At 52.9% G+C, this 121,896-nt stretch overlaps 5 protein-coding genes and 1 long non-coding RNA gene across 8 annotated transcripts; 5 read left to right on the forward strand and 1 right to left on the reverse strand.

Moving 5' to 3' along the window:
- Positions 1-17,070: 17,070 nt before the first annotated feature.
- On the reverse strand, positions 17,071-27,209 carry LOC125089174 (uncharacterized). Of its 2 annotated transcripts, none has more exons than XR_007123873.1 (3): positions 26,678-27,209; positions 26,252-26,548; positions 17,071-17,799 (listed from the first exon to the last, which is right to left on the reverse strand). It is a non-coding gene; the product is annotated as an uncharacterized LOC125089174 (long non-coding RNA). The 2 variants fall into 2 exon arrangements; XR_007123872.1 differs by having other exon boundaries at positions 17,072-17,799; positions 26,252-26,369.
- Positions 23,842-29,928, forward strand: MYADM (myeloid associated differentiation marker). The gene is made up of 3 exons (XM_047711142.1): positions 23,842-24,055; positions 27,285-27,357; positions 28,782-29,928. The coding sequence occupies exon 3, from the start codon at positions 28,809-28,811 to the stop codon at positions 29,775-29,777; it is 969 nt and encodes a 322-aa protein (XP_047567098.1). The 5' UTR covers positions 23,842-24,055; positions 27,285-27,357; positions 28,782-28,808; the 3' UTR covers positions 29,778-29,928.
- A 3,552-nt stretch (positions 29,929-33,480) lies between these two features.
- PRKCG (protein kinase C gamma) lies at positions 33,481-51,276 on the forward strand. Of its 2 annotated transcripts, XM_047711140.1 has the most exons (19): positions 33,481-34,147; positions 34,242-34,449; positions 35,047-35,078; positions 36,046-36,128; positions 39,438-39,549; positions 39,698-39,829; positions 40,740-40,896; positions 41,594-41,728; positions 42,047-42,134; positions 42,404-42,433; positions 44,067-44,219; positions 44,547-44,735; positions 45,476-45,567; positions 45,651-45,713; positions 45,966-46,104; positions 47,089-47,169; positions 48,492-48,599; positions 49,861-50,001; positions 50,253-51,276. In XM_047711140.1, the coding sequence occupies exons 2-19, from the start codon at positions 34,280-34,282 to the stop codon at positions 50,439-50,441; spliced, it is 2,094 nt and encodes a 697-aa protein (XP_047567096.1). In that variant the 5' UTR covers positions 33,481-34,147; positions 34,242-34,279; the 3' UTR covers positions 50,442-51,276. The 2 variants fall into 2 exon arrangements, with proteins under 2 accessions (XP_047567096.1, XP_047567097.1); XM_047711141.1 differs by having other exon boundaries at positions 33,993-34,449.
- Positions 51,277-52,245: 969 nt separating this feature from the next.
- On the forward strand, positions 52,246-72,184 carry CACNG7 (calcium voltage-gated channel auxiliary subunit gamma 7). Its single transcript, XM_047712488.1, has 6 exons — positions 52,246-53,132; positions 55,697-55,921; positions 56,583-56,669; positions 57,003-57,143; positions 69,771-69,916; positions 70,307-72,184. The coding sequence occupies exons 2-6, from the start codon at positions 55,726-55,728 to the stop codon at positions 70,562-70,564; spliced, it is 828 nt and encodes a 275-aa protein (XP_047568444.1). The 5' UTR covers positions 52,246-53,132; positions 55,697-55,725; the 3' UTR covers positions 70,565-72,184.
- A 10,128-nt stretch (positions 72,185-82,312) lies between these two features.
- On the forward strand, positions 82,313-97,832 carry CACNG8 (calcium voltage-gated channel auxiliary subunit gamma 8). The gene is made up of 5 exons (XM_047712529.1): positions 82,313-82,693; positions 85,382-85,845; positions 93,887-93,970; positions 95,038-95,178; positions 96,803-97,832. Exons 2-5 carry the CDS (start codon positions 85,668-85,670, stop codon positions 97,588-97,590), a joined length of 1,191 nt encoding a protein of 396 aa, XP_047568485.1. The 5' UTR covers positions 82,313-82,693; positions 85,382-85,667; the 3' UTR covers positions 97,591-97,832.
- A 3,658-nt stretch (positions 97,833-101,490) lies between these two features.
- CACNG6 (calcium voltage-gated channel auxiliary subunit gamma 6) lies at positions 101,491-118,068 on the forward strand. Its single transcript, XM_047712209.1, has 6 exons — positions 101,491-101,945; positions 101,980-102,113; positions 104,121-104,516; positions 108,447-108,521; positions 110,514-110,651; positions 117,353-118,068. The coding sequence occupies exons 1-6, from the start codon at positions 101,878-101,880 to the stop codon at positions 117,589-117,591; spliced, it is 1,050 nt and encodes a 349-aa protein (XP_047568165.1). The 5' UTR covers positions 101,491-101,877; the 3' UTR covers positions 117,592-118,068.
- Positions 118,069-121,896: the final 3,828 nt, after the last annotated feature.

Raw genomic sequence — 121,896 nt, forward strand, 5'->3', positions numbered from 1 at the left:
ATTTTATTTATTTATTTGACAGAGAGAGATCACAAGTAGGCAGAGAGGCAGGCAGAAGGAGGCAGGGAGCAGGCTCCTTGCTGAGCAGGGAGCCCGATGCGGGGCTTGATCCCAGGACCCTGAGATCATGACCTGAGCCGAAGGCAGAGGCTTTAACCCACGGAGCCACCCAGGCACCCCACCTGGCTGCAGTCTTCTTGAGAGAATTCAGAACAGGTCTCCCCAAAAAGGTGCCCCTTTGGCATGTGTGTTTTTCTGAGCTGAAGGCAATTGAGACCTTGCAGGCCCAGGAGAAACTTCTGTCCCTCACTTAACTACCTAGAAGACTCTAAACTGGGGGTCTTTTCCAGAATTAGAGCTATTACCAAAGACGGGTTTTATCTGAGGGCCCCATCTGCACGGCAGGGCAGATATCTATTACCACACGTGTGTTCTTCCTGCCTTGCTCCCCTTTGAGGCCCCGGCCCACAGCCCCATCCTCAGCTCCGCGTGGCATGGAGACCTGCCTCAGCCTTCCTCTCTGTTTTGGAACCTCATACGGGCAAAAGTCAATTTGATTTTTCCTGCTAATCTGTCTCATGTCAGTTTAATTCTTTTTTTTTTAGATTTTTATTTATTTATTTGACAGACAGAGATCACAATAAGCAGAGAGGCAGGCAGAGAGAGAGAGGAGGAAGCAGGCTCCCTGCCAAGCAGAGAGCCCGACGCGGGGCTCCATCCCAGGATCCTGGGATCATGACCTGAGCCGAAGGCAGAGGCTTTAACCCACTGAGCCACCCAGGTGCCCCTCATGTCAGTTTAATTCTTAAAGCAGCCTTTGAAGGGTAGAGGAGAGTTTCTCCTCCCCGAACTCTATAGGTGAAGATACTTAAAACTGTCAGCAAGGTCATAGCCAATGGTTAGTTATCACAAGACTTTGTGGAGGGTTTTTTTCCCCTATTTAAAAAAAATTGAAGTATAGTTTTTATTGTGGCTTTTTTTTTTTTTAAGAGGGGGGTGGGAATGGGATTGGGGGAGGGGCAGAGGGGGAAAGAGAGAGAGAGAAAATCTCAAGCAGACTCCCTGCTGAGCCCAGAGCCTACCCTAGACTTGATCTCATGACCCTGAGCTCACGACCTGAGCAGAAATCGAGAGTCAGACGCTCAGCTGACATGCCTCCCAGGTGCCCCTAACAGAAGTATAGTTAGTTACACAATGTCACTGCAGTTTCAAGTGTACAAGCAAGTGATTCCACGAGCATACACAGTACTCTGGGCTCACCCCTAGTGTCACCGCCGCCGTCGGTAATTCTCACAAGCTCGTAGAGCAGGCTCCCTTCCCTTTTATAACCTCCTTCACAGCTTTGGACGGCCAGCCTGTTGCACAACAAACGTTTCAACAAACCACACTATCCATTACTGACAGTCACAGTTTCGAGGTTTCAAGGCGATGAGCCCCAGGACTATTTAAGAAGAAAAAAAAACAACCATGTTATTCAAGCATTGTCTTTATGATGGCGAGTTACAGAATAAATATAATTTGGACTCTCAGTTTTAGACGTTTGGTATGTCAATGTTTGCTCACGTTTTTCTGAGCTATTTACACAAAGGTTAATGACTAACCTAGTTATGAGGCCCCACTTCTGTCAGCCGCTAAAGAGGGTCTGAGGACGCCTGGCTGACTCAGTCAGAGGAGCATGTGACTCTTGATCTCAGGGTCGTGAGTTTGAACGCCCCAATGGGAGTAGAGGTGACATAAAAAAGTAAAATCTTAAAAAAAAAAAAAGAAGAAGAAGAAGAAGGTGGGGCATGCTCCTGGGTGGTTCACTTGGTTAAATGTCTGCCTTCGGCTCTGGTCATGATCCCAGGGTCCTGGGATCGAGTCCTGCACTGGGGCTCCTTGCTCCGTGGAGTGTCTGCTTCTCCTTCTCCCTCTGCTCCTATCCCACCTCCCCACCCCCGCTCGTGGGAGCGCTCGCTCTCTCTCTCTCTCTCTCTCTCTCTCTCTCTCTCTCGGATAAATAAATAAATAAATAAAATCTTAAGAAAAAAAATTTTTATTAAAAAAATTGATGGTTTTTCTCAGTAACTACATGTTGAAACTCAGGGCCTCTGGTTTCCATGATAATTTTGATAAAGGATCGGGCTTATCATCCGTATTTCTTATTTGTATGGATTTAAATAAGCCCAGAGGGGACATCCGGAACCGTGCTTCTGATGGAGTCTGTCCTTGCCTGGCATGTCTGCTGCTCATCAAGCTGGGGTAACCAGAATAGGTAACGTCTATTGAGCACTGACTGTGTTAGGAATCGATCCAAACCCTTTCCACGCATTAAATAATTTAATCTGAGGTATGTGTTAGCACAGAGAGCTGAAGTGATCTGCTAGTCATCTGTTGCTCTGCGAGAAACTTCTCAAAATTGGAAGAGCTGAAAACAATAATGATTTCTTACTTCCCACGGTTGCCGGGGTTGGCTGGGCTCTCAGCTCTGTGGGGTGCTGACTAGAGGGACTCGTGAAGCTTCCTTCAGTTGGGGGCTAAAATCCAAGATGGCGTCCCTCAGATGCCTGGAGCCTTGGTGGGAATGATGGGACCACCGGGGTCTTCCTCCGGGATACTCATCAGTGTCTAGCGTGGGGCTTCTCATCTGCTGGCTGGCTTCCAACCCAAGGATATCAGAAGCCACTAAGTCCCGTACTGCGCAGGCTGAGAAGTCACATGTGCTGTTGGCCCAGGCAAGTCACCCGACCACAGGGAAGGTCAACAAACTCCACCTCTCCATGGGACAAGCAACATGATTCCACAGACTGGGGAGGAATTGTCTGCCACTGTCTTTGTAATAAAGCACGTAACGGGCATTTCATCTCTAAATGGTGGAGAGAGGATTGGAAGCTCATCTGTTTGGACCACGCCCTTGCTCGTAACCCTGATGCTCTTCAGCCTCTCCCTGCACACTTCCAAAGACCTGTGCCAAGGACTGTTCAGAAGCAGACCTACCTCCTCTGAAGTTCCCAGTGAAGTCTTGTAGGTTAACATCAATTTTATGTGTCAGCCTGACTGGACCATGGGGCACCCAGACATTTGGTCAAGCATTATTCCAGGCATGTTCCTGGAGGAGTGTGGTCCTGGAGGAGATTAACCTTGGAATCAGCACTCTGAGTTAAGCAGATGGCCCTCTGTAGTGTGGGTGGGCCTCCTCTAGTCAGTTGAAGACCTGAATAGACCAAAAAGTTCTTTCTGCCTGACTGCCTTTGGGCTGGGAGATTCATTTTTGCTTCCTGCCTTTGGCTCTTTCTGGGTCTCAAGTCTGTCATCCTTCAGATGAGAACTACAGCACTAGCTCTCCTGGGTCTTTAGTTTGCTGGATGAAAATCTTGCAGCCTCCATAATTTTACATAGAAGTTATATACACATAAATATATGCATAATTTAATATATATATAAAAACACAAAAACTGTGCTTTGTCATCTGTCATCCTATCATCCTGTCAGCTGTGACCACTAGGGGAGCAACTCTTCCAGGTGGGGGAGGCCAAACCCCCAAGTGTGTTCATCTGCTTCCCATAACACCGGGGCCCAGATCCCCCGGATGCATTCATCGGCTTCCCAGAATATTCCAAATGAGCCCTGCCTCCTCGTACACTGTGAGTCTGCAGTGCCTCCGTAAAAAGCATTTAATAACTCCAGGAATAGCTCCTTTCTCTTAACCTTCTCACTATGCTCCAGGCATTCTTCCAAATCCTCTGAGAGGCTGAGCTGCTGACTCTGAGTGGGAAGCAGGACCTCAGCCCCGTCTGAGCCCACCTCCCCTGGGGAGCCTTGGAGACTGGAGGGATTGGCAGCTCGTTCCTCAAGAACATGTCTGTCAAGGCCTGGGACTTTGTAATTCCTACACACTCATGTGCTATCTCGTCCCTGTTTCATGGATGCCGGCAGAAGACTTGCACTCCCAAGTCACAAAGGATTTATTCCCAGGGCACAGCAGGCAGGAGGACCCCCCCATGCTTGTGCTGGTTTCCCCCGGGTCCCGCCCAGGCAATGCAGAGGGGCACAGGCGGGCTATGCCCATGCAGTCGTGTCATCGAAGCTGAAGAACGCCAGCTTGGGGGTCTGTCTCTGATAGAGCGCGCCTCTCTCTGCTCTTTGTCCCAGAAGGAGACAGCCCCTCACCCACAAAGGCTGCTTGTGGCAAACTCAGCCCCTGAGAAGTGGCCAGATGGGCAGTGGAGGGCTGTGGATCCTGGCACCGACAGCCTCTCCCAGCAACATGGCCCTATGTACCTGGCGGGATGACTGGGCCACCTGGTCGGGAATGGATGCCACTCAGTCATCAAGACACTGAGTTAGCATTTCCTGGAGCTGGGGGATCCCTTCGATCATCTCACCCACCGGCCCTGGATGGATGTAGCCTTACGGCGTGAATCTATAATCCTAGTCCTCGTCCCCTCTGACAAGACTATCTATCCTCGACTGTGTGTGTGTCTCCCTCCCTGTAGACAGACCCAGACCAGCTCCCTGAGGACCTGTTTTTCAGCTGTAGCTCCCTCAGACTCTGCTCATTCTTAGACCCCACTCCATTCATCTTACTCATTTTATTTTATTTTTTAAAAGATTTTATTTATGTGTTTGAGACAGAGCATGAGCAGGGAGAGGGCAGAGGGAGAGGGAGAAGCCAACTCCCCCGTGAGCAGGGAGCCCGATGCAGGACTTGATCCCAGGACCCTGAGATCATGACCTAAGCCGAAGGCAGATGCCTAACAGACTGAGCCAGCGAGGGACCCCCATTTGACTCATTTCAGAACAAGCAAACACACTCCCACTCCCCAACACACACACACACACACACACACACGCACACACTCTTTAATGTCCTCCTCCCACTCCCAGGAATGCTCGGCTCTAAGACATTCAGGCCCCAAGCAGAGAGGCCTTCTCGGATGGCCTGCCTTGGAGCGCCACCTGGTCACCCCCATCATGTGGACCTCACGGCCTCACCTGCAGGACCTGTAACAGTCACAGGGGTCTCTGTCAATACCGCTGGGTGGGCGTCACCCCAGTCAGCACACTGACCCCGCTGCCCTGCAGCCACCCGGCACCCACACTGGCATCTTTCCCCAGGGCCCCTGCCTGCTCTGGCCTCCTCACTTCCCTTCTCATCTCTACGGCAGCCACCTTGCTGGCTTTTCTCCACCCAGCATGGTGGTTTTAAGCAGAGCAATCAGATTATGTCATTTGCAGTTTTAAAAGACTCGAATTGCTTCCTTTTCCACTTTGAACAAAAGCCAGAGTCTCTATCATGTCCTCAAACACCTTCCACCATCCGGCTCCCGCTCACCTCAGCCGCTTCATTTCCTGCCTCCTGCCGGCCATCTCTGTCCCACACCGCATCAGCCTAGAAGCTCTTTGCCATAGGCGACTGGATCCCTTTGATGCAGGGTCCTGAAGCTGATTCCTCCCGGTGCTTGAAATGTCCAGACTCCCCCTCTTCCACTCCCTACGTGGCTGGCTTCTCCTAATCTCTCCATTCGGGCTCCGAAGTCACCAACTCCAAGTGGCCTCTCCCACCTGGTCGCGATCCTTGGGCATGGTCACACCGCACCTTTCGTGTTTGAAGGGATCTGATCCACATCTCTTCCATCTGTCTTGTCTGCCTCCCCCCAGATCATGTGCCCTGGATGGGCCACGTCTGTCTCATCTATGGCCATCTTCCCCGTCCCATGCAGCCAACCAATTCTTGCTGAAGGAAAGAAGAAAAGAACCTTTGTGGTCTTCATCAATGCATGGGGATAAATGAACTCTCTCATCACAGTTCCTAGAGCAAGATCTCAGCATACAGGAGCACTCTCGGGACCAGATTTGCCCAGTCCACCTACTTGCTTTCCTGAAATGCCCCCACCCCAGACTCATGTCTAAGAATATAGGAGGATATACAGCAGGAGACCTCAGGTGGGGAGAGAGCCCTGGGCCCGCCTGGTCTCTCACTCTCCAAGCCTATGTTTGTCTGGGAAACAAGACGTGGTTCTGGAAACCACCTCAGACCCTTGTGCCAGCCCTGGAACCGATCCCGTTTGCTGGGGTGGTCACAGCCTGGCTCCTAGAACATGGGTCCTAGCACTAAGTATTGGGGCAGAGCCCCAGTCTGGAGATCATGAACCCTTGGGGTCAAATTCTGGCCTTGCTTCCAGCCGTCTGTTTGGGGACTTACCAGCTGCTACTACTTATCACTATTTCTACCTTTGCCACAAGCCAGGTGTCTTCTCCCCAGGGACAAATCCACCACAGTCTCCTTCCAGAAACACTCCTTCTCCAGCACAAGGCTCCCTTTTGGCCAGATCCTATTTTGTGCCTAGCTTTGACTCAGGAATCCTTTTACACGGTAAACTGCAGAACATAAAGTACTTCTGTACGAAGGATGAGATGCAACATCTAAGAACAGAAGATTGCAACAATATCCATGGACCTGGAGGGCATTATGCAAGATGAGGAAGCCAGAGAAAAAGACAAATGCCATGGGATAGCACATGTGGAATCTGAAGAAGCTGACCTCCTAGACCTCAGAGTAGAATGGCAGTTACCAGGGGTGGGGAAAGTGGGGAGATGTTGGTCAAAGGGTACGAACTTGCAACTGGTAGATAAATCAGTCTTAGAGATGTAACCCACAGCATTGTGATTACAGTTCACAATGCTGTATTATAAACTTCAGAGTTGCTAAGAGACTAGATCTTAATTATTCTCACTGTAGCAAAATGGTAAGTGTATGTCATGATGGAGATGTTAGCTAATGCTAAGGTGACAATGTTGCAATGTATAAATGTAACAAGTATGTATAAATGTAACAAAATGTAACAAATGTATAAAAGTAACAAGTCAGGGAACACTGTTGCAATATATAAATGTATCTAATCAGGACACTATTGGTATATATAACTGTATCAAATCAAGGGACACTGTTGCAATATATAAGTGTATCAAATCGGAACACTATTGGGATATATAAATGTATCAAATCAGGGAACACTGTGGCAATATATAAGTGTATCAGAAGTGCCTGGGTGGCTCAGTCGGTTAAGCACTCGACCCTTGATCTCAGTGCAGGTCTTGATCTCCTGAGTTCAAGCTCATATTGAGCTCCACACTGGGAGTCTGCTTAAAAACAAAAACCAAGGGGCACCTGGGTGGCTCAGTGGGTTGGGCCTCTGCCTTCGGCTCCGGGCCATGATCTTAGGATCCTGGGATCAAGTTCCTCTTTGATCCCTCATCGGGGAGCCTGCTTCCCTCTCTCTCTCTGCCTGCCTCTCTGCCTACTTGTGATCTCTCTGTCAAATAAATAAAAAATATTAAAAAAAATTAAAAAACAAAAAAACCAATCAAATCAACTGGTGTACAACTTGAACTTACACAATGTTGGGGCGCCTGGCTGGCTCACATAGTTAAGCACCTGCCTTTGGCTCGGGTCATGGTCTCCATGTCCTGGGATTGAGCCCCATGTCATGCTCCCTGCTCAGTGGGGAGTTTGCTTCTCCCTCTCCCTCTGCCTCTCCCCCTGCATGCTCTCTGTCTTTGTCTCTCTCTCAAATGAATTTTTTAAAAAAGATAAACTTACACAATGTTATATGTCAGTTATATCTCAATAAAAATAAAAATTTTAAGTCCAATAGTCCCCCACCCATCCCCGTTTTCCAGTTTCTCAATCCCTCTGCCCCTTAACCATTTCATTATCTTCTCCAGAAATTCACAACATCTACAAGAATGTATTTCATGGTTAGCAAGTGACAAGATGCCACGATTTGGAGGCACTGTCCTAAATGTTCTCCTTGCTTTGAGCTTCATAATTAATACATAACTGTTAGATGGGAAACACATTTGTGGGTTTAAGAAATGCAAAAATGTACACATCAAAAGGTCTTACCCGTGCTGTCATACCTAATCACTTGCCAGGCATCCTTCCCTTACAGGCCACCATGCTGACGAGTTTCTTATGCAACCCTCCAGTGTTTATGCAAAAGCCAGAAGATAGGAAAATATATTCCCATTTTTAAACCTTTCCTCACACAAATGATGACGTAATCCTGGTCTGTCCTTGCTTATCTTACTAGAAAATAGATTCTGGAGATTTTCCTATGCTCCATCCAGTTAAATAACCGTAGCTCAGCTGAGTAGGATCACCTGTCTGGCTCAGTTAGTAGAACATGTCTCTTGATCTCAGGGTCATGAGTTCAAACCCCATGCTGGATGTAGAGATTGCTTTAAAAAGAATTTCAAAAAATAGAAACAAAAGCTCGACTGAGTAAGTTTATTTTTTTAAAGATTTTATATATTTGTTTGACAGAGAGAGGGAGAGAGCCCGAGCAGGTGGAAACAGCAGAGGGAGAGGAAGAAGCAGGCTCCCCACCGAGCAGGCAGCCCCATGAAGAGCTCTATCCCAGGATCCTGGGGTCAGGGCCCAAGGTGAAGGCAGAAGCTTAACCGGCGGAGTCACCCAGATTCCCCAGAAAAGGATAGGTTTTTAAAGACAGAAAAAAAAGTAAATTATTAGCAAAGAATGCATTGCATTAGGCAATGCATTTGCCTGAGGGCATTCCCCTGAGGGAAACCGAGGAGCCTTCCCAACCACACTGGTGCCTACCAGAGGATTCCAAGTTGACTGATTAGAAGTCACTTTCTTTTTTCTTGTTTTTTTTTTTAAAGATTTTATTTATTTGACAGAGTGAGAGATCACAAGTAGAGAGGCAGGCAGAGAGAGAGGGAACAGGCTCCCTGCTGAGCAAAGAGCCCGATGCGGGACTTGATCCCAGGACCCTGGGATCATGACCTGAGCCGAAGGCAGAGGCTTAACCCACTGAGCCACCCAGGCACCCCAGAAGTCACTTTCTAAATTACATCTAGGTTAGGTGTTAAGTCTTGGTTTGCTGATGTGGGGTTTTAATACAAGTGACTCCATCTGGGGCCTGCAGTCCCCATTTTAATACCCTCACACCTTTGCGAATTATTAAATTCTCCTCGAGTTACCCATTAGAGTTTTGTGGTTCCCTACTCCAAAGGTGCCCAGTACGCCGACATGTCTGAAAAGCCCTGGAGTGTGGAAGGGCATTATGGGGATGTGGGATATGGATACTTTGGGGGCCAGACCCTTATCAAAGGTAGTTTTTTTTTTTAATTTTATTTTTTTTAAGATTTTATTTATTTATTTGACAGACAGAGAGATCACAAGTAGGCAGAGAGGCAGGTGGGGGTGTAGGGGAAGCAGGCTCCCCACTGAGCAGAGAGCCCGACGTGGGGCTCAATCCCAGGACCCTGGGATCATGACCTGAGCAGAAGGCAGACGCTTAACCCACTGAGCCACCCAGGTGCCCTCAAAGGCAGTTTAAAAAATATATATTTATTTGAGAGACAGAGAGAGAGATCATGAGCAGGGAGAGGGGCAGAGGGCGGAGCAGTCTCCCCGCTGAGCTGGGAGCCCCAAGCAGCACTCGATCCCAGGACTCTGAGATCATGACCTGAGCTGAAGGCAGACACTTATGTGACTGAGCCCCCAGGTGCCCCTCAAAGGTAGCTTTTGATGAGCGGATGCCTTAGTCCACTCAGGCCCTATAACAAAATACCCGCGGACCGGATGGCTTATGGGTTATGAACAGCCTAAATTTACTTGTCACACTTTTGGAGGCCAGAAGCCAGATCAAAGTGTGGGCTGATTCTGCCTCGGCAAGGGCTCGCGTCCTGGCTCCGAGAGGGCTGTCTGTCTCTTCCCTGTGTCCCTGCATGGAGGAAGGGGCAAGGAGGGATCCCTGGGGTCTCCTTTTTAAAACTGTTCTTTAAAAATTTTATTTATTTATTTGACGGAGAAAGATCACAAGGAGGCAGAGAGGCAGGCAGAGGAGGGGGGGAAGCAGGCTCCCTGCTGAGCAGAGAGGTTGATGCGGGGCTCGATCCTAGGACCCTGAGATCATGACCTGAGATAAAATCAGAGGCTTAACCCACTGAGCCACCCAGGCACCCCTGGGGTCTCTTTTATAAGGGCATCAATCCCATTCACCAGGGTTCTACCCTCATGATCCAAACCTCCCCAAATCATCCTACTGGGGGTTTCATTATTGGGCGGGGAAGCACAGACATTCAATCTATAGCAAGAAAAGTCCTGTTTTAGGTAACTCTGTTTCTGTTTCTACACAATGATCTGTGTCCTGTTAAGAAATCTCTGTCAAGGGGTGCCTGAGTGGCTCAGTGGGTTAGGCCTCTGCCTTCCGCTCAGGTCATGATCCCAGGGTCCTGGGATCGAGCCCCGCATCGGGCTCTCTGCTCAGCAGGGAGCCTTCTTCCCCTCCTCTCTCTTTCTGCCTGCTTCTCTGCCTACTTGTGATCTCTGTCAAATAAATAAATAAAAGCTTAAAAAAAAAAGAAATCTCTGTCAATCCCAATATTCCAAAGATGCTTTCCAATGCCTTAATCTTTTTTTAAAGTTCATTCATTCATTCATTCATTTATGTAATCTCCATGCCCAGCGAGGGCCTCGAACTCACAACCCTGAGATCAAGAGTCACGTGCTCCTCTGACTGAGCCAGCCAGGTGCCCCCTTGAATACTTATTGTTTTATATTTCACAGTTAGCTCAAAGTCATCTGGAAATGTATTTGCAGGTGTGGTAGGAGTGGGAGGTTGTTTGGGGTAAATTCTCTACCCTTCCGAGGGTTTTCTGGATGGCCTAAGAATTAAACTGACACGGGACAGATGCACAGGGGAAAACCAAATTTAATTCTGCACATGCAGGATCTCCACATACACGAGAGGTTCCAAGACAGAGAGGAAGGCTGAGGCAGGTCTCCGTGCCATGTGGAGCTGAGGATGGGGCTGGGGGCCGGGGCCTCAGAGGGGAGCAGGGCACTAAGAACACAGGTGTGGTAATAAATGTCTGCCCTGCCGTGCAGATGGGGCCCTCAGATAAAACCCGTCTTCGGTAATAGCTCTAATTCTGGAAAAGACCCCCAGTTTAGAGTCTTCTAATTCTGGAAAAGACTCCCATTTTAGATTTAAGTGAAGGGCAAAAGTTTCTCTGGGGCCTACAGGGTCTCGATCGCCTTTAGCCCCAAACAGTCCACGTGGCAAAGTGGGACTTTTTGGGGAGACCTGGTCTGAACCTGTTCAGAGCCATTAGCTCAGCAAGAGTCAAACAACAACAAGAATATCCAAACCCCCAAATATTAAAGGAATATTTAGAGGAATTAAAATTAGAGGAATATTAAATATGGTTGGGTCAGGAGGACTTTTGAAAAATGATTTTCCCATTTTTTTTTTTTCTAAAAAAGGAAAACCAACGTGCCATCTGTCTGGCTTATTTTGTGTGTGCGCAAGTATACACAGGGATAGGTAGGGGGGAGGGGTTGTATCATGCAATGAGGCAAAAACAAGATGACTTCCTCTGAGAGGGGAGCCTTAGTGTTGTGGAGGGACACAAGGAGAGGTCACTGAAGAGGGCTCAGAATGTAGTTGCTCCCTCTTGTTCCTACGAGAACCCAGAGCATCTGTGGTGGAGGGTAGAAAGCAGAATCCTCTCTCAAGGGTACTCCTATCTGAACACATCAGATGTCCTATGAAAGTAAACAGGTCTGCTTTAGAATATAAATGGTCAGGACTTCCTGGGCTCCTCAGGGGGGGCAATATAATCCATGAACACATAATCCTTCTGGGCAATATGTTTCTGGAGGGGCTCCTTTCTCCACTGCAATGCGAGGTGTATTTGTTCCTGAGTCAAGTGAGTTTCTTTTCTTCTCTTTTCTTTTTTTTTTTTTAAGATTTTATTTATTCATTTGTCAGAGAAAGAGCACGAGCAGAGGGAGCAGCGGAGGGAGAGGGAGAAGCAGGCTCCCCGCTGAACAGGGAGGCACGATGGGGGACTCGGTACTCGATCCCAGGACCCAGGGATAGTGATCTGAGTTGAAGGTAGACGCTTCACCGCCTGAGCCCCCCAGGCTGCCCAAGTGACTTCCTGGGAGTGTGTGTTTCGTCCCCCTGTGCCTGTCTCGGTGAGAATGCCACCTTAGCGACCCCTCCCACGCCTTCCCACCAGCCCCTCACCGTCCTGCCCTTCCCGCCTCCTCTGGGCGTGTGCTGCGGCTCTGCCTGGCGCCTCCTCCCTCGGACTCCTCGGGAGGCCGCTTCTCCTGGCCCTTGGTGGCTCATGCCACCCCCTTCTCTGACCTCTCTGTCTGGAACAGACCCCGGTGTCCTCCGCATATTTGAGTCTCTTCGCAGACACCACCTCTGTCTTTGTATCTTCGCCGTCTCTCCCTCGACTGTGTGTCCAGAGCCGTGAGGAACCCGTGACTTGTTCCCGTGCCCTGCGCCCCTCAGGGCGGTAACTCCGCTTGGAACTTGGAACGAGCGAGAAGGAAAAGGTGCCTCTTCCACATCCTGAAGCCTGCATTGCATCTTCACAGTCCCCTAGAGGGCGGCCTACCGTGGATGCGTCCCCAGGGCCCGGCCTGCAGGCCTTCTGGAGTTGTTTTTGTGAGTTTTCCCTGAACTGCTCCTTTTCGCTACAGATTTAGAAAGAGAGACCACAAGAGCTGGAAGCCAAGGTTCATTCAGCGCTAGGTGACCCGAGAGGAGTAATTCTTAGGGCCCAAGCTCGGTTCCCCCGAGGGCATGCAGAGGTTAATGGGGCCAGATGGCCATCACGGTGGGGGTGACCCCAGCCCCCCCCCCCCGCCCCCGGGGCCATAGCCTGGCACGCAGAGCCCTGGGGTCCTACAGTAGCTACGGGAGGCATCTCACGCCTGCAGGTCACGGGCACTGGGATAAATCCGCCCTGGCCTCCCAGCGTTCCAACTGTGTGCGTTTGATCCCCACTATTTTAATCGGAGAAAGGGAGCTCAGTAAGGAAAAGGAATCTGTATTCATTTATCATCATAAGGCTCCTTGCCTGGAAGATTAAAAATAGCCCGTTAAAATGCATGCATGCGTACTTACACGTTTTTGACTTGGTAATATATTTACCCCCGCAGAGGATTCAGAAAATACAGAAAAGGGGTGGATACTGAAAAATAAGTCTCTTGCCCATGCCCGCGTGCCAGCTGCCCCGTTCTCCTGTCCCTCTGGTCCGACCGGATTTCTGTTGTATCTTTCCAGAACTTTCCACGGGTGTATTATAGATGATATTGGAATGTGTTAGGTATCCTACTGTATGTAATTAGAGTCTACTGCTGTGGAGCCATCCTTCAAAGCATTTCACACGCGTTGAGTCGTGTAATCTACGCTTAGATATAATAGGAAATAATAGGGTAATAGGTTTAAAATTTAAAATGTATCCATAGACACGGAGAAGTTTCATTTCCACCCCCGTGCCCCCATCTGACTTTCTGCCTGCCCTTGCAGACCCTTGTGTCTCCTCACAGTGTTTAAACAAACACCAGCAAATAGGGGTGCCTGGGTGGGGCCATGGGTGAAGCGTCTGCCTTGGGCTCAGGTCTGATCCTGGGGTCCTCAGACTGAGCCCGGCATGTCAGGCTCCCTGTTCAGCGGGGAGTCTGCCTCTCACTCTCCCTCTGCAGCAACCCCTGCTTGTGCTCTCTCTCTGTCAAATACATAAAATCTTAAGGAAAAAAAAAAAAAAAACAGCAAATAGACCTATTCTAATTTTAAGTATTCCCACACAAAAGGTTAAATCCTCTTATACCATTCTGCGTCTTGCCTTCTTCATTAAGTCCATACCCTGGAAAATTTTCCATTTAGGTAAACAGAGCTCTTCTGATTCCTTTTTTTTTTTTTTTCTTTTAAAGATATGCACAGGGCTGCATTATCAGGAGGCATCCGCGTTTGCCTGTCCGTTCCTCTCTAGCTGGGGACTTGATCTGTTTCCCATCTGATAGGAACATTTAGCAGGGGAGTTTTACAAATCGACTAGATTTCCTTCCTCACCTCCTCCCCACACACAAATGCCACCTACGTCTTCAAAACAGAGGACTCCAGTCTGTTTTACTTAAGGAGGATGAAAGTCACCATCTGTTAATTCAATCTGCGTTGTGGAGGAAAAGGAAAATCGTCTCATGGGCATGACATCTCCTTTCAGATCCCACGGAGGGTAGTTCCTGAGGGTCTCCTCCAGGGTAGCACTGGCATCCAGAGCTCCTCCCCGCTGAGGTCCTGCTTTGCAAATGCCATCTTTCTGGGTCTAAGAAGCAGGGGAGGCATTTAAGGGAAGGACCCTGAGTAAATCACATGCTGCATGGGAAGGCTAGACAATCAAGCTTGGGAATTTGGCGGGAAGCCAAAAACAGACCAGCAGAGTGTCCCTAAAGTCATGCGAAACCGCAGCCAGCCCGGAAGCTGCCCCGGGGCCACCACTGTCTCCACTGGACACTGCCTCCTCCCCATTCTTGACCAATGGACGAAGCCTTCCCACTTCCCCCTGCACTCTGAATTTCCCCACGTCCTAGCCTCTTTCCCGCCTAATCAGAGTCCCAGCAGGAAGCATTTCATGACCCCTACCTACCTCCCAGGGATAGGAGGAAGGCAGGTCTGGTCCCCTAGGCTTCCTAAAAAATCAGACACCAGCCCCCACCATAGTACCCAAGGTGGGGAACTACATCCAAAATAGGGTTGGGGCCTAGATACTGGGAAGTCCCCAAAATATCTGGTGTCGTCTATAGCGTTTATAGGGGCCATAGACTCAGGCCTTGATACCAGGGACCAGGAAAACCCCTTCACGGCACAGCAGCCTTGGAGGGCCACAGATGTCTAAGAGCTCTGGCAACTGCAACTTCCTACTTATTCGGTGTCTGGGTGTTTTTGTTTTGTTTTGTTTTGTTTTAAGCACTAATAGATATTCAGTTTTGCCAGATACTCTCTGCATAGATGGCATCATCATATGATTTTCTTCCTACCTGCTCTGCGAGCGTGAAACCTCTCATGAACGGTCTCTGAACTTGAGCCATTTCTACATTTAGCCGTTATCTACTGTATTTCGAGAGTAAACTCCACTTGGACACAATATATTATTTTTTAAAATGCTGCTGGAATCCGTTTGCTGGTTTAGGTTGGCATACTCCGAAAAAAAATGGAGAGTTCCACTCTGAGCACAAAGCAGTGACGTTTTAAGGATGAGCTTCCCAATCCGAGAGCCTTACTGAGTGTCTTGACTGGTGGCCCGTGGAGCTATAGAACTGGATTTAACATTTTATTGATGTTTAATTTAAGCTCAAGGCTGATACTTGATTCGGTTAGATAACTCGGAAGTATGTTTGGGCAACTTGGGCATAGGGATTTACTTTTTCAGCTGTTTTATGAATTCTACCTACAGAGGAAGCATTTCCCTTAAAAATTTTAGCATCCGGTTTGAGATGTGTTCTAAATGCAAAACAGTGGGGCGCCTGGGTGGCTCAGTCGGTTAAGGGTCTGCCTTCTGCTCAGCCATGATCCCAGGGTCCTCGGATCCGGCTCCCTGCTCAGGGGGAATTTGCTTCTCCTTCTCCCTTTGCTCCTCCCCCCACTGCTTGTACTCTCTCTCTCAAATAAATAAGTAATTTTTTTTAAAGAAATGCAAAATAGCCCTTGAAATTTTGAAGGGAGTACAGGCCAGCATCTTTATCATGGCAAATAACTAGGTCTTATTGAGAAATATATATATATTTTTTATGATTTTATTTGACAGAGAGACGTTGAGAGAGGGAATCCAACCAGGGGGAGTGGGAGAGGGAGAAACAGACTCCCCGCTGAGCAAGGAGTCCAATGCAGGCTCGACCCCAGGTCCCTGAGATCATGACCTGAGCCAAAGGCAGACATTTAACTGAGCCATCCAGGTGCCCCCTTAGGTTCTTTGAAATTGCTAGAACAGCTCACAGAACTGAGGGGAACACTTAGGTTCAAAGGATATGATAAAGGATATTTACCAGTAGCTAGATGGAAGACACGCATAGGGCCAGGTGTGGGGAAAGGGCCTAGGGCTTCTGTGCCACTCTCTGGACCACCACCCTCCCAGGACGCCCCTAGCTCACCAACCCGGGAGCTCTCTCTGAAGCCAACCAGCCCTCTAGGGGCTCCTGCAGGCTTCATTACATCGACTTGATTGACTGACTCATTGGCCACTGGCTGGTTCCACCTGCAGCCTCCCCTCTCCCCTGAGGTCCGGGGGAGGGAGAGTTCCAGCCCTCCCATCCCACGGTTGGTCCTCCGGGCCACCAGCGCCCGCCCTTGGGTGGCATCCCAAAATCACCTCCTTAATTTAACAAAAGATGCATTTATCATCCTTATCACGGGAAATCCCAAGGGTTTCAGGAGCTGGGATCCGGAAACTGGATGATGGGAGAAATATGTATTCGGTCATCAGAGGGACTAAATATAGATTTCTTACAAATCACTGCAATACTCAAACATTCCTTTTTAAAAAAGGGTGGGGAAAGAGGTTCAGAGAGCTTCCTTTTTTCCATTTTCTTCTGTTCTATTCTGAATGCTGCAGTCTGTTCCATTGTCCTCTTCATCTCGCTTTGTACCGAAACCACACTCACTCAAGCATGTGGTTTCATAAGCAAGTCTTTTTTTTTTTTTTCAAGTTTATTCAAGTAATTTCTACCCCCAACGTGGGGCTCAAACTCATGACCCTGAGATCGAGAGTCGCACACTCTTCCGGCTGAGCCAGCCAGGAGCCTCTGCATTCTTCTGGTCACGCAACCTTCACCACTCCACATTTCCAGAACTTTCTAACATCCCAAACTGAAACTCTGTATCCCTTACACGCGAACTCCCACTCCTCCCTGCCTCTAGCCCCTGGCTGGTAACTATGACTCCACTTTCTGTATCCGTACATTTGACTACTGGAGGGGACTCATACAGGTGGAATCCCTCCGTATTTGTCCTTTTGTGATCTGTGTTGTAGCAGATGTCTAAATTTCTTTCCTTTGAAACACTGAGTTTGGGGGCACTTGGGTGGCTCCGTCCGTGAAGCGCCCGACTCTTGGGTTCAGCTCAGGTCACGATCTCAGGGTCCTGGGATGGAGCCCTGAGTCCGGCAGCATGCTGGGTGTGGAGTCTGTTTAGGATTCCCTCTCTGCTCTCCCTCTGCCCTTCTCCACTCTCTCGCTGTTAAAACAACAACCATAAAAAACAAACAAAACAAAGTTCTTGAGTTCTGGAGAAATTTATTATCCAGCAATGTGTGACTAGTACCGAGATGTAGAGAAATTGATGAATCCGAGAGGGAATATGGGAAGCAAACAAGGCAGGACTTGGTGTCCTGGATGTGGGAGCTGAGATAATCACTGATGCCCTCGAATTCTGGCTTCTGCTCGCTGGCGGTGTGTGCTGCCCTGGGAACCACGAGGTTTGAAGGAAAGGTCATCTGTGCGCTGTAGATGTTTTGAGTTTGGACTTTGGTGTCATCCAAACGGAGGCACAGTGAGCACTCTGATACATACATTTGGAGCGCGGAGGAAAGATCTGGGTTGTGGTCTAATCCTATGAGTTGCGGTCTATTCCTATCCAGTGGTTTCCCCCAATTTCCTTCCTTGCAATGAAGGTTTATCTAGACATGTATCTCCCCAAATGAAGACTAGATCCCGCAAGTCTCCGTTAGAGCTCTGCATGGTCATGCAGCGAAGTTCTGGACATTGGCATGTGTGCAATTTCATGATTACTCCCTCGAAAAGAAGGAAGCATGCCAACCTCTCCCCTTCCCCTCTTCCTGCTGGGGGCAATGCCAACACAGTGGTATGATTGGGTCACATGCTGCATCCCAGACAGAAGCCCTTGTTGAAGAGGACAGAGCAACGAGGGAGACGGTTCCTTGAGACGGTGGAGGTATCATGTCAACCCCGGATTGCTAACTCTTGGACTGCTAGAAGAGAGAGAAAGTACATCATTACCTTGCCTGGGTCTGCACTGTCTCGTATGGCAGCCGTTGGCCACATGGGGCTATTGAACCCTGGAAACGTGGCTAGCATCATATGCCAAAATTTTAGATGGACTAGATTGTATAAAATATGTTCTTAAAATTAACGCTTTCCTTCTATTTCATTTTAATGTGGTTACCAGAAAATTTAAAATTGCACACACAGCTCCCATTATTGTTGTTATTGGTCAGCCCCTGTGTGAGCCTTTGCCTTCTGCCTTTGCTGAACTAGAGTCTTCAGCCGTGCATGGCTTGTGTACCCACTGGTGCCACCCAAAGTCTGGTGTGTACAGGATCCCCTAGCAAGAGTGGGTCATGAGAAGAGTGGGGGCTCGGGGAGAGTCTTGAGGGACTCAAAGCAGCATGAGCTTGCAAAGAAGCCAGAGAAGGAGCCCAAAGAAGCAAAAGGAAAACCAGGAGAATGATGTGCTACGAGATCCCTGAGAACAGTTTCAGGTTGGAAGGAAATACCAGAAGCTTCAGTTCCCTGAGAGATCAGAAAGTTAAAAACTGGAAAAAAAAAATTGTTCAGAGTGATGGGAAACCGTATTAGTTCGCTGAGGGGGGTGCATAAGAAAGTACCGTGGACAGCGTGATACAGAGATTTACAGAATTTATAGAAGTAAGCAGAAATTTACTTTCTCACAGTTCTGCAAGTTAGAAACCCCAGATTGTCTGGGTTGGTTATTTCCAGAGGTTCCTCTCCTTGGATTGTAGACCACCATCTTTTGCCTGTGTCTTCACGCGGTCACAGCGTGGCTTTACCTAAAGCCACTGAACTATACACTTAAAGATAGTTTAAAAGGTAAACCTTAGGCACGCCTGGGTGGCTTAGTCATTAAGCGTCTGCCTTCGGCTTAGGTCATGATCCCAGAGTCCTGGGATCGAGCCCCACATTGGGCTCCCTGCTCTGCAGCGGGGAGCCTGCTTCTCCCTCTCCCAATCCCCCTGCTTGTGATCCCTCTCACTGTTTCTCTCTCCGTCAAATAATAAATAAAAATCTTTAAATAAATAAATAAATAAATGGTAAACGTTATGCTACATGCACTTTTACCACAATTAAAAAGAGCTATCATTTCTTGAAAAGTCAGTGAAAGATTCTTTGAGTGGGAGATACTGACTATCCAAAAAGAGGCAGAATAGCGACAGCAACAGCAAGGATATGAGAAGGATGTACTTAAAAATCACAAAGCTAGGAAGGACTGGGATGGAAATAGAGTCAGCTCTGTGGTTTTAGGAGTCTGAGGGATTCCCAGCCGATGGCTTCTAACATCTCTCAAATAAAGGAGGCAGGTCATAGGCTGAGAATGGTGGTGTGGGAAGGGCTGGAGGCAGAAAGTGTGTCGGAGATTAAAGAGGATAAAAATAGTGCACTTGTCACCATGGAAATGAGAACGAGTTGACTGGGTGACAGCAGTGGGACTGAGGGCCATGTTGAGAGCTCATGGAGTTCAGCCATCACTTACTCACAGTGGAACCGTTCTGCCCTGTAAGGTGACCTTCTTCAGTGACGCTCAGTTGCCTAGGGACAAACTTGGAGAAACAAAACTCCTGGTGGATGGGCTATTTCTTCCCCAAGACTGGGGCCTTACAAAGGTAGAAGGGAAGGGCCGCTTAGGTGGCTCAGTCAGTTAAGTGTCCAACTCTTGGTTTTAGCTCAGGTCATGATCTCAGGGTGGTGAGATCGAGCCCCACATGGGGCTCTGAACTCAGTGGGGAGTCTGCTCGAGATTCTCTCCCTCTCCCTCTACCCCTCCCCACCCTCTAAAATCAATCAATCAATCAATCAATCTTCACAAATAAAACGAAGCAAAGACAGAAGGGCAAAGGAGTGTTAGATGCCTAACGTGGCAAAAGTATTATTGAAATGATGGGCCCTGGAATCATATCCAGAGGAAAGAGAGGGTTGACAAGATGCGGGTTCCTATCAAGCTAAGAAAAGATCATGGTGGGCGCCGCTGAGAAAGCAAGGTGGAAGGAGAAGTGGTTGAGGTCCAAGGGGTGTGCAAAACTGAGCAAATGGAGTGGGAGCACCATCAACACCCTCCCATCACGGGGCAAACAGAAACACGATGATATTTTTACAGCTCATTGAGGTAAACAGATAAGCCTGCCACAGACAGAGGCACGCAGGCATTCTGAAGGCTGAGGAAATCAATGTCCCCCAGCCCACCTGTGACCTGCTCTTGGCACATCAGTCAGGAAGCTCTTTAGAGAATGTCAGGAAACCATGTGGAAAAGGAGGGCAAGTGACCAGGAGGTGACAAAAAGGTGGTATGTCCAGAGAACACGCTAGGGGGTATTTCTTTCTGTCTTTTAAGATTTTATTTATTTTACTTATTGGGAGAGAGAGAGAGAGAGCACCAGCAGTGGGGTGGGCAGGAGGAAGGGCAGAGGGAGAGGGAGAAGCAGTCCCCGGCTGAGCAGGGAGCTCCATGTGGGGCTCTATCCTGGGATCCCAAGATCATGACCGGAGCCAAAGGCAGACGCTTAACCAACTGAGCCACCCAGGTGCCCCAGGGGTGTGTTTATTTCATTGAAGGCAAAAGAAGAACACTTAAAGTTGTTGCTTTGGGGTGCCTGACTGCCTCAGTGGTAGAATATGTGACTCTCAATCTCAAAGTTAGGAGTTCAAGCCCCATGTTGGGTGTAGGGGAAAAAAAGGAGGAGGAGGGAAAGAAGAAGAGGATGAAGGAGAAGAAGAAGGAGGAGGAGGAGAAGGAGGAGGAGGAGGAGAAGTTGTTGAAGTTGTTGTTGAAGTTGCTTTGATAGGGGAATTTGATTTGCTGATTGTGGAACACTTCTAGAGGACTTAAAGCAAGGGTTTCTGACAACTTGAGGAGGGAGGTGCTGGAGCGGGGTGGTGGTGACTGAGAGAGCCACTGTCTAAGAGTTTCCCTCCTAGATGGTGCCCAAGTCATGGGTTTCCATCATCTCAAGAAACCCAACCTCCCTGGGGAAAACTGAGATCTGGACACACAGGACCCTAGTTCTTCCCCACTTCCATGACGTTCACTACTGGAAATACAGGACACCGGCAGGGTAACCCCAACCACAACGACTATTCCAGGTGTGAGCTCCCTGCTGGATGAAATCAACCCAGCCCTTGGCATCCAGAATGGCAAATCCATTCCTCTCTCTCACAGTAGACAGAGGAACTTGAAGTGGTTTGCTTTCACTAGGGATGGTGTAGGTTTAGACCCAGAGATACATCTACATCCAAATTTCTGGAACCTATAAATGGTGTCTTACTTGTGAAAAGGGTCTTTGCTGATGTGATGAACTTAGGGATCTTGCAGAGAAAAAAAGGGAAAGGAAAGAAAACCCAGTGGTAAAAGTCCTAATATCCTAAAAACGGAGGTGGGGGTGGGGGGATATTTGAGACAGACTGAAGAGAAGAAAAGCCTCCAGAGTGAGGCCCTGTTGATAATTCGATTTCAGACTTCTGGCCTCCAGGACCACAAGAGAGTGAGTTTCTGCCTCCTGAGTCACCAGGATTATGGTGAGTGTTCCTGTAGCCCCAGAAAACTGCCACAAGTCACACCTTCCCCGGGGGTCACACTAATTCTCTGACTATTCTTTGAGATAATGGAACCGCATATATGACACAATTCTGATAAGACCTGTAGAGCAGGAAGGAGCAGACAGGTACACTGCATGTCTCTCTTAACACACACATGCCAGAGCATGGGAGATAAACACCCTGAAAATCGGGGAGCCTGTCGCCTCAAGGAGGTTCCTGAGAATCAGGCTGTCTGAGGACAGTGGGAACATCCCATTCACTACTAACAAATGAGATAAAATCTCCACAGGAGGAGGCATTCCTTAGGCTGCTTTGTGCTCACACAGGAGGCACTTGTATTTGTTGACAATGACTGCTGAGTTTCAGATTGGACCTGGAGTATGTAGGGAAAGATCCGTGTGATATTGATACAACAGGGCTCCCTAAGAGCCTTGTAAATCCTGAGTGGTGGGGGGGAGAGGAGACTCCTCTGTGCAATATAAGCCCCTTTCAACATACCTGAGTTTATGCTCATGAGATGAGTCTAGGTGAGCCCTTAGGCGGCTCAGGATGGGGCTGACTGCCTGAGAAACCAAGCCTGTGATTGGAAGGTTGGAATTTTCAGCCCCACCCCACGAACTTGATTGGAACTTGATTGTGCAAAGCCAATGATTTAATCAACCATCCCATGTAACAGAACTTCCATAAAATTCCTAAACAGCAGGGCTCAGAGACCTTCCAGGTTGGTAAAGGCATCAGGGAGCTGGGAGGTGGTATGTCTATATGGAGGCTCAGCATCTCTCCCCATACGTTGCCCTACAAGTCTCTTTGGCTGTTCTCTCGAGTTGTATCCTTTGTAATAAGTCAGTAATACTAAGTAAAGTGCTTTCTTTCCTTTTTTTTTTTAAGATTTTATTTATTTATTTGACAGAGAGAGATCACAAGTAGATGGAGAGGCAGGCAGAGAGAGAGAGAGGGAAGCAGGATCTCTGCTGAGCAGAGAACCCGATGTGGGACTCGATCCCAGGACCCTGAGATCATGACCTGAGCCGAAGGCAGCGGCTTAACCCACTGAGCCACCCAGGCGCCCTTTCCTTTTTTTTTTTTAAAGATTTATTTATTTATTTGACAGATACAGATCACGAGTAGGCAGAGAGGCAGTCAGAGAGAGGAGGAAGCAGGCTCCCTGCTGAGCAGAGAGCCTGATGTGGGGCTCGATCCCAGGACCCCGAGATCACAACCCGAGCTGAAGGCAGAGGCTTTAACCCACTGAGCCACCCAGGCGCCCCTCCTTTTTTTTTTTTTTTAAATATTTTATTTATTTATTTGACAGAAAGAGATCACAAGTAGGCAGAGAGAGAGGGGAAGCAGACTCCTTGCTGAGCAGAGAGCTCTATGCGGGGCTGAATCCAAGGACCCTGGGATCATGACCTGAGCCGAAGGCAGAGGCTTAACCCACTGAGCCACCCAGGTGCCCCTGTAAAGTGCTTTCTTGACCAGTGCTGAGCCCCCTACATGGTAGGTTTCCTAGGGAGACCAGCCAAATACCTGTCACCTGAGAATTATGTTGGGCTCTCTCCATCATGAATTGAGCAATGACTTTTTCCTCCCTGGAATAATTAAATCTGGGTTGTTACTTGCTTTCTTGGCCTTACTCACTCCTGCCAACAGCAGCATCTGTGCGCCCACTGAACGGCCCTATTCACTGTCACGTTGACCCACACATTACTGCTTCTGATCAAGGAACCCCATTTATTAGGAAGTCAGTGGGCAGCCCATGTACCCCATCACCCCAAAGTGAGCTTCACAAAACAGAGGTACAGCCCATTTGGGAAAGCATCACAGTGCCAGATGGGAGACAACGTCCTTGGTGTGTGTGTGGGGGGGGGGAGGGCTACAGGATGGACAAACACTCGGAACCAGGGGCACATGCATGGTGCCAAATTATACCATCCAGGAGCCCTAAGGTATCACTTCTCAAGATCACACCCGGTGACTCATTCTTTCAATGTTTGTTTCCTCTTCCTGCCACCCTGAACTCTGCTGTTTTGGGGTTTTCGTGCCTAAAGGAAAACACTTCCCCCAGAGAGCACAACATAGTAAAATTGTGGGACTGGAGGCCGCCCCTGGACTATTTGTGGTATCTGAGGAGTACGGCTATGGGGTCAGGCAAAGAGGGTGACTGACTGGGGCAGGAAGGAGGGAGAGACGCCTCTGCACCGGGGGCCAGGGAGGTGTGTGAGTGGAACCTGGAGGTGTGTGAGTGGCAGCTCGCACCGGGTCCTGACCCCTCAGGCAGGGCCGGATGCCTGGGGCACGGAGACCCCTTCCCCTATGCAGGACACAGAATGACAAGGAGGGTCTGTGCCTATCCCCTTTGTGGGGGCACAGACGTGGGCAGGCAAGCTCCTCATCCCCCGCCATACCGCCGCGCTCACCGCTTCCTGGCGCCCCCGCGCCCCTCCCACCTCCGCAGGGCGCGCAGTCTGCCAGACAGGCTCCCGGACCCCGTCCGACCACCCCACCCCGCCGCGACTTGCGCGGCTGCCTCGCTAGCTTAGCTGCCCTTCTGGAAGGCACCCAGCGGCAGCAGCGCCCCGTTAGCTCGGCGTGGTGGAGCCGCCGCCGCCGCAGCCGCCACCAGGCCCCGCCCAGAGGCAGCCGCGAGCGAGGCCGCGCCAGGGACGACTGCAGAGCGCGGTGAGTGAGCAGGGACAGCGGGGAGGGACCCAGGCGTCCCGGTCCCCGCCCCTACCCCGGGCAGGCATCCCGACCTTCAGCTTCAGCTTGCTTCCCCCCGTTCCGTCACTCCGTTTCAAGGCCCCAGAGCCGGCCTAAGAAAGGACCCCACAGCCCCTCCCTGTTCTGGGCCTCTGGCAGTCCGGCGCCTCGGGCCCCTCCCTTTTTGCCGAAACCTGGAATCTGACGCCCCCTGCCCCCCAGCCCGGTCCTCCAGGAGCTCCCGAGCCCCTCCCTCTATCCGGGCGCCAGGAATGCAGGCCAAAAATATCCTTGGGTTCCAGACCTGGGAGGCTCGGCTTGCAACCACGGCGGAGCAGAGGAAGACCCGAGAGTCGGAGCTTCCATTGCTTTTTGCTCCGAGAATCTGGGCCCCCAGCCTAGGCGTCCTTTGGAACCTGGGAGGCCGTGCGTCCCACTCCCACCGCCCTAGATCCAGGCGTTTTGCTATCAGCAGCCTTTCCCCTGCCCCCATCGACTGTGACATCTGGGACCCAGGAGTCCCGCCCACCAATCCCTAACACCGCGAGCCCCAGTATAAATGAGGATTTGGGGACCCAGGAGTCGGGGATCTCAGCCCAGAAGCCCCTCAAACCCTAGGGATCGGCAGCCTCAACAATTTCGCCTTTCAGAGACCCAGGAGACAGAGACCCTATCCCACAGATCCCATTAAACAGAGAGGCCTGGTCTCCCAGCCCGCCGCCACCCAGATGTCCAAGATTCCACCGTCCTGGAAGAGCGGGGCTGGAGCAGACGGATGGGAGGGGGCCGGAAGGGAGAGGGAGAGTGGAGTGAGGTGAGATTGGGGTGGGGACCTGGGCTGGGGGCTCCGTCCTAAACAGACGCTAAACAGGCGGGTTGCCATGGCAACGGCCTTCCCGGGCCGCGCCTGGAGACAGCGCTACGGCCGAGTCGGGGAGGGCAGCCCCCAGGAGCCCCCACACCGCCAGCTGTTGTGTCTTCCTGTTTTGTCACCACGGCAACAGTGACCTCAGCCCTTCACCCCCACCACTGGCTTGGCGGGGGAGTCTCGGTCCATTTAACGCGGGGAGGGGCGTGGTCTTGTATTGGCCCCGCCTCGGGGGGGTGGGGCTGGGATATCCCTCCTGGTTCCGGGAGTCCCTTTCTCAGCCCGAAACCCGCACTCCCGCAGGGTCCCCGGCCCCGCCCCCGGCCCCGCCCCCGCCCCAGCCCGCCAACCCCACCCAGTAAGCAAACCCTTACAGACTGCAGCTGCTGCCGCTGCCTGAGAGGTGAGGCTGCAGGGACCCCCCCGGCGTGGAAGCTGCGGTCAGGATTCCTGGGTGCTCAGGGAGGAAGGGGCTGGGGTCCCGAGTGTCTGAGTCTCTAGGCAGACTGGGGCATGGATCAGGACTCGGGTTCTGGAGACGACAGGGCTTGAGACCTGCACTCATACAGGTCATCCATAGGAAAGAGGAGGGGAACGGGAGGCCCTGACTCCTGCGTCTGAGGAAGGAGCAACTGGGGGCCTGGACTCCAGAATCTGAGGGAGGAGGGGCTGGGGCCCTGATTCCTGGGTGTGAGGGAGGAGGGTCTGGGAGCCTGGACTCCTGGGTCTGAGGGAGGAGGGGCTGGGGCCTAGACTCCCGGGTCTGATGGAGGAGGGACGTGGGTGTCTGGACTCCTGGGTCTGAGAGGGATGGGGACCCCTATGTGCCCTGGCTGAAGGGGGTTGATATCTAGTACAAGGTCTTCAGGAGGGAAGGAGCTTGGAGTTGGAAGTTTGGGTTTGGGAAAGAGAATGGCCTTCCACGCTCCCTACCCCTCCATTCTGGGGACAGAATTCGAACTTTGGGCCCCAAACGCCAAAAAGGGAGGACTGAGAAGCTGGTGTCCTAAGCCAGAGAGAAGCCAAGGCTGAGGCCAGCGTCCTTGGGTTACTGACAGTGGAGCAGGCTAGGGTTTAGGGACGCGATTCTCATTTTGAGCGACGGGGTGTGGTGTTTGGCGTGGAGGTGGCGAGAGGGGATGGGCGTGGCCGGGGGGAGTCCTGAAGCGGCCCAGAGAAGCCGAAGGGGTGTTTCCTCTCTCTCCGGCTGTCTCCGGCCGTGCATTCCTGAGTTCTGACCTCAGGCGGCTGCCGCCGGGCGGAAGGCGACGGACCCCTCCCCTCCGCGCGGTCCCTGCGCTACCCACCTCCTTCCTTGGGGCACTTCTGTGTTGTTGTGGCTCGCGCTCTTCCTCCTTGCCTGCTTGGGACCCGGCAGTACCCGCTTTCTAGAACGCCAGAGTGTAGGCCAGTCCTGACTTCCTCCTAACGGGTTTTCGAAGGGCGTGTCGGGGAGCAGGAGGCGGCCGAGCCCCGGGTAACACCTCCCAGGTGGCCCGGGAGGCCCAGCCCCTACCCATAGACCTGACTTCCGAGGGGTGGTGGGAGGTGTGGCTACCAATCTCTGGCCCGGATTCCGACACCGCAGTTCCGGCTTCGAGGGGCTGGCGGGGCGGGTGCGGGAGGGGGGTCAGCTAGGCAAATCCCAGGGGTCCGGCTTCCCAGCCAGTGGTCTCTCACAGACCCTCTTGGGTCCAGGCTCCCAGCCCCTGCTCTGGGGACCCAGAACTCACATTTTGAAGGACCCAGAAATTCAGGCTTCGGCCCTCACGTCCTAGGTGGACCTTCCTCTCCCAAGATCCACGAGTGGGGCGGGCCCTCCCGAGGCCGGCGTGGGGGCGGAGGTCCCAGCACCGCCCCGCCTCCCTCAGCCCGGGTCCCCGCCACATTCCAGATGGCTGGGCTGACTTGAAGCCCTTATAAGGCCCGGAGACGCTGCGCGGGGCCTGGCCGTCCGCCCCCGCAGCCACCGCCCAGGGCCCTCCCGCCCGTCCGCCCCGCGGCCTTCCTGGGCTGCGGCCGGGTTAAGATCACTCACAACCCCCGCCTGCCCGCGGGCGTGCACTTTCTCCGGTTTCCCTCCATTCCCGCCCCCGCAGTTTGGGGACTGGGGAGGGAGAAGGGGGTGGGGCTCGCTGCGGTCACCTCCGGGACCTCTCCCGGCTCGCGGCCAGATCCCCGCCTTGGCTGGGAGGGCGCCCGGCCTGCGGAGCCTGGCTGCGCGTTCTGGGCGAGCCCCAGCGGCGGGCGGGCGGGTGGCCTGGGTCCCGGCGGGGCGGAGCCAGAGGGAGCTGGGCGCTGACTCTCTCTCTCTCCTCCTCCCTCCTGTGTTCTGACCAGCCTTTTCCAGGTGTCGGACGTAATCCAACTCCAGAGCCGGATCTTTAGCCGGGGTTCTCCGCAGAGACCGCAGGTGAGTGAGCCTGGACTCCGCGTCGGAGGGGAGAGGGGCTGGGGGCCCGGACTCCTGGGTCTGAGAGAGGAGGGAGCTTCCCACCTAGACTCTGTGTCGGAGGGAGGGGCATCTGGGGCCTGGACTCTGAGATTCCGAGAGAAGGACCTTGGAGCTGGGTTTCCATGGAAAGAGACCCAGACACCTGTTTACCTGGGAAAACAGTGTATCCAGGAAATGGGCTCCCAGGTCCTTGGGGCCTCTTGCAGAGACAGCTGGGCAAGCTAGAACCTGTTCTACTGTCCTATAGGCCCTCCCATGCCTGCCCATGGAAGGAGGAAGTTTTATTTCCCTGCAGCTGAGAGAAGCCTTCTGAGCTTTTTAGGGGTGGAGGGTAAGAGGGTAGATGTCAGAGGCCTAAGGGGGGATTTGGACACCCGGTCCCCAACACACTGGGCCCTCTCTCCCTGAGGGTCTCTAGGACAAGGAGATAGAAGTTGTAGGTTCTGGAGAGACAGAAAAAAGCTGATTTTCTAGACTGCAGGTGTCTGGTGAACTCAAGGTCCACGGCCCAGAGTCCTGAGGTCTGAAGCTCTGTAACCAGACGTGAGAGGCCTGGAGATTTCAGTGGAAGGGGCTGCGGCACCAGACAGTAGAGAATCCGGAGTGCTTGAGTTTCTTGGAAGTTAGGGAACTTGGAGATTGGACTCCATGTGGGGGAGGGGCATAGGCAGAAGGAAGCTCAGTGTCCTTGGGGGTAGTACTCCAGCCCGATATCCCAGGTGAGATTGCGACGGAGGTCACAGACCCTTGATCTCTCTGGTAGAGGGTGGACTTGAGAGGGCATGTTCCCGAGAGCTGAGCCCCAGTTCCAGAGACAGGCTGGGAGTTCAGGAGCTCTGATCACATGTGGGTCACTGAGAAGGTTCCCACATGGAGGTTGGACTCTTGGATGTCTGGAGGCTGGAAATGCCTGTTGGGTGAAGGAAGGCAGGTGTGCACAGGAGCAGGTATGCGGAGCCCTGGGTACTCAGAGGGAGGAGGTAGAGCATACAAAGCAGGGCCTCTTGTTCTGATGCATAGTTGGACATGTTTTAGAACAGAGTCCTGAGTGGCTGGGTGGCTGATCCCTGGGGGACTGATGGCAGCTCTGAGTGTCTGGGGGGGGGGTGTTGAAAGATAGATGGTTTTACAATCGTTGGGTTGCAGAGAGAGGAGAGAGGCAGCCTAGACTCCTGGGTTCTGACAGGGGAGGTGGGGAATCCAAGTCCAGAGTGGAGAGGGGTCTGGGACCTGGGTGACCAGCTGATCCCCATAGGCCCGCAACTGTACCACTTTGAAAAGCCTGCACCCTCGGTGCCCCCCAGCTAGCCTCCAGGTTACTTTGTGCCCCTGGGGGGAGGAAAGGCCGAGGGCCTGGATTCCCACATTTGGAACCTTCTTAGGACACTTCCTTTCCCTCCATCCCAGCCATGCCGGTGACCGTGACCCGCACGACCATCACGACCACCACGTCGTTATCCTCAGGCCTGGGCTCCCCAACCATCGTGGGGTCCCCTCGAGCACTGACCCAGCCCCTGGGCCTCCTCCGCCTGCTGCAGCTGCTGTCCACCTGTGTGGCCTTCTCCCTGGTGGCCAGCGTGGGTGCCTGGACAGGGCCCATGGGTAACTGGTCCATGTTCACTTGGTGCTTCTGCTTCTCTGTGACCCTCATCATCCTCATAGTTGAGTTATGTGGGCTCCAGGCCCGGTTCCCCCTGTCCTGGAAAAATTTCCCCATCACCTACGCCTGCTACGCCGCCCTCTTCTGCTTGTCGGCCTCCATCATCTACCCCACCACCTACGTCCAGTTCCTGCCCCACGGCCGCTCCCGGGACCACGCCATCGCTGCCACCACCTTCTCCTGCATTGCCTGCGTGGCTTATGCCACTGAAGTAGCTTGGACCCGGGCCCGCCCCGGGGAGATCACCGGCTACATGGCCACTGTGCCAGGCCTGCTCAAGGTGCTGGAGACCTTTGTGGCCTGCGTCATCTTCGCCTTCATCGGCGGCCCCTCCCTGTACCAGGACAAGCCAGCCCTGGAGTGGTGTGTCGCCGTGTACTCCATCTGCTTCATCCTGGCGGCCGTCGCCATCCTGCTGAACCTGGGCGACTGCACCAACATTCTGCCCATCTCCTTCCCCAGTTTCCTGTCAGGACTGGCGCTGCTTTCCGTCCTTCTGTATGCCACGGCTATCGTGCTCTGGCCGCTCTACCAGTTCAGCGAGAGGCACGGAGGCCACCCCCGCCGCTATTCTGACGTGGGCTGCAGCAACTGGCACACCTACTACGTGTGCAACTGGGACCGCCGACTGGCCGTGGCCATCCTCACGGCCATCAACCTGCTGGCTTACCTGGCCGACCTGGTGTATTCGGCCCGCCTGGTGTTTGTCAGGGTCTGAGGCTCTGACCATGACCGGCGCTCTCAAGTCCCACTTGTCGGCCGAGGTTTCTTTTCCCCAAGTCCTCCTTTCCTCTTCCTGGCTGCCTCTCTCCTGTTGCTCTCGCCTTTCCTTCCTGTTTTGTTGGGTTGCCCACATGCTGTTTTGCTTGTTTGCCTCTTTCTGTTTTCACCTCTTCTTTCGTCCCTGTTCTGTCCCGGCTGCCTCTTTCCCAGTTTCTTTCTTCAAATTTCCTTGGGAGCTCTGAGACGTCTCTCTTCTCTGCCTCCACCCCACTGCCCCCCACTTCCAAAGGTGCTGAGCTCCGTGTCCCACTTCCCTCTCCTGCAGCTGTTCCCCCCCTGGGCCTCCCAAGGGGCCTCATTGCCAAAGCATGCCTACCCGCCCTGGCTGTGCCTTAGTTGGTGTGTACATGTGTGTTTGTGGGGGTGGGGTGGGCAGCTTGAGAATGGGGCTCCCTTTCTCTCAGTGTAGGGGGTGCGTACAGTGCATGTCCCCTTTCATCTCTGGAGGCCAATGATCTCCAGTGGGCATGAGGCTTCAAGCACAGGCCCGGGGTCCATGGGCCTTGCCTGGCCCCCAGCCTCGCCTGAGATTGGCTCCAGAACTTTGGCCAAGCTTACTAACATCCCACTGCCTGGAGGCCATCTTACAGGAAGTAAAGGGTGGAAGCCTCCCACCCAACTGCTCTCTGGGTTATTGAAAAAGTGGTGGCCAGCAAAGAACCATATGGTCTTAAGGACGACTGTCTAAGTGTTAGTGGAGGGGGAGGGCAGGGATATGGCCCTCCCATCTCAGTGTTAAAAACAGCATATACTGCCTTTGCTGGGAGAAGAGGTTGGCCACCTGCCCGCCTTAAAGGCAGGCAGTGTGAACCTGGGTTGGTTGGTTGGTTGGTTTTCCTTTTCTGGTCACAAGGGCAAAACGTCCTGGGTGGCCCTCTTCTAAAAGGGAAGTTTCTTTTCAATGTGTTTTTCTTGGGGGTGGGTGGGTTGGGTAGGTGGGGGTGCCATCGCCATAGAGGAATTGCTTGCTCAAGTGTGGTGCACACACACACACACACACACACACACACACACACGTGTGTTTCTGCATGCTAGTTGCTTCCTGTAGCTGCTTCCTGCTTCTCTGGGACTCACATGCGCAACGTCATATATATAAATGTATAAATATATATTTTTTATTTTTTTTTAATTCCCTGGAGCTTCTGGTTCCCATCAGTCCCTGCCGTCAACTACAGAGGGAAGACTTGTCCATTCCCTCACTCCCACATCCGTGTTTTGTTTTGTTTTTTTTTTACATCAATATAAAGATAAAAGAAAAACTGTGCTTGCTTTATTGCTGGGGAGGACTCCAGGAGAGAGGGCAAGGTCCAGATTCTTGAGTCTGGTGGGAGAGGGGGCCTGGGACCAGGCCAAGACAACTTTGGACTTTGGATCTCCCAAAGCCAGGAGAACTAGTTAGGATTGAAATTGGTCCCTCCTTGGAATCCCATGAGCAACTCCAGAAACAGTGTCCCCATCTGAGTGCAACATTTTTTCCCCCCAAAATCAACTCCTCAGGTTTCGCATCTCAGTAATAGGCTCCCCAGCCTGCAAACCCAGGCTCTGGTTCTTCCCATCCACTCTATCTGTTACTCACCAGACACTGTCTAGCCTTCCTCAACTGTCCCCAATGCCAGCTCCTGACCCAGCTCAGGTATCATTTTGTCCTGAGCTAGTACCCCAGGCTCCCTCCTGCCCACTCTGGCCCAGGGGGATGCTTCTAACCTCTGACACTGCCCTTCCCTGCTCCAATCCTGTATGTGCCTACAGGTGATACCAGAGCTCCTCTGGGACTTGAGGATCTGGCCCTGCCTGCATTCCCACCAGCTCCATCTTACCCTCAGTTCTAAGCTCCCTGACACAACCGATCCACAGAAGACCTCGATAAAGAGCAAACGAATTACTCTTACAATGAGTCTCTGTCCTACAGAAGGCCCTGTTGCCTGAGGAGAGTCACAAATACATAAACATAAATCCGCAAAAATCCCAGGATCAAGCAACCCATCCTCTGCACTTACACCCGCAAGAGCAGTTGGCGAGGGCTACGTCCAGGGAGGTTCCCCGGAGAGAAGGAAGGGCCAACGGGAGCAGGCGCACTCCTTTTCCAGGAGAGGCCTTCTTCTGAGCTCTGCGGCGTCCACCCCGGAATTCTGACCCACACCAAAGCCTGCCTCCAGCAAGGGCGCCTAGCCCCGCCTCCCCACCCCATGCTTGAACCCCTTCTGGAAGGGACCAGAGAGAACAGCTCTAGGACCCGGGGGTGATGTGTTGGTGATGCGGGAAAAGCAGCCAAGCAGGGCAAGGTGGGATCCTTAGGTCCGTTTCCAGGGCCCCCCCACCATATCCCTGCCCTTGGGAAGGCCGGGCACCTGGAGGTGGGTGGCAGGCAACAGCACCCCACTTCCGAAGGGCTTGGAGAAGAGCCTGATTCCCTCACCTCCCCTTCTGCTTGGGGAAACCCGCCCGGGACCTCCAGAATTCCCAGAGAAGGTGCGGCGGGCCGGGTCCCCAGGCGCCTCGGCGACGCCCCCGCCCCCGCTCGCGGGGCTCGCCGGGAGAGGAAGTTCCCGGCCGCGTCGCCACCACAGGTGGTCGGCAGGCTCAGACTCCAAGTCCCAGGATGCACCGCACTCCGCGGCCCGCGGCGGGCCGTGGTCGCCCTTGGCAACAGAGCGGGGCCCGGGCGCTGGGAACCGGTAGCGTGGCGAGTCGGGGGAGGGCCGGGCGGAGAGCGGCAGGGGCGCGGGCGGAGCGACGGAGCCGGCACGGGAGCCCCACTGGGCAGACGTGCGGAGGGCCGGAGTGCACAGGGTTTTCCAGGGTCAGGGAGGCCCGGGGAGGGCCGGGGAGACCCCCAGGCACGGGGAGAGGTTTCTAGCCAGAGAGGGCGAGAGAGGGATCAAGATGGGGGCCGATGAGCTCGGACCTTCGGAGACCCTCGGCGACGGAGGGAGCGGCTGGCAGAGCCAGGGAGTGGGTCAGAGAGAGCGACGAGCACAGGGAGGTTCGCGGACACAGCCGGGGAGAAGGAGGGCGGAGGGGTGGGGGGACACAGAGACTGGCTCTCAGAGAGGAAGACGCAGAGGGAGGGGACACGGAGGCCCACAGTCACAGCCCGGCGGAGAGCGGCCGAGAGAGAGCCCAGAGATAGACAAAGAGAGGCCGAAGAGGGATGTATGAGACCTCCGCCGCCGAGAGGCCGAGGGACACTGATTCCCAGTGAGACAGACGCCACAGAAAGAGCGACGCCAAGACCCCGAGAGGGTCACAGGATGGCCACGGGCATAGATGGAGACACAGAGCAAAACAAAACAGAGAAATAGAGGCAAGGGACAGGGACAGAGACACGGGACAGGGAGCCCGGAACACAGGGACACAGGACAGGGAGCCAGCAACACTGGACAGGGACAGGGACAGAGACACGGCACAGGGAGGCGGGAACACTGGGACAGGGACACAGGACGGGGAGCTAGCAACACTGGGACAGGGACACAGGACAGAGAGCTGGGAACACTGGACAGGGACAGAGACACGGGACAGGGAGGTGGGGACACTGGGACGGGGACACAGGACGGGGAGCTAGCAACACTGGGACAGGGACACAGGACAGAGAGCTGGGAACACTGGACAGGGACAGAGACACGGGACAGGGAGGTGGGGACACTGGGACGGGGACACAGGACCAGGAGCCGGCAACACTGGACAGGGTCAGAGACTGAGAGAGCCAGGGGCAACCCCAGAGGGGACACGGACATAGAAATTTCACCCACGCCCAGAGAGAAATCAAGACTTGAAGAGCAGCAGAGACAGCAGGTCTCCGCGTCCACCACTGGGTCCCCAGCACTGAATACAAAGTTTGTGTAATGAAGCAGAGTGACACCGTCAGAAACCCAGGGATCCCAGTGCAATCTCAGCGGGCTCACGGGACCCACCGAGGTCCCAAGTGGGGAAGGACGCCCGGCCGGGGCGACAGATGGAGGTGGAGGCAGGGCACTGCTCAGAGGATGCCCCCTCCCTCCAGCCAGCCCCCAGAGTGGGTGTGCGCACGTGTGTGTCGGGGGCAGGGCGTTTGTCCCGAGTCTCAGGGAGGGGGGGACGCCTTTAAGCTGAAACCCCGCCCCTCGGTCGTCATGGCAACGCCTCCCCCCAGCAGGGGCTCCCACATTTCAGCAGGTGCCTGAGCCGGAGCTCCCGCCGCCGCCGCCGCCCTTGCCTCCGGCTCCTCGGCGCCCCTGCCCTCGGCTCTCCGCCCTGCCCGCCCGCTCCCCCTGGTGGAGCCGGCGCGCCCCGGGGTGCCGCTCCCTGCCCTGCGCTCCGCGCCTGGAGGTGCCTCGCCCCTCTCCTTTCCTCCTCGCAATCTCCCCGTGGCTCAGTGCTCTCCCGAGTCTCCGGCTCCTCGCCTTTCCACCTGTTTCCCCAGAAAGGCAGGATCCTGGTCCCTGCTACGTTCCTGGGGCCATGGCAGGCCTGGGCCCCGGCGGAGGCGATTCAGAGGGGGGACCCCGGCCCCTGTTTTGCAGAAAGGGGGCTCTGAGGCAGAAGGTGGTCCACGAAGTCAAGAGCCACAAGTTCACCGCCCGCTTCTTCAAGCAGCCAACCTTCTGCAGCCACTGCACCGACTTCATCTGGTGAGGGAAGGGGCTGGGGGCTTGAGGGAAGATGGAAGGAGGGATGGAGACTCATGTCTCCCCAGGCCCCTGAGGGATGGAGAGGGAGAGGGCTGCAGCCCTGGCTTCTGGTCCTAGGGTAGGAAGGGGCTGGGGACTGGACCCCTGAGTCTGAGGGAGGAGGGCCTGGGGGCCTGGACTCCTGGGTCTGAAGGAGGAGGGGGCTGGGGACCTGGACTCCAGGGTCTGAGGGAGGAGGGGATGGGGACCTGGACTCCTGGGTCTGAGGGAGGAGGGGCTGGGGACCTGGACTCCAGGGTCTGGGGGAGGAGGAGGCTGGGGGTCTGGACTCCTGAGTCCGTGGGAGAAGGGGCTGTGCGCCTGGGCTCCTGAGTCTGAGGGAGGAGGGGGCTGGGGGCCTGGACTCCTGGGTCTGAGGGAGGAGGAGGCTGGGGGCCTGGACTCCTGGCACTGAGAGAAGAAAGACTGAATTTCTGGGCTCTAGAACAAGAGGCAGCTGGGGTCCTGCTCGTGGAGGGAGGAAGGCGCAGTAAAGCTGGCAGAGGTGGGAGGCCCCGTACCCTTTTCTGCACTGACCTCAGATCCTTGATCTTGCAGGGGGATTGGAAAACAGGGCCTGCAATGTCAAGGTAAGACCTGGGGACCTGGACTCCTGGGACCCTCAGGAGGGTGGAGGCTGGGGCCCCACAGCCCAGGAGGCTTGACACACGTGTTCTTTGGTCCCCAGAGAGGCGCGGGGGAGCCCGGGGCGGGGGGTGTGGCAGAGACACAGCCTGCTGTGGGGAGGGAGCTCTGATGGTGGGGCCACCGCGGAGGTGGTGCTGGGGGCCCCTCCCTCGGCCGGCTCCAGGTGGGGACAGATATTTGGAGAATCTGTTGCCGTGGCAACAGGGAGATTTGGAAAAGGGGAGCTGAAGGGGGGGGCTGGAGATGCGGAGTCAGAGCCCCCCCCCAAGCTGTTGTCGCCATGACAACACCAACAGTCCTAGGCAGGGGCAGGCCGGGTGGGGTCACCAATGGGCGGGTGGGGGCCGGGCAGGGCTGACAGTTATGCGGGGCGGGAGAGGGGGGCGAGTCCTGAAGCACCAGCTGCTACTGCTGAGAACAGAGTGAGTCAGGGAGGGGGAGGCCTCCCGCGGCCCCCAGACTCACTTCTGCCCAAGTCGCTGCTCTCTCTGTGCAGTCGGAGGACATTGCTGTTTGCTCTCCGCAGCCTGCCTCTTTCCTTGCTTTCTTGCCTCACCTCAGTGGGCTCGTCTGTCCATGGGATCCTGTTTTCTCTCTGTGTCCCTGGGTCTCGGTCTTTCTCCGTCTTTCTCTGTGTCTCCCTCTGGCTGTGTGTAGGCACTGGGGTCTCTCTGCTCTGTGATGCTCTGTGTCTCTGTTTCTGTCTTTGGGTTCAACCCCCGGATTTCTATCTCCTGGTTTCCCTCCCCCACTCCATGTTGGGGCCTCTCCTTTGATTTTCTATTAAACTCTCTTGACTCTGGGGTCCCCCTCTCTGTGGTTTCCCTTCTGTTGGAGTCTCTCTCTTTCTGATTTTCTGTCCATTGGGCTCTCTCTCTCTGTCTCTGTCTCTATGATTCTCACCTTCAGTCTGCAGCTTTGTGGTTCATCGACGATGCCACGAATTTGTGACCTTCGAGTGTCCAGGCGCTGGGAAGGGCCCCCAGACGGATGTGAGTGCCCGGACACCTGATTCTTCCTCCTTGGGCCACGCCCCCACCCTCACCCCCTCGGCGTCCGTCCCAATTTCTCCTGCTATTTTTAAGGCTGGGAGGGGAGGGGGGCTGGAGAGATAGGGGGAGCTAGTCTGGCCCAGATTCCCTGCCCTTGGCCTGGAAAGGGGAAATGAGAGGGGGCTGAGAAAGGCTGGGGACACAGGTGGGGAACAGAGAAGAGGCAGTGGGAAGGGGACTGAAGATGAGCATTGGAGGGGGTGGGCTGTCATCCAGGGGTCAAGAGATTAAAAAAACAGAGAGTGGAGGGACAGAGAGAGAGACGACCATTGATGCAGGCACGGAGGTAAGACAGAGAGAGAATCTCAGAAATGCAGAAAAAGAGATCCCGAGAGAGTGAGACAGAGAAAGAGGAATGGAACAGAGACAGCAACCCAGGAGGGAGGAAACGGGGAGCCACAGGGACTGAGACAGAGACAAGAAACTCAGAAAAGCAGAGCTGCAGACACCCAGAGAGACCCACTAAGGTAGAAGATGGCAGATACCGAGAATGGTTTCTGAGATGCCAAGAGGGAGGCCCAGGGAGACCTGCAGTGCACACACGCACAAAACCCCCAGGAGCACACACAGGTGCACATACAGCTTCCCTTGTGCGTACACACAGATCCACACCACCTCTGTCTCTCTCTCCCTTTGCTTCCCATCCAGGGGCTGTCAGGTGGGCTTCCAAGAACAGCCGACGCTGTGGCCCATTCCCGATCCCTCCTTCGCTTTCTTTCTAGCCTTAGGGCTCTTCTCTCTGAGCCTCCATTTCCCCTCTGTCCAGTATGGCAGCCGCCAGCCACACCCAGCTAGCTGGAGGCGCCCTTGGGAGGGGCTACCAGGACTGAGCAAAGGAAATCTAAATTCCATTTAATTTGAACTGATGGAAATTTAAATAGCCACATGTGGTTAGTGGCTACCGGCTGGGACAGCAAACACCCCCACCTACCCTGGCTTGTTTTGATAGTCCAACAAAGCCCTGAGGCTTGAGGGCCTAGCCCAGGGTTTGACATAGGGTTTGAGCCCGCTTTATGATTAGCAGATGAAGAAAGGGACAGAATGAGAAGCTGAGAGAGAGAGAAAAAGGGACAGAGAGCTCTCCAGAAGTCCATGGGACATTTTGCCAGCTGGTTAGGTGATGAAAGTTGAAGTTTATGTAGAGGATGTGATGGCATAGCACATACATTGAGCACCACTGTCTATTAGCCACCATATGTGTCACTGATTGGCCGCCTCGCCTGCCCGCCTGCACCCCCCGCGCGACTTCTGAATTGTCCAGGGCTCACTGCACGCACTCAGCAGGTGTCTTTCAGGCCATCCAGGAATGAGTCCACACAAAGCAGGAGGTGAGGTGTTGTCCCTGTCCCCATCTGAGCCGAAGCCCTGGGCCTGACTCCCAGTTCCCCCACATAGAGGTTCTCTGACCTTCCAAAAGTTGCTTTACTTCTCTGTACCTCTTGTTCTCGTCTGCACAATGGGGATGACGACCACGCCTACCTTACAGGACGGTTTTGAGGACTAAATGAGTCAAATGCTTGGGATGATAGCTGGGTTCATATGGGTTATTATCCTTGTACAACTGTTGCTGTCACTGATGAAGAAACAGAGGAAGGGGTCTTCCTCTACTTCACTCTTTTATTTTTTTCTTTCTTAATGCTTTGGATCTTGTTGGCCATCACATGGATCAAGGGCTAAAGAAATGGCAAGGGCTTGGCGAGCATGATTTCCATTCGGCCCCTTTCAGGGAGGCCTCGTGGTCCCATTTTACAGGAAGGAAGGCTGAGACTCCTCAAGGGGGCAGTGTCCAGGGGCGGGGCACAGAGCTGGGGACGGGGCAGAGTCCAGTGGGGACGCAGGTCTGTGTACTTAGAGCTGCAGCTCTGTCTCCTTTTTGGTTGTGATTTCTTGAGAATGAGAGCAGCTTACCTCCGTGGAGCGGTGGAGCTTGCGAGTCCGGCGTCCTGCTGGGACCTGACATAGTGGAGCGCTTAGAGCAGCGGGTACCCTCTGAGTTAGGGTCAGCGGAAGATCTTTAGAGGCCCCGTGTTGAAAGATATCATCACACCCTACCCCCCCAAGTGTCACTCAAAATAGGATCCCCGCTAAACTGCAAAAATAAATAAAAGCCCAAGAATATCCTGAATTTTCACCCTAGCTCACGATGCATGCCTAGGAAAAGGCAGATACCAAACTACTGAACACTCAGACATTGCCAGGGGCGGGGAAGGAATGCTTTGTCGGTGCCCTAAATTCATGCTTAATTGGACTCTGGACATTGGGCACTGCTTCAAGATATGGACTCTTGATTTCCACTGGGCAGAAGAGGACCCCGAGGCTCTAAACTGGGCACTATCTTGCCCCAAATCACACAGCTGGTAAATGGCCCAGCTCTTATTTAAACCCAGGGCTCTGTGGACACGGCAATAAAATCATGGATAGTAACCACAGCAGCCCAAACGACAGTACTGAGCACAGTGAGCATGCCAGGCCCTGCTATGCACTTTACACTCAACTTACCTTCCTTCCTTCCTTCCTTCCTTCCTTTCTAAATAATCTCCGCACCCAATATGGGACTTGAACTCACACCCTCAAGACCAAGACTCACATGCTGCCTCGACTGAGCCAGCCTGGCACCCCTACACTCGGTCTTTCGTTAACTGAGAGGTCATATTGTCCATCTCACAAGGGGCTCAGAGAAGGCAGATCAACAGTGGGCAGACCTTGACAGAGGCTGACAGTGAGCCATCTGGAGTTCAACGTGGCCCACACGTCCTTGGAGAGCATGTTTGGGGAGGTGGGCCGAGCGCAGGGACTGTGGAGCGTTAGGAGCCCCACCTCCTTCAGGCTCTGCCCACATGCCACCTTGTCAGTGAAGCCTCTCTTATCGGTCTCTGCAAATTTCAGTCCCCGGCCCTGGCAGTCCCCTTTCCTGCTTCATTTTCCTCCGCAGCACCTGCTACCATCCATCACTGTTTTACTTATTCAGCGTTTATTTTCTGCCCCCCCCCCCCCCGCACTAGAAAGTAAACTCCATGGGGGCGGGAGTTTTTCGTTGTTTGTCCACAGCTGGTCCTGGCACCAAGAACAGTGCCTGGCACACAGCAGGCACTCCATAAATGCAGTAGAGTGAATGAAGACTGGGAGCGCAAGGCAGAGGAGGCAGAGTTCAAAGGGCTTCTCTCCCAGGGTCTAGGGCGCCCCACTTCCCGGCCCCTTCTAGGGTGCCCCCGCTCCTGGTCCCGTCTGATGTCTCCTCTCTGCCTCCAGGACCCCCGAAACAAGCACAAGTTCCGTCTGCACAGCTACAGCAGCCCCACCTTCTGTGACCACTGCGGCTCCCTTCTCTACGGGCTGGTGCACCAGGGCATGAAATGCTCCTGTGAGTCTATGCTTGGGGCTCCTGCCGGAACCTGGCGCTCCGGGGCCCCTTTCAGAGCGCAGTGTCTGGGTTTCTTCGGGTGGGGCTGGAGGATGGAGTCTGGAGTTGGGCGGGGCCGGACGCCCTACCTCCGGTTCTGTCCCCGCAGGCTGCGAGATGAACGTGCACCGGCGCTGTGTGCGCAGCGTGCCCTCTCTGTGCGGGGTGGACCACACGGAGCGCCGTGGGCGGCTGCAGCTAGAGATCCGAGCACCGACGGCAGATGAGATCCACGTCACAGGTGAAGCCCGGCTCCTGGGTCTGGTCCCACCCTTCTGCCCCAGGAGGAAGGGCCCAAGGGGTTCAACTGAGGGCGCCAGCCCAACCCTCCAGGGAGGGCCACGCCCCCTGCGGATCACGCCCACACTCCTGACCCCACCTGCAAAGGCTGAGCACCGCCCCGGCCGCGCCAGTCCCTTCCAAATGTTCCTTGCAAGTTGACTCTTGAAACTTTGAGCCTTTTTGTTTGTTTTAAGATTTTATCTATTAGGGCGCCTGGGTGGCTCAGTCGGTTGGGCGTCTGCCTTCGGCTCCGGTCACGATCTCAGGGTCCTGGGATGGAGACCTACATCCAGCTCTCTGCTCTACGGGGAGTCTGCTTCTCCCTCTCCTTCTCTCTCAAACAAATAAATAAAATATTTTAAAAAATTATTTGAGAGAGAATGAGAAAGAGAGCACACAAGCAGAGAGAAGGACAGACAGAGAGAGAAGCAGACTCCCTGCTAAGCAGGGAGTCTGATGTGGGGGCTCGAACTCCGGGCATGACCTGAAGGCCGATGGCCAACCGACTGAGCCACCCAGGCACCCCCTTTCAGCGTCTCTTAATGGCCACTCTAAATCAAGGTCCTTGAGAGGGAGGGAGGAGAGAGAACCTGATTCGGAGGGAGGTTTGGGGTTACTATTGGTGATATGCCCAGGCCAGGGTCCTCATTCCTGGACCTCAGGGAGGAGGGGGCTCTGAGTCTGAGTTCTGGGTCCCTGGCTGGGGACAGGTCTTTAGGCTGTCTTCTGGATACTGGAGAGGTCAGGCCAAAGACGCCTGGGTCGTGAGAAAGGCAGAGAGCTTGGATTTTTGATGGCCAACTGGGGAGACTTTGGGGCCTCTTCCTGGATCTGTAACCCTGTCTACCCTCCTTCACTTCTCCTCTCAGTTGGTGAGGCCCGTAATCTCATCCCAATGGATCCCAATGGTCTGTCGGATCCCTATGTGAAGCTGAAGCTTATCCCAGACCCTCGGAACTTGACAAAACAGAAGACCCGGACGGTGAAAGCCACACTAAACCCTGTGTGGAACGAGACCTTTGTGTTGTGAGCCTCGGGTGCAGGGGATGCTGTGATGGCTGGTAGAGAAGGATCTGAGGGTCTTGGTGGCCCACAAGACCCCAGAGAGCAGATGGTGGGAGGTGTTAGGATAGAGGGAACCCGAGAAAAGGGCAGAGAAAGGTGGTGGGAGAGGGAATGGAGTGACTGACAGAGAGGGATGGAGTTATAGAAGCCAATAGAGAGAGATCTGTGCATTTAATATCCATCAAAGCCCACAACTTTAGAGTGAGACAGATATGGAGGGTTCCAAAGAAGAGACACAAACCCAGAGAGACACACAGACAGAATGCAGGGGGGTGGGTGTAAGCAGAGGGGTGGTGGGTGGGTGGCAGGAAGAGAAAGAGAAGCCAATTAATAGAAAGACAGAAGGACAGAGACCCAGAGGAAGGAGCGGCCACAGAGACTCAGGAGAGAGATCTGGAAAGAAAGGACAGGACGCAGGGATGGGAAGGAGCCAAGAATGTGGGAGGAAGGGAGAGAGACTGAGCGCTGTCTAGATGTACTCAGGGTCCCGCTATTGGGGAAGACCCCCTTTGGGAGGGTCCAAGATGACAGGACAGTTTAGGGAGCAGAAGTAGACCCTGGCTCACCCCAGAAGGACTTGTGTCCTCCTCCAGGACCAAGGATAGGGAAGCAGGGGAGCGGGGAGCTGGACCCTCACTCCGCCCCACCCTTCCCGCAGCAACCTGAAGCCAGGGGACGTGGAGCGCCGGCTCAGCGTGGAGGTGTGGGACTGGGACCGGACTTCCCGCAACGACTTCATGGGTGCCATGTCCTTCGGGGTCTCGGAGCTGCTCAAGGCCCCGGTGGATGGCTGGTGAGGGCAGGGCAGGGTCGCAGGGGTGCCTCTGTCTGCGTCTAGGTCTGTGTGTGGTCTCTCTCCTCCGGACAGCCGCCTCCTGCCTCCCTGCCCTTCTCTCTCCCTCCTCCCCTGTCCCCATCCCCCCACCCACCCCCCCCAAACCCCGTCTCCCCGCATCCCATCTCTCTCTCCTTAGTTCACTCTTTCTCTCTCCATCTCTGTGTCTTTCTTTCTGTGTCTCTTTTCCCCCTCGGGTGCATCCCCACCAACCCTCAACCCCGCCCCCACCCCCATCCCACCTCCGGCCCGCTCTGGTCTCCGTCTGTGTGTCAGGTACAAGTTACTGAACCAGGAGGAGGGCGAATATTACAATGTGCCGGTGGCTGACGCTGACAACTGCAGCCTCCTCCAGAAGTTTGAGGTACTCGGGCCCCACTTCCCCCAGGGGGAGTCTAGCCCTGCACACACAGTTCAGAGCGGCTGGGTGCCCAGGGGTCCTGGGACTACAATTCCCAGAAGGCCCCGGGGGATCCTTCTCCTGCTTTTCTAGGGGACTCTTGCCCCAGGGTATGATGGGAATTAGAGTTCCTACCCATTCCCATGGCTTGAGGCTTTGGAGTCCCCACCCTCTGTTTTAGGGCAACCTCCTACCTCTCTGGGGCCTCTGACTCTGGCTTTCTTCTCCCCCAGGCCTGTAACTACCCCCTGGAACTCTATGAGGTGAGTAGGGCTCAGGCCTGGAATGGAGACAGTTTCATTCCTGTGGTCTGCTTGTCCCTTCCCACGTCTCCCTCCCCTGGAATCTGGCCGGGCACAGACTTGGCGGCTGGTGTCGTGCTTGCTGAGTTAAACCTAGCACCCCAAAGGGGAACGTGACCCTTAAGCAAGTCCCACAGTGACAGATACTTAAATTCCAGGATGATGTACTGTATCAGAGGTGCCCCAGGCCACAGAGAAGCCTAGAGGAGGCACCAAGCCAGCCTGGGGTATGGGGATGGCCAGGGAGGGACTTCCCTGAGGAAGCTACCCCTGACTGATCCTTGAGTTTTTCTGTTTATCTCTGCGGCCTTCTCTCTTCCATTCATTTTCTCACTCACTCACACCTATTTCCTGAGGTGTCACAGAAGCTAAAACCTGTTCTGGGGGTAGAATCAGTCCATTCGCTGGGGAGCTCCAACTTTAAAGTAGGAGAAAGTTACATAGAGAGACATCCACCAGGAACGAATGGGTTTGGTAATGGAGGTAGTAGCCTCAGGCCCTGGGGAGTACTGGAAGCACAGCCTGGGAGAGCCAGAGACAGCTTCCTAGGGGGGTGGTGAATCCAGTAGGAAATGTAGGATTTTCCAGGCACAGGAGGGGGAGACCAGATTTCCAGGCTGAAGGATGGAAAACCTTCCAGGCAGAGGGAAGAGCAGGCACAAAGGCCCTGTGGTAGGAGCAGGTTGGGAGTATTACAGCAAGGAGGACAACTGGGGCTGAAGGGGGACAGGGTGTGGAAAAGTAGGAAATTAAATCAGAGAGGGAAGGGGTGTGACTTGTCATTCACTGGAAGGATTGTAGCTTTTAAACTGGTTGAGATGGGGTGGGAGGGTGGGAGCATCAAAGGTGGCCAGAGGTGGTTTCCGTCTGAACAGGACAAGGCTCTGTGTGGGGAATAGAAATAGAGGCGGAAGGGGAAGCGGGGAGGAGGCTCTGTGGAGACTAGGGTGGGAAGAGCTGGAAGCAGTGGTGGGAAAGGTGTTCAGACTCTGGGTGTGCTCTCAAGGTTGCACAATAGGAAATGCACGCGCGTCGTGGAAGCCTTTCATCCATTCCGCGCCCTCTGCGCTGGGTGATGCTGAAGACACAAAAAGGAGGCAGACAGTCTCTGGCTTTCATGGATTTTGAATTCTGGCTCTGCTTTTTAATCTGTGTGACATTGGGCAAGTTATTTGATATCTCTGTGCCAGTTTCCTCTTCTCAAAGTGGGGGTGGGGTAGGGGCACCTGGTGGGCTCTGTCCGTAGAGTGTGAGACTCTTGATCTTGAGGTTGTGAGTTGGAGCCCCACGATAGGTTTAGAGAGTACTTAAAAAATAAAAAATAAAATGGGGGGTGCTAACAGCTTATCTAATGGCATATAGTAATCTGTCTAAGTGTTATTTTAATGATCAGCCTTCCAGGCTGTGGAAAATCAGTGCAAGGTCTTATGCCAAGAGGCGGGGGGGGGGGGGGGGGCCGGGGGGGGGGGCAGAGACAACTTTCTTTTTCTGTCTCTCCCCATCCCTTTCATTCCTGGATGCTGTCTCTCTCAGGGGCATCTCCTTTTCCCCATCTGGAGTCTGATTACCTCAGGATCTCTCCCCTTTCTCACAGCGCGTGCGGATGGGTCCCTCTTCCTCTCCCATCCCTTCCCCATCCCCCAGTCCCACCGACTCCAAGCGCTGTTTCTTTGGGACCAGCCCCGGACGTCTCCACATCTCTGACTTCAGCTTCCTCATGGTTCTAGGAAAAGGCAGTTTTGGAAAGGTTGGATTCCTCGGGTTCTGGGGGGAAAGGGGAGGATGTCTGGGGGGACATCAGATTCCTGATCTTTGGGGAGGGACACTAGGCAACTGAGTCGCCAAAGAGGGCTTGATGGGACCTCTGAGTGCCCCTGAGAGGTCGGGCATAAAGACTGGGATGCTATCAGGAGGGAGTGCTCAGCAAAACCAGAGTACCCGGTCCCCTGAGAGAGAGAGAGAGAGGAAGGACCGGGGATTCCCTTTCTCTGTGTCCCTGAAGGGGAGGGGCAGGAATCTGCATCTCTGGGTTCCTTCCCAAGATGGACTGGGCCTTTTGGACCTCTGTCCCTAGGTGATGCTGGCTGAGCGCAGGGGCTCTGATGAGCTCTATGCCATCAAGATCTTGAAGAAAGACGTGATTGTCCAGGACGACGACGTGGACTGCACCCTCGTGGAGAAGCGAGTGCTGGCCCTGGGGGGCCGAGGCCCGGGGGGCCGGCCCCACTTTCTCACCCAGCTGCACTCCACCTTCCAGACCCCGGTAAGAAAGGAGGGGTGCAGAGGCTGGCTCGGGTCAGACTTCCGCTCTGGGATTCTGAGACTACGCGACGCCGAGAACCTTCCGCACGCTGAGTGGGCGTGGCCAGAGGGCTGGGGGTCTGGTGGGCGTGGCCTGCACCCGCGGGTCTCGGGTGGGTGTGGTCTGAGCCGAGGAGTTTGGAGTAGAGGGAGCGCGGAGGAGGATGGCTTCCGAGCGGCTGCCAGCAGTTGGCTCCACGGAACGAGGTCGTCCCGCTCGGATTCTGAGGGAAGGTCTCGTCAGACACGGGGCGCGGCCTCCAGCTCGTGGGGTGGGGCAGGGAGTGAGAACCGCCCGAGTTGGAGAGGGCGTGACTCCTTCAAAAAGCTCTGGAGAGACGTAGCCAGCTTCTTGGATTTCGAGAAACGTTATCGTGCATTGCAGGCGGGGCCGAAACACCGCTGGTTCCCTAACAGGTGGTCGGGGTCGCGTTTGCACGCGGAGGTGCGCGGAGAGGCGGCGGCGCCTCGGGATTTCCGGGGAATGGCGGGCCTCGGTCTCCATTCGCAGAGGGCGGGGCCAGTTCGGAGTGGCGGGTGGAGGGGCAGGTGGAGATTCTGGGGGGCAGGCTTGGGTCCTCAGACCGCCCAGCGGCTCTGGGTTTCCGGTGCAAGTTTTTCTGGAGTGGGCGGGAACGGATCCGTCCTACCCTCTGGTCCGCGCGTCCCCTCCGCTGAGCCACACCCCTCCGCCCGTCCCAGGATCGCCTGTATTTCGTGATGGAGTATGTCACCGGGGGCGACTTGATGTACCACATTCAGCAGCTGGGCAAGTTTAAGGAGCCCCATGCCGCGTGAGTCTTGGCCAAGAGACGAGGAGGGGTGGGGGAAAGAGGGCCCCAGCCTTTGACCTCTGGCTCCCCGGCCCCTTCTCCAGGTTCTACGCAGCGGAAATCGCCATCGGCCTCTTCTTCCTTCACAATCAGGGCATCATCTACCGGTGAGTGGTCTGGCCTTTCGCTGGAGGCCAGCAGGTCCCTAAGAGGGAAAGGGATCCAACAGGCGGCTCCAGGGGCACCTGGCTGCCCAGTGGGTAGAGCGAGGGACGGGTGATCTCGCGGTCAATCGTGAGTTCAAGTCCCGCCTTGGGCGAAGAGCTTACTTTAAAAGAAAACACATAAGCGCTTGCCGCCCCAGCTTCTGGGACTCCACCCTTCCCTCAACTCCTCCCCGTCCTGCCTCCCACCCCCAGGGACCTGAAACTAGACAACGTCATGCTGGATGCCGAAGGACACATCAAAATCACTGACTTCGGCATGTGTAAGGAGAACGTCTTCCCGGGGACCACGACCCGCACCTTCTGTGGGACCCCAGACTACATAGCCCCTGAGGTAGCCTCCCTCTGTCACTCTTGTTGCCCTCCATTGCCCGCTGGGGGTGGCTGGTTGGTTACCACTCAGAATGTGGGGGTCCTGACCCTGCGGTCTTTACCTGAGTCTTGGGGGGTCTAGCAGCAGGCAACGCAGAGGGGCCCGTGTGCCCCACAATCCCAGTGGGCAGAGCTGGGTCTCTGAGCTGGCAATGTGGGTGGCCAGGAAGGTGAGTGTGCTAACAGAGTGGGACCCGCTGAGCTCCTAAGAATTCTCAGAGAGCAGGACCTGATACAGGACTATTCTAGACTATTCTAGAGGGTGGAGACAACTTCCAGTGTACTCTGGGTGGGGGCCATCCCCCCAGAGCCCTGAGCTGTCCTCTGAATATTTCACATAGGGGGAGTATACTCTGACTTTGTTAAGGGACTGGAGCTAGTGATCTGACCATGTATAAGGAGACAGAGGGTCGTGACTTTTCTCAGTTGAGGGAGGAAGTGGTGTTGGTGGTGCCATTCTTAATCTCTCAGGGTGATTCAGCGCTAATGCCCAGGTAATCAGTGTTGATGGTTTCAGGACCTGTGGAGATTTTGAAAAACACACACATATTTCTGACTGACCTATTGAGGCTGGAAGTCTTAGGGCTAGGAACAGCCTCCTAGATTTAAGTGCATCAGATTTAAAACTCTCTGGTCTCTGAAATTTAGCCCTTAGTTACCCTCCCCTTAAGGAGAAGGTCTGGTTACCTAAATATTCGAGCTGGTTGGAACTTTTGACTTGGTCCTTAGATAGTCTTTATTTTGGGGACCAAAGGAATGTTCTACGTAGGTAAATTTTATATCTGAATTTTCCAAAAAGATGGAGCTCTGGCCTAAGTGTTCTGAGTGGGAAAGTTTGTGTTGAAAACACTTAACGTGGGTAGGATTCCCAGGGGGTGAGGCCAGAAGGGGTCTTAGGCTTCTTGAAGCCCAAACCATGATTCCTTGACTCACCCTTTCTCACCAGATCATTGCCTACCAGCCCTATGGGAAGTCTGTGGATTGGTGGTCCTTTGGGGTTCTGCTGTATGAGATGCTGGCAGGACAGGTAAGCGAAGCCGGGGGGGGGGGGGGGGATGCGGAGAGGCTGGCTTGGCTAAAGGCAGCACCACGTGGGACACCCCCTGTCCCAGGGCCTTTATCTCAAAGGAGCAGGTTAGGAAGGGAGGTCTGCCCTGCCTGGATCGTGCTGTCCTTGGTCCTGAAGCATTATTTTCTCACAGGCCAGAGGTTCTTAAAAGTTTCTTGGCGCCAAGGACCCCTTCTCAGAACAAAGTGTTTAAATACATGAAATAAATTAATAGGATTACAAAGGAAACCAATCGCATTGAAATGACTATCAAAACAAAAATTTTAATTTAACAGTTCAGCCAGCTAGATAAATTTAATTTAAAAGTATACAGTTAAGTAAATATTAAGCACTGGGATGTGGACACGTATGTGATTTCCTGTTAATGAACTAAATAGTATTATCTCACAGTGATGGGATATAACCAGGAAGATCTACCAGTAATCTTGAAGTTGAGATGACGAACATTTTGAGAAATCTGCAAATCTAATGTGCTAAGAAAATATATGTGATTTCTGTTGGTGATGAAGTCACAAGTACTAACACTGTGGTTTTTGCCTACATTTATACAGGAATGCTAAATTTCAGTTAGAGATTTTTAAAAAATAAGGATGTACTTTTTTCCCTGTTCAAGCTCAGGGACCCCCTCAGTTGTATAAACAGACTTCCTAGACCCCACATGAAGAATACTTGCCTTGGGAGGCGCCTGGGTGGCTCATTTGGTTAAGCATTCGACTCTTGATTTCAGTTCAGATCATGATCTCAGGGTCCTGTGTTGGGCTCCATGCTGGGCATGGAGCCTGCTTGGGTTTCTCTCTCTCTCTCTCTCTCTCTCTCCCTGCTCCTCAGTCCTCCCCTCCCCTGCTCCTACAGGCTCTTAAAAACAAAAAAAGAAAGAAAAAGAAGGAAAGAAAGAAAGAAAAGAATCCTTCCCTTGGTTTTGCTTTTCCTAATCCCAGAAGACTGGAAGCAACTCATTCAACCCAGAGAATGCTTTTACAGTTTTTTTTTACCTGTATTTTTTTATCTCTCTTCTATTTAAGCGACATATTGTCTAATTAATGTCCTGCTGATTTGCATAGCAGAGAAAGACAGAACAGCAAGGAGGTGCAGAGAACTGGTGCATCTGAGATAGGAAAGCGGAGAGTCTGAGAGAAAAGAGAGAAATCTTTGGTCACTTGGTCCAATTTTTCCCTAGGATGTTGGAGGGGGGTGTTCGTGTTCATGCTGGGTGATGAGGGTGTGGAAGCTGGGGAGGGCCAATTTGTCAAGTCTCTGACTCTATGCCTCTATTTTCTCAGCCCCCTTTTGATGGGGAGGATGAGGAAGAGCTGTTTCAGGCCATCATGGAACAAACTGTCACTTACCCCAAGTCGCTTTCCCGAGAAGCCGTGGCGATCTGCAAGGGGGTGAGAGCCCCCTGACCCCCAGAGTCTCCAGACAACCCCTGTGCCCCACCACCACCATCCTGGGCTTCCCATACAGTGGCTCTGTGCTCATTAGAAAAAGGCTCCCACCCCTGAAGTTACCGCCCTTCCATCTGCTGGAAAAGTTTGTATCATACAGAGATGTCATTAGAACACTGATGGACTGCCCTGCTGTCACCTCTGGTCCAAGGATGGCCTCTAGCCTCCTCCCCCTGCAGCACCCACTCCCCAGCTCACTGCGGGCAGTGCTGGAAGGCCAGAGCCTTCTTCTCCAGAACCGGGTGGGTCAGGTGAACCTAACTCTTGCCACTTCTCTTCCTGTGGGATCTTGGGCCAGCCACCCGAACTCCGGGAGCCTGCCTCCTCTCCCGGGGTTATGGAGTTAGTGTAGGAGAAAGAGACTAGCCCGTGGCAGCTTTTCAACAAGCATTAGCACCCTTCTGCTTCCGGCTCCTGTCTCCATTCTCTCTGACTGTCACTCTCCGGCTTCTGTCTCCTACCTCTGCCTCCATCTACATTCGATGGGGCTTCCTGTGTCTCCACCTTTTCTCTGTGTCCCTGGGGATCTCCATCGACCTCTCGCATCTTTGTGCCCCTCTCTCTGGGTGTCTATTTCCCTCTTACCCCCAACTCCCATACACACATGCTCTGAATCTCTCCTCTTTCTGGAACTCTCCTCCTCTCTTTCTGAGTCTCCGCCTTCACATTGTGTCTTTTCCCCTCTCTCTGGGGGTTTGTCTGCTGAATCTCCATCTTTTCTTTCTGCGTCTTATCTCCCACCTTCTCTGGGTCTCTGCCGGTCCCCTGGGTCTCTAATCTCCCCCTCGGGCTCTCTTTTCCCCCTTTGCTCTGGGTCTCCAACTGCTGTCTCTCTCCCTCTCCCTCCCTTCATTTCTCCCTCTTCCTCTCCTTCTCTCTTTCCCTCCAACTTCTCTTTCGGGGATTCTTTGCTGTGCCCTTCCTCCTTCTGGGTTTCTTGCCCCTCGTACCTTGATGTTATGATTTTCCTCTTTCTCTGTCTGTCCCTGGGTCTCTGGGTTTGGAGTTCATCCATCTCATTCTCATTTATTCTCCCCCACTCCTCTTTCCCCCCACCTCCCCCACTCTGTTCCCCCTTGCTCTCCTCTCTCTGGGTCTCTATGCTGTGTCTCTGTTCTTCTGTTTTTGTCTTTCTCTCTTGCTCGTTCTCTGTGCCTCCCTGTCTGGGACTCTGTCTGTCTGTCTGTCTCTGTATTTCCCACAGTTCCTAACTAAGCACCCAGCGAAACGCCTGGGCTCAGGGCCCGACGGGGAGCCCGCCATCCGTGCTCATGGCTTTTTCCGCTGGATGGACTGGGAGCGCCTGGAACGGCTGGAGATCGCGCCTCCCTTCAGACCCCGTCCGGTCAGACACCTTGCGGGAACATTCTTGGCCCTTCGGGTTGGAGGGGGTTGGGGTGGTACCCAAGAGCTCCAGTTCCTATATATGGAGGTGGGGTGGGGGGTCCCTCTGTGGAGACGCCCTCACGGGATATGCAGAGGCCGCGAAGGATGTGCAGAGGTTCCAAGCGAGACAGGAGATGAACGGAGGGGACCCGGAGGGACACCCAAGGAGCGGAGAGAATTTCATCTTTCCCTCCCTGTGCTCCCCCCCAGTGTGGACGCAGCGGCGAGAACTTCGACAAATTCTTCACGCGGGCGGCGCCCGCGCTGACCCCGCCGGACCGCCTAGTTTTGGCCAGCATCGACCAGGCCGACTTCCAAGGCTTCACCTACGTGAACCCGGATTTCGTGCACCCCGACGCCCGCAGCCCCGTCAGCCCACCGCCTGTGCCAGTCATGTAATCTCTCCTGCCGCCACTAGGTGTCCCCACCGCTCCCTCCCCAGGCCGGCCTTAGCCCCCTGTTCACCCCCTTCCCACTCTAGATCTGCTCCCCAGCATTCTCGCCTCTGCCCTGCGGGAGCCAGGCGCCCCTCCCCAGCGCTCCTGGCATTCTAACCTCCGTACAGCCTCTAGAGCCGCACCGCGTTCTAGATTCTGCTGTGCTGAGCCCTGGATTCTCCCGCACCTCAGTGTTCGGGACTCTGCTCCACCAGGTTCCGGAAAGGCCTCCACTCTCCCAGTTCCACGGGGTTCTAGACTCCATTTGGGTAGAATCTGTGCCTCTCGTTTTTCTTTTTCTTTCCTCTTCTTTTCCTTCTTCCTTTCTTTTTCTTATTTATTTATATATTTATTTATTTATTTATTTATTTTGCTTTCTGGGAAATAGTCTCAAGGGGTGGGCTGTTCCAGACTTGGATTCCAGAATAACCCCCCCACCTCCGAACTCCCCCAGCCCATTCTGGAGTAAGTGGGAGGCTGTGCCCCCATGCTCCAGTACTCCTCTTCTACACTCTAGGGATTCCTGGGATGTGTGAAGGAATCTTACCCCAGCTGTTCTCAATCAGCTTTTGTTCTAGACGCCCCCACCCTAAACCCATCACTGCTCGCCTGCCAGGTGCATGGCTCCAGTCCTGCTCGGAACCCCTCCTCCCTCCTGCTCTTCCCGCCCCCCCCCCCCCCCCCCGCCCCACCCCGTGCCTGCCACTCTCCGGGACTCTCTCCTCCTCCCTGTGCCCACTCTTCTCTGGCTCTCCCACCCGGCCACAGCTGCCGGAGAATAAATTTGGGATGCTGATGCTGAAGTGTTTGGATGTTTTCTTCTAAGCGCGCAGAATGAAGGGGGTGTGGAGGTGGGCCGGTGCCTGTACACGGAAACACACACACACAGAGGCTGGGGGACGGGGCGGCAGCGAGCGAGGGAAAGCACAGAGACCCAGAAAGTGGGGAGAAGGTAGCCACAGCGCCGGAGAGAAGGAGCAGAGGCCGGGCGTGGGGGGAGGCGATAGTGCAGCCGCGAGGACCCAAGTGGGCACGTGCACAAGGAGGTAGAGGTGGACACACAGACCACGGGGAGTGTCAGGGAGAGACCCCCGGCCCAGAGACACAGGCATGCACCTACTCACCCAGAGCCCTACCCAAGCTCCCAGACCCACACTGAGACCCCGAGACTGGGGCGGGGGAGGGCGCAGTCCTGAGAGGGGAGATCAAAGGCTGGCCTCCTATTGAGAGACCTGGAGACTCCACGACAGAGAAACCAGACGAGCAGAGCCAACGAACTTAAGTGTCAGCCAGCGAGCCAGAAGACGGGCCTCTTTGCCTTGACCCAGTTGCGGGGGTGGGGGTGGGGGGTGTGCGCGCAAAGAACAGTCCCAACAGACTACAGTTCCCAGCAGACACCGCGGCGGACCCTTTCCCCCAAGTGCGGCCCCTCACCGCCAGGGCTGATGGAAAATGTAGTCCCGGACCCTGGCAGGCCAGTTGAATGGTGTGTCTGTGTCTGTGTGTTTGGAGGGGACTGAGCCCCAAAGCTTCGCAGGCTCCCTCGGGGAGCCCCGGCATCTCTTCGTCTCTGCAGGCTCTTGGGTTTCCGGGACTCAGCCCAGTTGGATGCTGGGGCTCCCCTTGGATCCCACAGCACCGTAGCAGTAACCCCCGTGCTCTGCCCGCCGCCCCCAGCCCCCGCTCCGACCCTCGGCGGGCGGCCTGCCCCTTTAAGAGTGGCCCCGCTGACATCACGGCGGGGGGGGGGGGGGGGCTGGCCCGGCTCCCGGCTCCGCGGCGGCTGCAGGACCCGGCTCCGCTCTGCGCCCGCCTGCTGCTCTGGGGACCCCGACCCGGGACGCCCCCTCCCGCCTCCTCCAGCAGCCCAGACCCCAGGCTCCGCCCCAGACCTGGCCAGAGCCCCAGTCCTTATCAGGGGAGCCCCAGGATTGCCCCTGCTCTCTCCTCTTCTCAGGGTCTCTCTCTCCCCCTGTCTCTCTCTGTGTCTGTCTCTTTCCCTAGCTCAAGGTGTCTGGGTCTCAGCATCTCTCAGCCCAGGGCCTGTGAGCGTCTCCCTGTCTCTCTGTCTCTCTCTGACCTGTCCACTTCCAGAGCCCCAGAAGCTCTGAGCCCGAGGACAGCGGGGTCTTAGACCTGATCTCTGCCTCTCCTTCTCTCTCTCTGTCCCTTTCAAGCCCCCTCTGTGTTTCCCCCAGTCGCCAGACCTGCGAGTCTCAGCATTCCTCAGCCTCGAGGTCTCGGTGGGAGTCTAGATCCTCGGCTCTGTCTGTCTGCCTCTCTGGGTGCCCCTGCCCCTCTCGGGCTCTCTGCCTCTGTTTCTATTCTCCTTCCCTCCCTGCCTCCCCCATTCTCAAGGCCCATCTCCCTCCTTGCAGCCTCCCCCTCCCTCCCCGCCCCTCCCCTCCTCCGCAGTAGCCAATGAGCGGCCGCGGGTCCCAGCTCCCGGCGCCGTCCGCCGAGTGAGGCCGCGGGCGCGGGGGGTGGGGGGTGGGAGGCCGGGAGGGGGCCGGGACGCCGGGCTCCGGGGCGGGGGCGGGGGGCGCGGGCACCGGCGACCCCGGTGGCGGCGGCGGCGGCCGGGGGAAGCCGCGGGGCCGGTCATGCGGCTGCGGGGCCCGCGGCCCGGAGCGTGCGCCCAGCCCTGAGCGAGGTGAGCGCGAGGGGAGGGTCCTGGAAGGAGTGGGGGCTCCTCTTGAGGTGGCTGGGAGCCGGGGGTTGGGGCTAAAAGGGGTCTGAGGGCCCCGGGGTGTGGGATTCTGGCGGTCAGGACGCCCGAGTTCGGGAGGCAGTGGGGGGGGCGGTGAGGGGACATTGGGCCTAGGGAATCCGGGAGGACGGGGTCCTAGAGTCCTGGAGTGGGGCTCCAAGACTCTTCATGTCCGAGTCTTAGGGACCGTGGGCCCTGAGGAGGGTGCCGGCCAGGTCCTTGAGGGAGGCGGTCCTGGAGGAAGGGGGGAGGGCCCGGGCCCGGTGAGAGCAGGACATGTCTGAGAAGGGGTCCCCAGAAACGGGGAATACGTTCCCGAAGAGATTGGAGGGAGACGGACTTTGGACTTGGGGCTTGGAGAATGGGACTCCTGGGATCCGAATCCCTGAATCAGGAGAGGTTGCATTAGATAAAGAAGGGTCAGAAGGTGGCTCCAGGCCTGGGGGAGGGTCCCAAAGGAGGAAGGGCTGGAGGAGAATGAGGCGATCTGGGCGGGCCATTTGGAGTGAGAAGGAATCGGAACGAAGAAGGAGGGGGTTTCAAAGAGGAAGTAGAAAGGTGTCAAGGGGCAAGGTCCCAGCTGGGAGTCCAAGGAGCCCCCCCCGGGGGGGGGCGGGGGCGGGGGGAGCTGAGGTCAGCTACTTGGGACCAGGCAATCGGGGTGACTGGGTTTTCGATGCTTGTTTCCGAGCTGAGCGGGCTGGAACGGGAGGCAGCTGGCGGTCAAGCCTTGGGACGGGGGATGGGAGGAAAAGCTGGTCAGAGCTCTGCCAGACTCGGATCCCTGGCTCCTCCAGGAGGCTGGGGGGTGGGGCCCGGTGGGATGGGGGCTCTCCCTGCTGAGGGGTGGGAGAGGGGCGGGGGTGATGAAAGTTGTCTGACTCCAAGATCCTTACTGGCATGGGGCAGAGTTTCAAGGCTCTGAGAATTCCGATTAGTCAGGTGTCAAGTCTTGGCTGCATTGTTGGGGAGTGTTTTCGGGTCTTAACCTTCATAGTTAGAAAAGATCATGGGGATTACTGGTATTCAGGGATGGTCTTTGGCTGAGATAAGATGAAATAGAATGGAGATGCCAAGTTGAGTCCCGCAAATTGGAATTGTGCAGTTTGGGGAAAAGTTGCGGGGGGAGGTCAGGGTGGTAGATAAGAGATTAGGAGCTCCCGGGGTTAGAATCTCTAGATATTTGACTGGAATTCGCAAGGCCACCGCTATGAACTGGGGTTCTCTTGTTTTGAGGGCCTGGTGTTAAAGGGGTCAGAGTTCCAGGCTAGATGTTGAAAATAGTTTTGTAATTGGGAGTCCTAGCATGTAAGTTGGAGTCCAAAATCTCTGATAGGGAATTTGGGGATCTTGTGATGGCCAAGGGGGATGAGGAGGATGAGGATCCTGGGCTTCCTGATTTGGGATTTTAGGGTTCAGAGCCCTGGTCCCTAGTTTCAAGGATGGCCTAGGGTACTCTGGTTAGAGTGCTGACTTAGAGGGGAAGGGGATCCCAGATCATGGTTTTGACTTTCTGGAATCTCTAGCCAAAATCCAGGCTCCAGGTCTCAGGGTTCCAGTGTCCTGGGATCCAGGACAGTCCCAGCATCCTAAGTTCAGGGCCCTGCCTGGATCTGGGATGGGGGGATTTCAGGTTCTGAAACCTGAGATCTGAGTCATGAGCCACGATCTCAGATTGAGGTACCAAATTAAGGTCAAGGCACAGGATCAAAGTTAGAAGGTCGTGGGTCACAGTCCTGGTGTTAGGCTTAACTATTAAAGGTCAAGATGAGAGTCCAAGGGTTTACACCTAGGTTTAGACCTCCGCTCAGGTCTTGGTTAGTAGGTCCTTGATTAGTAGGACCCTTAGGGTTCTGGTTAGTGACCTACTTAGGGGATTTCTGATAGTTATTTAGCAGAGTCCAAAAGAAAGGGGCCAGGGTGCCAGGAGGCAGGATTGGGGAAATCTGTTTGGTTCCAGTATTGAAATGCCTGATCGGTGTAATAGTTTTTGAGCCCAGGCTCAAGGTTAAGGATTCTGGGGAGGTCTGGTGTCTAGGGTTAAGGTCTCTGGCCAGGGTGCAAGGTGAGGTCTGGAGGGCCTACTTCTGGCATTGAGAATATAGAAACTGAGTTCCTATTCATAGTTATGAAGTTTGGGACCCAGGTCCAGCACATGGTTGGAGCTAAGGTTCAGTCTGTGGGTCTGGGCTGCAGGTTAGGGTTGGAAGGCTGAACCTGGGGTCGGGGATCCAGTGTGGTGCCTCTCATCAGGACCAAGAGCCAGAACACAAGTGTCAGATTTGGGAAGACCAGTTCTGGGGTTGAGGGTCAACAGTTGATGTCACCGGTTCAAATCCAGAAATAGGGTCATGGGTCAGGGCACAGAGGTCAGATTTGAGAAGTTTTTAGTTTTAGAAATGGTGTCTCTGGCTTGGGGTCGGTGTCCCAGGTGGCTGCATGGAGTTGGGGACTCTAGTTAGTCCCAGCAGGGCTCTCCAAGGCCTCAGCTTCTTCTCGTGTCTCAGGCCCCGCAGGGCGCCCCCCGCCGCTGAGGATGAGTCACTGCAGCAGCCGCGCCCTGACCCTGCTGAGCAGCGTGTTTGGTGCGTGTGGCCTCCTGCTAGTGGGCATCGCGGTCAGCACTGATTACTGGCTGTACATGGAGGAGGGAACGGTGCTGCCGCAGAACCAGACCACGGAGGTCAAGATGGCGCTGCATGCTGGCCTCTGGCGAGTCTGCTTCTTCGCAGGTACAGTCCCTACCTGTCCTCCATTCAGCTGTCCTTGCCTTGCCTGGGACCCGAGGGTCCTTATCCACACTTCCATCCCTCGGGTTCTAGAAATCCAGAAACTGACCCTGTTTCCTCTCCTGGGGAGGCAAATTTCTACCCGGAGACCCAATTTCTAGCCCTTTATTTCCTGGATCTAAGAGCCCCCATGCCAAGCCCCTAATCGCTGGAGAGTCCCCACTTAGAAGCAAAAGTCTAGCATCAGAGCTTGTCCCCTGAATAGTTCCAGTGTTGAATGGGCAGAATAAAGAATCCATGCCCTCCAGCGACCACAGAGGCCCTCCTCCTTGGAACCCCCCTCTGGCCAATCCTCTTTAGGGATTCAGAAGTCCTGGCCCACAGCCCCTCCTCATTGGGACCGGCCAATCCTCTTTAGGGATTCAGAAGTCCTGGCCCACAGCCCCTCCTCATTGGGACCCGGGGTTCCAGCCCTGTCCTCCATCCATGGGTCTCCAGAGAAGCTCAGAAGAGGAGCTCCCAGACCTTCTGTGACCCGCCCCCCCCCCCCCCCAAGAATAGTATAGACAGTAATTCCTGGATCAAGCCTCATATACCCATCCCGGGGTCTCCCCACGGTGCCATCTGCCCCTCATCCAGCTTTGCTTTCGATTCTTACCCCCAGGCCGGGAGAAGGGTCGCTGTGTGGCCTCGGAGTATTTCCTTGAACCGGAGATCAACTTGGTGACGGAAAACACGGAGAATATTCTGAGTGAGGGGAAGCAGGGGGCCTCGACAAAGCGGGGAGTCCTGGGAGAAAGGGCAGCACCAGGAAAGGGGTGGGGTGGAGGGGAGGAAGTGCAGTGGTTGGATGAGGAGGAGGAGCCAGGTTGAAGGAGCGGGGCCGGGGCAGTGGGTGGAGTCCACAGGAACGGGGTGGGGTCAATTTAAAGGGTGTGGCCTGGGTGAAAGGGTCAGCAATGAGGTATGGGAAGGGGAGGAGCCACATAAAGGGGCGGGGCCGTGCAAGGGGCGTGGCAGGTGTCACACACACACACCCCCAGTCCCCCCTCACCCCTTGTCTCTCTCTTTACCCCTCCTTCAGAGACAGTGCGCACGGCCACCCCATTCCCCATGGTCAGTCTCTTCCTAGTGTTCACGGCCTTCGTCATCAGTAACATCGGCCACATCCGCCCGCAGAGGACCATTCTGGCCTTCGTTTCTGGCATCTTCTTCATCCTATCCGGTGAGCTCAAGGAAAGGACTTAGGGCCCGGAGACTGTTTTCGGTTCTGGGAACCTGCGGTCCCTCCTCCACTAAGAAAGCCACTTCTTTGCTGTGTGACCCTGGAGGGTTTGCCCAACCTCTCTGAGCCCCACTTGTCTTCTCTGTGAAATGGAGATAGCAGTACCCATCTCACAGCTTGCTGGGGGGACCCCATTCTAGCGAATATTTATTAGGTGCTTATTAGGCTCCGTTCTGACACCACAGCCCTGTGAGGGGAATGCTCTTACAGTCCCATTGTGCGGATGTACAAACAGTCACTGGCTCAGGGCCACACAACCACGGAGACACAGAGCTGGGCTCGCATACTTGCTATTCACCCCTCCTGATATTTTAGCAGTTAACGTACATCAAAGCTCTTTATTTCCTGCGCGACATTTTATTTGAAAAATTTTCAAACAGAAAAGTGGAAAGCATTTTGGAGTGAGCTCCCATGTACCCACCGGTCAGAGTCAACCCTTACGCTGTGACTAGACTGGCTGTGTCCTGTCTCTGTCCATCTGTCTGTATTCCAGCCCACCTTATTATTACGTCTTTATGTGGTTCAGTGTGAGTTGTGTCATACGCTTCACCCTGAATATATCACCTTGTATGTCATTAGCTACTTTTCAGTCTTTGTCTTTTCTTTTATCTTTTGAGAGACGAAGCTCTTGTGCGTGAGCGATCTCACACCTTCCCGTAACATCTCTGCTGCTGAGTTATTATTAGAACTCACTTGATAAAACGGGGGCACCGAGGCCCACAGTTGTGCAGGGAGTTGCCCAAGACACCAGCCTGAGCTGGAGGGGCGGGGGGGAGTAAGTGGGGGGGATCGAATGTCCTGAGCTCCCGAGCAGAGTTCTTTCTCAGGCGTCACCCCCCTCCAGTATCAGCACTATCTGGTCCAATTCGGTCCCTCTCGGCTCAGGTCAGGCCAGGTCAGCCCAGGCCTAACACATTTAACTCATCCATCCGGTCCATTCTGACTCCGTTCAAATTAATTCAACATCATTTCATCAAACTCCAGTCACGTCCTTTTCATCCAGTTGATATTTTATGAACAAACCCCGCTTCCAGCTGGCTTCCATACTGTCCCTTGGGGCCTGCACCCAGGTCCCTCTCTAGAATTGGCAAAGGGTTGAACGTCCCTGCTCCTCAGCCAGCTAAACCTCCCCTGCATCTCCAGCCTAACCTGACGAGACCTTTTCTAGAGAAACGAGGGTGCAACCTCCCAGTAAACTTGAATCGTGGTGTGTGGAGCTAAAATAAGACATGTACGATATCACCATCCCAGAGCGTCGGACTGGAAAGGTCTCATCATTTTTCATACAGAAAAATAGTGGCCTAGAGAGAGAGAAAGTGGGACAAGGGTAGGAAGCAGGGAGACTCTAATTCAATCCACCCAAAACACTAGAAGGAAGATCCCATTGTTTGCTGTTCACAGAAGGGGCAACATAGCTCCGTGGAGGAGGGGCTGTTGGCCCAGAGGGTGTTCCCATCCCAAAACCCAAACTCACGCTCCCGCGATCCTCTAGGCCCTGACTTCCCAAGGCCACACTGAGGATCAATGGTGCTGTCAGGACTGGATGTCAGGCCTCTGATGTAACGATAGAGAAATTTAGGGAGATTGAACCCTACTTCCGGAAGCCCTTCCTCGAGTTCATGTCATAGACTATGGCCCATGCGTCCCACTTCAAGGAGTCTGTCATGTGCTTTCGTGGTTCCGAAGTGTAGTGATTGATGGTTCATGTTATTGCGAACCTAGAAAGACCTGGGTGCGAATTCCTCCCCTTAACTGCATGGCTCTCCATGGTCCTGAAACCCTATTTTTCTAATGCTGGATTGTTTCCATTCAGCCTAGCAAGTAGGTGATTCTTGCCTACTGTGCAGTCCTGAGACAGAGGTGGGGTGAGAAAGGAGAGGGAGTGGAAGTTGAATTACAGAGAAAGGAGAGGGGAAATGAGCCTTCGTTTGTGGAGTTGTCTAGAGGACAAACCCTGGTCTGGTGTCGGCAGACCTGTGTAGGGCCGAAGAGTAAGTATTTCAGGCTTTGTGAGCTGTAGGATTATAACATGAAAGGAAGCAGAGGTGCAGCGATGGGTGTGGCTGTGTCCCAGTGACCCTGCCTATGGACCCTGGAATTTGAATTCCATGTAATTTTCATGACCATGAAATGTTCTTCTTCCTTTGTTCCATCCTCCACCCCAACCCCCTGCACCTTTTACAGATGTAAAAACCATGCTTAGTTCGAAAACCATGCAAAAACAGGTGCCGGGATATGTGGTCATTTGCTGACCCCTGGTCTCCTCACAGATGTGAAGGGCTGACCCCGTGCTCAGTAAAAACGTACATTTGTTCATTCACAGTTGTAGTGACAACAGCAACCAAAATAATACACACTTGGTTGAGTGCCATGGTTGGGGGAAGCTCTAAGTGCTTTACGTGAGGTCTTTGTCTTTATTTCATAAGGCAGATGTCGTTGTTGTCATTCTCCAGGTGAGGAAGCAGAAGCACCCAGAGGTTAAGTTGCTCCGCGGTGGAAGCAGGATTCCCACCCAGGCCTTTCCTGTGGCAATATACTGTCCCACCACAACTAAATGTCATCAAAAAATGGGGGGCCTGGTTGGTTCAGTCAGTAGAGCATGCTACTTTTGATCTCAGGGTCATGAGTTTGACCCTGACATTGGGTGTAGAGATTGCTTAAAAAATAGGATAGTAAATAAGAAATAAAAAATTTTAAAAAAATCATAAGAATGGGGGGGCACCTGGATGGCTCAGTCTTTTGAGCATCCAACTCTTGATCTCAGCTCAGGTCTTGATCTCGTGTCGTGAGTTCCAGCCCTGCATTGGGCTCCATGCTGGGCGTGGGGCCTACTTAAAAAAAAAATCATAAAAAGGAAAGAGATTTATTTATATTTTCAGGATTTTATTTATTTGGGAGAGAGAGAGGGAGAGAGAGCATGAGGGAGAAAGGTCAGAGGGAGAAGCAGACTTCCTGCTGAGCCGGGAGCCTCATGTGGGAACTCAATCCTGGGACTCCAGGATCATGACCTGAGCTGAAGGCAGTCCCTTAACCAACTGAGCCCCCAGGCACCTGAAAAATGAAGGAGATTTAAAAGGAAAGGGAAGGATGGCAGTACCTGCATCTTAGATCTGGGAACAGAATAATCTAGTCTAATCAGTTTGTGTTCCCAAGACTTGGAGAGAGAGACAGGAGTTGCCTAAGGGCTGGTAAATAGTGGCCTTGGCATTCAGTTCTGAAGAAAGCGGTGGGAGGGTTGGGGCAGAGGAGGAACAGGGTCACACCTGGGATTTAAGCATCTTCAGGGATGGACGAGCAGGAAAGAGATGGGAAATGGGCAAACCAAGGAGGAAGCTTATGCGGTGGTCTGGGCACGAGTAGCTGGGGCTGGGGCTGGAAAGATAAAAGCAAGTGGATAGCTTTGACAGAGAAGGATATTGACAGAAGAATCAATGGAACCAGATGACCGGCTGGATGTGGTTGGGGAGAGAAGCAGGGAGGAGGCTGGAATGACATTGACTCTCTTTTTCCAGGTCAGAAGAAGCATGTTTCCCATGCAAAGCCTGTCCTAACCTCTGCCCCTCAACACGTCCTTTGCATGTGCACTTTCATTTGCTCCTCAAGCATTTACACAGACATCCTACATTGTGTGGCCCTGCACTGAGCACTGACTATGTGGCTGAATCCTAGGTGAATGCTCACATCCAATCGATGACAGAACAGCTCCAGCCACCTGTCCATCAAAACTACACACCTGCTTCAATCCCACTGCACGTGTGCAAACTCTCCATGCTAGCTTACAAGGTTTTCTAGGATTTAGTTAATGCTCAGATCTCTGACCTCATTTTCTAACCCACTAACACTCTCTCCATTGCTTACAACCTCAGCCACACTGGCCTCCTTCTATTCCTTGAAAACGCTCATCTCAGCCCCACATGAGGACTTTACACTCATTAGCCCTCCATGCCTGGAAGTCTCTTCCCCCTGATACTCAAAGGGCTCAAACTTTCTCTCTTCAGGGTTTCTTTCTGTGACCACAGTATGTAATGTTGCCTTGTCACTTTGCACGCTTTGTATTTGATTCATAGTTATTGTCATGTTACACGTTTTCCGTCTCCTGCTAGAATGTAAACTCCGACAAATATGGACCTTTACAAGCATGCTCTCATTTGTGTCTGCAGAGCCTAGATGAACTGAAGTATTTGTATAAGAGAGGAATGATAAGGACAACTTAGGGCATTCTGGAAAAGGGGAGGATGCATTCGCTTGGCACAGTCAGGTGGTGGAGAGGGGGGAATGACTTAGGAGGGCTTCCAAGAGGAGGTGGCGTCTGAGTAGATGAAGCTGAAAGGGTGAGGGAGAATCTTTCAAGCGAGGAAGGAATAGTGCATTGTATGGAGATGGAAGTTCCAGCATCTGTTAATGTCCCCGAAAGGATGGAACACAGGTAGACGCACGTGCAGCTCTCCATGGTGCTGAAACCCCATTGTTCTAAGGCTGGGCCGTTTCTATTCAGCCTGGAATGTAGGTGATTCTTGCTACTGTGCAATTCTGAAACAGAGGTGGGGTGAGGGGGAAGAGGGAGTAGGAGTTGGATTACAGAGAAAGGAAGGGAGGAAGGAGGGAGAAAAAGAGGAAAGGAGAAAAGGGGGGAAAGAAGATTATTTTGGGAGAACCAGAGCCACTATAAAATGTCCAAAAAATCGAAAGAATGGCAAGGATAACTTACCTTTTATGATTGTTTTCATGCGATTTTCAGTTACGAGAAATAAAAACAAAAGCACAAAGAACAGCAAATGTTCTTTCTCTTTGGAAATACTTGTGTCCTTATCAACTCTTGTCCCTGACTCGCCTGGCAGAGACTGTTACTCAGAACTACAATGTGAAACATGGAGCTTAAGGTGTGTGTTTGGGTGGTTAGCAGGAATCAGATCACAGCATCTAGAATGTGAGGCGGAAGAATGGAAAACCTCCTCCTCTGGTCAGTAAGGAGCCAAGGAAGAATTTTTTTTTTCTTTTTTAAGATTTTATTTACTTATTTGACAGAGAGAGCAAGAGGGCACGAGCAGGGGCAGTGGGAGAAGAAGAGGGAGAAGTGGTCTCCCCGTTGAGCAGGGAGCCTAAAGTAGGGCTGGATTCCAGGGTCCTGGGATCATGGCCTAAGCCAAAGGCAGATGCTTAACTGACTGAGTCCGCCAGGCACCCCCCCCCTCTCCCCAAGGAAGACTTTTGATAAGAGAAGGATTGAGTTTGTGTGGATTTTAGAAAGAACCAGGATCTAAAGCAGGGGGACAAGGATTTAGGGGTAATGGTAAAAGCATATAAAGTAAGTTTTAACTGGTTGAGAAAACTTGTGTTTGCAAGAAGGGTGTTGATTTATGAGATGGAGGAAGTAAAATGGACTTGACCTGATGACTGAACATCTTTGCTGGATGAGAGAGAGACTAAAATCAGGATGACTCCCCTGCATTGGACTAGGGTACCTGAGTGAGTGTGGACTGTGGGATTCCTTTGCTATCTCTTTTCTTTAAACCTGCTCATCCTTCTAGACCTATCTCAGATGCTTTTCCACCACGTAATACTTTGTGGGCTCTCTCTTCTTGAATATCAAAATCACGGAATACTAGAAACTGAAAGTGCTATGGAATTTCAGAGCAAGGAAAGGTTAATTCTTAGAGGAAATGAAGGAATGGTGGGATTTAGCATGGGTTCAAAAAGGGGAAGCAATTAACGATCTTTTCTAGAAGCCCCAGTTGCTTGGCAGGTACACTTATCCATTCAACTGGTGTTTAGTACGTGTTGGATCTTGTGCTAGATGGTAGGGTGCAAGAGGAAATAATAGGCTAGTTCCAAGTATTCTGGTGGAGAGAGTGATGGGGCGCATTATTTTATCTCAATCACTCCAGTGTTTTAATGAAAACTTTGAAATTGATAGAATAGTGCAATGAGCACTAGTCTACCACCTAAATCCTGCATTTGCTGATGTTTTTGCCATATTCTCCCTCCTTCTCCCTCTCTTTTTAAAAAAATATTTTATTTATTTATTTGACAGAGAGCACAAGTAGGCAGAGAGGCAGGCAGAGGGAGAGGAGGAAGCAGGCTCCCCACTGAGCAGAGGGCCCAATGTGGGGCTCGATCCCAGGACCCTGAGATCGTGACCTGAGCCAAAGGCAGAGGCTTTAACCCACTGAGCCACCCAGGCACCCCTCCCTCCTTCTTTCTCTTTCTCTTTCTCTCCACACATACTTTTTTGGGTCTTTACTATTTCAAAATAAGTCACAGGCATCATGACAGTTCATTTATAAACACTGTAGTATGCATCTCTGAAGAGGAAGGACATTCTTCTCCTACAACGCCATTATCATACCAAGAAATTTTGCCATAGTTCCATAGTATAATTCATCCCATTTTCAGACTGTCCCATTGTTTAAAGAATGCCTTTTATAGCTCCCCACCACCACCACCACTGGGATTCAGTCTTGGTTCACACACGGCATTTAGTTCATGTCTCCTTTACTCTAGACTAGTTCCCCCACTATTTTCTTTTTTACAACACTGACTTCTAAAATGAATTGCATTACAAAAATATAGAAGGAATAGTATAAATAAATGAAATCCCATGTATCCTTCCCTCAGTTTCAGTAGTTATCAACATATGGCGAATCTTTTTTTAGTCATACTGCCGTATCTCCCTTCTGTACTTCAGTACATTATTTTAAGGCAGACTCAACCATTAAATCATTTTATGCACAAATATTCCAGTATATCCCTGAGAAATAAGTACTTTGTTATTTAACATAGCCATCATGCCCAAACAATTAAGAGTGGCTACTTAATATCATTTAATACCTAGTCAGTGCTCAACTTCCCCCCCTTGTCTCATAAATAAATGCTTTTTTACAGTTAGTTTGTTGCAAATCAGGTTTCAAATTCCCCTTGTGCATTTAGCTGATAGATCTCAGAAGCCTCTTTTAATCTATAATAGTCTCTCCCCTATTGGTTCCTTGCCATTTATTTGTTGAAGAAATCTGGTCGTTTGTCTTGTGGAATGCCCACACCCCTGAGTTTTCTCACTGTGCTCTCTCTCTCTCCTGTTGTGGTGTAAGGTACTCAATCATCCCTCTGTTTTCTTATAAAACTGCTGTTGATACAATCCAGATTTGGGGGTTTTGTTTCTATTTTGGGGTGCTTTTTGGGGCCCAAAATACTTCATAGATAGGGGGTGCTGTTTACATCCTACCGCACTGCATGCAGACACATAAAAATGCCCAGTTGGCTCTCTTCCTGAGATGTTAAAGATGATCACTGGTTCAGGGGTTACCAGCTTGGCCCCCATCGCTGTCCTTTTGAAGACTGGAGGCCAGGGCATCATGTAGAATGCCCCATATCCTAGGTTGGTTTGACTGTTTTCCCAAGGCATCATTTGATTTGCTCCTGTTTCCTTGTGTTCTCTGTAACCTGGAAGTTCTGTCTAGACTAGAGGCTTTATTAGGTTTGGGTTAAACAGGTTTGGCAAGCAAACAGAGGCAGAGCTGGTGCCTGTTCCTTATATCCCAGCCCTTCAGGTGACAAAGACTGTCAGGTGGAAACTAGATTACATCGGAACCCTTGATAAAAGTGGTGACCATCGGGGCTGTTCACTGATAAGGCACATTTTCCTCTTTCCAGTTAATATGTGGTTTGCCAGGTAATGCTTTGGTACCTTGGGAAGGTAAAACTCTCCCCCATTCTACTGAAATTTGGGGGAAAAATTTTAAGCCTACAGAAAAGTTGCAAAAATAAAACAGTGAACTCTCATATACCCTTCATCTGGACCAAATTTTAATATTTTGCCACATTTGCTTTCTCTCTCTTTCTCTATGTATCTGTAAGTGTATATATCGTATCTGAGATATTTACAGACATAAGTTTATGACCCACACTGGAACATAAGTTGCAAATACCTCACTCCTGAATACTTCAGCAAGTATCTCCTAAAAACAAGTGTATTCCCTCTTCTCACCATGATGTAATAATCAAATTCAGGAATTTTGACATTTGTCCAATCTTATAGCTAAAGCACAGTCCATACTCAGATTTCACCAATTGTCCCAGTGTTGTCTCTTAGAGTCATTTTCCCCCCATTCAGTATCCGATCTAGGATCATGCTTTGTACGTCTTTGTCCTGTCTCTTTTGTGGCCTTTGATCTTTTGTGGAGTGCCTGTGCCTTTTTAAAAAAGAAATATCTTTGATGTTGGCTTTTTTTTTTGAAGAGAGCAGCCAGTCGTCTAGTAGAATGCCCGTGGTTTTCTTAGGAATGGATTCGGGTTACACATTTTCAGCAGGAATCCTACGTAAATGTAGTCATGGTAGGCTTGCATCAGGAGTGAACAGTGTCCGTTTGCCCCGCTTTTGGTGGTGTTAGTTTTAGTCGCTTGCCTGAGATGGGATGTTAGGTTCCTTTATGATAAAGGGAGTTTAAAAGAAAATCTCTTTATAATCAATAGATATTCCAGGGGAAGGTTCTGTCGGGCGTACAGACAGATTTAATGTGATTTAATGCCTGACGATGCTGGCTGGGATCCTAAGATTACTTGTAGGGTTGTGAAATGGTGTTTTGTAAATCTGCTGTTCCATCTACATGTATACCAACAAAAAGAAGAATTTTCTCTTTTGTTTTATTATTTATTTTTAAAAAGTATGTCAGTATGGGTTCACATTTTTAAAAAATTCAGCATGTTCTATGCCGTTTCTTTTCTTTTTTTAAGATTTTATTTATTAATTTTCCAGAGAGAGAGAGAGAGCGCACACACAAGTGGGGGAGCACCAGGCAGAGGGAGAAGAAGGCTCCCTGCTGAGCAGAGAACCCAATGTGGGGCTTGACCCCAGGACCCTGGGCTCATGACCTGAGCCAGAAGCAGCCACTTAGCCTGCTGAGCCACTATTGATTTGTTTTAGACAGTGTGGTGCAAACGTGAGCATCCACACTGAGTGGGATGGGCAGAGGGAAAGGGAGAAAAGCAGACTCCCTGCTGAGCCTGGGGCCCATCCCAGGGGGGCTCAATCCCACAACCCTGGGATCATGACCTGAGCCAAAATCGAGTCACACAGGTAGCCCAGTACGGGCCTCACTTCCATTATTCTTTTTGTTCTTCCACTTGTCCCTAGTTGGATCAGGGATCCCCTTTCAAACTAGTCCCTGCATCCTCTTCTGACGTGTCCCTCTCATTTTTTGAGTTTTTCCTTCCTCTGTGGCCCAAGTACAATTTTACTGCCTCTCCCCCAGGCTTCAAATGAGTGATTTCTTCTGGAAGCCCTTGCTTCATATTTAGTGGGGAATGCTGTTAGAGACCGGGCGCTAAGTATGCTCATTGCTACTGACACCCGGGGTTTTCTTCATCTTGCGCCATTCTGATCTGTGCCTTCCCTTTTTTGGCACCAGAATCCAACTCCCTAAATATCAGTATATTTGCAAATGTGCTCAGCCCTTCAACTGCTTAAGGGCTGCTGCCTCTAAGCTACTCCTCCAGAAAGAAGTAAGGTTCAAGGTTTCTTTGCGGATCTTTTGTCTTTAGAGTGAAATGTAATCAAAGTACTGTATCCAAGAGATACTAGAATACTTTTACCCCTTCCTGGGGTGGTGTCATCATTTGATAGAAAGTTAGCTATGTTTATTTTTCTTTGTATCCACCTTTAGGCTTTCTGTCCCCATCCTTGTTGATCTTAGCTTCCAAATGTATAGACGATGAGCATTCTCCCAAGGGTCCAAATCGTGCAAAAATATGTACTCGGAGGAGCGCCGCTCCCTTCCTAGGAGTGTTCCTCCCTCCCTTCCCTTCCAACTCCTGTAGGTGACCAGCCTCATTCGTTTGCTGTCCTTACTGTGTCTCTTTTTGCAAAAATAAGCAGATGCCCATTTGTATTTTATTTTACTTATTTATTTGCTTAAAAGCTAGCATCCTGTATACTCTTTTGAGCGTTACTTTTTTTTTTTTTTTAAACCGAGTGACAGAGTCTGGAACTATCATTGAACTCCACTCCAGTTCCCAGGGACCTTGTTCATTCTCATTTCACAGTGACACAGTCCTCTACTCCGTGATGTTTCCCAGTCTATCCCACTAATCCTCTATGTAAGTTCTTGTAGGTCATTCCAAGGGTTTTGTAGTTCCGGGTAATGACATGGATTAGCATGCGTCTGTGTCCTTTTTCGTGGATGGACAGAGAGCTCCAGGGTAATTACTATGGGTTAGATGGCTGAGTTGAAGGGCCGACCCCTGCACGGTTTTGGCAGGCATGGCCAGATGCCCTTCCACTGGGGATGGGTCATTTTGCATTTCCACCAGCAACGCATAACAGCTCATTTCCTCATTGCCCCGGCCTCATCAAAAGAATATGCTGTGAAACTTTTTTTTTTTTTTTTTTAAGATTTTACTTATTTATTTGTCAGAGAGAGAGAGAGAGCGAGCACAAGCAGGAGGAGCAGCAGGCAGAGAGGGAGAAGCAGGCTCCCTGCCAAGCAGGGAGCCCACCTTGGGGCTCCCTCCCAGGACCTGAGATCATGACCTGAGCCGAAGGCAGGAAGACAGACACCTAGTGACTGAGCCCCCCCAGGGGCCCCCAGTAACATTTTATTTACACACCCTGACATGAGGAATCCATATACTTTGCAAACCGAGATACTACAATGGACAAAACATGAAGTTCACAGAATTCGGTGGTTGTGGTCTATTGCCAAGTTGTGGGACCACCCCCAGGGCCTGACTTCACAACATTTTCATCACCCCAGCAAGAAACCTCATACCCTTTAGCGACAGCCAGTGGGAATCTCCCCTCCACCCCGCTCCTTGGCAACCACTATTCTACTTTCTCTCTCTACGGATTCGCCTATTTTCGACACGGCATATAAATGGAATCATACGCTATGTATCTGCCTTCTTTCTTTGAGCTTATTTTCCGAGTTCATCCATGTGGCAGTATAAATCAGTATTGCATTCCTTTTTTTGGCTGAATAATATTCCTTTATACGGCTATCCCACATTTTGTTTATCCATTTAGTTGATAGACACTTGGGTTGTTTCCACTTTTCGGCTATTATGAAGAATGCTGCTACAAACATTCATGCAAAGTTTTTGTGCGAACATATGTTTCCTATTCTCTCGGGTGGAGATACCTAGCAGGGGAATCGCTGGGTCATGTGGTAATTCTATCTTTAACACTTGGAGGAACTGCCAAATGAAACTCATATACTTTTTACATGCCACAAAATACCACTCTTCTTTTGATTTTTTTCCGACAGTTTAATCACAGAAAAGACATTCTTAGCTCACAGGCCATACAAAGGCAGGGGGTGGGCTGGATGGAGCTCATGGGCGGTCGTTGGCTGACCCCCGTTGTAGGCAGCGGGAGGAATACAGATTGCCAGGGGCTCACCAGTGTTTATTTGTCGGATTCTGGAGGATGATGCCGATGGGGATGACATGGATTGATTTAGGGTAGGACACCTGATCACCTCCTTAAGCCACACTTGGTATGCTGCTGCTTAAAAGAGGTTCAGCTTGAAGAAGTGGTAGTTACCTCGTAACGATTTCTCAATGCAGACATCTCTGCATCTTCTCCGTGTGCCTCTGTTCCCTCAGCTGTCAGTGTTGATAAAAATGATACCCATGTGGAGGGGCGGCTGGGAGGTTTGAAGAAGTTGATATGTACACAGCACTGAGAACTGTGCCCAGTGCAGGGCAAGACCTACATGAGCAGTTGCTATTGTTTTATTAATATTATTACTGATGTCGTGGCTATTACTGTCCACACAGTTTCACCTCGGGCCTCATCCTCATCCCCTTGGCATGTCACAACTAGTCTCTCTCTTCAGTCTCTTCCCAGAGCCAACCATCCTGCAAGGGTTCTTCTAACACTCTGAACTGAACCTGCCCTTCCTCTGCTCCAGACCTTCCATGGCTCCCTAGTGCCCTTGGCATCGATGCCAAGCTCCACAGCTTGGCATTTGAGGCCCATTATGGCCGTGTCTCTGCCCCTTTCTCTGGCATCATATTTTGTGGCTGGGGCCGCTGTTTTGGCTCTATGGATGGATCAGTTCGGTGCTCCCTCTCCAACCCTTTGGCCACTCTGTTCCCTCTGGCTAGAGTGGTATAACTGTGTACTCTTCTCCCCAGGCCTCATCCTTTAGGACTTAGACAAAGGCCCTTCTTCCAGGAAGCTTTCCCTGACTTCCCCTGCACCACCCCCACCATCCCTGCCTGTCCCCTAGGTGGGTTGGTGTCTCTCCTGGACCCACAGGACTCTGTGCTGCTACTTCCCTGACTGAGCATATCACCATTTATGTGACTACCCACCAGTGTCCCTAGTTGCCTTCCCCAATTGCCTGTGAACTCCTGGACTGTAGATTAGGGGAGGGGGGAAGAGAAAGTTCATTCATCTCTGGAATCCCTGCAGCCGGCCAAGGCCCAGCACACAAAAGGTTTCAAAAAATGGATTTAGTTCAGGACTGAGCAGAGAGGAAAGGGGAGGGGATGGTGGTGAGATGGGGGAGGGGCTGGGACTGGAGAGAGGGACCCTCGGCTAAGATACTAAGGGCACCCTCTGCTCCCCAGGGCTCTCCTTGGTGGTGGGCTTGGTTCTCTACATTTCCAGCATCAACGACGAGGTCATGAACAGGCCCAGCAGCTCTGAGCAGTATTTCCACTATCGCTACGGGTGGTCTTTTGCCTTCGCGGCTTCCTCCTTCCTCCTCAAAGAGGTGATGTCTGTGGGGCCCAGACAGGAATGGAGACGGGTCTGGGGGAGGGAGGCTCATTCCTGGCCCAGGAGAAAGAGGAAACTGGGGGTATAGACTCTGGATTTAAAAGGGAGGTGGTGACTGAGGACCTAACCTCTGGTCCTGGAGGAGGGTTCTGGCAGCTCCCAACTTCTGGGGTCCTGGTGTGGGGGAGGGGCTGGGGGCCTGGGCTCACTCCTGGGTCTGAGGGAGGAGGGGCTGAGGGTCTGGACTCCTGGTCTGAGGGAGGAGGGGGCTGGGGTTTTGGACTCCAGGGAATGAGGGAGGAGGGTCTAGGGGCTGGGTCTGGAGTCCTGGGGTCCTTGGGAGCTCGGGGCCGGCCTCTGGGACCCTGACCCTGCATTGCCACAGGGGGCCGGCGTGATGTCCGTGTACTTGTTCACCAAGCGCTATGCGGAGGAGGAGATGTACCGCCCGCACCCGGCCTTCTACCGCCCGCGCCTCAGCGACTGCTCCGACTACTCGGGCCAGTTTCTGCAGCCCGAGGCGTGGCGCCGCGGCCGCAGCCCCTCCGACATCTCCAGCGACGTCTCCATCCAGATGACGCAGAACTACCCTCCCGCCATCAAGTACCCGGACCACCTGCACATCTCCACCTCGCCCTGCTGAGGCCCGCCCCTCGGCTCTCCCTTCTCCTTCCCCTCCTCCTTCTCCTCCTGCTCCACCTCCGCCCTTGGGGGTCTCCGGGCCCCAGGGCTCAGCTCCCTCCCTCGGGACTTCACGACCCTGCCCCCCCCAGGATGCTGCGCACGCTTTAGCCCCGCCCTCTTCTCGGTGGCCCCGCGCCTCCGTGCGGGTCCCTTATACTTTCCAAGGGCTCCTCCCCCCTTCGGGGTCTGTCGACCTCCTCGGTCCCAGCCACTCTCAGACGGCCCCCCCTTTCTCCCTGGTCCGCCCCCTCCCTCTGGCCCTCCCCTCCCCTCCCCTCCAGTTCCCGGCGGCGGGTTTCCCTGACCCGCGCACTGCGCATGGGGGGGCAGCGATGCGGGCGCCCACCCACCCTGAGCCCCGCAGCCTGCCGGCTCGCCGCAGGGGCGCTGGGCTGGAGAGTAGGTTGGGCAGCCGCCCGGAATGCCAACCAGCCTCTTCTCGCCTGGGCCCCAACTTCTCTATCTCCCCGCCCAATCTCATCCCGGGATCTTCTGGGCCCGCGGGTGCAGCGAGCCGCCTTCTTGCTGCGCCCGCAGCTGCGGGGTGGGGTGGGAGGCTGGAGGCCGGGGCGTACTCAACCCGGTGTCCCCCCTCCCCCAACTCAGTTCTCTGCTCCACTGGGAGGCCCCATTCTTCCTCACCAGCTGGGCTCTTCTCGGCCTCCTGAAGGTCACCTGCCTTTCAGGGGGCGCCGTCGGAAGGATCTCCTTGCTTTCTCAGCTGCCCTTGGCTTCTTTTTCTTTCTCTTCCTCGAGCTCTGTCTCCCTTCCTCCTTCCTTCCGCTCACCCAAAGCCCCTAGGTTCATCTAGCCCCGCACGCCACACGACAGGGCTCGAGACCCTAGGGTGGAGGGAATTCCTCCGTGCCATTTCCACACCTGTGCCGGCCTCTCCCCCCTCGAGGCCCCGTCGGGGGAGGGAGAGGCAGTAGCGGGGGTCGAAACCCCCCAAACCTCGAAGTCTTCCATTTTCTGGCACTCCCCCTCATTGAAGTCCCCCTTCCCATCTCAGACCCCCCAACTCTGGCCTCTTTCAAGGGTCCGTCTGCCCCCTTGGACAGATTTGGGGGGGTCACCAGAGACTCGCCCTTCCCCCCGTTAGGGGGGCGGGGGCGAGGTAGCACAGTGTTGTACACGGAACCAGAAAGGCCCCCGGGGTGGGGGGAGGGGGGCAGGGGAGGGACGGGGGCTTTTAGTTTGCATCTTAGGTGGGAGGGGGGAGGGGGGACCGCAGCAGTTAACCTGTCTTTACGCAGCGATTTTTAACGAGGCTGGGGGGTGGGGGGCTTGGGGGTGGGGAAGGGGTGGGGAGGGGGGGCCTGGCTCTGTTATTTGCCGTGTATCATATGTAAATACCGACAGAAACTTCAATAAACTTTATTTCAAACACGTCTCCGCCTGCCGAGGGGGAGGGGATCGGATACAGGGTCTGGGTCCTGGTCTCTGCCCCCAGGGTGGGGGCCTCTGAGTCCCGCAGAACAAGGTTAGGATGATCTTTGTTAAGTTGCTTAATCATCCTCATTATTAACAGCAGCACTTTATAATTCACTCCGTGTAAAGCGTGTAGGACAGCAAACGACACCCATCAGGATCAATAAAAATTAACTCTTGGTGTCACCATGACCACTTAGAGTACTGTTACTCTCGCTCGCCTGCCTTCTACATTTATTGCTTCATCGGGTTTTCTCCCCAAGCCCACATGTTGAATTTCCTGAAGTCATTTTGCAGATAGGGCCCTGGCGGGCATCTGGTGCCCAAGCCTCAGCTTCCCTGCGATCCCACGGGGAGCAGCGGGCTCTCCCAATGCTCTGTTGGGAAACCATGGCTGCATTTGTTGTGCCCCTACTGTGGGATGCACACGTTCCTCCCCAACGTGATCTCACAAGACGTTGCCCGCAGCCCCTGTCTGAGGCTTCCGAGCGGGCCCTGAGATCTGTCATCTGTCATCTGTCATCTCATCTGTCACCTACTCCACGGAGGGGCTGTAAACAGCCTGGATGTTTAACAAGCTTCTCCTTGAAGTGTGTTGGAAAGGAAACAGCGCTAGCCCTTTGGCTCTTTGCCTTGTTGGGACTTAGGCTCTTGGGGGCGATCAGGACAGCTCCCACAATCAAGGCCACGCTCGTTGGATTCTCCCAAACCTCTTGGAACTAGACATTGCAAACAGCCCCATTTTGTAGAGGAAGAAACCAGCACACCGGAGATAAGATCACCCAGCTGGTAAGATGCCAGGGAGAAATTTCTCCCAGGCCTGTCTGATCCCAGAACCACCTCCCTCAAGTCACTCTATTTCACTACCATGACTTCCATGCAAACTCATCCTGTGACCTTGAGAAGTCTTTTAATCTCTGGGGCTTCAGTTTCTTTTTCTGTAAAAAGGAGGGGGGATGGGCAGAAGGACTCCAAATCCCTCTAGAACAGGGAGAGGGGTGGGGGCAGGTTAGCAGGGAAGAAGACGATTCAGCAGGATCAGATTCCCTGAGGGAAATATTCTGAGTCATTTCCAATGGTTTCAGGAATTTCTGGAGGTCATGTTTGAGATCTGGGTTGGCAAAGAGGTTTCAGCTCCTTTGTCAAGAGGAATTAATTCCTACTGGCTGCCTGGAACATGGTGTCCAGAGCGATTTTGAATATCTGTCTGCTCAGTGGGAAGGGATGTCCCCATTGGTTGGGTTGATTGGTGCTGTCTGCCATCCCTGTCGATTGGTGCTGTCTGTCTTGTCTGCAGAAATGGCAGTTTTGGAGCAAGTGCCAGATGTTTGCTGGATATTTGCTCATTTTGTCCAAAACTTAACAACCTAATGTCCTAAAGTTTAAGTTCTTCTTTAGAAAAAAAGGACTGACCAAGATTTTTGTTTTTGTTTGGTTTGGTTGTTTTGTTTTTTACATTTTTGAAAATGGAATGGGATCTTAAAAGATTAAAGACTTCTTTTTCTTTATTTATTTGTAAATTAATTTATTTATTTGAGAGAGAGAGACAGAGAATGAGAAGGAACAAGTTGGGGGAGGAGCAGAGGGACAAGCAGATTCCCTGCTGAGCAGGGAGCCTGATGCGGGGCTCAATCCCAGGACCCTGGGATCATGACCTGAGCCGAAGGCAGAGGCTTTAACCCACTGAGCCACCCAGGAGCCCCCAGGCACGCGCATTTAAATCCACACACAGCTGAATATGTAGTGCATACATGGTCGTTTTGACACGGCATTTATCATTGTGTACACAGAGTTCTGCCCCTCCCAGTTTCACACGGCCATGTATTACGAAGAGTATTCAGTATCAGTTATATAATGCTACCTTATTGTTTTTCAAGGACACTTAATAACGACAGTTTGCATAAATTAATTGCATAATTTATTGACTGCTTCCTATGTGCCAGCCACTTTGCATCCAATAACCCAGGGAAGCTGGTGCTTTTCTTTTCATCCCATTTTTATAAAATGAGATTCTGGAGGTGCAGAGAGGTAAAGTAACCTTTTCCTGGTCCCACAGCTTGTAAGCGGTCAAGCTAAGATTTGAAACGTGGGGGTTTCCTGAACTGATCGCACTTAACCACTAAGCTGTATACTCTGAGTATGTTGAGCCACAAGGTTCCATCTGTTTACCTATCATCGTTTTATTTGTTTTAAGAAGGCTCCAGCTTGGGGCACCTGGCGGCTCAGTGGGTTAAGCCTCTGCCTTCGGCTCAGGTCATGTTCCCAGGGTCCTGGAATCGAGCCCCCCATAGGGCTCTCTGCTCAGCAGGGAGCCTGCTCCCCCTGCCTCCCACCTGCCTCTCTGCCTACTTGTGATATGTCTGTCAAATAAATAAACAAAATCTTAAAAAAAAAAAAAAGCAGCTTCAGCCTGAACTCCAAGCCCTGTGGTTGAGAGTCACACGATCTACTGACGGAACCAGCCAGGTGCCCCAACTATCACCATTCTTACACCACATTACCCGCTCAGTTAATTTACAGAATAATACCACACATGTTAGTAGTTTTCAAAGTGTGGCAGAGGGACCCTGGGGCCTCCCTGAGACCTGATGAAGGGGTCCATGAGGTCAAAACCACTTTTATAAGAATACTGAGATATGGTCTGCCGTTGTCACTTTCAGTCTCTCATGTGTGTATAGGGTCCAGGGTCTTTTTGTATCTACACAACGGGTGCTATCAGAATAAACTGAATGCAGAAGGAGATATGAGAACCCCACTTTCTTCTGGTAGACCAAACACTGTATAGATTCTCAAAAATATAAGCCAACACCACTGTATTTTTGTGTGCACTTGGGAAAATACAATTATTTTCCCTAAAATAAGTTGTCTAGATAAACATTCAATGATTTTATTATCTTACTGAAATTAATACAGGTTGTTAAGTCTCCCCCATTTGAATTTTGAATATGTTATGTGCCCACAGACATAACACGCAGAAACAAACGCTTTTGAAGGTCCCTTGGCATTTTTTTTAAAAGATTTTATTTATTTATTTGACAGGCAGAGATCACAAGTAAGCAGAGAGGCAGACAGAGAGAGGGAGAAGCAGGCTCCCCACTGAGCAGAGAGCTGGATGAGGGGCTCAATCCAAGGACCCTGGGATCATGACCTGAGCTGAAGGCAGAGGCTTCAACCCACTGAGCCACGCAGGCCGCCCCCCCTTGGCATTTTTAAGCCCATAGAGGGGTCCTGAGAGCAAACATGTTAAGCCTCTCTGCTGTTTTTCAAATGTAGAGATTCTCCCCATTTTTTTTAACAGCTGTGTGTGTCCCTTGAATGGAGGTAACTTACTTTAGCAATAACTCGTTTTTTAAATTTAGTTTTATTTTATTTATTTATTTCAAAGAGAGAGAAGGAGAGAAAGCATGAGAGGGGAAAGATCAGAAGGAGAAGCAGGCTCCCCGCTGAGCAGGGAGCTGGATGCTGGACTCGATCCCAGGACTCCAGGATCATGAACTGAGCCGAAGGCAGTCACTTAACCAACTGAGCCACCCAGGCACCCCCTAAACTCATTTTTATTATACGTTTAATGCTTAGTCATGAATTTCAAATTTAAGCAGCAGAGGACCAAAAGAAAAAAGTGCCTTTCATCTTCTCACTGATCCCAAACCCCCACCCCCGGGGGGTGGACAGCTTTGGGTGTGTCACAGTTGGGGGGATGCTGTTGGCCTCTGGTGGGTAGCAGCCAGGGAATGGTACCTACTGGATGCTCTCTGATGCCACCACAAAGAATGATCTGGTCCGACATGTGACTAGTGCTCAGGTTGAGGAAACCTGCGTTGGACAATAACTTTGCATTCATGTACTCTCCCTTGCTTTTTTTTTTTTTAATTTTTATTTTTACTGACACAAATGAGATTTTGTTCAGTCTGTCAATAGACAGTGAATCTTAACTTGTAGGAGATTAGGGGTCCCTTCAAGAACCGGATGAAAGCTATGAGCCTCCAGAGAAGAGTACCCACATTCACAAAATTTCAGAGGCAATGTTCAGAGCTTCACAGACACCCCAAAACCCTGCCAGAATTCCTTGGATGTGTGACTTTGAGTCATCATCCCAGGACATCCCATCTGGAGCGAGATCACTGCCCCCCTCCCCATCCCCTTTACAGACAAGAGCACAAAGTGCCCAGAGCACAGGGATTTGGTTCTGGGGTCCCTTGAGGAGGCAAGGAAAAGCAAGGATTAGAACTCAGGCCGCCTGATTCCTCAGCACTGGAATATTTCCACTTCACCCTGAATGAGGACATTTTAGAAACGCTGATCTTCTCTTCCTGGTACAGCGGGAAAACACGCCACCACCACTCTGTTCCTCTTGAGAAAACACAAAGGCCCCAGCTGTTGTTGACAAGATACACTCAAACACCTGGGAGAACGCACACTCAGGATATGAGGCGGGAGAGGGGTTGGACAGGGATGGGAGGTTGTAAGTGGCTGCCAGAGGACCCTAGAATATGTATCCCCTTGTTCCCCGAGTCTTTCACTCCTTCCTGCATCTGTCTGTCCGTCCGTCCGTGCAGCACCTGCAGAATGAGCCTTCCCATTTACCAAAACCAGGCACTGGAGGAGAGTGAGGAGCACCAGCCCCCACTCTGCTGGGGGGGACAGACTGACATGCCGGTCACAATGCCGGGTGGTCACCCTACTCTAATGGGGGCACGACAGGGCATGGGGGAAGTGCAGCTATTTCCTCCGATGCAGCCTTGGGAGGTCGGGGAATGCTTCCCAGAGGAAGCATTTCAGTTGAGTCTTCATGTGGGAGACAGAAGAAGATTCCAAGAGATGGAAGAGATGGAAAGGGGTTCCAGGTGAGGGAGCCACACTCAGGAACTTCAGAAGTGTGAAGGAGTTGAGCAGAGTGGGGGAAACCACTCCAGGCTCCAGGAGGCAGCCATGGAGATGGCATAAGACAAGACTGGCACTCCTGGCAAAGGACACAGGTGAAGAGCTTGTATTTTCTCCTGAGGGCAATAGGGAGCCATAGGAGAATTTTGAGCAGAGGAGGGAAAGGGTCCGCTCTGAGTGTTAGGGAGTCTTTAGGGGCCAAAGGAGAATCGGGCTGAAGGGAGACTGGTGGCATCCATTGGCTGGTGGGACAGTCCAGACAAGAGCAGGACAGAGAGAAGGGGATGGATATGAAGGTGATCCTGGAGAGAGAGGAGTCTGCACACGGGGACTGACTGACTGGTTGTGGAGTGAGAGGGAGGCATGGAGAGCGGACATGGACGCACCCTTGACTGAACAGCCTCTGTGTGACCTTCATGGTGCGATGTCATTTCCAGAATCTATCAGTTACTGGCCGCTGTAACAAATGCCCAGAGACGCCGTGGCCTAAAGCAGCACGTGTTTATTATCTCACACTTTCCGTGGCTGAGGAAGCCAGCACAGTGCACGGGGTCCCTGCTCGTGGTTTCCCAAGGCTGCAGTCCAGAAGCCGGCTGGCAGCATCCTCATCCGGAAGTTCCGTTAAGGAGAGGTCCTCTCTCACGCTCCCTCGGAGAGAGATAGAGCTCATTTCCCTGGGATGACAGACGCTGTTCCTGTGTTCTTGCTGGTGGTCCAGCAGATGCCATCCTCAGGTGTGTAGCGTGTGGCCCTCCGTAACAGCAGGGCAGGAGAATCTTGCTCTGAGTCTCTGCCACTTCTTCACCCTTTTCAAAGAGATCGCCTGATTAGGTCGGGCCCACCCCGGATACCCTCCCTTTGGATTAACTACGAGTCAGTTGATTAGGGACTTTAATTACATCGGCATCCCCTCACCTTGCAGTATAATGTAATCTACTCATGGGAATGACGCCTCACTCTATTCACAAGCTTGCCCATACTCAAGGGGAGGCCATTCTTTTTTCTTTTTTTAAAAGATTTTATTTATTTATTTGGCAGAGAAAGACACAGTGAGAGAGGGAACACAAGCAGGGGGAGTGGGAGAGGGAGAAGCAGGCTCCCCACTGAGCAGGGAGCCTGATGCGGGGCTCAATCCTGGGACCCTGAGATCATGATCTGAGCTGAAGGCAGACGCTTAACGACTGAGCCACCCAGGCACCCCAAGGGGAGGCAATTCTAAAGGATGTGTATGCCTGGGGGCAGGGGGAACATTGGGGGTTATTTTAGAGTTCTGCTGACCGCAGGGGAAGTTAAGGGTAGAGGACCTTCTCGAGCTTAGGGGCTTAGCAGACTTGTCTCTGATTCTACAGTCTCTAGATCTCTAGGTCCAGCCCATGGGAGACCCTGGGTAAAGTGACATGAATTCATCAGCAAATATAGGAGTGAGATCTGAACGGGGCCATGGCCCGTACCTTCCGTGCCACTCCTTCTGAAGGGCCCTTCCATGAACTGAATTGTTGATCAGTGGGTCCAACGTGTCTATCCTACAATACAAAGTCCAGAGATGCTATCTCATTTCCCAAAAGGATAAACAGGATCCAGAAATGCCACTCCTAAGTATATGCCCAAGAGATGCGGAAACATGTGTCCTGGGCACCCAGCTGGCTCACTTTCAGGGAGCATGTGACTCTTGTTCTCAGGGTTGCAAGTTTGAACCCCACATTGGGTATAAAGATGACTTTAAAAAAATAAAATCTGGGGCGCCTGGGTGGCTCAGTGGGTTAAGCCGCTGCCTTCGGCTCAGGTCATGATCCCAGGTCCTGGGTTCGAGCCCCACATCGGGCTTTCTGCTCAGCAGGGAGCCTGCTTCCTCCTCTCTCTCTGCCTGCCTCTCTGCTTACTTGTGATTTCTCTCCGTCAAATAAATAAATAAAATCTTTAAAAAAAAATAAAAAAAAATAAAATCTTCGGTGGCACTGGGTGTCTCATTTGCTTAAGTGTCTGTCTTTGGCCTAGGTCATGGTCCCAGGGTCCTGGGATCAAGCCCCTCATTGGACTCCTTGTTCAGTGGGAGGGAATCTGCTTTTCCCTCTCCCTCTGTCCCCCACCCCCCATGCTCTCTCTCTCAAATAAATAAATAAAATCTTTATTTTTTAAAAAGATTTTATTTAGGGGCGCCTGGGTGGCTCAGCGGGTTAAAGCCTCTGCCTTCGGCTCAGGTCATGATCCCAGGGTCCTGGGATCGAGCCCCACATCGGGCTCTCTGCTTAGTGGGGAGCCTGCTTCCCTTCCTCTCTCTCTGCCTGCCTCTCTGTCTACTTGTGATCTCTGTCTATCAAATAAAATAAAATCTAAAAAAAAATTAAAAAAATAAAAATAAAAAAAAAGATTTTATTTACTGGGGTGCCTGGGTGGCTCAGTGGGTTAAAGCCTCTGCCTTCAGCTCAGGTCATGATCCCAGAGTCCTAGGATCGAGCTCCGCATAGGGCTCTCTGCTCAGCGGGGAGCCTGTTTCCTCTCTCTCTCTGCCTGCCTCTCTGCCTACTTGTGATCTCTCTCTGTCAAATAAATAAATAAAATCTTAAAAAAAAAGAAACCAGATATATACCCTCTGAAACAAGCCATCACAACGTAAAGTCTGTCACTTATTGCCACAAAGTTAACCAATAGAAGAACTAAAAATATGTGTATGGGGAGGAAGAGAGGGGAAAATGAGTGAAATCCTTATCTCTATCAGAAAAAAAAGAATCTATGATGTATATAAGGCTGACACATCCAGGAGAGAATTATTATTTAGGGATGGTAAGGCAAGTCAGAGAAGAAACAGCTAAAAACTTTAAGAGGCTTTTCCAAAAAGGAACAGGATTTGAGGTGGGACAGACTGACTTCTTATTCTAATAACCCCTTGCTCCCGGCATCTGGCGCAGATCGCCCCCCTTGACCGAGAATTACCCCACGAGTATCACTAGTTCCGAGGCTTGGAAACCCTGGCTTGTTGTATTAGCTTCATAATAAAGTTTCTGGTTTTGTTGCTTATTTTTAGCCGAGAAAACAGCACAGACTCTGGGATCTGAAACCTCGGTTCTGATTGTAGCTACTTTCCACCTTGGTGATGCGCTTACCTTTCTTGGTCTCAGTCTCCCCGTCTTTGAAATGGGGGCTGATGACAGAAGCCAGGAGACCGAGTCAATGGCTGCAAAGGACTTTGAGTCTGTGATATCGGGAGCTCAGTTTATGTCCGTGGCTGAGCCTGTTTGCAGCTGCGTCCCTCTCCCCGGCAAAACAGCAGAGGCAGAACAAGTAGTTCTCAAATGAATGAATTCCAGGCCCCTTCCCTTGAGGCTGGTGTTTTTTTGCTTCCAAACAAGGGGTGTCAGAATGCTTCTCTAAACTCCTCTCCCCTGTGGGCCATGGTGAGAATTAAGTAAACTGACCTCTAGAAACTCCAGTGGAAATGAGAGATGCTGGGTATAGGGTAGGGCTCCTCCAGGGGAAGGGGACTGGATGTGTGAGGAATATAGGTTTTCTCTGTCTCTGCCAGTCTCCAAAAGGGAGGCGAGGGCCCCAAAGTGGCATGTTAAATGGCTCTGAGGTTCCCCTCTGGCTGTCCGCCCCTGTCAAGCCCCACAAAGAGGCTGCTTCATCTCCAAGTCTGCCTTTTATTCCCTGAACGATTTGGGCAGCTCAACATACATCTCCGAGCCTCAGTTTGCTCATCTGTAATATGGGACTCTCAGTGCCCCGTCGCAAGGATTCTGTAAGAATTCCACAAGACACCGAAGCATGCAAACTCCACAGCCCAAGTGTATGGTCACGCCTAGCTTTCGGGTTTGGATAGCATTTGCAGGAGGACACTGTCTTTGAAATAATTGTCTGTCTAGAGCAGTGTGCAAAGACCTTTTCTATCCCCGTTCTCCATTTGTTCCTGTTATCGCTGAGTCTAGAAAGGAGGAAATGTTTTGCCCAAGGTCACCCACGGGCTACAGGCGTCTCCGAGACTTGAATCCAAGACCGAACTTTCTGACTCTCATCTCAGATTTTCTGCTGCGAGTTGTCCCACCCGCTTGCCCACTGGCTAGTTCTGGAACTCCAACAATCATTATTCTTCAAACTTGTAGAGCTGTCCCGTCCAGCCCCTGGCAGATGTCTTGAAGACTGATTCCCACCCCAGTTTCGCACCTCCTGTTTGCCCCCTCACTCCCGTTCCAGTCTTGGGGGACTCTCACTCCTGGAGCAAGGGGCGGGTGGGGGGGGATGAAATGTCAGTGGAACTAAGGGCTTGCTACCCTCCTAACTTGAATAGAGGAGAATTTCGTTCTCAGGGGCTCTTTGCCCTTGGCAGTTGTGGGGGGCGGGAAGGCCCGGGGAGGTGGAGCTGTCCCTTGGATTTGGGGAAAGGGGACAGCTCCTGGGGTCCTTTTGGAAAGGCCCTCCCCTCATTTCCGGCACTGCTGCCAGCCTTGGCTGGGCGCCTGGATCCTGTTGCTATGACGACAGGAAGAGGCGGTGGCGGCGGCAGGCGATGCTGTGGAGAGATGGAGGCTAGTGGGGGTGGGGTGGTGGCTTTGAAATGGGGATGGGGGTAGGGATCAGGGGCGAGGGAGGTGGTGGGGAGGGGGCGCGGGTGTCCTGGATCTCTGACCTCCTTCATCCATCGGAGCCTGGCCCCTCTCCTGTTTTCCTCCAGCTTCCTTCTGATGCCTCCTCAGTGTCTCTCTGTGTCTCGTTCCCGGGGTCTCTCCCAGTCAGGCGCTCTCCACCTCTCTGTGGGTCTCTCTTTCCTTCCGCACCTGCCTTTCCGTGTTCAGCCACCCTCTGCCACTCAGAGCCTTCTCCCCTAAATCTCTCTTATTATTTACTCTCTTGTTCGTTCTCTCTCTCTCTCTCTCTCCATTTTTTCTCTCTCTAAAGCATCCTTCTCTCTATTAAGACCTTGCGCCCACCCCCCATTTCTCTCTCCCTTTCTCCCTTTCTCTCTTCCCCCCACCCTCAGTCTCTGTCTGTCTCTCCCCATCTGTCTCTCCTCCCCCTCTCTGGATGACTCTGTCCCTGTCTCTTCTTTCCTTCTGTTATCCCATTCTGACCCCCCCATCCTCTCCCTTACCCCATCCCCCATCTGTCCCCCAGTCTCTTGGTTTCTCTCTTTGTGTCTCTGTCTCTGTCCCCTTCTCTCTCTGGATATTTCTCTGTGTGTGTCTCTCTCTCCAACTTCCTTCTGCTACCAGCCGCTGCCTCCCCCAAATTTCTCCCTCCCCCATTTCTGTTTCACAGTCTCTGGGTTTCTCTCTTTCCGCTTCTCCTTGTCTCTCTCTGTCTCTCTCCCTCCCTCTCTGGGTCTCTCTCTCTCCTTTTCCTCAGCTTCCTTCTGCCACCCAGACCCTGCCCCCCAATCCTTTCCCTCCCCCCATCTCCTCTCTGTGGCTCCCCCATCCTCAGCGGCTCCCCTCCCCCCTCCCTCCTCCCTCCCTCTCTCGTCCTCCAGCTCCGCACTTTACCCAGCGACACGAGAACCAAATTGTCTCCTCACCTTTTTTTTTTTTCATCCCGACCCCCACTCCCTTGGGGCCCGAGCTCAGAGCTGCCCCTCAGCTTCCCCTCCCACCTCAACACCCTCAATCCCCATACGCCTCCTCATCTCCACCCCCCAACCAGGTCGGACGCCTGGGTCCCTCGCTGCTGGGGGAGGGGGAGCAGTGAGAAGTGGGAGCCACAAGGGTTTTTCTGGGGGGGGGTGCAGACAGGGGGGCTCATCGTCCCCTCCCCAGTGCATCGGAGAGTTGACCTATCGTTAACAGAGGTGAGACAGATCTTTTTATTAATCGGAGGTGGGCGGGTGTAGAAGGAAGGTTCTGTGACCCCCCCAATTCTGGAGGAAAGAGCCAGCCCCTTCAGAGGGAGAAGGGCTGGCGACCCCTCTCATATCCGGAAGCTTTAGAATTGGGGGGTCCCCTGCTCCCTTCTCTTTTGCTGCCGCTGACAGATGGACTAAAGGAAGAGTCCCTAAAACCAAACAGATTGCCCCTCAAATCGACAAAATGAAAAGATCTTCAAATCTTTTTTTGATGGAGAATTTCCCTCACTCACCCCATTTCCATCCCCTGCTTATCTTGGATTGTGGGGGGTCCAGCAGGGGGAGGGGTATACCTCGGGGTCATGGGCTCACCCCGGGGTGGAAGCAGAGATTTGCTAGGACAGTGGAGGCGTTGGTGCTGGTGGCGAGGGGTACGGATGGGGGAGAAGAAGCCAGGAGCCGAGGAGAGGAAACTCAGCGTTTGAAAGAGGAAGGGGCCAGAACGGAGGCCGGGGGCTGGGGGATGCCAGTGTCCAGTGGGCTGATGAATGGGCACGGGTAGGGGCTGCGTGTAGGCAGGCTAGTGGAGGTGGGGGAGGGAACACATGTGTGGGGCACTAGGCCCAGTTGCCATGGAGACACCCCCCATAGACAACCTTTCTCAGCAACCCCTCCTAGGAGCAGACCCAGGCAGGGCCAGCTGATTGGGGTGGAAAAGGCCAAGGTCACCCTGGTACTAGGACCTGGGGCGGCTGGGGGGGGCGGGGGGGTTCCTTCTGTTGGCTTCCATGCTCTGAACTGTAACATGGGATTTGGGGAAGAAGTCTAAGAAACAGTGAGTGGTGGAAGCAGGTAAGGGTCGTGTGCCCGGAAGGAGGGCTGGGGTAGAGAAGGCAGGGCTGGGGGTGTGGTGGTGGGCATGCTGTAGAAGAGGGAAATGAGAAGACACGGGAGTTGCTGAGTGGGATACAGAGTTTGTAGTCTCCCGGATGAAATTTTTCTGAGGGGCACTGTCTATGGGGGCCTCCATTTACATTTGGAAGAAAGCAGGTGTTTCAGCACAGGAGAAAGAGCAAGGGGAGTTGTGGGGGGGGGTTCCCAAGAAGGGAAGGTGGTGGGGCTCCTGAAGGGAATTTTCCTGAGTACAGGAGATGTTGGTGGAGGAAGGGGATTCTTGGTGGTGTAAGAGAAGTCAGGTTAGGGAGAAGGGGGGAGGTTCTTGTAAGTTAAAGAGAGTGGGAGCTCCAAGTGAGTCGGGGAGATCTAGACTTGGGGGTTCATCAGTGTGATGAAGATTACAGGGAACCAGAGCTCCAGTTAGGGGATTTGGAGGCAATGGGAGATGGTGGAAGGGCAGAGGAATGGGGTGGGGGGGATGCTGGGCAGAGTGGGGGACTTTCCCTGGACAGCAGTGGGAGTCTGGGTCAAACATCAGGAGATTTCTGAATGGAGAGAAACTGGGGGTCTGGGGGAAGGGATTCTTGTGAGTAGCTTCTCCGTGGAGCTCATGGAGGAAATTTTTCTTAATGGAGGAGGAGAGAGTGATGGCTATGATGAGTTTGCCTAAGTTGTAGAGACAGTGGGGGCCAGATTCGGAAGACTTCTTGAAGCAAAGCAGAGGGTGGGGTATTTTGCTTGAGTCCAAGACGTAGTAGGGGATTGGGGCTGGTCCAAGGGAGACAGTGGGGACTGTAGAGTAGTTTGAGGGGGCTGGAGACATCCTTCTAAACCAGAGGGTTCCATGTGCTGGTGGCCCATTAGAATCCCCCAGGGAAATTTTTTTTAAAATATTTTATTTATTCATTTGACAGACAGAGATCACAGGTAGGCAGAGAGGCAGGCAGAGATAGAGGAGGAAGCAGGCTCTCCACTGAGCAGAGAGCCTGATGCGGGGCTCGATCCCAGGACCCTGGCATCATGACCTGAGCCGAAGGCAGAGGCTCAACCCACTGAGCCACCCAGGCGCCCCCCCCCCCCCCCCCAGGGAAATTTTTAAAACCTAGATGCTCAGGGACCACACCCCAGACCAATGAAATTGGAATTGCCCAGGTGGGGCTCAGGTATCCTGATCTCTAAGGTCCTTCGGTGATTTCCAGCTGTGTTAGAGGTTGAGAACCCTGGTCCAGAGACATAGGGGTCTGAGTGAGGACGGGAGGGGGCCGGAGTGGGAGTGGGAGTGGTGGTGACCACGTGGTTCTTCTTAGTTGTGCAAACAGCGAGGGTCCGTTGGGAAGATTTTTGTTAGCTGAGGAGAGAGATTGAGAGATTTATGTTTCTTGAGGAGAGGACACAGGTGAAACTTGCAGGGGACGAGGGGAGCAGGCAGAACCCTGAGAGATGAGCATGGTGATGGGGCTCTTGTAGGTTCCTTGGGAGGAGGAAGCCCGGGGGCCAGAGTAGGGGGGGGTGGCCTTCCGGGTGTAAGACGTGAGGACCAGCGGGAGGAGCAGGTGGGCGCAGGAGGGGGGTCCGCAGCGTCAGGCTCGGTGGGGGGCGGTTTCTCCCAGTGGGGTTTGGTGGGAAGCCTGCCCTGGGCCGAGGGAGACTTTCCAGAGAAAGGGAGGCAGGGAGAACCCGAGTGGAAGGAGTTTCTTCGAGCCCGGAGACAGTGGGGGTCCGCTGTGGGGTCGGGGCAGCGGTGGGGGAGGCGCGCTCCAGCTCGACTAACCCTGTGTCCGCTCCCGCCCCCACCAGCCGGCGCGCATGGCCGCCCTCTGACCCCCTCCCGGGCCGCGCCTCCTCCTCGCCGCCCCCGCGCAGCCCGGCCAGCCCCGGGCCCCCACTTCTGCCTGCGCTGTGACCCCCCCCAGCCGCCGGCACGGCCCCGCCCCCGCTGCCCCGGTGGTGGCCCACGGCCCCCCGGCTCCCCGTGGTCAAACTGGAGTCGCTGAAGCGCTGGAACGAAGAGAGGGGCCTCTGGTGCGAGAAGGGGGTGCAGGTGCTGCTGACCACGGTGGGCGCCTTCGCAGCCTTCGGCCTCATGACCATCGCCATCAGCACCGACTACTGGCTGTACACGCGCGCCTTCATCTGTAACACCACCAACCTCACGGCCAGCGACGACGCGCCGCCCCACCGCGGGGGCAGCGGCTCCTCGGAGAAGAAGGACCCCGGCGGCCTCACCCACTCGGGGCTCTGGAGGATCTGCTGCCTGGAAGGTAGGGTGCGGGGAGCCCCGGCCTCGCGCCCCTCCTCCCCTCCAGACTCAGCGGGCCGGGGACCCCCCCTCTCCGCTGGCTGCTTCTGTCCCCTCTCGTGGGGTCCCGACCCCCCTCGTGCACCCCCCCATCCCGCCCCGCACACCGTCCCCTCCCCTCGGGCCCTAGTGGCCCGCCTGCCGCCCGCTCCATCCCTCCCTTTGCCTCCTCCCTTCACGGTGCCCTCTGCGTTCCATCTTCCTTCCCTCCCCTTCCCTTCTCTCCCGGGGACCCTCCCTTCCTCTGCTGGGCAGGCTGGCCTCCTCCGGGCCCCCTCTCAGCTGCTCTCCACAGACACCCTACCCCGGTCCCCTCCGCCCCCCTGCCCCTGCTTCCTCCTCCTGGGCTGTTTCTCCCGCAGACGTCATGGGTCATGGTCCTACCCTCTCTGGTCAGAGCTCGTTACCCTCTCCTCTCTTCCCTCCTGTAGACTCCAGTCACGTTGGCCCTCTCCATTAGGATTTCCTCCAGCCTCCCCGCCTGGCCCTAGACCTCCTCTGCCTCATCTTCACTCCACTCACGCCTCCTTCCACCTCTTCCTCCTCCTTGAACACCTCACTCGGAGACCCTAAGACCCCCGCCTCTCCCAGTCTCCATCTCTGCTCTGTCCTTGGGTGCTGCTCTCCCTCTTGTAGCCCTTCTCCATGTTGGGGGGCCTCCACCTCAACCTCTGCTCACCTACCCACTGCTGTCCTCTCCCTGCCCCCCACCCCAGCCCCTCCTCCCTCCCACTCAGCGGTGTCTGCACAGCTCTGGGCCCGAGGCTGGAGGCAGGACATCTGGGTCCCAGGCCCACCATGCGTCTGTCTCCTGTGTGATCACTATCTGTTCACCTCCCTGAGCCTCACGGCTCTTATGCACAACTCCACAGTCCCAAACCTCTCCTCCAGCATCAAAAAGACCAAGATCCCTCCACTTCTTCATCCCTCTCTGTTCCCATCCTTTCCTCCTCTCTTTTGCTGAGCACTCGCGGTGAGTGAGGAGTGCAGTTGTCTCCTTTAATCCTGTGAGGCAGGATCCTGTGGGGGATGAGAAAACCAACGCTCAGAGAGGTTAAGCCACTCACCCAAGGTCACCCAGCTGTGACTGGGGCAGAGCCAAGAGAACCCAGGTCTCAAGGATGGGATGTGCTGATATGCTTTGTCTGGTGTGCCAAGTGTTTAAAACTGAAACCAAAATCCGAGTCAGTTGCCAACATTTAAAAATAGGGAGACTTCACATTGAAAATCTGATTTCCAGCTTCTTTTGAACTAGTGGAAGATCTGACAGCGCAGGGCCTCATTCTGCAGTGGCCACGACTGGCCGGTCCAAGCAGCCGCTGCCCCTGCAGATCAGGCATGCAATGTGCACGTCCCCACAGTCGCCTCTGCTCCCTGTCCCCTCACATCTGTCCACTGTCTTATTATCGTACTTCCTTCCTCCCGTGGGCGTTCGAGTCCGGTCCATTCACTGGTCTGACCAAACGCCAGGCACCAGCCATGGGTGGGGGCTCGTGTCCTGAAACCCCTAGGACAGTGGACAGCATATAATAAGAATGCCATCCATCCATCCGTCCGTCCATCCATCCATCTGTCCATCCATCCATAGGACTGATATTTATTGAGTTTACACTATATGCCAGACACTGTTCTTGATTGTGGGGTGAATGGCAGGGAAAAACAAAAGATCCCAGCTTCGTATGTCTTCTATTCACGAGGGAGAGACAAATGATAAGAAAGATAAGTAAACAAAACCTTTAGTGTGTTAGCTGGCACTAAGTGCTAAGGAGGACAGGGGACAGGATGGAAAGTGTCAGGACATACGTGTGACATTGCAGGTGAGGAGATGAGGATGGGTTTCACTGAGCAGGCGACTTCGGAGCGGAGGCCTAAAGGAAGGGGACATGGAGCCACGTGGCTCTCCGGAGGGAAGGCAGCCACGGCGGAGGCCCTGAGGTGGGAGCCTGGGTGTCTGGCCCCCGGTAACATGAGCAAGAGGCTGTGGTGGGAGATGCAATCCAAGAGAGAACAGGCCCCCATTTCACATGTTGTAGGTGCTGGGATGTGACTTGGCTTTCCCATCCAGCATTCCTGACGTACCTAGCGGACAGGAGGGCTCTGGACGCGCTGGGCAGAGACTGAGGGGTCAGGCAAGAGGGAGGACAGGCGGACGCTTGTCCAGGGTGTGGGTGGGTGGAGTTGGAGGAGAGATTTGGATTCAGAGCGTGTCCCAAAGCTAGAGTGGCTGTGGGGGTTGCGGCACTGTGGCAGGGTGGCTGTGGGAGGCAAAAGAGAGAGAGAGATCGGGGTTCTCCGAGGCAGCATCTCTCAAACTCGGTACTCCGGACACTTTGGCTGTGGGGACCATCCTGCACACTGTAGGGTCTCAGCAGCATCCTGGCCTCCGCCTTTTCTTCTCTGTCCCCAAGTCATGACAACCAAAGTTGTCCACTTTCTCTGTCTGGGAATAAATTCATCCCTGGTTGGGAGTCACTGCTCCCAAGGCTGTGGCCTGAGCGCCCGAGAATGGCCACGGAGGGGGTGGGAGGTGGGTGCAGGGAGGCCTCCGGGGGACGGCTCAGCGTGTATTTCATTTTATGTATTTTATTTTCTCTGGTCTAATTTATTGTGAGGACAGCTAGCAGGAGCTCGATTTTGGATGTGTTGCATTTAGGATGCTTTTTAGGCGGATCACCTAAGACAGGGGTGGGCATAGCCGAGGGTCACATGGTCGGTGTTTTAGGTTCTGTGGACCTGTCCCTGTCACAGCCACTCCTGAAAACATCTAAAGAGGACACGTGAGTGAATGAGCGTGGCCGTGTTCCAGTTAAACTCGTGTGTGGACACCGACCTCTGGATTTCGTATCTTTCTCATGTGCCACGAAACACTCTCCTTTGATATTTTTTTTTCCATTCACTTAGGAAATGTAAAACCCATTCTTTGCCAGATTTGGCAGGCTGGGTTTGGCCCACGGGTTGTGGATTGCTGACCCCTCATCTAGGCTGTGAGCGATATGCTGTACGAGGCCAGAGTTCAGGGGACAGTCTGGGCTGGCGATATAAATTGGGGGAGTCATTGCATGTGGATGGATGAGGTCACCTAGATAATGCGAAGAGAGAAACATACCAAACAATTAGTTGAAGGGCTGCAGCCTGAGCTAGTCCACTATTAAAAGAGAAATGAGAGAAGCCAGCAAAAGGAGCTCAGAAAGCAAAAGCCACGGAGATTTAGGGAAAAGGAGGTAAGTGGGTGTCCCGGAAGCCAAAGGAGATGTGGTAAGGAGGGTGTAAATGAAGGCCGGCTCCATTATTACTGTAATCATCATGTATTTGCTACACAGCGCTCACAGTAGCCTTGTGTAATACATACCCCCATCATCCCCACCTTCTAGAAATGCAAGTGAAGGCTCAGAGAAAGTGCAATGACTTTCCCAAGGTCACACGACTCATAGGCAGTCGAGTCTGGATTTGAATCCAGGTCTGTTTTCCTTCCTAGGAGAACAAAGCAAGGCATCCACCAGCCTCCAGCCCACGAGGGACCCGGGAATGTAGAAACCGAGCCCCCCGGACCACTGCCTCCTGAAGGCACTCGATCCCCGGGGATTTTCGGGTTCCGTCCCCATGTCCCTGTGAGTCTCCCGGACAGATGCAGTAGGTAGAGTGACTGAGACACAGACGTTGGGACAAGACTGGGATTGGGTTTACTTCCTGCCTACTGAGCACAGCAGGGTGACCTCGGGCTCCACACTGAACCTCTCTGTGCCTCATTTCCATCCTCCAAGGATTGTGGTTTGCAACACCCCTTAACCCCCAGGGATTGTGGAGGGGTTCAATGAGCTGTAATCGTAAGGTATTTAAAAGGCTAGCAGGCACAGAGTAAGGGTTAGATTGTGTCATTGATATTTCGTTGTTGTTGTTGTTGTTGTTCTAATTATTCAGAATTCAGGTGACTGTCCTGAGTCCCCCCTCCCCTGGTAGCCCAGAAATCTCGGCCTTTTACCCAGCACTGCCCGTCACACAAGCTGCATATATGATTTAGAATTTTCCAATAGCTACCCTCAAACGAGGAAAAAGGAGAAGGTTCAATGAATATAATTTAATAAATAGAATTTATACATTATAACAAATCAATATAAAGGCTAATATCTTTTATTTAACCAAGTATAGCCAAAATATTATCATTTTAATATGTAGTCCACGTAAAAAAATTGATGGAATATTGTGCATTTATTTCACACTAAGTCTGAAATTCGGTACGTATTTTATGCTCACACCTCACCTCAATTGCCACGTTTCAAGTACCCAGGAGCCCCTTGGGGCTGGTAACATGGGTGTGGGTGTAGCTCCCTCCTCAGGAATCAAGACCCGGACCCACAGCTCCAGTCCTTCAAGTGGGGTATCTCAAGCCCCCGTGCCCAGCACTTTGCACGTCTTATTATCTCCCCAGTCCTCCCAACTGTACCGGGGGAAGTGGTGTGAGGAGGAAGCTGATGGCCAGCAAGGGAAGTGAGTCAGCCACAAAGTCACCCAACATGTGAGGGGCAGAGCGGGCTGGAGCCCACTTCTCCATGCACCCTCACTGCAGCACAGCCCCCTCTTCACTCCCACCTACCCAGGTCTGTGCTAGGCAGGCTCAAGGGAGACCCAGGGGCACATTACTGTCATCCCTGGACAGAAAAGACGCCTGGCTCAGCCTAGTCAGGTCAGATAATACACAGAAGCATGTTACCCAGCTGCCTGTATTCTGCACTTGACCCTGTGTTCCACTGAACCCTTAGCAAAACCTGTGAGGTCATGTCATTGTCCTCATTTCCCAAATGAGGAAGCGGAGTCTCAGGGCCATTCAAGTCCCCAAAGCCACACAGCTGGGAAGCGGCTGTCCTGGCATGTGATTTCAGGGACTGCACTCCACTGTCTTAAATATGCTCACCTCTGAAGCTCAGGTACAATTAATCTCCTTCCCCTCAATTTACCATCTACACGGAACTGAGCAGTCTCCCACTCTATGCTCAGTTCTCACCTGTAAAGCAGGGACATCATTATTATCCAGTATCCCTAGGGTTTGTCATAATTCCCAAGTGCATTACTACCTGTCGAATGCTCTAGGTGCCTGGCGTGTGCTTAGCCCCTTAGTAGGTACTGGTTATCATTGCTGCTGTCATCACTAATCTGTTGAGAGGGTCTGTGTGCCGTGTGCTTTACATGCTCAACCTCATTTAATTATGATGAATGTTTTGAGAGGTGTGCTGTGATCCCATTCAAGAAAGGGGAGAACTTGAACCCACAGTCTTACCGACCACACCATAAGGAATGTGCTGATGGATGAGAGTTTGCACTTGAGGTGTATAATCAATCAATCATTCATTTTTTAAAGTTGTGGTAAAATATAACAAACCATAACATTAAATTTATCATCATAACTTTTTAAGGGTACACTTGCATTGCTGTGCACCTGTTCTCCAGAACTCTTCTCATTTTGCAAAATGAAACTGTCCCCATTCAACAAAAACTCCCCATGCCCCCTTCCCCCAGCCCCTGACACCCACCACTCTACCTTCTATCTCCATGAACTTGACTCCTCTAGATACCCCCTAGAAATGGAATCATACAATATTGGTATTTTTGTGACTGGCCTCCTTCCCTCAGCAGGGTGTCTTCAAAGTTCATCTGTTTCATCACATTGTTAGAATTCCCTTACTTTTGGAGGCTGAATAATACTCCATTGAATGTACCGACCACACTCTGTTTCTCTGCTCATTTGCCAATGGACACTAGGGTTGATTTTGGCTGTTGTGAATAGCGCTGTTCCTGAAAATGAGGGTACACGTGTTTCTCAGAGACCCTGCTTTGAATCCTCTTGAGTATATATCCAGAAGTGGAATTGTGAGGTCATATAGTAGCACTTTTTAATTTAAAAATGTTTAAATTAATTTTTTAAATGGTAGCAGCTGGTACCATTTTCCATCCCTACTCACAGTGCACAAAGGTTCCAATTTCTCCACATCCCCATCCATGTTTATTATTTTCTGCTTTGCTTTTTAAAATAGTAGCTATCCTAGTGGGTATGAGGCAGTATCTCATGGTGGTTTTGATTTGCATTTCCCTAATGATTAGTGATGTCGAGCATCTTTTCATGCCCTTGGCCCATTCAATCATACTCTCATAAAAATATTTATTAAGCACTTACTAAGTGCTAGGTGTTGTTCTAGATGCTTGGAAGATAGTAGTGAACAGCCCATAACTTTATATGCCAGTAGGGCAAACTGCTGTGTGTTTTAATTCTGTTTCCACCACCCATCAGCTGGGAATTGATTAATCCTTTCTGTGGCTCTGCTTCCTCATCTGGACAATGGGTAGATGGACTGATATCAACTGAGCACTTAATTATGTTCTAGTCAAAGTGCTCAATCTCTTTACCTGGCTTCAGTCCTCACAACAATTCCATGACGTAGGTCCTATTGTCCCCTTTTGTCTGTGAAAGGACTGAAGCAAATTGGCCTAAGTAACACCAACAAGGTCACAGAATCAGGACATGATGGAGTTGGGTTTCATTATCAAGCAGTGTGAGTCCAATTCCCAACGTTTGGCCACTGTGCAACACCAATAACATTATCTATTTCATGGGACTCGTGGGAGCTCTGGATGAGTTAATCCACCTAGGAAGCACTTAGCAAATGTTAGCTATTAGTGGAATTACTCACTGCCTTATACTCCTTCTTCTCAACCCTTTCCTTTATCCCCATTGCTTTCCCCGTCATCTTCTGCTTACAATCTCCCCTTCTGCTATCCCTATATTCATATTTTCATTCATTCATTCAACACCCATTTCTTGAGGCCTCCCTCCTTTGTGCCAGACAATGCTAGGGACACACAGAGGAATCAGACTCCATGCCTATCGACCTAAAGAAGCCCCCAGCTTACTGAGGAAAAGAAGCTCATAAAGCAACCCTAGACATGCCTCCAAAAAGGGGGGAGTAGGGTACCGCAGGGAGCTGTTCTGCACTGGAGGGGGATGCTGACCCATCTTTGGTGGGAGGCGTGTGCATACACGCGCGTGCGCACACAAGGGAAAGCTTCCTCAAGCAGGTACCCTGTGAGCTGCCCCCTTGCAGCCTAAGATTTTCACCAGTGAAGAATGTGAACGGAATCCACAGCATGGGCAAAGGCCTGCAGGTTGGAAAGAGCCTGGAGAATCGAGGAATCTAAATGTATTTATATTTATATTTATTTACGTATCAATCTCCAGTTATGTGATAGAGATAGAATAGGAACTTTCCCCAAAGGTGAGAAGATGGGTCCCCAAAGGGTGTGAGAATGAGGATTCTGGGATGGAAGAAGGGGGTGAGACCGCATGACGCCTAGAGGCAAACCTCCTCACATGCCTCTACTTGCTCCAGCCACTCCATCTCCTTCCAGAGGATTCCAGGTAAGAGACTGGGAATCCCTCTCCCTAGAGGCAGAATTGAAGAGACTACAACTCCCATGGTCCACTGGGGCTGCGCTCTCACAATTGGACTCAAGATTTCATAGGGCCTCATGGGAAATGTAGTCCTCGCCTTCTGCGCGCTCCTTCGTTTCCCCACGCATTTTCAGACCCGTCGACAAGTTCAGAGTCGCAGAGCGCCTTGACATTGCTGAGACCGGCGCCTTCTTTCTCATAGCGGGGGAAAACAGAAGGCCAGAGAGGTTGAGTGTCCTAGCCCGGGTTACAGGGCAAAGGTCTTTGTGGCCTTTTAGTGAGTGTTGCATGGTTTTTGCTTTTTTTTCCCCCCCTTACTTTTCTTTCTTCCTTTCTTCCTTCCTTTCTCTCTCTCTTTTTTTTTTTTCTTTTTTTAACTTCTGGGAAAACCGAAGCCAGAGAAGTTAGTTTGTCCCAGGTGCTGAAAGGCTCGGGAGCCAGGATTTCCTGTCTCCCAATAGGCCCAGACAGAGGAGGGGTTTGGGGAAGGAAGGGGTCTTCTCTCACCGGGGGTTCTTCCCACTCTTAAGTGTCCCCCGCCACCATCACCCCCATCCCCCTCCAGGGTTGAAAAGAGGCGTCTGCGTGAAGATCAACCATTTCCCGGAGGACACGGACTACGATCATGACAGCGCGGAGTATCTGCTCCGTACGTGGGGGTCTGAGTCAGAGTGGGTGGGTGGGGCTGCTGGGCCGGGGCGGGGGCGGAACGCGGAGGGAGGGGCGGGGGAGCGCACTTAGATCGACAGGCAGGGAAGAACTTGCCGGCCAGTCAAGAGCCGGAGGCTGAGATCCTCTGGACCCCAGTTGGTTCTGTGATCCCTCTCCCGCCCCCTCCTCTCACCTTGGGGCGGGCTGAGGGGGGATCCCGGGAGGTGACTGGCCGTCTTACCGTCCAAGCTCGCGGAGACACTGCTCCGTGACTGGTTGTCGGTGTCTGGTCTGGGATTGGCCGCTGCGCCCTGGCTCTGAGGCAGCCTGCAGTGCGGACTGGCCACTCTCGAGAGCTGGCCGGGGAAGCCGGTGGTGCGATTGGTAGCTACCCCGAGAACGCGGCAAATCCTGAATTATGATTGGCTGCGGCCTCAGCGGAGCTCAGAAATCGCAAAATCCGTTTGCTGGGGTCTGGAGGGTGGGTGAAAAGGACTGCAGAGAGAAAGACAGACAGACAGACACACACACACAAGCGAAGCCCGGAGGAATAGATGGATCCGGGCAGAAGGATAGGGGGTGGGGCACAGAGGGAGGAAGGGCGTGGAACCCAGAGAGATGAAGCCGGGCAGAAAGGGGGTGGGCAAGATACTAAGAGATTTGATAAATCCAGAGAAAGGAAAGAATATGTAGAGGAGAAGGAGAAAGATAAAAAAGAGGGAGGGTCCACAGAGAAGGTCAGAGAAAAACAGAGAGGGAGAGTGATTTTGGGAAATAAAAAGGAAAAAAAATGTGCCAGGAGAGAGAATACTAGGCCGAGGGAGAAAGAAAAGCAGGAAGAAAAAGGCGGGAGAGGAGATCGGACCGAGAAACAGAAAAATTTTAAAGAGGAGAGAGAATGAAAAAAAAAAAAAATTCAATGGCCAGAACACAGGCAGAGAACGAGAATTGGAGGATTCTAGCGAGAGGCGCGGAGACAGGAGGCGCAGCGCTCAAGGGGCCCAGAAGGCCGCATATGACGCCCTGGCCCCCACCCTCTCTCCCCTCCTCTCCTCTCCCTCGCAGGGGTCGTGCGGGCCTCCAGCATCTTCCCCATCCTCAGCGCCATCCTGCTGTTGCTCGGGGGCGTGTGCGTGGCGGCCTCCCGGGTCTATAAATCCAAGAGGAACATCATTCTGGGCGCAGGGATCCTGTTCGTGGCAGCAGGTGAGAGGCAGAGGGAGGGGGCGGCCACCTGCGCGGGCGCACGTGTGTGTGTGTGTGTGTGTGTGTGTGTGCGCGCGCGCGCGCGCGCGCGTGCCTGCGCGATTGTAAAGCCACCCTGCCCCAGGCGCCTGGTGGGGCCTGGAGCCTTCCTAGGCTCTTCCTGAGCTCCATCGCCACCCGCTGGGCAAGGTAGGTGTCGCCTTTGCGCCGTCTTTGGGGGAACAAGCCAGCACTGACAGGTGTCTAGCGCGTAATCGGGGATACTGGGAGCTCAGGTTCCGAAGCCCGAGGTCCAGCAGACGGAAGGGGCGGGTCTTAGGAGAAGGGTGGGGCCTCGAGACAACTGGGGCCTTGAGACAACTGGGGTCTTGAGGATCGAGGGGCGGGGCTGGCATCCCGAGGACTGAGGGCGAGAGGCGGAAAGGACATTGGCGGCAGATGGAGGGGAGGAACCTGTTTTAGGGGGCGGGGCCTCGTGAACCCCGGTTGATCCAAGAAGAGCTTGCCCTCGCACACCATCTAGACCAACTTCGAGTGAGGCTTCCCCACACTCCCCCCCCCCCCCCGCACCCCTGGCTTCCCTTCTTTTCTACGTGAAATGAGTAGTGCTGGGAAATGCTAGGGGACAGAATCCAGAGAAGGGGGAGGATTTAGCATGAAGAGAAGGGGGTGCTTTGGGGATGGGTCAAGATCGCCTTTTGGGCCAGAGGACTCAAAGGCGGGGTACGGGCGGAGAAGCCACGTCTGGACCCGCAGGGGGCGGGGTTTGATAAGTTGGAGGCGGGGCTTAGGGTAGCAAGGGGGTGCCCCCCCGATTCAGTAAGGGTGAATTTTAGACCAGCAGGGGTAGGGCCTAGACTAGATAACCAGTCTGGATTGATACCATGAAAGTAAGAGTTTAGATCAGTACGGGACTGAGCCTAGAGAATCAGCGGAATTACCACATTAACAGTTTAAACGAGTTTAGGGTTCGGGAGAAAGCCTAGGTTTATAACATTAAAGATTGAGTTAGACTACTCAGGGTAGGGCCTGGAAAGCCAGGCCGGGATTACGTCATCACGGGCAGGGTTTAGACAAGACCAAACAGAGCCTGGACCCTCTGGGGCCAGGTTTTGACCAGACTAGAGGAGATGGAGCCTGGGCTAGCTGGGACTGGGGGCTTTGACCTTCTAGGGCTGGGGTCTAGATCAACTGGGAAGGAGTTTAGACCGACCGTGACAAGGTCTGGGCCAGCCAGGGCCTGGACCAGCGGGGGCATGGTCCCCAGCTAGCCAAGGAGGAGTTAGAACACCTGGGATCGCGCAGAGATCACTTGGGGCGGGGCTTATGCCCTTCCGAAGTGGAGATTAGACCAGCGTGGGCTGGGGCCTGAGCCAGCTCGGCAGGAGTTAGAGCACCTGGAACTGGACAGGGCTCCTTTGGGGCAGGAACTAGACCACCGAGGGGTGGAGCTTAGACCACCGCGGGGCGGGTTGTGGGCCCGCTCGGGAGGAGTTAGAGACTTGGGACGAGACGGTCGGGACGGTCGGGGCTGGGCCGCGGGGCGGGGCGGGGGCGGGGCGGGGGCGGGGCGGGGCGGGGCCGGGGTGGCCTCCAGGCTCCCGTCTGACCGTCCCCCGCCCAGGCCTGAGCAACATCATCGGCGTGATCGTGTACATCTCGGCCAACGCGGGCGAGCCGGGCCCGAAGCGGGACGAGGAGAAGAAGAACCACTACTCGTACGGCTGGTCTTTCTACTTCGGCGGGCTGTCGTTCATCCTGGCCGAGGTGATCGGCGTGCTGGCCGTCAACATCTACATCGAGCGCAGCCGCGAGGCGCACTGCCAGTCTCGCTCGGACCTGCTCAAGGCCGGCGGGGGCGCGGGCGGCAGTGGCGGGAGCGGCCCCTCGGCCATCCTCCGTCTGCCCAGTTACCGCTTCCGCTACCGCCGCCGCTCCCGCTCTAGCTCCCGCTCCAGCGAGCCGTCGCCGTCGCGGGACGCGTCTCCCGGCGGCGCCGGGGGCCCGGGCTTCGCCTCCACGGACATCTCCATGTACACGCTCAGCCGCGACCCGTCCAAGGGCAGCGTGGCCGCGGGGCTGGCGGGGGCCGGCGGCGGCGGCGGTGGCGGCGGCGGCGGCGGTGGTGGTGGCGGCGGCGGCGGCGGCGGCGGCGGGGCGTACGGCGGCGCGGGCGCGGGCGGCGGCGGGGCGGGCGCCGAGCGGGACCGCGGGGGCGCGCCCGGCTTCCTCACGCTGCACAACGCCTTCCCCAAGGAGGCGGGCGGCGGCGTCACGGTCACGGTCACCGGGCCGCCCGCCGCGCCCGCCCCGCCCGCGCCCGCGCCCGCCGCGCCCGCCCCCGGGACCCTGGCCAAGGAGGCCGCCGCCTCCAACACCAACACGCTCAACAGGAAAACTACGCCGGTGTAGGGGCGCGCGCCGGGGGGCGCCGAGGGGGCGTGTCCGGGGCGCGTGCGCGGGCGCGCGTGCAACGAGGCTGCCGTGGGGGCGGGGGCGCCCCTCCCTCCCCGCGAGCGCGCTGGAGACTGCTTGGCCTTCCCCCCTGCCCCGCGCTCCGATCGGGGACCCCCACCCCGAGGGCGGAGGCCGTTGGGAGGGGGCGTCGTGTTTTATTTTTTTGTGGGATGGGGGGGTGGGGGGAGGGCCGTGGAGTTTTTTTGCAGTTTTGAGATGTTTTCTTTTTAATGTTTTGCTGTGTGCATGTGGGGGCGGGGCGGGGGGAGGGAGGGACTCCCAGCCCAGCCCAACTCCTGGAGAGGGGCCCATAACACACGAATATATAGTTATACCTACAAACTATATATATGCCCTATGTGAAGGGGCAGAAAGGTAAAGAGAAGGCTTGCAGAAAGGCAAGGTAACAAGGAAAGGACGTGCGCATTCATTCACTTTTGCATTCATTATTCCACAAGGGTTTATTGAGTGCCTCTTATGCACCAGGAAGGTCCTGGGGAGGGAACATAATGGCCACAGAGTGTGACTCGTTCATTCGTTATCTGAAATCCATTGGTATACTTAAGCACTAGGCATTGGGGTGGCCGCTGAGCCTACAGAAGGAAGACAGCGTTCCCCAATGTTCTCATAGAGTTTGCATCTTGTGCAAGAGACAGACATTCATCAAAGAACTGTGTATACAAAGAGTAAGTTACAGTTAGAACCCAGGAGAAATCTGAAATGCTTTGACTTGCTCTGTTAGGGAGGTGTAACCCAATTTAAAAGTTAGGAATATTTTAGCTGACATTGAAAGGATGACAAGACACCAGCTGGGCGAAGCTGGGGGAAGTGTCTCAGCCAGGGAGCAGCATATGCAAAGGCCCTGGGGCAGGAAGAGCTTCCAGGGAGGGCCTAGGTGTAGCAAGCCAGGTGCAGATGGGACAAGACAAAGCTGGAGAGGTAGACACAGCTTGACTGCCCAAGGACTTGTAGGTTAGGTCAGGAGTTTGGATTTCATTCTGAGGACAGCAGGGAGCCATGGAATGGCTTTAAGCAGGAGCACAATGTGAATAGGGCACAAGAGGGAGGCCAGAAATCAAAGAGGAGAATGAGAGGCAGAGGCAGGCTGAAATTCAGCATCAAACACAGGCCCTGGTCCTTGAAACTCCCATTCCTGGGAGGAAGCAGGTAATCACAAAATCCTAGAGCACAGCAAGGCGTCTGGTGTACAGGAGAAGCCCTGTCTCTGTGGGACTTAGACGTTTGTGTCTCATTCATGCATTAATCCAGCCATTCACTCATTGACATTTCTGTGCCTCTGCTAACATACCAGGCAGTGTGTGTTGGGATCAGGGTCCCCCAAGATGAAACAGACCGTACCCTTGCTTCCGAGGTGGAGTCGTCAAAAACTGTAATGTGAGCAGTGTGATTGGGGCTGTGACAGGGACTATGATGGACACCTTGAATGGAGAACACAGTGACCGAGCTCCAGCAGTGGGCTGTACTCTGGGAAACTTCCCGGAGAACCTAATCCCAGCCGAAGTTGAAGAAGGATGCATAGGAACCGGTCAAGTGACGAAGGTGTTGACCCAGGCATGGACCAGGGGGAGTGACATGGCACGCTGTATTTGGGACAGGGTTCAAAGTTCTGGGACATCACAGGCCTGGGTAGGGTCAGAGGTCAGGTCAGAGAAGGTACTAGAGGCCAGAGCTGAAAGGTGCTGGAGTGCCAGGTGAAGGAGTTTGGGCTTTATTCTGAGGGCAGTGAGGAGAAACAGGAGTTTTGAGCAGCAGAAGTCCAGTACTGGATTGCGTGTTAGAAGGAGCCACTTGGGAAAGTGGTGAACAGGAGGCTGATGCTCTGGGATAGGGGAGAAGAGGGCCACAGGTGAGCTGAGCAAGGGCTGTGGGGGTGGAGGGGATGGATTCAAAGGCCACCGGGGATGCAGAAGGGACGTTGCTTCATGGATGTCCCTTCATTTGCTCAGTAAATATTTCCTGTGTGCCAGGCCCTGTGCCTGGCCATACTGGGGGCTGGAGATGCTTCAGACACTGCCCAGCCCTCTAGGGCTCCCAGTCTGGTGGGAAGACAGCCTGGGACATGGAGGGGGAGGAAGTGGTCATTGGTGGTGCCAGGGGCTTCAGCAGCCTCTGTTCTGATGACAGGAGGCAGCCAAGGGAGGGATGGGATCAGACTGGGTGTTGGGAGTTCCCCTTGGGGGCGCTATGGGTGGACTAGAAACAGGGAGAGCCTAGAGGGCAGGGAACCAGGGAGGAATTCCCTGGGAGCTGTTTTAGGGAGAGTGGGTAGAAAATGTGGGGGATGGACTACAAGACAGAGTGTACGGAAGCTCAATGGAGAGACAGGACAGAGAGAAGCAGAGTCCAGAGAGATAAGATGGGTGGGAGGGGGGATTCCTTGGTGGAGGAGGGGGTAGAACTGGTTGGGGGGGCGTGGATTCTAGAGTCCAAAGGCCAAATATAGAGCAAGAAAGAGGTGAAGGATGGGGGAGATGAGGAGGAGTGGAGAGATGGGAAGAGCGGGGTTGGGGGAGGGGATGTAAGAGAACACTGGGTGAGTCACAGAGCCAGGGAAAGTTGAAGACCCTGAGGGTGAGCAGATGGGGAGAGAGAGGGGGGCAGAGGTGCACATGTCAGAGCATGGATGTCTCAGAGGTACACAAAACTAAACAGAGACAGAGAGGTGGAACCACAGAGAAGGATCCAGAGATCTGCCCCGAAGCAAGTGTGGAGACAGGATAGGAATGACCCACTTCTTTCGTTTGTGTTCAGGATTAGTATGCAAGAAGTATTTATCAAGTGCCAAACTGTTCTGGACCCAGGCTAGGCCTACGGAATGTGATGGGCAGACGGTCAAGGTCCTGCCCTCTGGAATCCCCAGGAGAGACCAACGATAAACACTGCGGTTACCAAGAGGTGAATTAACACTATCCAGGGTGTGGTGACAGTGACACGGGACTTCAAGCCTCACTGCAGTGGTGACATTTGAACAGATATGGGACTAGTCACATGGAAAGAGGACAGGAGAAGCATTCAGGCCACCCAAGGTGGCACGGGAGGTTTGGGGGGAGACCTTGTGGCAGGCCAATTAACACAGTAGGGCAAGGTCAGGGCATAGGCTAGGTGCCCATCCTGTAGTCCTGGGAAGAAATTTGCATTTTAGGAAGCCTGAGTGACAGAAAGAGGAATTATTAATCGGACTTGCACAGCACCGAGCTGTGGTGTGTTGCCTGGAAGGGGGTCCTGGAACAAGGAATCGGGATTTGGGTGGGAGGGACCAGGCGTCCTCCTTCGGACACGTCAAGTTGCAGATGCCTGCCTGAAACCCAATTCAGGGTATCCGGTAACCTGCTGGATATGTGAGCTTCAGGGAGAAGCCATGGCTGGTGATATAAGTTTTGGAAAGGTCAGCATACAGGAGACATTGAAAGCCACGGGGCTGCCCTGAGTGGGGGAGGGGGTGCCTAGAGGGAGAACGCCGAGGGAGAGGTGACCTTGGCTAAAGGCTCAGGGTCATCTGTGTCAGGGGAGAAGAGGATGTAGCAAACGAAGCCCTGGGGGAGGGGGTGACCATGGGGTAGGCAGTGGCCAGTGGGACTGAGAACTGCAGAGAAAGCCCAGGAGCCAGAGGATGGCGAGGTCTGGCCTGGTAAGAGGACGTTTCAGTGCAATGGTTGAGACCAGAGGAAGGGAAAGGGACAAGCCACTTTTTAGCATGAAAATTACAAGGGCTTTCATACCAAAGAAAGTTCATACTCTTTTTGGGAAAAGAGAGCAAGGGGAGGCAGGACAGGACTGTGCACTCCCAAGTGGCTTAGCTGGGGTGAGATGCAGACCGGGGGTGGGGGGGGTAGGCAACCCAGGCCAGGAGGGGACGATGGAGTCAGGGCATGGCACTGTGCTGCAGGGGCACGGCGTGCTCCGAATGCTCCGGCTCCCCTCTGGGTCCTGCCAGGCTCGGGAAAGGAGCGAGCAGGTGTCACTCATTTAAGAAGGAGTCCCAGGCCTTCCAGGAGCCTGGCCGGCAATCTCCCAGCTGCTGGTTGAGAGACAGGGAGCAAGGCTGGTTAGAACGCAGAGGGAGGCGCGTCCCGACGGGGGCTCCTTCCCCTCCCGTGGGAGGACCTGTCTGTGTGTCACATCTCATTTCATCCATCCGTCCATCCTTTTAAGTCACCCGATGCACATCTCCCAAGGCCTCCTGTGTGTCCAGTCCTGGGCTGGGCGGTGTTGAGGACAAAGATGAGTCTCTCCTGTACCCTTCCCTGCCCCAGGCTGGTGGGAGAGCTGGAGAGACACACACACACACACACACACACACACACACACACGCGCGCGCGCGCGGTCACATTCCAGGCAACTCATACTCCAATGCAAGCCGCACAGGGCACTGAACGTGTCCACAGCAGGGCAGACAGACAGGGCCAGGGTGCACCCCGGAGCGGCCAACCATGGACGGACAGAAGAGGTGGTGGAAGGTGGGTCCCACCCGGCCTGTCTGCACAAGGGCTGAGGGAGGGGTGAGGGGTGAAGATCAGGCCCTGCTGCCATTCCACATGGCTGTCCCTGTCCCTGCCCCCAGGGGAGCTGAAGCTGCATGGAAGGTCCCCTGGGGGCCCCCTGTCTAATAAACTCGATGACGAGGACTGTGGTTCTGGTTCCAGGGCCCCTGACACCCAGCCTCTCCCTGAGGCCTGCCCCTTTCACCCCTGGGGAGCTGAAGACGCCAGCACCAGCATGAGTTCTTGCATCCATCAAGACCCAGGGGTTCGGGCTCCCAGCCCCCTCCTCCCTCAGACCCAGGAGTCCAGGCCCCCAACCTCCCCCCTCAGACCCAGGAGTCCAGGCTGCCAGCCCCTCCTCCTCCCTCAGACCCAGGAAGCCCAGGCCAGCCCCTCCTCCCTCAGACCCAGGAGTCCAGCCCCCCAGTCCCCTCCTCCCTCAGACCGGGGAGTCCAAGCCTCCAGCCCTCTCCACCCTCCGACCAGGAGTCCAGCCCCAGCCCCAGCCCCTCCTCCTCCCTCAGACCCAGGAGTCAGGGGCCCCAGTCACTCCTCCCTCAGACCTAGCAATTCAGGCTCCCAGCCAGGCCTGCTCCGGACCCCAAATCCAGGTTCCCTGCCACCATGGAGATGGGATCCTCGGCTCAGGCGCTTGCCCCTTAAGGAAATTAAAGTCCCCTCGGGCTCCAGCCGGGTCAGGACCCCGCCCCCAGGCCCTCCTCCCGGGGCAGCTTCCCTCCTCCCCTCGCGTCCCCTTAAAATACCCAGGGTCCCTATGGTAACGCGCTGGGCGACAGGTGCGGGTGTTATTTACGGGTCGAGCCTGAAATAGCCCGGGAGGGCGCGGGGGTAGGCGGGTGGGGCGACGCCGGACCGAGCCGAGCGGCGTGTCGGGGCGGAGCGGGCGGCGACTTGCAGGACCCGACGGCTCGGAGGCGTCGCGGAGCTGGGGCCGGCGCGGCGCGGAGGCAGGAGAGCGAGAGGGGGCCCTGCCGGGGAGACCAGGGTGGGAGGCCTGCGGGAGGCAGCTGGCCTGGAGCTGAGCCTGGAGCCCTCCCGGCCCGGCAGGCCCTGGGAGCCCGGGGGAGGGGGAGCCGAGTGATCCCAAAGGGACGCTGAGTCCCTTCCGGGTCCCAGTTGTCCTTCGAATCCCGGGGGGGATTTCGTGCCCGTTTCCTGAGCCTCGGTGGGGACCACAGCCCTTCCCTCTGGCCCCGATAGGACCCCAGGTCCCCCTCCTGAGCCCGGGGGCGTCTGCCAGCCCCCTTCTCTGGACCCCACTGTGTCTCTGAGCCACTGTCCTCTCTCTCAGACGCAGGGAGACTCTCTGAATGGCCAGGGAGACACCCACCCCCTTTTCCTGAAGCCACGTCAGGACTCCACTGTTCCCTTCTGTGAATGTTGGGGGCCCTACGGCCTTTCTGAGACCCAGAAGGAGTTCCAATCTCTTCAGAACTCCAGAGGGGACCCAGCTTCTCCCACTCCAGACTCTGAGCCCAAAAGGAACCACGAGGCTTCTCCTCTCAAACACTCAAGAGGCCCTCGGCTACCATCCCTGGGTACCCCGAGCTCTGAGCCTTAGTGGGGTGCTCCCGGACACCCAGTTTCCCTCTGGTGATTCCTCCCAGTGGGGACCCAGAGTGACCCCTCAGAGCCTCAGCCAGGGCTCAGTTCTTGCTCTGGAGCCCGAGGTCCCTCTGCTAGAGACCCAGGTTTCAGCTCTGCACCTTGGGGGACCCTGCCTTTCTTCTGGGTCCCACCTTCCTTGTGGAGTTTCTGGGCCTCCCCAGGCCCTCCTCTGAACTTGGAGGGTTTCCGCCCAGAGGCTCTATTTTTTCCTCTTCTAAGCCCCGGAGGAAACCTCAACTCCCCTACTGGAGGTTCTGGGGAAGGTTCACATCTTCCTTTCTCAGAATCCAGTGGAAACTGAGCCCCTCACGCCTTCAGGACCACAGGCGCTGGCCTCCCCCCTCCCGCCCTCAGGACCCCTCCTCGGCTCTGCCTCTTTTGCACCTGCTCTGAGCCCCGCCGGGGCTGCCGCCTCCAGGATGATGATGTGGTCCAACTTCTTCATGCAAGAGGAGGACCGGCGGCGGCGGGAGGCTGTGAGCCGCCGGCGGGCTCAGGGGCAGCACCAGCTGACGCCCGAGCAGGAGGGAAAGATCAAGCTGGGGCTCCTGCTGAGCGCCGTGGGCGCCACGCTAGCCGTGCTGGCCGTGGGCACCGAGTTCTGGGTAGAGCTCAACACCTACAAGACCAATGGCAGTGCCATCTGCGAGGCCGCCCACATGGGGCTGTGGAAGATGTGCACCAAGCGGCTGTGGCAGTCCGATGTGCCCGCGGGCAGAGACACCTGCGGCCCCGCGGAGCTGCCCGGAGGTGAGAAGCTACGCCCCCAGCCCAAGGATTGTACCCCAAGGGAGCGGGAGCGGTCGGGGGTCAGCGGAACCCATACCCTAGGGGGAGCCTAAGCCCCAAGAAGGAAACCTGCAGCCTCAGAACCAGCCCAGGCCCAGCACTGGCCCAGCCAGTGCTCCCTGGGAGAACCTTTGCCCCAGACGCAAACTGTATTGGGTGGGGGGGAGTAGGGGGTAAGGGAGAGAGAAGAGGGAAAGAAGAAAGACTCTACTTCAGACTAGCCTGTAACTGGCCTTCCTGTACCCATCCCCTCAAGCAGCCTGTCCCAGTTATATCCCATGCCCCAAACTGCCTGTACCCTCAGATTAGTCTGTGCCCTAAAACTAGCCCAACCTGAAACCAGCCTGTACCCCCAGACTGGCCTGTGCGCCTGGACCAGTCTACACCCCCAGACCAGCATGTGCCCCCAGACCAGCCTGTACCCCCAGACCAGCCTATACTCCCCAGATCAGCCTGCACCCTCAGACCAGCCTGTATGTACAGAGTAGCCTTCACCCCAGACAAGCCTGCACGCTCAGACCAGCCTACACCCCCAGATCAGCCTGAACCCCAGGCCAGCCTGCACCCTCAGACCAGCTGGTACCACAGGCTAGCCTGTGCTCCAGACCATGCTCTGACCTCCAGAGCTCTTGTACGTCCAGCAGAGCATGCAGGCCCAGACGTCTGTGTGTCTCCAGGCCAGCCTGTATCCCAGAGAGAGCCCGTGCTCCCTGAAGAGGTCCTGTACCTCTCCATGCAGCCCATGTCCTGAACCCCGGCCTGTCCCCCGCACACCGCTGGCAACGCAAGCAGCCTGCACTCCTGACACAGCCTGTGCGCCTGGAGAGAGAGTTGGGGTTTGCCAGACACCCTGCAACATCCCAGGGGAGATCTGATGCCTCCGGGGAACGTGCAGCTTCATCTCCATGCCTCCCACTCCGGAGTGTCCAGACTGGACCCTCTGGCCTTTCTTACTTTCTCTTACAGACACCCCACAGCCCTCACTGTCCTGCAGAATGCCCTTTCACCCCTGCCGATGCCAGAGAGCTATCCCATACCTCACACTCTCCCCGACGGGGCATGTACACCAGTGGGACATCCTATACCCCTTGGGAGCCCCAGCGGGCTCTTGCTCTGTATCCCACACCCCTCGCGGCCCAGCCGGGTTGTCACGGGCTTGATCACCCACATGAGATCTCCAGCACTCTACCCTCCCAGCACCTCAGTGCCCCTCAGAGAAGATCCTCTACCCCTCTGGGCTCCGGATGGGATTTCCCTTCTCACTTATCTAGATGTGCTGTCTTACATCCATACGGTCCCAAATAGGACATCCCAAGTCCTTGAGAGCAAAGTGAGACGCCCGGCACCCCTTGTTGTGTGAGTTCCCCACCCACTCAGGGTCTGGATTAAACACTTTGCTTCTGCAGATGGGCTCATTTTTTGTTTTTTTCTGTTTGCCCCGTGGTGTCTCAGGCAGGAAGTTCCCAAAAGTCGACCAAATGAGCTGCCCTGGGAATCCTATGCTTGTGTAATATGCTTGGAGGCTTATGCTCCCCAGGCTCTGTTCGAAGTACTTCACATGTGTGAACTCATTAATCCTCATATCCTCGTAGCAACCTTCTAGATAGGTACGAGGTATCATCCGCATCTTACAGAAGCCAGGAATGAGGAGTGAGGAAGGTTAATCGGCTTTATCTCTGCACCCGGGCTAGTCATAGGGGATTTGAACGCTGGTTGTCTCTGTTCTTAACAACCACACTGGATTGCATCTCACCAGTCCACAAAGATGTCCCAGAGGTCCTGGCTGTCCCCTGAGGGGATGCCCCCTGCCCCAAGCTCACTGCACAAGGCAGGATTCCTCACATCCCTTGATGCCCGCCCCCCCCCCCCCCCCCATTGATCAGAAAGGACTTCAGCTTCCTCCCAGGACGGTCTCCATCCTCCCACACTCCTGACCCTCCAGGGGACCCTCCAGAAACTCACAACTTCCATTATCTCAGGACTATCCCACACGTTGCCCTACCCTTCAAAGGGCTCTCATATTTCCCTGGGCTGCGTGGGGAGAAGGGTGTGTGTGAGCCATCCTGCTCTTTTCCAAATGGGCTATGCCATCCGGAGTCAGAGGTGAGAGGTCCAGGCAGCCCGCACTCTCTCAGAAAGATGTACCACACCTTCTTACTCTCTAGATGGGACTTCACCTTTCCCTCGTGGATGAAGACCCTTAGTCCCCCACAGACTGCTACAAAATAAGCAGCCTCACCCTTTGCTCTGCTGCATGAAGCATCTTTTACTTCTTGCTGCTGCAGGATTGCTGCCGCTGCGGGGTAAGGACTCCCGTCAAACTGCTTTGGATGGGACCCCGCCTGCCCCTCGCCTTTCCGTGGGGCACGGCTGTGGGGTCTCCCCCCAAATCGCCTGACTCAGCACCTTATTTCTTGTCACTCCACAATTTGGTCAGTTCCTTTCTCCTTCTCCAGACCACCCAGCCCCCCTCTCCTACATCTTGAACCTCTCTTCCTGTCTGCCTTCCCGTGCCTCAGTTTCCCCATCTGTAGAAGGAGAGCCTGGGGCCAGGCGAACTCTATGAGAGGTCCTGGTTTTGAAATGCAGTTTGGAAAATGCCCCCTCTCCCACCCTTTTAAAGCTTCGGTGTCCTTGGACCTCAGGTACACCAAGTCGGACGAATCTGGTTCTTCTTTGGCTGACACCACAATTGTCACCAGTTGCCTTCCCAAGATCCTTCTCATGCTTTATTTCAGATGCTGTTCTTCCCCGTCCCCCCACCATTCCTTTCTAACTCGGCTCTTTAAAGGGCTGGGTACGCACACACGAATATACATGTTAACTTGGAAAATACTGACCGTTCTTTATATCTGTCTGTGTTTTAATTTACATAAATGATACCATGCCGTGGATTTTTTTCCTGTTTATGATTTTTTTTTTCTCAACACTTGCTCAGGTCTCCCCACATGGCTTTGTTACTCTAATTCTTGGCTACTGTGCGCTGCAGAGATTTGCTCAAGAGCCAGTCCCTCACCCTTACTTGAGCCCCTAGACATGGATGCTTGGGCTGATTCTGATTCCCCGTTATTAGCAACAGTGTTGCAGCGAACATGCACATGTATGTTCCTGCTCCTAGTGTTCGCCTGGGCACGCACCCGGAGATGAAATTGTTGGGCTATAGGTTAGGTTATCAATGTACTTCATTTCGTAAAGGACGTCGGAGTGCTTTCCAAAAAACACGAGTGTATACTCCCAGCTGTTTCCTCTTCTCTTCCCACTGCTTGATATTATCCTTTTAATATTTGCCAATCTAATTGATCTAAAGTGGCGTTCCCCTGCTGATTTAAGTTGCATTTCTGGGATCCCTGGGAAGGTGGAGCATCTCTTCATATCCTTGTGAGTCATTCAGACGTCTTCTGTGAATTGACTATTTATATCCTTTGCCCATTTTTCAATTGGTTTCCCTCTCTTTTCTTGCTGACCTGCAGGAGTGAATTCTCTCTGAGATGAGAATCTCTTCCGAGTCTGTTAGCCTTCTGTTCCCCATATCTTGGTGTCCTTTGTTGAATAAAGCGATCATTGTTTCTAATCCCACGTGGCCCTCAGCAAACCCATATGGTGGAGCCCAGAACGAGACTGTTTTCTCATATTATAGAGAAAGAGTCAGAGGCCCCAGAGAGGTCAACGGCCCTCACTAGGCCACGGATCTGGGCCTCAGAGCAGACTGGAGCCCGAGCCCCTGATAGCTAGGAGACGGCAGGTGGTTTTTCCTAGCATCATCTGTGTCCTGTGTCTGTCGGGAATGTGGATGAACTATTTTTAGGGCTGCTGTGAGTGATGCTAAATGTCTATCCTGACCTTAGCCTAGCAACTTCCATGTCACCACCTCTTTCTCTCCTGCTCCCACAGAAGCAAACTGTACCTATTTCAAATTCTTTACCACGGGGGAAAATGCACGCATCTTCCAGAGAACTACAAAGAAAGGTGAGAACTGTACCCTGCGGTGGGGGAGTGGGGGTGAGGGGATAGGCTGGCCATGCTGGAGGAGTTCTTGATGACACTGTCTTCTCTGCTTTGCCCTGGGGAGGTCCCGTCTTTGGGGGGGCCCCTCTGTGCCTGATGCTTCTGCCCCAGCTCTGCCTTTGTCACGTGCTGTGTGACTTCAGGCAAGCCGCAGCCCCTTTCTGTGGGTAGTACTTCAACATCTTAGTGATGTGTGCTCGTCACATGCTAAGCACAGCGCTGAAGGTTTCCTTTCTAAGAACTCTGGTCCCTTGTATGACCCCATGGGGCAGCGGCTCTGTCTTCATCTTCCAGATGAGAAAATGGAGGCCCAGAAATGGTTACATTTACTTCTCCCGGGAAGTGGCAGAGGCAGTGGCAGAATTCAAACCCAAATAGTCCTGACTCCTAGGCAATGATCTCCAATGGAATCTTCCATGAAATGAAAATGTTATCTTTGCTGACCAGTATGGTAGCCACTGGCCCCATGTGGCTGCTGAGCACTTGGAATGTGGCTAGTGTGATGAAGAAACTCAGTGTGTGTGTGTGTGTGTTTTAAGAATTTATTTATTTATTTGACAGAGAAAGAGCATGAGCAGGGGGGAGGAGCAAGGGGAGAAAGAGAAGCAGACTCCCCACTGAGCAGGGAGGCCAATGTGGGACTCGATCCTAGGACCCTGGGATCATGACCTGAGCTGAAGGCAGAGGCTTAACAGCTGAGCCACCAGAAACTAGGTTGTTTGTTTTTTTTTTTTTTTAATTTGGAGTTTGTTTGCTTTTAAGTAGGCTTCATGCCCAGCATGGAGCCCAATGTGGGGCTTGAACTCACAACCCTGAGATCAAGACCTGAGCTGAGATCAAGAGTCTGACCTTCATGGGGCACCTGGGTGGCTCAGTCAGTTGGGCTTCTGTCTTCAGCTCAGGTCCTGATCTTAGGGTCCTGGTATGGAGCCCCATATCAGGCTCCCTGTTCAGCAGGGAGCCTGCTTCCCTCTGCCCCCTCCCCTGCTCATCCACACTTGTTCTCTCTCTCAAATAGGGTGAGATCTTTAAAAAAAATCAAGTCAGACATTCAACCCACTGAGCCACCAAGGCACCCCAAATTTTGTTTTAATTTAAATCCACTTAAAATGAAAAGACCGCACATAGACCACACACATACTGAATAATGGGACTCTTAGAATTTTCCCCTTTCTGCTACAACCACAGCCTCTCCATCAGCCCAGTGTCTCAGTATCCCTCCCTACCAGTAAAGGGACTTCGGTCGTATCATGACTCTTATCCAGTCTTTGTAAGGATTTAATGCGACAGTGCAGCTAAAACTGACAGTGTGCTGCTCCGTGCTTAGTAGAGTGGGTATCCCTCCTTTGTGTCTTGTCTTTGTGCTCAGTGAGCTCAGGCAAGTCTCTGTGCCTGTCTGGGAGAGGAAGTCATCAGTGTGCCCGTGTTCAGAACACCTGCTGTGTGCCAGGCGCTCCACTGGGCACACTAGATTTCTAATCCTTACAAAAACCCAATCAAATAGAGATTTTGATCCTGATTTTCTAGAGGAGGAAACCAAGGCTCAGAGAGGTTTGGTGATTTCTACTACAGTCTTCCAATGAGGAAGTGGCTGGGGAGAATTCAGACTTGGACCGTTCCTCTGTAACATACTCTCTTCTCTGTTGTCACCCACATGTCCACTGTCTTAGCTGCTTCACCTGTAAGCAAACAGGGACCAGATCATAAGTAATGATGTTCCCTTTCCCTTCATATCCTGGCTGTATCTCCTCTTTGCTCTGGGGTCTCAGGCAAATCCCTGGCCCTCTGCGAGTCTTAGTTCCTTCAACAGCGTAAGCGTAATATTGGACTGGATGATCTACCTGAAAAGTTTTGACTGGTTCTGAATCTTCCATCTTCTTAGTTCTGGGTGCCTATAGGGGAGATCTTCCTACATCCCATGTTCTCTGCTTCTTCCCTTTCCTCCCCTTGCAGAGGTGAATCTGGCAGCTGCAGTGATAGCGGTCCTAGGCTTGGCAGTCATGGCCTTGGGGTGCCTCTGTGTCATCATGGTGCTCAGCAAAGGTGCAGAGTTCCTACTCCGAGTTGGAGCTGTCTGCTTTGGCCTCTCAGGTGAGGGTTGAGAGCCTGGAGACTGAGGGAATTGCATGCTGGGAGGTTGGATCTCCAGGTACTGTTGCATGCTGGGAAGTAGGGTGTCCAAGCACTGTTGCATGCTGGGAGGTTAGATCTCCAACTACTGTTGCATGCTGGGAGGTTGGGTCTCCAGGCAATGTTTCATGCTGGGAGGTTGGATCTTTAGGCACTGTTGCATGCTGGGAGGTAGGGTGTGCTGAACACTGTTGTATGCTGGGAGGTAGGGTCCCCAAACACTCTTGCATGCTGAGAGTTGAGGGAAACCCATGGGCAATAGTATGCTACAAAATGGGAGAATTCCAAGTTTTGTTGTTGTCTGAGGATCAATTTTAAATTTGGACCAAGGGTCTCCAAGGATTATTGCATGCTGGGTTGGATGCTGGTGATTGGAGAAGCTCAACGTTTATAGTGGTCTCAAACATAGGAGAATTCTGAGCCCTGTTGTTGGCTGAGAATTGGTGGGAGGGTGCATCTCCAGGTTCAACCTGGAGTCTTCAAGCACTGTTGTATACTAGGAAGTTGGAGGACATCTCTAAGCATTGTTGGATTCTGGGAAGCACAAGGGCTATTGTAGGCTCAAATGTGAGGGTTCTAAGCGCTATTATTCACTGAGAACTGGAAGGTCTCCAAACATTCTTTTAGATTTGGAGCTGGGGTCTTTAAGGACTGTTGTATTCTTGGAGTTGATGGTCCAAAAAAAATGTTACATTTTGTTAATATAGTCCTCATTGGATCAAATGTTTTCTAAGGAAGATATAAAAGTCATTAATTATATTAGCTTCACTTATTTATGCTTTGTGTGTTTACTGAGCACTTGCTATAGTCCATGTGCTGTGCTAAGGGCTGGAGGTACAAGACTAACAAGACATATGGTGTCTGTCCCTCACAGAGCCTAGATTCTGACTGAATTAGACAGTAACCAGGGACATCTGGGTGGCTCAGCTGGTTAAGAGTCTGCCTTCAGCTCAGGTCATGATCCCAGTGTCCTGGGATGGAGTCCTGCATTGTGTGCCCTGCTCAGCAGGGAGCCTGCTTCTCCCTCTCCTTCTGCTGCTCCCCCGCTTATGCTCTCTCGCTCTGTCAAATAAATAAATAAAATATAAAAAACAATTGGACTGTAATGAGTAATTACACATATTACAACCATAATTGTGATGAGAGTCAGGATAAAGCCTATTAGGGGAATGTATTGCAGTCAGGGTATGTCCGAGAAACTCAGAGAAGGTGATATTTAAGCTGGCAATTGAAGAATGAATAGGAATCATCCTATCAGAGTGTGGTGGTGACAGAGGTGGTGGCAAAATTGGTGATGTTTGTGGCGATGTTGGCGATGATGGTGATGATGATGGCGAGGAAGGTTTAGCACATACAAGAGGCTGTAAAAGACTTAACAAGTTTGAGGAACAGAATGAAGGTCAGAGCATAAAGCAGGCCAAATCTTGCACAAAGGTACAGGGTAACTCTAACAAAAAGAGAGGTAGATCCTGATGCAAGGTAAGAGAGACATGATGAGTCTTCGAGAGCACGAACGTATGATTGGAAAATAATAATGGCCAATTTTTATTATTTTGTTGCCTTAGTATCTTCCTAAATAAGGGAGGGGGAGTCAGTCATGTCCCTTCCTTCCTTTCATTAATTCGTGTGTTCATTTTACTCTTTGTGCACACACAGACACAGTACACACAATACATTTGTACATGTATGTAGAGGTCCTATCAGAGTGTACAAGACAGAAAGGTGCTTTCCCTTATGGAGATTATCATCTGGTTAAGGACACAGAAATATCACAGGTCATCCCACCATTATAAACTTCTAGGTGCTATAGAGGAAAAGGAAAGTAGATTTCTGTGAGAGTGCATAATAAGAATCCTTGGTTTAAAGCAGAGAGTTAGAGAGTTACCCTGAGTAACCAAGCTAGACAGAGTTTGATGAAGTTAAGGTCTTGGAAGAAAGCCAGTATGGCTGGAGCATGGAGAGTGAGGCGGATCCTGGTATAAAAGATGGACCAGGGAATCAAAAGATCTGGGTTGGAATCCCAATTTCTGAAGAGTCACGTGATCTGGTAAATCTTTTTTTTTTTTTTTAATCTCTGAGCCCATGTGTTCTTATATCCCCAAACTCACTGATCCAAACATCCATTTGTCAAATATCCATCCCATCCATCCATCCAGGCATCCATCTATCAATTCATTAATTCCCCTCCCACTCTCTTCTCTTCTTCCTTTTCCATTCTCCCCTTCTCTCTCCTCCTCTCCATCTAATCTATTTTTCCATCTGTTCATCCATCTAATTAGTGAACAAGTATTTTTTTGATATCTTGTAAGTGCTCGATGCTGTGTTAGGAACCACTGGGGGATAGAATGATGAATGAGGTCAACATGTCCCTGTTCTCATGGAATTTACAGCATGGTAGGGATTTGGTGCTGCTGTTATTACTGAACTCATACCCGGGTTATTCCTGGGGGTGCCATGGAGGTGTGGATAGAAGAATGTTTTATGGAAGTCTCAGGCATGAAATTTTCTGCAGACTGTACAGCCAAATGAAAGTGAGGGGGCGGATTTGATGCTGTAGGTGCTTTGGTTATATCGGGTATCAGGGACTGTGCAGATTGTGTTTTTAAGGTCTCCTTAGATAAAGGGACATATTTGGGTTATATTGTTTCTCTTCATAAAATATACACATCACGTGTTGTTCATGTGTTAGAGCTCTGAGACAGACAAGTTTCCTGCCCTCGTGCATGTATAGTTTAGTGAGGGAGATAGAAATTGGCCGGCCAGACAGTACTAATATGAATTAATATATGTTGATAATTTCAGCTGTGGTAAATGCTATAAACGAACAGAGTATGAAGGAAATGTATAAGAGGGAGATGTGATATTGAATTAAGTGGCAGTGATCAGGGAAGTCTTCTCAGAAGAAGTGTAACATAAATACGGCTGCATACGAGGCTCCAGGCTTGAAAGAATTTGGTGCATCTAAAGGCTGAAAGAAATCTTACTCTCTACCATTAGAGGGTGGAAAGAGCAGCCGAAAGGGGGCTGAAGAAGTAGGCAAGGGCCAGATCACATGGGCCCTTCTAGGTCATACAAGGGATGTCAGGCTTGGTCAAGGAGGAGGTAGAGTGATGTGCCTAACAGAATAGTGTACGGAGTAGACCTGGCTTCCCTCAAACCCAAGCTCCACTTCCCATCTATAGAGCGGGAATGACAATAATACGTATCTCGTAAGATCTAGTGGGAAGAGATGAGACATGACAGCATCTGGTTAGATTACTTGGCGCAAAGCTAGCGTGTCAAGGCCAGGGGTCCACAGACTATAGACCATGGCCAAGTCCTACCTTTTTTGACTTTGGGGTTAGTCATGTTTTCAAACTGCAGATCATTCTGTGGTTCCTACCTAGTTCAAAGGCCAATAGAGTAACAATAAATTACTACCATTAGAATAATGTGGCTCCAAGGTCTTACGTGGCCTGGCTCCTGACTATGTGGGACTTCAGCTCTTACTACTCGCTCCCTCCACTCGGCCATGTGGGCTTCTCCACTCCCCCTCAGATACTCCAAGCTCATTTCCTCAGAGCATTTTGCACTGCTGTCTCCTCAGCCCGGAATGTTCTTCCACTAAATCTTTCCGTGTCTTCTTTCCTCGTATCATCCAAGTCTCTGACCAGATATTACCGCCTCAGAGGGACCACTGTTGACCACCTTGTCTAGAGTAGGTCCACTACCTGGTATGTCCCTACCTTGCCTTTTCTTCCCCCACAAACTCGATCAATACCCGAAATTATGTATTTATGTATGTATTTGTTTGCTCAGGCTGCCATGGCAACATACCAGAGACTGAGGGGAGGAAAGGGGCTTAAAGAACAGAAATGTATTTTCTCACAGTTCTGGAGGCCGGAGGTCTGAGATCCAGGTGTGGGCTGGGCTGGCTTCCTCCAAGGCCTCTCTCCTTGGCTTGTAGATGGCCGTCTTCTCCCTGTGTCCTCACACGATCATCACTCTGTGTGTCTGTGTTCTCACCACCTCTTCTTGTAAGGACATTAGTCATATTGCTCTCCATATTGGATGAGGGCCCTATTGGCCTCATTTATGTTTGATTATTGCTTTAAAGATCCTATCTTCAAATATAGTCACATTCTGAGAAACTACAGGGTCAGGACACCAACACGTGAACTTCTGGGGCCACGATTCAGCCCACAGCAATACATCTACCTGGTTATTGTCCAATTCTCCCTTTGGGATGGAGCTCCAGGAGGACAGGGTCTTTGTTAGTCTTGTTTACAATGAGAGCTCAGGGAAGGTCTGTTGAATGAATGAAGGATGCATGGATTAGCCAAGGAAGAAAGGGGACTGGAGAACATCTCCTCCTGGTCCCAGTGCTCTTGTACTCCAGTCCCTTAAACTGAGCTGCGTGGGGCCAAGGAGGCCTCAGCGGGGAGCCAGTGACCCATAGGACAGAGTTTCCTGGCTGCATTCTCCAGTCCCCTGATAAAACCGCACAGGGAAGCAGAGTGCCGGGAGAGAGGAGGGTCTGAGACTGAGGTTGGGGCCAGACTCAGGGTCAGAGCGAGGAGACCGCTAGGACCCATGACTCATGGATGACCATCAGAGAGTCCTACATGACCTGACCCCTGCTGGCCTCTCTACTTCCATCACCCGCCACTCTCTGCTCCCCACTCTCTTTGCTCCAGCCACACTGACCTTCTCTCTTTCCCCCAAACACCCTGTACTCGTTCTGCCGTAGGACCTTTCGACCAGCTGCTCCATCTGCTTGGAACAGCTCTCACTTAGTTTTGTGTATGCCTGGTTCTTTTTTATCTTCCGGGCCTTGCTCAAATGGCTCTTCTTGGTGGCACCATCTTAAAGTCCCTGCTCCACCCCTGGATGCCACTCCCCTTCCCCTCACCCTGTATTTATCTCCTTTCCCGGCACACATCACTGTCTGAAATTATCTTGTCTCCTCATGTGTTTACTTTGGAAGTTACAGCCTGGCAGCCCACAGCCAGCAATGACCCAGAAACGTACTTTGGCGGGCAGTGCGTAAAAATGTCTCTGAGCGAGTGTTTAAAGGTTGGACGAATTTCCATAAAAACAGTCATCATTTAAACAATTCCAGCTATCCTTGAAAAATCAGAAGGTCTGGCAATGTAAGTCCCTATTTCTGAAGGGGAAGTGAAGATTGGCCCAAGCTGAGGTTTGGCTGCTTTTTCTCATGTTCCCCACCACACTCACCTGCCTCGTGCATTTATGCTTCCTCGCTGCCTCCTGCGGGAAGTTGAGTTTTGCAAGCTTTTGTTTACTTGCTCACCACCTGTCTCTTCCGAGTAGAACATAAGCTCCATGAGGTTAGCGTCTTTGTCTGTCTTGTTCTTCTTCTCTTGTTGTTGTTGTTTTTAACCAAACTGCATTGCTACTTGACTGCCTTTCTTTTCATTTTATGATCCCACTTCTTCATTAGGGTATGATGAATGGGATTTCCTGGGGTATGGTTGATGAGTGGAAATCGTAGGTCTTCAAGGTGTCCGACTTGATGTGTTGGTATACCTGCCTGTCATGAAATGATAACCATGGTCAGCCTAATTAACTCTGTCACCTCACATGGCTGCCTTCGTGTGCATGGTGGGAACTCTGAGGACCTAGTCTTGTAGCGGATTTTGAGTGTAGGATACAGTGTTGCTAACCATAGTCACCCCGCTGGACCTCAGATCCCCACAACTCGGCGCCTTGCATAGTTGAATTCTGTGCCCTTTGCCCCACATCTCCCCAACTCCCCTCCCCACCAGCCCTTGGCAACCACGTTCTACTCTGGGCTCCCATTAGTCGGACTGTTTCAGATTCCATCATCACTCTTTCCAAAAGCCTTGATGGAGTTTTGTTTTTGGTTTTGGTTTAAGTAACTCTACACCCAATGTGGGGCTTGAATTCACAACCCCTGAGATCAAGAGTTGCACATTCTACCAACTGAGCCAGCCAGACACCCCTTTTCTTTTCTTTTTCTTTTTTTAAAAATATTTTAAAATGGAGTTGTCATTTGATTTTTGCTGTTCTTGATCCCAAGGCTTTGTTTGTTTGTTTGTTTGTTTGTTTGAAGGAGGGGGAGGGGCAGAAGGAAAGAGAATCTGAAGCAGGCTCCATGTCTAGCGTGGAGTCCAACGCAGGGCTCGATCCCACAGCCCTGAGATCATGACCTGAGTTTAAGTCAAGCAGGATGCTCAACAGACTGAGCCACCCGGTCGCCCCCTGCTTTTTTCTTTCTTAAAGCTATAAAACACACACAACATGAAATTTACCATTTCATCCATTTTTGTGGCTGGTCTGTTCCATGGAGCAGCCAGCCCCGCTCTCCATCTCCACCCCTTTTTCACTTTCGTGTTTCCCCAGCTGAAACTCTGCCCCGTGAAGAAGCAGCCCCCATACATTCTCCTGGTCCCTCAGCCCCCGGTGGCCACCATTCTGTCCCTCTGTCCTTCTGTCCCTCTCAGTTTGTGTTGTGTTCCTTCTGTATCTCCAGCTTCCCAGACTGTGGGTGCAGTGTAGTAGGTGTTTAGTAAGGGGCGGTTGGATGAATGGGGGGGTGACAAGAGCATGAGATGGGGCATGTTAGGGAAAAGCTCAGATCCAGGTGGGGGGATTTCCCCCGGGGGACCCTGAGCACCATGCCTGTCTTCTCCCCACAGGCCTGCTGCTCCTGGTCAGCCTGGAGGTGTTCCGGCATTCCGTGCAAGCCCTCATGCGGAGAGTCAGTCCTGAGCCTCCCCCTGCCCCCGCCCTGACCTACGAATACTCCTGGTCCCTGGGCTGTGGGGTGGGGGCCAGCCTGGTCCTGCTGCTGGGGGGCGGCTGCTTTCTCCTGCTCACCTTACCTCCCTGGCCCTGGGGCTCACTCTGCCCCAAGCAGGGGCACAGGGCCGCCTAGAACCACCTCTGTGCCTTGTGCAAGCTACTTCTAATCCCTTCCTTTTCTCCATTTTATCCCCCAAAATCTGCCCCCCCAATCCTGGAAAGACTGTTTGCCTTGTTGTGGGGCGCATGGGGTTTGCACAGACCTGCATCTGCCTCATCTTTTCCCTCTGTGAATATGTTCTTCTCCGTGGCTGAATTGGGATGCTTGAGGGTAGGATGGGGAGAGGTTTTTTGCAAATGAGGGTCCCCAGGGAAGGTGGGGGGGAGGGGGACCTGATGGGGTAATGAGGGAGTGGGGTGGCGGGGATGAGGCCAGGGTGTCTTGGGAGGGAGTTGGACTGATTCGTTTTCTTGATCTGGATGTGTTCACTTGTGGGAGAGACCTCTTCAACCTAATTTTGAACCTTGGGGAACCAGGGGAGGGGAAATCTTTGGGTCTGACCTTGCTATGGTCGGTTTGGGATTAAAGATTTGGAAATTTAACAGCTTTTATTTGGAGTCTGGGTGTGATTGTGCATCCTGGGGTAGAGAAAAGTGACTCCCCTTGTGCTCTCCAGAAACCTGTGACATTTTACTTAGCCCCGAAGTCACATGTCAAGAAACCCACAGACAGTGGTAAGAAAATGCAGCGATCTAGAGCACGAATATTGTAGGTTGAACTGCATTCCTTCCACATCTATGCTGGAGTCCTAAGCTCAGGACCTCAGCATGAGACCTGATCTGCTGAGAGGGTCTGTCCAGAGGTGATGAAGTGAAAATAAGGTTGTCAGGGTGGACCCTAGTCCAGGGACTGGTGTCCTCGTATGGAGGGGAGATCAGGATGCAGACAGGCCCTAGGGAAGAGACAGGGAGAAGGTGGCCAGTCACCTCTGAGCCCCGGAGAGAGCCCAGCCCAGATCCTCCCAGCGCGGTCCTCAAAAAAAAAAAAAAAAAAAAAAAAACCAGCCCTGAGATGTGAGGACCCTGAGCTTCCAGCCTCCAGAGCAGGGACAGCGCAATCTGTGGTGCTCTGTGAGGGTGGCTCCAGCAGGACCTGGGAACAGGTCCTAAAGATGGGCACGTGGCTCTGGGACCGGGTCCTGGAGAGGCTGAGGGCCGCCGAGGTGCATGATGGGTAAGCCTCTATTGCCTCCAGGAGACTGCGGGAGGGGATGTGCATCCCCAGGGCTCTGAGGGAGGCCGGAGAGCTGTCCTCTCGGGAATGAAGTGACCACGTGAACAGAATGCTGGTAGAAGCTGGAGCAGCAGCAGCGGGCACCAGAGAGGAAGGAAGCCCTGGGTCAAGGGTTCCCATCCTGTGGGGCCAAAGAGCTGGCTTTGAGCCTTGTGAAGACCAGGTATGTATTTCAACCCCAGAATCACAACCTGAGTGCATTCTTCAGTTACACAGGAAAAGCCAAAGCCGATCTGTTATTTCTCAACAGCCAAAGTCTTTTAAACATTTAAAAATACTTAGGGGGGCGCCTGGGTGGCTCAGTGGGTTAGGCCGCTGCCTTCGGCTCAGGTCATGATCTCAGAGTCCTGGGATCGAGCCCCGCATCGGGCTCTCTGCTCAGCAGGGAGCCTGCTTCCTCCTCTCTCTCTGCCTGCCTCTCTGCCTGCTTGTGACCTCTCTGTCAAATAAATAAATAAAAATCTAAAAAAAAATAAAAAAATAAAATAAAATAAAAATACTTAGGGATTTTTAAGGACGCAGGGATGCCTGAGAATGTGCAACTCTTGATCTCGGGGTTATGAGCCTGAGCCTGACATTGAATGTAGAGATTACTTACAAATAAAATCTTTTTTTTTTTAAGATTTTATTTGAGAGAGCAAGAGAGAGCTAGCACAAGTCAGGATGGGGGAGATGGGCAGAGGGAGAGGGAGAAGCAGGCTGCGGGGCTCAATCCCAGGACTCTGGGATCATGACCTGAGCTCAAGTCAGGCACTTAACCCACTGAGCCACCCGGGTGCCCCTAAAAATAAATTTTAAATTTATGAATACAAATATGTTAATACCCAGAGATTGATTCCTTTAAATGTTGCTCTATTTATACATACAATTATATATATAATGTTATATATTATGTCAGTATTATATATAGCATATGAGTATTTTATAGTCACTTGTTACTATATTAATAATACTATGGGTATTATCTTTAAATGTTACTGTATTCTCTTATGCATTTCTATATTTGATTATACATTATAAATACAATTATGTATTATGTAACTATATAATGTAACATTATATGTTATAGTAATCTTTATATAAATGTTACAGTACTAGCCTATCATATACATATAGTATTCAAAACATTACACAGGTAAAATATAATATCTAATGTATAAACATATCATAATATTTATAACATAACATGAAACATAATCTTTATATAACGTGACATGTTATAGGACATAAATAATTACGTATATATAATTGCAAATTATCACGGGGTTCCCAGCAGCCTCCTCACTGGGGAGATTGTTTTTCATCCAGGAAACATGGGGTGGCCTTCTGTTGCTTTGCCGGGCCTGCACCCCTGTCTCAGGCTCTGTGGGGCCCTCTTTGGCAGGACCCTCTCTTCATTTCCTGATGTACTGAAGCCAGTGTCGTGCTGAAGATGGGGGGTTCCCATCCTCCTTGGACGGACAGAGGAGGCGTGGGGCAGTGGCCACGGAAACCTGAGCCGGGCCGCTGGGGTTCCTCTTCTGCTTTCTTTTTTGGAGAGCTCCTCTCAGGGCTTACCTTCTAGAGCCACTGCCAAGAGTCCCGCCATCCTAATCCCTGCAGAGCCTTGGCCCCCGGGCCCCCCTCCATCCGCCCTGCTGCTCTTATTACTGAGTGGCACTTTGGGCCCTGCATACAGTGGAGAGCAAAAATGGGGCCCCCCGAAGAGCTGACAGTCTGGTGATGAAAACAGATATTAATCACATAATCACACTAATGAACGTGTAATTATAAACTCAGATAAAAGCCAGAGAGTGGAATCAGCAATCCCCCCCCCCGCTTTTTTTTTTTTTTTCTTTTTCTTTTTCTACTTGACTTTGAGCCCAGCTGGCTCGGGGAGGCTCTGAGAGATGTCTGCCTGCAGAGGGAGAGTCCTCCGGTCTTGGGAATGGCTCATGGCGCGGGGCCTGCGCTCTGCACCCTCTTTCTTGCCCAGGGTCTGTGTGGACTTCTCAGAGGTGGGGGCAGGGAATGGAGACCCACCAAAGACCAGTAATGGGAACCACATCATACCGTGGGATAATTTGCAGAAACATTAACTTGCTTCTCTTCCTCTTGTTTTTGTTTTGTTTTTTTTTTGTTTTTTGTTTTTGGGGTTTTTTTGCAGTAAAGGAAAATAGAATCTTCTTGAAATCTACAATCCTGTCCTTTCTGAATCCATTTTGCAACTTTTTGAATGTAATTTCAAAGTTACAGGGATGTTGCAAGGATCAAAATAACGCACAGAAGACCCACATACTCTTCTCTCGGGTCCCCCCGTTGCTAACGTTTTACCCGATGTCCGAAAGTGTCTTTCTGAAATTCAGCCCACATTTATTTTTAAATGTGGAATGCATCATATATGCAAAAGCGTGTGTAAGAACCCAACATCCCATTTAAAGAATCAGAATAAAAAAACACTCGCTTTCTTAGAACGCTGGCTGAGATAAAGAACTCGGATCTTGGAAGCCGTACGTAGGCTCTTAACTGAGCTCATCTCCACCTCAGTGCCCAGCTCCAAGATTACCAGCCACAACCTGGATTTTGAATAAATCCTTCCCTTTTCCTTGTAGTTTTGCAAAACTATAATTCTACTCTTTAAAGAAAGTGTTGTTTCATTTTGCTTACGTTTGAACTTCGTGTAAATAGAATCGAACTGTGTCTATTTTTCTGTGTAATGTTTGTTTTTTTATCTTTTTTTAAAGCCTGAAGAAGATTCAAGCCCATGGCCAGAGGGACAGAGGAGGCCCACAGAGGTGTCTGTTTAGCCTTTGCGATGTTTACAAGGTTATTTACTTATTCAATGGAGGGCAAATTCATATAATCTAAAATTAACCATTCGCCGTTTTTAAGCAAACAATCCAGCAGCATTTAGTACATTCTCTGTGTGGTTCCAAGGCATCTCATGTCCCCAAAGGAAACCCTGTCTGCACCAAACAGCCACTCTCCATTTCCCCCCTCTTCCCAGTCCCCAGCAGCCACTCATCTACTTTCTGTCTCTGTGGATTGACCAATCCGGGGTGTTTCCTGTAACTGAAAACAGGTGCTCAGACAAAGACCTATACATGAATGTTCCCAGCAGCACTACTCACAGGAGCCTAGAGAAGTTTGCGGGGAGTCCAAGGA

This window comes from Lutra lutra, chromosome 17 (assembly GCF_902655055.1).
Source record: "Lutra lutra chromosome 17, mLutLut1.2, whole genome shotgun sequence".
Taxonomy (NCBI): domain Eukaryota; kingdom Metazoa; phylum Chordata; class Mammalia; order Carnivora; family Mustelidae; genus Lutra; species Lutra lutra.

What these genes read in the sequence shown, in the direction of transcription:
- MYADM (XM_047711142.1), top strand. Translation starts at nt 28,809, where the DNA reads ATGCCGGTGACCGTGACCCGCACGACCATCACGACCACCACGTCGTTA.
- PRKCG (XM_047711140.1), top strand. Translation starts at nt 34,280, where the DNA reads ATGGCAGGCCTGGGCCCCGGCGGAGGCGATTCAGAGGGGGGACCCCGG. An exon ending in GCCTCCTCCAGAAGTTTGAG is followed by an intron (nt 42,135 to 42,403) that starts GTACTCGGGCCC and finishes CTTCTCCCCCAG; the next exon opens with GCCTGTAACTACCCCCTGGA. An exon ending in AATCAGGGCATCATCTACCG is followed by an intron (nt 45,714 to 45,965) that starts GTGAGTGGTCTG and finishes TCCCACCCCCAG; the next exon opens with GGACCTGAAACTAGACAACG.
- CACNG7 (XM_047712488.1), top strand. Translation starts at nt 55,726, where the DNA reads ATGAGTCACTGCAGCAGCCGCGCCCTGACCCTGCTGAGCAGCGTGTTT. An exon ending in GCGAGTCTGCTTCTTCGCAG is followed by an intron (nt 55,922 to 56,582) that starts GTACAGTCCCTA and finishes TCTTACCCCCAG; the next exon opens with GCCGGGAGAAGGGTCGCTGT. An exon ending in CCTCCTTCCTCCTCAAAGAG is followed by an intron (nt 69,917 to 70,306) that starts GTGATGTCTGTG and finishes GCATTGCCACAG; the next exon opens with GGGGCCGGCGTGATGTCCGT.
- CACNG8 (XM_047712529.1), top strand. Translation starts at nt 85,668, where the DNA reads ATGACCATCGCCATCAGCACCGACTACTGGCTGTACACGCGCGCCTTC. An exon ending in GAGGATCTGCTGCCTGGAAG is followed by an intron (nt 85,846 to 93,886) that starts GTAGGGTGCGGG and finishes ATCCCCCTCCAG; the next exon opens with GGTTGAAAAGAGGCGTCTGC. An exon ending in GATCCTGTTCGTGGCAGCAG is followed by an intron (nt 95,179 to 96,802) that starts GTGAGAGGCAGA and finishes TCCCCCGCCCAG; the next exon opens with GCCTGAGCAACATCATCGGC.
- CACNG6 (XM_047712209.1), top strand. Translation starts at nt 101,878, where the DNA reads ATGAGTCTCTCCTGTACCCTTCCCTGCCCCAGGCTGGTGGGAGAGCTG. An exon ending in GACAGAAGAGGTGGTGGAAG is followed by an intron (nt 102,114 to 104,120) that starts GTGGGTCCCACC and finishes TCCCGCCCTCAG; the next exon opens with GACCCCTCCTCGGCTCTGCC. An exon ending in TGTCTGCTTTGGCCTCTCAG is followed by an intron (nt 110,652 to 117,352) that starts GTGAGGGTTGAG and finishes TTCTCCCCACAG; the next exon opens with GCCTGCTGCTCCTGGTCAGC.